This window comes from Megalops cyprinoides, chromosome 4, assembly GCF_013368585.1.
Source record: "Megalops cyprinoides isolate fMegCyp1 chromosome 4, fMegCyp1.pri, whole genome shotgun sequence".
NCBI lineage: Eukaryota > Metazoa > Chordata > Actinopteri > Elopiformes > Megalopidae > Megalops > Megalops cyprinoides.
In genome coordinates this window covers 37811803-37955981 of record NC_050586.1, presented here as the reverse complement: position 1 = coordinate 37955981, position 144179 = coordinate 37811803, and the positions used below count along the sequence as shown (strand labels likewise).

Here is a 144179-nt window from a genome sequence, read left to right as displayed (position 1 = left end):
TCCACAATATGATCAGTTTAGCCCTTTACCATTTAATTCGAGTCGTGTTAACTGTGCGCGGCCGTAAAAACATATCCTTTGTCTTCTGCGTATAAGCGATACAGCAAGCTGGGCTATTTATCAACCCTAGCAGGTGTGACAGCCGCCACTTGAAACACTTCCCGAGAATTTATCTGCCGCAGCCCAGGTCTCTGTCAGCTGATATTTCATGACACATGGATGGTGTAAACCCCTGAAACTTGAAACGCTGAACACTTCATTATACGAAGAAGCAATTCACTTATCACTCCGTTTCCTCGTGCACATTAATAACAAAATAATTATGCACCAGTGTGAGTTAACTCTGGGCAGTAAATTTACTGAATAAAAGTGATAGAATATGTCAGTAACTTTTTATTGACAGAGGTTAATTTCACGTACAGGTCTCTCCACGGTGAATCAACGGGTGGTTAATTTATCATTCATTCATTCGTTGGTTTGTTCGGTCACTCATTCCTTCGCGCATGCATGCATTCATTGCATGCATTCATGCATACATTGAGGAATTAACATGTATGAATTTATCATTTTTATTAATGTTTGTTTTTCTTAATTATTATTAACCTTATTATTCATGTATCATTTTATTACCTCTAAATCTGGGATTTATATATTTACAAGACAATACTGATATATATATATATATATATATATATATATATATATATACTAATATATATATATATATATATATATATATATATACCTGTTGACACATCTGACCACCATATGCCCACGCTCTCTAACAGTATCGCGTTTTTATATAGGTGATATGCCGTGACACTAGCATGTGGATTTATTGATTTTGTCGCAAAAATGCCCCGAAAATGCTACATTTGCACTTCAGGTGAAATTAACCCCCTGTTGTTGTACAAGATATATTGTTTGCACCTTTGACATTTATAATGGTGGACGAAAAAGGGGAAATTCCAGTGTTTCCCACAGGATTACACTTTTGTCCGCTGTACAGAAATGAACTGCCGTAGTTTCTCGTCTTGAAATAACCAAGATTTAATCACTGAAATTATCCCCACGACTTCACCAAAATTCACTGCAAAATATTTGCCCTCAGTTTATAAGGTCTTAAAATGACGGTCACTTTTATTCTTCAAGATGGCGTTTATTTTATGAAATGGTTGGTTATTTGCAGTTCAACGTCGCAGTAAAAATAAGCACACACTCATTTTAATGGTTTTAGGGCTGTACAAAGACGCGGATGTTTTTAACGCGAATGTATTGTAACAGTGTACAAGACTAACTGGTTTGGAACTGATTTAATGGTACTTGTATAACAAATACTAGAGATTTAACAAAGTTCAAACAAAGCGAAATATATGCTGCGATATTCATAGTTAATTCATAGTAACGATAACGTCACAGATTTAACACTGTGCAATGTTGTAATGTCCTAATTATAAATATTCAAATATTCATATTTTCAAAGTGTAATTATTTGAGCCATTCCGTTTGTGGCATTACGGTAAATCATTTTGCAGCGACAATATAATAAAAATGGTTAAAAATTCAACAAGTCTGGTACAACAAATGAAAGCAAGTTCATAAACATTGAATATTTACCACCAATTTTTATATTGAATTATAACTCCAAGAAATGCCTGGGGTATGAGTAAATCATGCATACATCTCCTGTCATTCTATTAGAAGAAATGATAGAAAGAAATGCACATCTCATGTTTTGGGAGCGGTAAACCCACATTGGACACATCTGTGTCCTCCCTTTCACAGCGTGTTATGTCGACTCTTACTGCCTGCATTTTATGCCCCACCCTGTTCTCTCTATGTGAGGTCTACTTTCATTTGGATTACTACAAAGGCTGAGTAGAAATTCCACTATACTCTGTATTCTCTGGTCCTACTCCAATGTCAGAACCATACTGTCTGCGCAGCGTTCTGTTTGGGGGGTGAAACACGGTTTTTGTTTTCTTCTTCAGAAACTGGCGCTCCCCTGCATCATCCCACCCACGCATCAGCTCCCTCACCACATCAGTACCAAAGCACAATCTTTAAACATGACACAATTGCTGACATTGCTGATTTTAGCATCCTATACCCATTCAGTTGTGATACCACTCTCTCCCAATGGGAGTGTCTATCCATGGGGGAGGGGATAGAGGCCCGGGGGGGGGGGGGGGGGGGGTGGGGGGATAAATCTTTCTAGGAGGATTGAAATTGCCCCATTAAGAGGTATAGATGGTGTGAAATTTCTGTATGGGTTGAAATGAGTTGAAGGTCAGGTGAAAGTCTGGTCAACCCAGGCCCCATTGTAAAACTGAGCCTACCTTGCACTACATCATGAAGTCAACCAAATCCAACCAAGCCCCAAAGCAGATCAGAATTAATGCATTTCAGTGAACACAGACTCAATGTAGATTTTAGTCTCACATTAGATTTAGTGTGAATTAATAACACTTAATACCAGTGTAGCATTTACACTGTACCTTATCAGATATAGTGTAACTACTGCATACATATATGCAGTTATTTAGTTCTTACATGTGTTCAACATGTTTGTGGTTTGTGTAACTGCACTTGTGTGTACAACCATATTGCATTTATACTGAGTAGTTATTATGAAGGTACAGTGTAAGTACACAGGTATTAGAGATATTTAATGTATAGTGGGACCTAGATGTTTTGCAGCATTATGAAGCCTAAATGATTTGGGGATTCACATTTCCCCTTAAAATATCACAGTGTCAGTGTCATCAATCGAAGAATTAGCTTCACAAAAATTCTGGCTAATCAGTATCAGATGGGACCATTTGAAACAATGCCTGTGATGCTTCCATGAAACGTATTAACCCAGGAAAAGTGCTCTGCTGGATGGATAATGTATTTATACAGTAAATCAGCATTGTTCAACCTCTGCTCCAAACCATCAAACAATAGAAAGCTTTAATGCCCTGCTATTTTATTTTTGAAAAAATTAAGACATAATGAAGAGGACATTAAGGCAAGATCTCCAGACAGCAAAATACTCATATGTAAATGTGAGAGAAATATTTACATTTCTTGCATTGTCTTTTGCATTTGTAACATATTGTACCGTATACCCCATTTCATTTGTAGTTTGTATGTATTTCCTTTGTATGTGTTGTCATATTGCCGATACCTCTGCTCTTCACCATGTCTTAATATATAAAAGGAATAAAATACAATTTAAAAACTAGTATAAATAGGTCTCTTAATTAATCTCTGCTGATAGCTATTTCACACTGCTTTTAGTCTATATATACTAGTATCTTTTAAATACTAATGACTTTTTGCTTTCCCAAAAATTATAAGCATTTCCTCCAGATGTAGATGTGGAATGATAACTGTGCGGATGAACTACTGTTGATTTCTCGGTGATCCAGCCCTAGGCACTCTTCTCTCAATGGAGTCAGAAACTGTTTCCAAGAGGTCCTACTGTAAGGAATTTGGCCAGAAAGGTTTAAAGGGAGCAAATTACTTTAGCGTAATTTGCAGCTAAAATGCTACTTTTAATTCACAAACGTTCGTTTTAGCAGGGGCATGTGCTGTTGTTTTGAGCTTCTTGTGTCACTTGGCTTCTCTTTTATCTCACGTTTGATTATTTAATTTTTATTGTCACCCCCTTCACACATACACTCCATTTCCCCCAAACATGCATGTTTCTGCTAATTTCTCTCTTTCTCTAGACTGCTAATTACAGTCTTGCAAGAGGCAAAGGGGGCTGTGGCATGGGCACTTTCAACAAAGAACTTGTGACGCGTTGAAAAACAGAAATGGCTTGCCTGAACAGGCCTAAATCAGCTCCAGTGACATATCAGGCTCACCATATTGTTAAAATTATCCAACCTGTATGATTTTAATTATGAGTTCTTGTAGTCCTTGTGCTAACCTTTTATATGAATCTTTTAGTAGGTAACTAACGGGTAATAGATTTTTGCAATATCATTAAGTGATTCACAATGAATTTGTTTGCAAAAATAACTTTTTAAATGCAGAATTAAATGTCATGTGCTTTACAGTTCATTCCAGATTTAGTTTTAAAGAGTCACATGGAGTCAGGTTTCATACAGGAGCACTAGTTGCATTATAAACAAGAAATAACAAATGATTAACATTTTAAAATACTTTGAGGAAACAAATCAAACAAATGTAGACAAATCATTGAGAATGTTTTAAAATGGTTGCATTTTTTAACATGTATTTAATGTGTATTAAATAATTTTGCAGTATTTTGTACTGCGTACTCTGTATGCAGAGACAGTTCATTTTCTATGCCTCAAAGTAGTATTCTCAAATGAAAAGAAACATTTCTTGAAATGGTACAACAACACATTAAAATGTGAGCATTGCCTTCAGGGTGAATGATTCATATCATGTGATGTGGGCCTGAGTACAGCTGTGTTTTGAGTACATCATGACTGCGAAGCTCACCGCATTTCAAGAGTCCATCAATATTTTGGTTGACCTTTGACATGACCTCACATTAAATAATGGTTTTCGGGGTCCACTAAATGGCTGCACGTAGCCGTCTCTGCCAAATTAATGAGACCATGTCATCTTTAGTTTACAGTTCAGTCATAAAGCATCCGAGTGGAAAAGTAAGTCAAGGGCCCGTTAAGGAGTCTCACGCCAAGTTTAGGGAAAGCGTCACTTTGATTCCAGTAGGGGCTTTCTTTATAATTCAGATCTTAATCTCAATCCCCTCACTTTATTTTTCTTGTTTTTCCCCTGCACGTCCCAAGGATTTTACACAAAATCAAGGAGATTAAAACTGTTAAAAATACCAATATGCACATGTGATTTTTAATCTAACTTTAAACTCCATTTAGCGTAGATGAAGTACTCTGATCTAGCCAGACCTAAGTACTGATATGCTCCAGCATACTCCAGTATTGGTGAATAATGAAATGACTGTTCATTGTTAGCGTGCTGTCATAATTTTTTTGTGTGTGTTTTTGTGTGTGTTTTTACAAAATTTACTGTGTATTTACTCTGTAAATAAAAGAAAATTTAAACAAACAAACACATGCTTTAAAAATATCATATTCGTTTCAAGTAGAGCCAAGCTGCATACAATAATTGTTGTTATTATATTTTTAACCTCTATATTCCACTCTTCACAGAATTCATGGGTTTTGTAGTGTGTTCTGCAGAGCACATATTAGCTGTCTTCAGGGGGAAATAAAGCAACATTCAGAAGGACACCAGTTCCCAGGACACTGCCAGAGAAAATGAAAAGCTGCTCAGACCCTAATGGTTTTTCCATCTACAATATCTGTGATTCCATTTCTTATGAAAACACACTTGAACCCCCGGTGGTAAGTATCCTTGTTTTATTAGCAGCCCATGAGTGAGGTGTATTATTGTCAAACAATGTTTTGCTCTTCCAGGACACTGAATAATCAAAAAGCTGGTAGGGCCCAGGTTCTTACATGCTTATATGTACCTTAAATGTACCTTAAAGACTTCTTAAAGCCTGCAAGACTCCTCATATGTATTAAGGTCCCATGTACCTCCAGAATACCATAGTTGGGACTGCACGTATCCAGCGTTGGCAACAGTTCAACTTTGAGGGCCCATGCTTAGAAACAAGGTCACGCATAAATAATCAAAGTGTATTATTACAGAAATTGAAGCTTAGCATAGCTTAGCTTAGAAGTTTCATAAAAAGGCACTCGAAGGCATGAAAGGCTTTCACAATGTGAAATCCACATCTTTGCAGTCGCTCTGAGAAAAGTCCATCTCATGGCTTTTGTTCTGAGCGTCTCATTTCTGCTCGCGGTCAGCTCCAGACCTCCAAGGGAATATTATGTCCAGCCTGTGACACCGCTGTCCATTTACCACTTCATTTCACAGGATCCGTTTGCTTTTTTAAACCGTCGTGACAGACCGCTCGGGACCGGGAAAGGCTGAGGCCGCACAGTGTGAGGATTTTCAGTGAAATCTGATTTTTTGGGGAAAGAAACAAATATTGCTCAAGAGGAGTAAGTGACCGGGGACCTTTGAAGTGCGATATAAAGAAGGAGGCCTGTGAGGTCAGCACTGAAACAGAAAAAGGCAGAGAGAATCACCTGAAACACTGTGTGTGTGCATGTGTATGCGTGTGTGTGTGTGTGTGTGTGGTGCTTTCACTTTGTAAGCATATAGTATTTTGTAGCATGACCAGACACACTGTAATAGGTCAATACAGGGGAACTGCACTCTGGGACTACCAATGAAAAGTAACTGGTTATGTACAGCAGTACAATGCACCTGGAGACGTGTCATAAATGTATTTAATTGTACATTGTTCCTGATAAATTAATGAAAAAAACAGTCTTAGCGTGCATTTCTGCACATATTTGACCCAGCTAATCAAATAAGGTTTTTTGGATGTTTTTTTTTACCTATTGATTGATTTTTTTAATGAATGAATTTGATGCCTTTCAGTCTCAAAGATTCATTCACACCAGGTAAAGGGTGTAAGCATGTGTAATATGATTTTAAAAAAACTTTCACCCCCCCATCACTCCATCTGTGTGTCACTGGCTCTGCACTGCACTGCCATGACATTTTCACTGGTGATACTGATATAAAATGTGCAGTGCCACATCAGGGCTTATCATGGTCACCTCCTTCAAGCTCTTTTTTACACACAAGGTGGCAGAACTTTACCAATAGGGAACAAGTAGCCAGTTTCCTCTATCGCTGGGGAAGTCAAGACAGTGGGTGATCTTCTGCTGTCATTCTGTATACAGTGAGTTGTATCAATGGCCAATGGCTATTTTACAGTTCTGGCAAACTGTAAACTTGTTACTCGGAGGATCAATAAGGGGTAAATACTTCATGCTGTAATCAGCCTAAAACAGGATATTTCTCCAAGAATAACTATATACCTCTCTGGTATCTGAGTTGTGAGATTGTCTCACAAACCAAGAAAAGTTAGAATTCAAATATTTTCATACAATGTCATATTGCTACATATTGGTGGTTGGTGAGATATTTAACTTCTTCTGTGTCCAGTGCTTTGAGATCCTTAATAGAACTTTTTTTAAAACAATTATTATTATTATTATTACTTTATTATTATCTGGGAACAACAGAACTCTACTTAAAGAAATTAACTGGTGAGTATGCTAGCTGCCTATTGAACACTGATAAGGACAATTACTCTGAATTATGTTTAATTTAATATCAAATTAAGTTCATGTATGATGATGTACCATGAATCATTCACAGTGATCATAGTGATCAAGATAGGAAATTACACTTTACAGAAAAAGGGAGCGGCTACTTTGCTGCACAAAAACATCACACAGTCTCTGAAGGGTTAACCAAAATCATACACGCAATAACATTTTTCATGATTATTTTATATTTTTGGCCAGGATATTTTTTATAAAAAAAAATAAAGAAATAATTTAAAAAGATTACAGGCTCCAGTTTTTGTATGGAAGCAATAATCTTCTGTAATTAAATACCTCATTAATAAAGGGAAAAAATTCTCAGAAGTAGAGGAAAGTCTCAAATTGGTCATTTGGTATGGAATTCAGCAAAAATGTAAAACAAAACATTTTCAGTGTAGCATTTTTAAATACATTTAGCCCTTCAAAAGAACATACAAAGCAGAAACAAAACAGCTCCAAGACCATTGTGAGTGCAGCAAAGCATCATAATTACCCTTGTTTCTCGGCATGTGCTCTGTTTATAGCCACATTCATTAACCAGATGGGTCTCGGTGCAATTCATCACCCTTCTCTTCAAAGTCAATGGATCGAGTCAACAGGTGTTCTGACAACTCACAGGAACCAATGTGGAGAAATGAGACAACGTGCAATCCGCACACCAGCTGAGACAGTTTAGATACGATTAGACCCATTATGTTTAATGCTCTGACCTTGCCATCTTCGTCTTTTGGTGGATTTTTGGATGTTTTCAGCTCCTGATACATTGTTTTTCTTCTTTTGTCCAGCAGCCATGAGCCCAATAAACAACTCTTTGCACTCAGTGTAAACAAGAGCTCTGAATCAACCTAGAATTTCCCAGATGAATGCACCCATCTCTTGGAATGACCCAAACAACCCACTGTAAGACTCTGATGTCAAATTGGTCCTGTAATTATTTCAGCTGGGTATGCCTTCTCTGACAGACACTGAGCAGTCCATGAATGTGATTTTATCTATAAAATATAGACTCTTAGTAGTTCTGTTTTATTTTCCTTGTTATATTTGTTGTGCTTTCTCTGCCATTTACCGCATGTTCTCTGCTGCATTCTGGAAGAAAGGATGGCTAGTAAGCATTGTTGTTGCACAGTAACTGCATCTAATCAATCCAATCAATGAATCTGTCCAATTTTAGTTGATATAGTGTTCGCACTGTGTGTTTTCTGGAAAAAAGTAAATTATGGTGGATATACAGTATTTTAAAGGAAGAGCAATAATGCTATAGCAACAGAAAAAACACCTATGGTGACAGAAGTGGAAGCAATGGAATCAAACTATGTGGCAACAGAGCTGGCCTAGCAGAACATCTCATGGTTACATACGGTGTTGTTCCAAACGAACAACTTGCTCTTAGATTGTTGAAAATCCAAGATAAAAGAAGACAAAACAAAAACATACATTAATGGGTAAAAAGTGGAATAATTTTCCTTGGCCTTAGCCTTGGGTTATTCGAAAATAACCCAAAAGTTAATACATTTCACAACTTTGTCTACTTCGGTAGACTGAAGAATTGAGCTACAATGAAACTTAACTGCAAAGGACGCACATTCTCAGTATTATCCATTATTAACTGCTGAAACAGCTGAAAACAGGCACTGGTCTCAGAGTAGAGATGAGGCTGTGTGCCCTTGTGTTGAGTTCACTGTGTTGTGTAGATGTGGAGCAGTGTTGGTGTTGAAACTGGATTTTGATGAAAGCGGACCTGTGGAAGGAGAAAACAAAACGCTAATGTAATAAATTGGTGATTGTTGGGGTGTGATACGTTCACAGTGTAATTCTGCCTGCACTGAGACAGTCATGCAAGAACCTCAGCAGCAGATGAACTATGGCAGCATAACCATGGATTAAGCAGTGCACACTATGGAAACGTTTCACAACATAAAGATAAGGACAGTTGTACATCAATATGCAGCTGTATGCATTGACACTTCTTCACCTGTAGGTGTTACCCTGTGTTGAACCTAAGCAAGAGTATTCCAGGCTTCTGTTGGGTACGGTCCATGAGGCGGCAGACAGAAGCTCACCATGGATATTGGCCTTTATTGTTAGAAGTTTCATTAGCTAAACAAATTGCCATTGTAATAAAGAGTTCTATAATTTAGCAAACTTCTAACTTTATTCTGACGGATTTGCCTGTCCTGCCGTTGAAATAAACCCTGACTCTTGCGGTAATAAGAGGACCACTGTGTCAGGAAACCATTACCTGACAAGGGCAGCTCCTAACCTCTACACTTACATGCAGTATATGAAATAAATGAGCTCATAAATGAAAACACATGCAAGCAGGTCTATTGAAGGCCAACATGATGGAGTGCCTCTGATGGAGCAGGAAATAACAGGTTAAAAAGTGATTTTGATTTATTTTATCAACTTCTACTCCAAAGGTTAGCTATTAGTATTTTCTTTAACGTTCGCCACAGATTTCTTTTAAGTCCTTTTATTTTTCAGTTAAATGATACCAATGGAAAACCAATATTCATATTTCCTTTGTTGCCTGAAAGGCTTATGTAAATGTCTATGAAACATGTAAAAATAAAAAAAGACTAAAATTGAGGTCTTTGGAGGAAATAAGTGTTAGTAGAGCCAACATAGTCTTCAAGTACCTTTAATTACTTGTTTTCAATTATTCAGATGTTTGGAGAAGAATGAACCAATGGTAGAATTAACCCCATAACCAACTGGACCCTTCAAGACAGGTGTATGATCCACTTCTGAAACAGTGTATTTGTGCTAAATTATAGTCATATTTATTACCTCAATTTTCCATAAGATTGTGGGGCATGAGCACTGCTGAAAACACAGCATCTTTACCTTTTGATCAATTCAGAATTCTGTATTCTTTAACCCATGTGATGTTCAGGAGAAAACACAGAATGTAATGTGCAAATATTCCTTTGTTTCGGTGTGTGGGGATCTTGCTTTTTCTTCTGAATTGGTCCAAATGGAGGGTATGGGCAACCAATGTGAAGAGAGTGCTTTCTGTATGAAGAGAAATACATCTAGTGCTGCTTAATGAGATTCTGAGAGGAATACTTCCTAAATTTCTACAACCCTGTGTTTCTTACCGCTAGGTTGTGCCACAAGTGCCACTTTTCCATACATACCATCTTCAAAGGCAGTTTGGAGGATTAAACAATTTCCAGCAAAGAATGTGCTCCATTTGCCAAATATAGCTTCTCTGTCACTAATTCCAATCTTCCAAGATACCTGCCAATCTTCCATTCTGTAGTGCAGTAGTTTGTACCACCTAATGCTCACACAGCAGTATCAGTATGTCATGGTAATGATTCTTCAGTCATATTCAATTAATTGGAAAATAAGAAGTGTCTGCCTGAAATCTCCATTGGTAGCCTTTGGAGGGCGTTTAATTTCTTACTCCTGTAAATCCTTTGGGAGCCCCTTTAACATTGAAAAAATGTTGTTCCTGATACTTTGCACGTACCCCTGGTAAATTCTCAACAGAACTGTCATGAAAGTAAAGCGTTTGTTTTGTCGTCCCTGAAGGAATCAGTGACTATTCACAGAAACGTATTAATGGGGACATAATGGGCGATTTGCTGTTAATGGATTATTTCTTTCTGTTTCTTCGTGTAACGGGTTGCCCCCTAACCTACAGTGTCAACCTTTACCCTAAAAAGCCCAGCCTAATCCTTTGCTTACTGCTAATTACTTCTAAAGGGAGTGACTCTCCTGGACTTTGGAATCTGATTATGTAAACCAAGTCAATCGTCAAATCATGCATGCACCCATATTGCTTATAGGTTGTTTGCCATAAATAATATCGGATTGTGACTCCTTGTTATATTCCATATAATATTTACCGGATACAATATATTTTCCCGTATTGGTGAGCTTGTTCAATGCTTGATTCTGAAAAAACATATGTATAACGGCATGTAAATAATCAAATGGACAAATCTGTCGTAGTTTACAATATTCATGTAACATTTGATTGTTCACACATTCTGTTTCATTGAATATATTGTACAATACAAAAAACACTATAAATTATATCAGATACACACACATACACACACATATATATATATATATATATACACATATAGATACATATTAATGTATATAATAATAATATAATATATAATATATGATATGTGTGTGTGTGTGTTCAAGATAGATTGATAAAATTCAGATCTGATATTTGATTGAAAGTAATTGTACTGTATGTAACTGAGCGCTTGTGTACTTCCTTAAAATTCACCTACCAATTAGTAAGTATTATTGTCTCAAGGCCGAGTTCATTTGAAAAATATCTTAAACCCTTGTTGCCATGTGTCACTGGTGGAAAAAAACAGCAGGAATAGTTTAAAGCTGAGAGGGCAGACAGACCTAGTGATGCACACAATGAGGTGATGAAAGATGACTTTAAACCCCCAACAGGGGCAAGCATGTGGAAAATTACTGTAAACTATAAAATCACGTTTCGGGAAATCTACACTTCTAAGCCTTAAAAAAGGTTGCTACTTTTCTAATTTTGTTGGAACATCATTACGTGTCTTTTTATAGCTTTCTAAAACAAACCTCCCTAAGTCTCGGCAGCATACGGTCCATGTTTTCCCTACAGAACCAATGGCAGAAAACTCTGTCCACACACACCGCAAGTGGAAAAACAATGTAATTAAGTGGTTTCTTCCAAAATACTTCACAAAGGGTCCGTAAAAGATGTTTTTTTTCTGACCATTATTGAAACTGTGTTATCCAAACGTCTTTGAGCTTTCAAACCATGTTTATTTTATTTAGCCTTAAATAAAAGTGTATGCTAAGTAAATGTATAAGAAAAGGAAAATATAATATTACTTAAACCAAATGACACATTGAAGGTGCTGAAGAGTACTACACCACTAATGACCCAGTCAAAGGTTTGGACACACCTGATTAAGATAATGGTAAACATGCATTTGAAGACATTTTGATCTAAAGAATATGCTTAAATGCTTGCATACAATAGTGAGGTTGATGCCTTTGAATGAATTTCTTTCCAAAAATTTTTATTTCAATTTTTTTTTTTTTTTTTTGGCAACTTTGAAAAATCTAAAATATAAGGTAGATTTGTTTAATACTCTTTTGGTCGCTGCAAAGTTCCATTTGTGTTATTTCATATGTCATGTCTTTACTATTATTCTAAAATGTGGAAAATGGTAAAGATAAATAAAGAAAGAAAGAAAAACCCATCTATGAATAGGTGTGTCCAAACTTTTGACTGGTACTGCATGTGTGGATTTTACATCTTTGGGTGGTAGGCCAAGCCCTGTACCTCAGTGTGTCCATAGGTAAGTGACTTTTATGCCATCTTTAGGCTTCAGCTCTCAAAAATTTGCACTTATGAACAACATTATGATTTGCTTGACTTTTTTTAGGTATTGTGTTGGCAATTCTTGATTTTAAAATGGCATGACAGACATACAGTAATCTTCACAACTCTTACCTCAGATAAATCACATCACTAGAGCCACGAGATTAATTACTCTAATAGTAACATAATAAAACCAACAGTAATATGCATACCCTGATGGTATTTAATTATATTTTGTTTTTAGTTCTTTGATCTCAGCTGGTGAAAGAGCAGTTTTGTGGTTTTCATCATAAGGGCTTTGAGCAATGCTGACCACAAGAAAACAACGACAAGAAAAGAACTGGACAGATTCCGATAAATTTCAATAAAATGTAATGAAGCACAGCGTACATTGATTCTTTGACGTTTTTAATAAAAATGTTTCATATGTTCTGTAGTCAGACCTTATTTCACTCACATCACTCTGTTCCTGTGCATAAAATGATCAGGTCCTGTTAATGTATGCTCAACCCGTTTAGGTACTTATCTGAAGTAGAATTAGAAGTCTGTTATTTTTGTCGGCCTATGATATTATTACAGTCTTCTTCTCACATGGATAGTTTCTGTTGTATAGCAGAGATCCCTCAACTTGACTGGCTCTCCTTGACTTGGAGGGCGTGTCTGAGGGCCGACATTAACCTCCACTCCGTGGAGCTGTGGAATGGTACTCCATCATACTTATGCACCTAGACTTGTGAACTCAGCCATCAGGAATGGTTTCTACACTTTAATAAATGACCTGAGCCTTCAAAGTAACTTTTATTTCAGCCTGTGTTAAATTAGCCTGTGAGAGAAATATGGCCACCAGATTACCCCCCAAGAACAAAGAACAGAGACTGAAAAAAGCATATATTCAGTGTCCTTTTCCAAGCTTCCCAATTTTAATTGTTCCTGTTTTTGCATGTGTACACTTCTGTCTGTTTGAGGTTACTACTAAAGTTTGCCTTACTGTTGTTTGTGTTGGCACAGAGGCCACAAAATTATATGGGAGCTTTGTGTAATTTTGTATGTTTCAGTTCAAAAAATGAATAGAAACTACAGCCACATCAACAGTATGCTCCTTTTCTATTTGTTTAATGGAATAGCACATAGGTGTTCAAGGGAAAGCAACAGTAATATAATTTATAGTATAAGCCACGTTTACACTAGCCCACATTCAGCTGTAATTCAATATGGCCAAGGCTTTTGGCATGTTTACATTACCTTCAGGTATGCCCCAGTCCAGGAACTCATTTTCTCAGCTCACTTTCCAATATGATATTCTATGTGGCCAAATGTAGGCATGCTTTCTGTTTGAATCAGGATGAATCGGGATGTTTTCAGTGGCACACAGTGACCCACACAGTGCAGAAAAGAAAGGCCTTTGAAATGTGTCTCAGTGTGTTACCATGAGAGACATTACAAATCAGGGGAAAGGTGTAGAAAATTGATTGGACGACTACAGATGTTGGATGAGATTCAGACAAAACCCACCAAGCCATCTTAAGGAAAAAATAAGATTCAACATCAAAAAAGGTTAGTAGTATTCAGTTACGTCATTGTTATGCTCATGCAGACAGGCTTGTGTTGATAAAAGCCTCAGAAGGCGATCCTATTTGCGGCAGACGATTTGTTAAAGTTGTTAAATGTGTCTGCTAAATGACAGTAATGTAAAGAGCATTGTGCAATCGTAAATTGTAAATGAATGTAAAAAGTTCAAGCTTCCGCCCAAAGAATCTGCTCACTAGGTCCCAGCTTTGCACTCTCCACTCTTTTAGCTCTTCAGTAAAGTGTATCATGCACTTTAAACAAACTTTCACTGAGGAATGTCATGTCATGCTTAGTTTATGAGGTATTCATAAAATAAAACATTTAGCTCAGATAAACGTTTTGTCTTCAATACATTGGGAGTAGGTATAATATGTGAACAATTATTTCTATGCACCAGTGAAATGCAGAGCAACAATTGTGGATGGCTTAAAGTTGTTTTTCATAGAGGAAAAGCCATCTCATTTCTTAACAACAGAATTTATCATTGAAACGATATAAGTGAGGGTTATTCCAGACAGATGCATTTGTACTAATACTAATATTAATACGGGTTTGGTAGCAATGCTGTGTGCTTTACCCGCATACCCTTTCCCAATGAAAATGCAATCTGCAATTTTCAACAGTTTAGGCTGCCATGATTGCAATCTGAAATGTGGTCAATGAAAACACCACGTTCCTTGCAAAACTCAGGACGGAAGATGGAAATTCACATAAATTCACCATGTATGATGAATTAAGCATCTATACCTGACATTTTAGCTTACTGCAATAGCAGACAATACTCTTTTCCATTAGAGAACATTTGTTTCTGCTGATATGTGTGAGCAAGTTGTAAATTGTATTTCGGAATATGGATGCATTTCACTCAGTTATTCTCACCATCACAATATGCCTAAATTAAATGAATGAATGAAGGATCGTGAAGACACAAAAACCACAGTCAACCTGGATTAAAAACTCTATAGCCAAATGTCATGGCAAGTCTTTTCATCAAAACTGTCTGTTGTTCCCCTCCAGTGAATGGATGAAAATTCACTTTTGTCCTGTTAAAATGTAAATCAGGCTTCCAACAGCAGTATGACATTTATTTCTGTCAACAACATGCGAAAGATCTCGTCCAAATGACATCCATCATGCATGGAAAAAGTGAGAGGGGCCACCAGTATACAATAATGTGTTTTTGTGGCAGAAAACACTGGAATTATGTATGTGTAATTATATTGTAAACTTTTTTCCACACATATGGAAGCAAAGAATAATGTCTGTGAAAAAGACATTATGTAGAAAAAAAAAAGTCTTAAGAGGTTTCCAATGGGATAAATCAAAGGATGATTGATCCAGTTATGGAGTTTGAAAAAAAAAAACTACAAATCAAAATGTAATATATTCACCAGGCAACAGTTAGTTGCAGGGAAGCACCAAAAACTCTTGACTTATAACTATTCTAAGCTGCTAATGATCATTGCTTGTATTGGAATAAAATGAGTCTGTAAGTTCTATACAGTGACTGTGTGCAGGGAGAGATCAAACAATGTGTTAGCCTTTACCTTTGAGCCTCACCACAATATCTTCATCCACCAAAGTATAATCTTATTCTCTATATCTATCAAAAACAACAGGTTGTAAAATTTTACAAGAAACATTACTTTCATGTGTTGAGAGAATCCTCACTTCTCCATTGTTTATAAAGAAAAAGAAAGAGAAAAAACTTTGTCAACATTGTAAAATTAAGACCCAGATCAGTTTGTGTTTTTTTTCCCAATGGTACACAAGACTCCAGTCACAACCTCACCCCTGGTAACACCTTGATCTCCAACAGAGACGTAACAGTCCCAAGTCCCCTTTCCTGACCACCCTGAAGAACAGACAGTCAAGCTATACCAAAATCTAAACGTTGCCAGACTGAAAAAAAAAAAAACAGCAACGGGAAGAAGGAAGCATTCACTGCCAAGGGAGGAAGTATCAGATATAAGTGCATATTTTTCCACTTTGTTATGTCATATTTCCCCAGTTCAACTTTTCTGGAGACATTTAATGCTTTGTCAATATTGGAGATGAGATGCATCTGCACAACAATGGGTATATTCATTGAACATTTCAGTTTGGAAAAAAGACAGGCTGGTTTTATTTATGTATTTTTTTCATCCTGGCTTGGTTTTCACGACGCTTTTAGAGCCACAAAGCCGCATAGCGGTTAGCCGTATCATTCACTGTCACTGCTGCGCCACATGCACCCACCCACAGAGCTGATTGGACAATTGTCATTCTTACCAAGTTTTATGATGTCACACCAAAAATAAAGCCCAATTTAAGGTGAAACTAAATTAACCAATGAGCAACTGGACTTGAGACCAGTTTGTTGTGACCAGAAGGTGACATGTTTTAAACCTGGTGGGAGCACTGTTGTTATGCCGTAGACCCAGGTTCTGACCCTTATTTACCTCTGCTTTTAAAATGTACGCTGAGTGAGTCACGTGCAGTAGATAGTGACATACGGTTTAAGAAACAACAAAGACAGCTGCAGTGCTGCACGAGAGGACACCGAACAAAGTGAGCATCCCGTGCTAAATAAAAGATTAAACCAAGTATGTTAAGGGGAGGAGTCACGCTCTTGTCATGTGGTACGCATTTGTCGCGACAGGGACGGGGAACGCCTGGATGACAGTCTCTGGCTATCTCTTTGGAAGGAGCTGCGGCCTGCGGTCTCGCCGTCTGCCGAGCAGAGATCCGAGGGCCGTGCGTTTGTTCCTCAGAGACGGGCGATGCGCGCAGACGCTGAGGGCGGTATCAAGCCGTTTGCACGCCGAGCGCTTGTGTGGTCGGCCATGAGGCAGGGGTTTCGTTCCCCTGCTCCTCCATCTGAAAACAAGCGCTAGCGGCAGCGGCGGTGGGGCGGTCGTCTACGTGGGTGGCTTTGACACAGCGAGGCGCTCTGAGCCTCCCCGAGCCAAGCTCCATCTCTGTGGTCTCTTATGTCCCGGGCCACAGAGGAATCCACTCGCGGGGTCGTACAATTCACATTCAAGTAGCAGCGTCTGCAACCCTTCAACCTCCCGGGAACGAACCAATTCCTTCGCTGCAGGAATTCCTAGCCTCGCTGTAACCTGAGAGGGCCCTCGCGCCACACACTCTAAATTTCTTCTCATTTCAATGCAGGGTCCTGTCCAATGCAGGGTCCTGCAGTATTTCATGCCAATTTGCAGTGTAACGTATAAAATGAAGTAGAAAATACCTGTCTGGGTTAATGATGCCCTAATATTAGTTATGAATGATGGACAAGGCTCTGCAAATTAATCACCTCAGTGTGCATGTGCATGGGTATGGCGACTGGTTTGCCAGCTTACAACACCATGTATTTAAAAGTATAACACAAAGACTGTCCAAAATGGCATAAGTTCAAAACAAACATAGCCAGCTCCCTCCTTACTGGACAATGCATTTATGGAACCCCTATTGTAAACCCTATCATTTTGGATTGAATCCTATTTTCCAAAGACGCAATCATATAAATAGGGATTACAATAATGAATAAGGGTGTTTTTTTTTTTTTTTTTACAAAATGCCTAGATAAATATTAGAGGTAAAATATTCACAAAATAATTATACTGGTAAATATTTGTATATTCAAATATACTTACACACATAACGTACAGTATATATTTTCATATTTGTGACACACACTCTGTGACGGCTGAGGGATACATGCAGGAAAGACATGAAGAACAGGAAGATACAAATCATGCTGCTTTTTTGTGAGCATCACTTTATAGCAGCCACCATAAAGACCCTCTCATCTTTATAATAAGTGGATGTGGTAATGTAACGACTTAACTCCAGTATTAACCCATCCTGATGATATAGGGACCAGCTGATCAGTGCAGTGCCTGCTTTCAGGTGATGCTTGTTGAACAAACAGGGTTTTCTGATGGACACCATTGACAGGGCAATCATGGCAACACACATACATTAAATCTTCAGCTTCATCTTACAGGCTCACCTGAATGAAAATAGCAAACTAAATGAGAAAGGAGAAAATCTTTGTTCGCTTTCCCTGCATTTTTTACTTTTCTTTCACTCTCTCTTCTTTTTCATTCTCTCTCTCTCTCTCTCTCTCTCTCTCCCTCTCTCTCTGTGTACTGTAATACAATTTATTGCAGCATTTTTTTCAAATGTCATAAACATGAATCAACACACACTACAGTAGATAGCCTCAAAGTGAGGGCTGCCTATATGTTTCATACCATTTCACTCCAATGTAATCATATCGCACGCAGTCTGATTCCTGTAACAATGTAAAGGTTGATTGTAATTCAGCCTGTCATTATTCACTTCCAAGCATTCAAAGGTGGGTGGGGCAGCAAAACATTAGAGACAGTGATTCTTATTTTCAGTGGACTAATGAAAATGTAACAACTGCTCATCCTGCTTAAAGAGTTATTTACAAAGCGTTTAAAGGGAGCGGGAGGAAGCTCCACCAGGACAACGGGCACATGCACACCACATGAGTGTTCAAAGTAAAAACATATTCTGCAGCAGTATGAGCTTTTGGCAAGGCAATGAAAATGAATCTGTAATGGCTGAGGGGTCAGAACTGTCCTCTGTTGTAAGGAGGAACTTTACCAACATACCAGATCTAATTCTGCAGTGGATCTACATAGCTGTGGCTCTCAGATCCTGAGCTCATACTGACTATGCTGATCAGCTTCTTAGGCCCTGCAAAATACCTACTAAACTTGTGCATCTTACTGGATTTCAAGTTTATAAAGAGAAAATGCTGTCCTATTGACAATCTTTTGTGCGTATTTAGGTTTACCTGTATTTGTTTCGTACCTTTTACCTTTTCCAGCATAGCACAGTAACGCCCTGTCAAAAAAGGCTTTGACATGGAGGGTTGCAATTAGCACTATGGTGTACTATGGAGTGTGGTACACGTTTCTAAGTATGTTTTCTACATACATTAACACAGCCACAATACTGGTAGTTTGTGACAGGCAGGAATAATGGGAAAGCAGTTCAGGAATGTTCACTGCAACCTGTGAAAGATTGCAATGATTATAATATCGCCATATTATGGTTATCTGCTTTAAAGCTCTAAATTGCAATATTTACTATTTACTACCCATTAATATGTAGTTTCTAGTTTTACATAAATATCTTCTATACTATCAATATGGATTGGCAGCATGGAAATACAGTATGTCAAAGTGCCACAATTATAAAAGTGATGTGCGTAGCCTATGGGGTGTTTGTGAGAGTACACCAGTGCTGCATACATTATAACTACGTAATGCACAATACATGTTAAGTCAAAACCCTTTGAACATGAATGTTGAATTCAATGATTGTTATCTTAAACATACATGGCACACTGTATACTGTTTCTAAATGACAGGAACAATAAATTTGAAGTTGTAACAAATGGCTTGTTTCAATTGGGTGTTACTTTTTCATCACGTTATGCCTATTCACATTCGGGTGCCAGTGTGATTGATAACTCTGTAGGCCTGAATCTGTTCACTTGAGCACTTACCATTCCAAAGCAAACAGGCTAAAGGAAGGTATGGTGAAAATGAGTAACATAACTCTACAATAGATCTTGGTTTGAGGAGTTCACCACAAGGTGAGGCTGCACGACAAAGAACAAATAAAAACAATGAGAGCTCTCCATCTCCACAAAAACGAGAAAAAGGTTTATTTGGAAGCAAGGGCAAGTGTTATGTTTCCCCCTGCTCTGAGGAAATCTGGTTTCACTCCGGTGTTTTTCAACTCATAAAGAAAACCTTTACTTTTTAGATGTTACCATTAATAAAGTAATTTCTTCATGTATTTCAATAAAAGTTTATTGTCTGTGAAGTGACGGGGTTGTGATGGATAGTATCGTCTGACGGCAGAGGCAAAACAGGGAAAAGAAACTGCCCATTTCATTTCCATACATTGTAAATCATGATCTTACCACTCAGTTTTCTTTTTTGTCTTATATTTATTTTAAAAAATTCAGCGATTGAAAAGTTTAGTTATATTATTACATTATAGCACATTTTATACATTATACACAACACAATAACTTATATGTTATGTTATATATGTTATATGTTATATAACCATGGCTATAAGGGCATAAGACCCATTTAAGAACCAACTATTCAATGTAACTAAATTTGAGGTTTAGCCTTAGCAATCATTTTAAATGCACATGTTGTTTGAAACTCCTTTGTTAAAGTGGATTACATCATCATTTTCATCCAGCTGCTTTCAACAAATTTGACTTGATGGTAAGTTCGGTCATTGGCATAGCACCAGCCATTGCTAAATCAGAACAGCGATTTTCTATCGACAGAAGGTTAACATGGTCTTCAGTATAAATCCCAGTTCTGTTGAAAACTGAAAGTGGAGGGTGTGAGGAGCATGACCACTGAAGTACTTTAGAGGCAAGCAGCTCCGTCTCTTACGCCACTTTTGGGAGAGCCTGCTTTATTTTCCAACATGCACATCTGTGTGGCTATAAATACTAGAATCTCCAGTGAGCTTGCAAGACTCAGAGCCTGATTCACGCTAACCTTAGCGGGGTTGTACTTTACTTTGAATAATGAATCTAAGCAAAGTCACATTTTTTGGTTGCTTGAATGGCTTTTTTTTGTTTGCTTGTTTCAGCCACCACGTAACTCATTGTTAAGTGTAAATAGTTTTTTTTTAAAAAAAGGAATTTGCTTCTTAAAAGCAATGGTGGCAGACACATTTTCTCTGTTTTTCATCTGCCTTTGCTGCTCACTGCCTCACACAAACATTTCACAATGAGAAGATGCGCCTCTGTTAAGACCAAAATCAATATCGAGAATGTCCATTTCAGGTCCCTTTAATAAGATACAGTTCTATCCCACAACCCATTCCTGCATGTCTGCCACATCTAAGGAACCTTACAAGTTAATCATCAGGTGCTCCATAGCCCAGTTCAACGTATTTCTAAAGACTAAAAAAAGAAAACAGAAATGTTTCAGCAGAGGGAATTGGTCACATACATCAGTTTGCCTTTTCTGATACGCAGCCCAGTGATATTTGTGTCTCTCTAATTAGAGCAGCATTCAGGGTGACATTAACTCCGAAACCTCATAGCGAGAACCAGAGGTTCCTTCAGAGAGCCGAAAGAGAGAGCGAGTAAGTGGGGTAACAAATGTTTCTCAATGTGAATGACAGATGTAGCATTCTGTGCTCCACATTGATTGGGCTCGGATGTTGTATTTCACTTTCATACAGAATCCATGTGGTTTCAGCGCAAACTCTCAATAGGCAGCCCCCTTCTCATCTTCTAAGTAGAACATGGATTGAGAGGCTTGAAGATTTCAAACATATGTCTGGGACATGCCCAATGCTGCCAGCTAAAATGAACAATTCCTTGTTCTCTGTGAATGAGAGGGCAAGACAGGTCTTCTTGCCCTAGTTTTCAGGCTTTCCAGATGGACTATAAATAAAGGATTTATGTTAGCAATGAAGCATAAATGTGGCATTTTGGAGATGGATTAAGAAAAGATTGGGACATTGATATAATTTGTATGTCAAAGCATGACTCCCTCAAAAGTTGAACAGATCAGAGGGTTTTCTCTTCCAGTTGAGCTAATGATTTGTTTTTATTAGGCCTACAATTGTAATACAAAATAAAATGACTCCAGCTGGATATAAATAAATCAACCTTGACACATGAAAAACAGTACGCTTTTTTGGAAAACAGTCCCCTTGTATACTGAAGCATAGCAAAATTTGGACCTATGCTTGTAATTACAATTTACTGTACAATTTACAGTTCATTTATCTGCCACTGATAGGGATTCATTTAAATGACTGTTACAACTGAGGGCTGTGGACATGTCAATGGACACACACACACACACACACACACACACACAACCATTGATTCAATAAATACTGGTTCTTAAATTGACTCACGCTTCAATGTGTTGCTTTCAGTCTTTACAAATACACTTTGGCGAGTTCACTATGCACCAAAACAAATTTTTAAAATTTTATTTTTTGAAATATTTATTTTCAAAAAAACACTCACATCCATTGGTTTAATGACACAGAGGAAGGAGACTGATTAATTTACAGTTTTATGTTAAGATAAGTAAATAAATTCAGTTCAAGTGTCTCTATCTGTCAATATAATGCATTGTATTTGATAATCTTACAGAGTTTGGATAAAGTCCCTCAACTTCTTTTCACCACAAGCACAATGTTATTAATTTAATCCCATAGCATAGCAATTTAATTCTGTTATTTGCAGAAATTTCCCAGGAATGACAAAGGTAAGAAAACCAAAAGAGTTGATTCATCACTGCTTTGTGTTTGCTACCATAAGACATAATGTCAATCATAATTTGTTTATAGGCACTGGTCAGGGTATTAACAAGAGATGCCATAATTAACAAGAGATGCCATAATCCAAATGGTACACCTATAACAAGCTGGTCCAGAATGCAAATTACCTTTAATTGGTATGTATAAAAGATTGTTTTGGGCTGAGGTAATAATCTTCAATCAGAGACTGGAACAATAAAATAGCATGCAACAGGTCAGCAATACAACAGAAGGAAAATCTTCTGAGCCAGTTGCTCCAAAACTTCAGTCTGTGTGTGTCTGTCATTAGAGAGGAACTGAGATCACAGAAAGCAGTCTAAAACACAGAAACACCAAACACGGGGTATACCAAAGAAATATAATTAAATGATATCCAAAAAAGATTAATTAGATGCACCATGCTAAACGGTGAGGAATTAAACACCGGAGGGAGAAGGCAGCAAGACGTCATGTTAGTTAAACAGCATGAGCACAAGCTAACATTCAACATGAGCACAATCTAACATTCAGCATGATATTGTGTGCTACAGCTTTCCTTGTGGGTAATGCAGTGGAAACGCAATCATATTGGGCCCACGCAGCAAATGTTTGGCTGAAGCTCCAGATAGCCCAGTTCGAGTGTTACAATCAAAAACAGGTACAAGCATAGCTGGGCTGATGACTGCTCTAGGCTGAGTCATAGATGGCTTGGTCATCCATTAAAGTCTTCCGTTGTTTTGGGAGATGGCTGACATCCACAGCTCGAGGAACGGAGGAGATGCGTAGATGGGTGGATGTCATGGAGTGGTCAAGTATGGAGCCCTGCAAAGCCTTGTGGGTAAACAACAATGCCTTGAAAATCCAAACTGTTGCAAAAGGTTGAAAATGCTTTCATTACTGAGATACAAGTGATCTGCCCAGGCAATACCATGAAGGTCGGAAAACACCATGTTGACATTTTCAGTTGAACTGCAGCCACAAGGTTCATTTAGAGGCACACACTAATATCATCAAAAGATTATAACATTAAACCAAAAAATTGATAGGGTGCATTTCAACAGTATTTGGAATAAATCAAAATCTCTTTCACCACGGCTACTCTTCAAAATACTTTTCTGTTCTATACTATTGTAGTAATAACAAAGTAAATGCTGAATTATTTACTTTAACTATACTTTTTATTTTAACTTTAACTATATTAAGCATAGCAGTTGATGTTCACTTCTACTTCAATGCCCTTCCACCTCTATTGAATTCATATTTTTAGTTGTATCTTGCTGCTATTGTGCCTTTTCTTTTCCAAGGCTATCTTGCCGCTGCAAGCAATATTAAGGTTGGCCTGAATCTGCGGCCACATACATTGTTTAATTATAATTTTTCACTGGTTGTTGGAATCACAGCATGTAGGTGTTCACAGGAGCAGACATTATGGCTTGTTGACACACCAGATCTACATAATTAAGCAAATGTAAAATTTCTGCAGGAAGGCACCAAATTCCAGAATAATCATGCCAATATAATAATAGTTATTGTGACAAAACTAAACTAAATAAATCCTGTCTAAAGCTGTTATTAAAACATGGCAATGTAAAAAGTGATGAAATCAATGAATATTTAAACAAATATTTAGACAGTTCATCTTCAAATAACTCATGAAACCTTGAGAAAATGGCAGCAATTTTTTTATCATAAAACATATATTCTGATTGGGTGCCACTTTTATGTTTCTGACTCAATTTTGGAATAATATGATGTTATTATTGTGCTCTTGTGATACATTTCAGTTATTTAAAAAATGGAAATCATGACATATCTCTTAACCAGCACACACCATCACATATGCTATAATATAGTATGTGTAGAGGGGTTAATTTAAAAGCTGTACAACAGGTAAGTGTATTTACATTTTCTGAATTAAACAGAATATTGTAAAAACACACAAATACTTAGTGTCAGTGCAATTATCATTCCAGCAAAACGAAATCTTTCGCAGTTCATATTCTGAGGCCACACATCAGCAATGCACACCAAATGAAGACCTGACAATCCTGTGACATCAAATTTGCAAAACCATATCCTACTGAAACCAAAGTATTTGTTAAGACAAGCTTTGCTTAATTTGCTTCAAGTCACTCATGATCCTTTTACTATTTAATGCAAGCAAAAATGTTGCCCTCAGTCATTTAGGTATGTCATGATGCTGCTCTGCTGTGTGAAGGAACGCTTTTCTCTGGTTTGTGAGTGACATCATAGCTGTCCTCGGCTGGCCTAGTGAACCATCTGCTGGAGTCACCACTTTCAATCTGCATCAGGGGGAATCACAGCAAAACAGGCTTGCACAGAGATTCAGTATCAGTTGGCACCAAAAAATGGAACGAAAAAGATAAATGCCAACAGCTCTGAATGAATTCATTGTAACTCGACAATCTGATATCACAAACAAAACATTACACGAACGGCACCTCAGTTATCTGAAGGCACTTGTTTCAACATGCACCAGATGTTGAAAATGAGGAAATGAGGATAAAAACTTTAGGGAATTTTGCATCAAGCCTTTAGAAATTTTCTCTGTGAGGCCGATATACTCTGCGTGTGACATCCAACTGTTCCCTGGGGTAAATTTTCAAATGCTCCAGTTACTATATTTTTCCATTCGATGTCAAATTAATTCCAAGGTCTTACATGTACATAGTAATTTGCAACTGTAAGGCAAATTTATACTATTTCACAGAAGAAACACCCCTGCCCTTTAAACATCTGGGTCAGACAAAATGAACATCCTATCCTACTATATTTGAAAACATCTAATAATTTTTCCCTTGCTGGAAGAAAATAGTCTCTTCATACATGTATTCAGTCTATGTGAAATGGAAACAAGAAACCTAACTTCACCTGATCTCAACAAACAAGGGTGTAATTTGAAATGTCAAAACTGTAAGGTTCGTGAGCATACATTGTCTATTGTCTGAGATAAGGGAAATGTGTTTTAATTGCTTAATGAATATCGACCACCATTACAAAATTTGCTTCTTGATAATTTAGGTTTGTTTTGAGAAAATCATTTAAGACCATTTCTCTTTAGAACCAGTTTAAACTTTTAAACACACTTAGGAGCTTTTATGTGGCTAATTATTTTCCAGGATGAAAAGATTATAATATTAAGCATTAAAGATAAAGATTAAGTTAAGATTTTATAGATACTGAGAGTTGTCTAAACAGTTGTCTAAACTGCCTAGTCCAGAGTGTGCCTAGGATCACATTTTTATTGGAATACCCGCAAAACAATTTGCACCCTCATTAAGACACATGTGTATGGCCCAGATAATGCAATTTAGTGAAGGAAGATACAATTCGGTACAGCTAAGGTCAACCATGGGCGGACCTATTTTATATTATAATTATTTATATAAACAATCTGCATACGGTAAAATATAGTCCCTTTCAAAACTTTGTCAACTATACAAAGCATAATCTCATTGGAGCAGACAGTTACACAAGGATTACAGAGGACGGTTAGGATCTATTTTTTACGGTGACAGGTAGCGCAAGTTAGTTGTTAATTTTTCCTGTTCCTTCCGCTGACACACGCAAGAGTAGAAGGTGCAAAAGTATTATTATTATTATTATTATTATTATTATTATTGAAATGAATAGGCCTGATGGCGGCATATTAAATAGTGTATGATTATTTTTCTTCTTTTTTTCATTAAGGTTGTGATTTTGAACTTATAAAAAATATTGAACTCTTTATCATAATAGCTACACAAACGGTATTTCTGTGTGTACCAGAGGATTATTCATTAAATAGGCATTTATTACACCTTTAAAGCAGACTACAGATGGATCTTAAAGTATTCTTTGTTTACATACTAGGCACCCATTATCTGGATCGGTATCACTGAAATTATTTAAGTACTGTAACAAATTTTTCTTGTACATAGAGGTGGATTTTATTTCAACTTGCATGTCTTTGGGCAAAAACCTGTCGCATGTACCGTAGTGTTTAGTTTTTTAATGTATTTATTTTATTGTTTAGCATGTTGTGTGAAAATGCTGCAAGTTTAATCATTGCGTTTCTTCAACGAAGGTGTTCGTTTAAAGGCGTCTTGATTTTGTCTGGTCCACACTGTTTCCTAAGCACTACTCTCACGAGCACGTTAATGCACTGGATGTTGGTCATGACACGTGGTTGTGCAATATGCTTTTCAAGCATTTGCAAATTCCGTTTTATACACATATATTTTCATGTAAACATCGTTTCATTTAACTCCCTGGTTACACGGCGCATGCATAACCAACCATCTTAACGCAGGTTTTCAAATGTCCCTCTCGCGCGTGGACACATGGAACGCGTAGACATGTGGCCTGTGTCAGCTGCCGCGTTGCAGAATAAATACCGCTTCGGCACGCTATTGAAATAGTCATCTTTTAACTTGTCAATACAATGGACGATGTTTTATCGGAGCATTTCGGCATTAGTTGAGTTTACATGATTCGTATTGGGCTACTGGGATAAAACAGTATTTTCTTTAGGTTCACATAAAGGGCAAATACCCTAGCGTGACTTTGAATACAGTCGGACATAAATTGTATATGACATCCCAGTCCCTAGTTACATCCTTGCACGATATCATTAATAACTTATTGGTTCGTTATTGAATATACTTTACAAGATCCGAAATCCTCCAAATTCAAAAGAACGAATGTCAAGAAATTAATGTATACGACATATAAAGAAATTCCTTTATACACAGTGGCTACTGAATCATGTTTTAACAACTGTCGACAAAGCTGCAATCCGAATTTAACCCACAAGATCATTTCCAAGCATTTTGTTGTAAAACAACATTTATTCTCATTGAAAAAATGCGTAAAAATGTCGAAAATACAAGAGGTGCCAAAGAAAATACAACGATTCATTTCTGAAATAAGAACACATTGCTTATGGATTTCATTTTACTTACGTAGCTTACTCAGCAAAACGTAACAGTTTTAAACAAAAATGCCTCAACGTGTCACCCAAGAAGACGATAGTGTTTAGACAGTTATACCCTAAACTGTTTTCGACACGTGCCACAACAAGTCTAACATATTTTATTAATAAAATCATTAGCTCGAAACACGCAAAACAAAAATTTATAGGGGTCACTTTATTAAGACAGACAGTTTTGTCGGTGAAATTAGATTCACATTTAAACTTACAGCTAGGCCATATGAATATATTACTGTACTGTATTTCACATCATTACCTCAGGCACAGATAGGCTACTTGTGTTAATGTATATAATTTAGGCTGGATAAATGCAACGAAAACGTACAAAAATAATCCTACCTTCATCAAGTAGTTTTTTTGCGTTTAAAACTTAATACATTTAACAGCCACTAGTGTTGCATATCCCGTTCGGAAAGTTCTCGGCATTGTGTAAAGCGGTTCCTTGGTGTAAACTCTGCAGCAGTAACGACTGGGCAGTAACAGAGGGGGGTACTGGAAAAACAGAAGTCTGTGAGGCACAGTTACTAGTGGGGTTCAAGGACCCCCCTATGATGCTGTCTATGGAGAAGGGGGACCGTTGAACTGGGGCGCCCGATTTTGTAACAGTCTGTACAGAGGATGGCAGGTTAGGGCTGAGCTGAGGGTAAAAGCGGTTCCTCGCCACATCCGTGGTTGTAGACATTAAAGAAGATGCCGGGATAATGGTTCCCCTGTGCGAATGCCGGGACTGCTGCTGCTGCTGCTGCTGGAAGGAGAAGAGCGCTGAATGTGTGTGGTAAGGTTGCAGCTGTACTCCATATCCGCAGCCGTAGGGTGAATAGCCATATGCAGCAGCCGGGATAAAACTGCCGGGATCCCTCAAAAGGTCAGCGGTTGGTTGCCTTTTGAAGCGTTTCCTTCTCCTCAAGAAACTGCCGTTGTCGAACATGTCCGAAGAATCTGGATCTAAGGTCCAGTAGTTGCCCTTACCCGGGTTCCCAGGCTCCCTCGGTATCTTGACGAAGCAGTCGTTCAGGGATAAGTTGTGCCTGATGGAGTTCTGCCAAGCCGGGAACTTCTCCCTGTAATAAGGGAAACGATTGCTGATAAAATCGCAGATCTCACACAGCGTGAGTCTCTTTTTTGGACTTTGCAGGATGGCCATCGTAATTAAGGCAATGTAGGAGTAAGGGGGCTTGACTAAGGTGTTTTTTCCCGCTGGCTTGAAAGGATTGCGGGATGCGCTAGCCAAGAGAATATCGTCATGCATCCGAGCCACCTCATCTGCATAGGACCGCGTCTGGGTGTCTCCATCCTCTCCCTCGCCGACCACATCGATGTCAGTTTCTTCCGAAAGAATGGATGCATCCGACATATCAGAGCTCAAAGTCATGGCTCACTGCTGTTTGTTCCCGAATCCAAACAAGAGATACAATTTCTGCTCTTTGTTTTAGGATCACTCATTAGGAAAATAATATGATGTGGAACGATATCACGAAAAGTCGTTTTTCCAAGTCCAAGTTGAGTTTTTCAAGCGCAGCACGCAGTCAGGTACAATCCGAAACGGTATTTTTAAGTATAAAATGATCTTAAGAGGGCAAGCTCTAGGTCCAAAAGAGGGCGGGTCTTCCCTGGCTATTTATACGAGCACGAAGATCACATGGCTATTCAACGTCATCGGCGCTTTTGCGAAGTAATAGCTGGTTGAATGGTTTGCTAGAGACTGGCAAATAACTATGGGATTTAAAACCTATTTAAATATTAATTTATTATGTTTACAATATTTCAACACAGAAAAGCTGACACAACACATGTAAAGGCATGCATGTGATGGATATGTTTTTTTACTGAGCGGATGTACATATAAGGGATTCACTAGGAATATACAGTAGAATCATATTCTTGGAAAAAAGAGATTTTTGAAATAATTGAGGCAAAAAAATTTATTCATAGCAAATTTATTTATTTCATGGAGCAAATGCAGCAGAACTGATCGACTTTAGGAACCGAATTGTAACTTACATAATTTCAATTAGCAAGGTGTGTGCGGACCCCGCGGGACTCCTTGGAAAGCTGTAATATTTTTACTGATAGGACTAGGACTATCCTGGCTAAATAAATAAAAATGAAATGGAAATATGCGTTTTAATCGTGCAAGGCACGTGATGTTTTATATGTTCAACAGACAGTCCACCTTCCAACTTTCCTTTAAACGGTTTATGAACCGTCGTTTCCTGTAATATTGGCCATTTCCGTGTATGTTACAACTGAGCTATGTTTTAATTTGACGCTAGAAACAAATTATATCAACATTTATACAATTTTGAGAGCTTATGTTTAATCTTAATGCGGTATAGACGCAAATAGGTTTATCTGAGATTAATTCCGAAATTCTTTTTTTGACCCCACAAGTAATTTGTTTGGCTGTGCTACGTTCATTTTCAGTGTGAATTTGTCGATTTTCTGCATTTGACTTGACTAAATTGTACTTTTTTCTCTGTATGTATGTATCATCCGAATTTATTGGCTGTAACCCTTTTCATTTCGTTTATGGTAAAGACTATTTAATCTGATGTAGTATTTAGCTCTCGGTGAGAGCATTTGCCAAAGAAATACCTTTAATAAAACTAAAGCTTCAGATTTGCTATGATTCCCTCCAACTTTTCTTATATTGAAATGTTATACGCTACGAGCATCACAAATAGGTTAATGTAATCATAAATAATTTATAATTTATATTTGCAAAGGATATTTTACGGCTTCTGTACAGAGGATATGTAATCGTACAATCCTCCGTTTAGTATTTATTTGTATGTTGTATATAAGCCTAGCCTATAGTAGGCTGTTAAAACAGGAGATGAAACGCAGATGTATAGTGTTCTTAAGGCATTATTGTGACCAAAAGCGTTCCGTTACATTCTATGGTAGCCTATACAGGATTAAAAGTTAGCAAAACTTTCGGTTGTTTAAAAATGATAATAAACTTAAACAATCCCTCAGGTTTCTCAGCAAGTCATTGTAAGTGAAACTTTTCGTTGATGAAGGGAAATTAGTTTTAGAAGTCACTGTTTCTGGGTGAATCTTGCGCCACCGACGCGTGGCATAGATATTTGAGTGGATAGCACAACCGCGCGGTTGAAATGTTTATTGCAATTCTTCCTTTGGAATAAGATGTCAAATGTGCTCAACTGAATAGACTAGTCTGCCCAAGTGGAGTTTGATTACAGGTTGTTTAACGGTGACCAGCAAACCTCTAATTTACAAACATTTGAAAGAGTTCAAATTAATTGAATGAGGCCTACTCATTGCTTAACAAACATCAGAGCAAATAGCCTATATGAACCGGATCTGAGCTCGAAGGAACACTAAACCTATGTGTCATGTAATCGTTATTGATATAGATTAGTTGTGTGATTAATGGCATCTTTAATTAAGGTTACCGTTTTCCTTTCTTCTTTTTGTCTGTGACGTACCCTACTATGCGTCTCCTACATAAACCACGTCTACAGGGGTGATCAACTCTACCCTGAAATTAGTGTTTCGCCATATTAATAATCACATGTAAAGGAATATACATTTTTCACAAAAAATGACAAACATCCATATTTATTTACCGCTAGATCTGCTAATATGCAGAATGACCAGATGCGTTATTTATGTTAAGTGTTAAGATTCTCATTAGGGAGACATATTTATGTAGGCTATTTCTTTTGTTAATCGGTCAAATATTCAATTTGCATATCTTAGGTTAGATGTTGTAATAGCCTAAGCGCTGTAAGTTCTGATAGCTTGTAAACAAGAAAGAGAAATGCATAACATCTGAAGTTTTTTTCTCAAAATACTAAATCGGGATTTGGACTACACTTGTAGGCTACCTGGCTACACCACTCTGCGAATTCCTGAAAACAAAATGTGTGCAATTAATTTCCAATGATAAATAGTCTGATGCATGCACATACTCAGAAATAAACGAGATACGTTTTTATTTCGTGACCTGTGTCATGTTGACTGAAACTGAATGCTCTTCAAGGAACGGCCTCTCTCCTCAGAAAAGTTCGCGTTTCGGACACCCACGGCGACCCACCCTCAACTGCCGCGGATTTTTTCTTTTTGTACCCCGGCGTCACTTCCTTTCGCTCCTCTGCCTTCCATCTTGCTCCCGCGTGTGTACGCTCCAAGTGCACAGGTCAGTGTGGAGCCCTAAAATCTTTCATTTCCCGCACAGTCACACCCAACTCGGACGGCACAAGGTAAATGAAATGGTGGTCGTTGACACTGGCCAAAACAAGAATCGCTGAATCGATGCTGAGAGAGAAAATTCCTAGTGTATTTAAAGGGGCCTGGTCGGCGTAGTGTCTTGGCAGGCCACGGGCTGAATTAACCTAGAATTTAGCCGGGTAGGTAGCTGACGGCTAGCACTTGTTTAGCGTTACTTATGTACAGTGGTCAGTGTTAACGTGAGGTAATCGTCATTGTTTAAGCTAAGGCGACTTGCTAACTAGCAACCTTGTTTCATGGCCACGGGCTGACTGTATTTTGGTGTTGATAATTACGCTGTCTTTAGTTTTCTGACAACTCCGGTTGTATTACTCACAGACCGTAGCTAATGGTCGCTAACATTATCAGCCCTGATCTTGCGAACGAATTCTCTTAACAGGTAGCTAATTTAGTGTTGGCTGGCTAATATAATTACGTCGATAACTATCTTATCAACTAATGATAGTCATAAGAAACGTATTTAGCTAGTCATCTAAGTGTTTGTAGTGTCGAGGTGTACACCTAATTAACTAACTAGAGAGTTACAGTGGCTGATGATGGCTGACATTAGCCACTCTGTCTAGTTTAGTTGCTTTTCGAGTTATCCATTTTCTAATCTAACTAGGTGAGATTATATTAGTTTCTGTTAGGCGGAGTATCTAGTAATCCAATGTTTATTAGTGTTGCTGTTCCCTCAGCATTTAAGTACGAGATTAACACCGGTTGCTAGTTAGCCAGCTAGTTCAGTTAACTCCAGTGGTCAGTTAGATAATTGTTAGCTAAAATAGCTAACAAACCATAACGAGCTAACCATCTATAAACAAACACATCATGGAATCACGCGTTATATCCAGTGATTGTTGTTGGATAACATACTAATTTGATTAAAAGTTATCCACCGACTGTTAGCTTTATAAAGTGGCTAACAAGGAACCGGTCGTTACATAATCGACGAGATGGCTTACTGTGTGACTGTCAGTGCTACTAGCTAGTGTATGGCTAACGTTAGCTGTGCAGTGGGTCAGTGTATATTATCTAAGTTAAGTAAGATGAGGGATCAGTATTTTAAAATCTACAACACGGTTAGCTAACACTGCTGCCACCCACGCTGTTAGCTTGCTGATTTAACTATTATTATATCATTGGGTGGGATCTTGCTGTCATCTGAGACTCATTGTGGCCGGAGCCATGCAGCTGCTGTGCGTCAGAAATAGTTGCTGGGCGTTTTACCTTACACGACTGACATAACTAACTGTAATCAAATTAGGCTGAACCGGAATTCTTTCATAAAGTGTCAGCTTAAACGTTAACGTCCAATTTTGTATTAATTTCTAGATGAAAGAAACTATAATGAACCAGGAAAAACTCGCCAAACTGCAGGCGCAAGTCCGCATTGGTGGAAAGGTAAGACTGATCATTTGTCATCAGTATTTATCGAGTAAGTTTCATTATATCTAGTATATCTGTTTTAAATTAGTTGAAAATGAAGAAATATTCATTTGAAAAGAAAATCTACATTTATAAAGCTGATCCTTGTGTATCCTTAATGTTTACCTTTGTTCGGTTGTATTTGACAGGGCACTGCTCGCAGAAAGAAGAAGGTAGTACACAGAACAGCAACCGCTGATGACAAGAAGCTTCAGTTCTCCTTGAAAAAACTTGGCGTCAACAACATCTCTGGCATTGAGGAGGTAAGTATGTATTGACATATACAATATTTCCAACACTATGAAACAGTCCTTTCCTCTGTGTCTGTGTCTATGTCTGTGATACATGCTTTTATTCCCAGATGTAACTATATTGTGTTTCCATTGTGCAGGTCAACATGTTCACAAACCAGGGAACGGTGATCCACTTCAACAACCCTAAAGTGCAGGCATCTCTGGCTGCCAACACCTTCACCATCACGGGGCACGCTGAGACCAAGCAGCTGACCGAGATGCTGCCCAGCATCCTCAACCAGCTGGGGGCCGACAGCCTGACGAGCCTCAGGAGGCTCGCAGAGGCCTTGCCCAAGCAGTGTAAGTGAAACCAGGGGAGGAAGTTGGTGGACAGTGTAGCCGCTATTATTTTGAGAGGGCTGTTGTAGCAGGCTGCCACATGGCATGGGGGCTGTGTGAGAATGATGCAGATGAACAGTTGATATCCGGGCCGCAGCCTTGGCGCCTTCTCTCTGCTCTTATCTTTAACGTTACGTCTGTAACTTCCCTGTCTCAGCTCCTAACATGACAGCAAAGTCACCACTCCTTAAATATGCCTTTCACAGATACAGGCCTGTAAAGGGATAATCGGTAGTGACACATACAGCAAACTGCCTGTTAATGTTACTTTCATCTGAGTTTGAACTTTACATTATGATGGTAACACTGCCATGCCATCGCTTTGTAATGGTTGTTTTAGGCCGTTGTAATCGCCAGATATTATCCCTTACAGATGGTTTTGAACAGTTCTCACCTAGACAAGAGCATTTGTTTGTCCCATTAAAACAGACTTCTTGTAAATTCTTTAAAATAAATCATAATTTAGCATCAGTTGTGGTCTTAAAAATGAACTTAAGTTGAATCTGTCCAATATGTTTACATTACATTGTCATTCCTTATAGATTAATCATCTATTTGTATCGAAGGAATAAGCATGGCTAAGTATGTAGTGATGTGAATTGAAGTTACTGTGAAAGTACAGCGTGTGTGGATTTTTAGAGCTAGGAAAGTGGAACAGACCACATGCATGTTGAGAAAACGATGACTGTAGTGAGCATTGCTCTAAATAAACATGTAACTGATTTTACACACTGTCCTTCTGCAACAGCTGGAGATGCCAAAGCGCCAATTGCTGCTGGTGAGGAAGATGATGATGAAGTTCCAGGTGATTCATTAATCTTTTTTGCTCCTGTGAAATAGATATTCGTACATTTGTAAAGGAACAACATTCATTGTGTGTGTAGAGGGTTTTCATTAAAAGGTGTCGATTGATTATATTGCATAACGAATTTCAGCATGATGGCCAAACCCTTTATCTGGTGTTAATTTTAAGATGTCTTTGAAAAATGCATTCTGCTTCTGACGGGTGAAGTTGAAGCTGTGGGGTTTTTGCAAATATATTTTCCTTTAGCATCAAACTGAGGTCCAAAAAGCTATGAGCTACCAAGCGATAATCTAAAACTGCCTACAAAAAAGACAGTTGTCACAGTATTCTTGACTGCTATAACACTGATCTGGGTAAATTATTCATGCAGCTTGGGAAGTGTAACTTCAACAATAATTTGAATTTTGTATGCAGTGGGCTGTTGTCAATCAACAGAAACCCTTGTCTTTTTGATGTAATATGTCCTGCATTGTGTATATACAAATTATGACCAGCACCTCATGCACAGGTTAATTTATTTGCTTGCTTAGTCCTGAAGGTAAAATGTAAACCTCATAAAGCTTCTATTACAGACTGTCCTTCTGGAAGCCCCTGCTTTGGAACCATGTAATTTACATTTGAGACCACACCAATTCTGGTGTAATTGCAGGGAAAATGCATATTTTTCCATCTCCTGTAAGCTAAATGTGGAGCATTTACGAACTTTGTTCACCCAAGGCCACTTCCATTATGCAAACTCCCTTTTAGCCTCCAGTGGTAGAATTTTTACAGGTTTAAAGGATTAAATTCTGAACTGACCACTTCTGAATTGGCCAATGAATTCCCTTGTTGAAAAGAGAGAGGGGTTATGAAATTCTCGTAATTATTGCATACATGTCTGCTGAAGAGTGATTTTATCTCAAATGAGAGAAAATGCACATGCACACTTTTGAATGTTTGCTGCTTTAAAGTGATGATTCTTAATTTTGTGTCCTTCAGACCTGGTGGAGAACTTCGACGAGGCTTCAAAGGATGAAGCGAACTAAAGAACACCCCAAAATCAGTTTCCCAACTTGATTGGGCAATGTGGAGCTACTGTTTTGTATTTCTTTGTAATGTTACATGCTTTTTTTTTGTATTGTTCCCATGTCTATATCGGGTTTGAGAAATCGATACATTGTACACACGTCAAAATTTGGGGGTCCTGTATTTTTGCTGCTTGTCCTGCATTGCTGAATCCAACATATGTGCGGCCTGGTTGAAATGATCACATATGAAATAAACATTTGCATTCATGAAATGTTTATTAAAATGACAAGTTTTGTGTGACTTTTTCTGTAATTATTCTGTCATGAGTGTTAATAAAGAATAGGGTTTATCTAACTGAAACAATTGGCTAATATGAATGCACAGACTAATGCATGCCTATGAGAGCAGCATATGCCAGAGGACCTAGGTGTAGAAGTTCAAATCTACACAGACGTTTTGTATGACGAGCTCACTGGTAAGACACAGTACTGGTAAGATGTAAATCAAGGCCTGGATAAACACATTGTATATGGATTTGGCACTCCACTAATCCATTTTTTGTTTAAAATGGATATGGATTGCATTATAGAGAACTTTACCATGTCTTCATTTTTTGCTTTTGAACTTTGGTGTTATTTTACCAAATGAACTATTAGTGAATGACCAGTATGTACTATGCTAAGAATGTATCTTAATATAGTGAATGATGGTACATACATTAGAATCTGGAATAGGTTATCTTGTAATATTGTATATGGTAAAACGGAAAAAAAAGGTACAATCTCTGTGGTAAAAAATTATGTAGTTCTCTTGAAGTAACCCAACAAGAACTGAAGTGCTCAAAGAATCCTATTCACTCCCCTGTTCCACCGCACTGTACTGGTTATACTGGTATTACAAGACTGACATCCTCGCTTTGCTGAATTGGAGAAGAAATACTTTTGATAGCTTTATTTATAAAATACTCTTAACATGGACAGTTGGGGGAGCAACACAACATCCCCCAGTAGAGAAGTAATTTATGGTCCTCTTATATGTCTTGTTTATGGCTCAAAAACAGACACAGACATAACAATCAGCTGTGATGAGAATACTATCATAAAATTATTGTGGCCAGTTATCACAGCCATCTGGGATCTGAAAATGGGTCATCTGCTTGCATTACAGGACCAAGTGAAAATGAACACCAAAATGGAACATATATGGCACTTAAAAGACTGCACATACTTACCAATGCTGCAGTCACTGTTCTGACTTTTCAGTTAAATTGATTTTGGACAAAAGTACAATTTTAGTTGAAGCTATGCTACTTATTTATGTAAGTGAAAGCAATGAAATGAAAAAAAAAAATGGCCACTGATAAGCCACTCTCATCTTCACAAAATATCATCTTAGCCTACAATAAATTTATACAATTACTGTTAATTATTATTAATAATCATAGTGGTAGTAACTATGATAATAGCATTTTCATCATTGTTGCTGTTCTTGTTATCTTTTAAAGCGCAAGAGGTGTGTTTACGTGTGTATGTGATTTCCGCAAATAAATACTATGATTATTATTTAATCTGTGATATGTTTCTGGTTTCTGCTTTACCGTTTATTTCAAGGCTAATAATGTTTATTGATGTTTAGTAAGAATAAAGTTAATTGAAAATGTGTTCCGTGTTGTGCGAACAATAAAGTTTATTGAAAACGGAAGTTCTTCCAGTGACTGACGAAACATGGCTGCCTCCGTGGAGCATACGTGACTGCTGTTTGGAATTGATTTAAGTTGTTCTGTCTCTTCTAAACTAATTTTCCAGCTGAAGAAATATATCATCAGCGAAAAGCTGCGGAAATTGGAGATCCCTAAAAAGTAAGTAATTGATAAATATAACATATTGGGCAAAAGCGGGCAAGCAAGTAGCTAGCTAGTTAACATTAGCATTTTGAGCACGCTGGAATTTCAGCTACTTCAGAGTCAGTTAGCTAGCTAGCGCAATGATGAATGGATCTGGACTTTTCTCTAAAAATGAAAAAAAAAATGTGATGTCTGCTTTATTTACACTCAGCACAATCCTATTTAGCAATGTGAAATTAACAGTGTAAGAATTGCTAATGTTCAGCAAGTTGTGGTAGGTAAAGTCAGCATCCATTAACATTAATTAGCTGTAGGAGATAGTGACACAAGGGGTGGTAAATATTCACCGAGCTAACTTTAACGAAATGAATCACATTGGTTCAACCAAATGAGCGAGATAGGCAGATAATCTTCAGGGCTCTTGAATTGGACCAAGTCAAACCATCGATCATTGATGACAGTTACCGCGAGCAACGTGCTAGCAATGGCACAAGTAGCTAGCTACCCACGTGACTGTCCATTTACTTGATATCTGAGATATGTTGTTGACTTTTAGTTGAGACCCTCTTAAAAGCTAGCCAGCCTCTTTGTGTGAAATATCCATGAGGCTCTGTGGGTAGCTATGCGTTGATTTATCTACATGCGTGGATTTTTTCCCCCCAGTGTGGGATGAAACTGGGATATTTATGCACTTGTGTGTATTTCTACCGATTTATAAACCTTGCCTCACTCTGTGCTTTTCAGGTGGCCACAGCAAGGTTAGCCAAAGTGTATTTGAAAAGATTTGTACCTAATGGCTTCTTTCAAACCAACACGAATTCCATCATACCCCAAGCTTGGAGAGAAGGTCACCCAAGACACATTATACTGGAAAAATTATAAGGTATCAACTCATAAAGAAGAAAAATTACATTGATTTAAGTCTATTTAAATGCCTTTTTTATTATGACAGAATATTTACATGTGATTTCATGTATGTGGTTCATTGATATTATTGTGGTTTTCTGCATGGTTGTTATATTCCTGTATTGCAGATAAAAATATGCAAGTACCAGATACTAAGAAACCACTATTCATGATTTTTCAATGTTTAAACTTGTTCTTATTTTTTAATTGAGATATATTTGTTTTGTTTCAAACATGTTCATGCAGAAACCAAACTTTTAAATTGAGCAGCAGAACCTCACTATCTTGCATCAATCTGCCCACTTCCACCTGCCAGCTGATTAAGTAAAATGTTCACTCTTCAGTTGTTGTTCCATACATGTGCTATTCAGTGTAATTTTTTGCTGTGCTGGCAACTAAGTGATGTTTAGTAATTCATCCTAATGCGAGCATATAGAGATATATTGCTCAAGCTGAAATAGATTTCAGGCTGTGATAACCATTGCAATCTCTTGTGCACTGACCAGTGCAAGCTGAAAACATTGCCAACTCATTAAGCTAGACATGTTCCCCTCCTATTTTATCACAAAATGATAATTGTATGTTATCAATCACATAGTCAGTATTTTAACGGACAGGGCCTCACTTGAAAACCCCATCAACAGGTCTCTTAATACATTCTGTCAAGCCAAGCTAGTGTTTCAACTCTTTAATTGATAGGTGTACATTAATAGTACTGTACTAAAGGATGTAATGCATATATGAAATACAACACATGTAAATTTGTAATGTAGTGCTGTGTACATTAATACAATGTATTGTGGGAAGGACTGAATAGGAAAGTGTAGCACTTCTTGTGCAATACTATGATAATACATTTATAAAATTGTGTAGCTGGTGTGAACATTTCCCAAGAGGCAGTGAGGAGAGAGGGTCTTTTTTTTGCTGCTGAGACATGTAAAAGTTTTTCCCCCCAGAATAATGTATCATAATCATCTTCATGCACATTTTTCCCTAACAGGTCAAAGTTGGGATGTGCTTATCTGATTTGCTGTAATATTCCACATATTTACAAAGTCCTGCTTTAGTTTGGAATCAGCTCTGTTCACTTTTGTTTTTGCTTGTTAATTGTTTTGCAGACTCCCATCCAGATTAAGGAATTTGGAGCAGTCACTACAATAGACTTTTCTCCTCTGTCCCCATACAATTGTGCAGTCACTGCATCAACAAGGGTAGGTTTCTGTGACGGGCTCATATAGTGGCTTAATTGGCATTACTGCTCATTCCTGTTGAGCTACCCAGTTATGGCTTTTCAGCTTTATACGTTTGAATGTTATATGAGTACATCAACGGCTAATTACAAATATGATACATAGCTGGCTGTAATCAGTTTGTTACATTTTTAGTTTTTTATCATTTCATTTTCATTTGATACCAAAGGACCTAACAGTAATAGTTCTTGTTTTTATCTTATATTACAGAATAGTTTCTTAAATTATATCGGGTATATGATGTGGGTTGTGTAACCACTTTAGTGCCTTGATACAGTATATTTGCGAGAAATAAAATAAAATAAAAAAAGATGCTTCAACTTGTCCCTGATTAAGGACTCTTTGTACTAATATGGTGAGTGCATCTTCTTTTTCAGATCCACATATACGGGCCCTACTCTCAGGAGCCTGTGAAAACCTTCACGCGTTTCAAAGACACAGCCTACAGTGGCACGTTCCGCTCAGATGGGCAGCTTCTGGTGGCAGGAAGCGAGGACTCCGTGGTGCGGCTGTTCGACGTCAGTGGCAGAGTGGCGCTCAGGCAGTTCTGCGGGCACTCCAAGTAAGGTTACTCATCGTCAAGCAGAGGCACGATTATGGGGGTCATTCTCCCTGGACCTGTCATTTGGGTTGATATGTCCCAGCCTAGCTCTTCAGAATCACACGCTGTAGAGAAATGAATTGGTCTACTGGATTTTGATGGTGTAAAACCAGAGATGCTCGCTGCTGGAGTTATGGCAAGCACTGTAAAGCTGTGTTGGCTGAGCCCATAACAGTCTGGTTGAGGTGTTTGGGATGCGGATTGTGACACAAAAATTGTATGTTTATTGTGACGTAATGGTAGCCAAGGCCTTTGACCGACATATGTGTGTTTTCAGTGTATGCATTCAGTTAGCACTGGACCAGGAGGTAACGCAATGTGACTGTAGATTAACAATTTATGTGGAGTGACTGTATGAGGTCAGTAAACATGTTTCCAGAGCTGGAAAGTGGATATTCCTTAGAAGTGTTTGAGTGAATGTCAGTTGGCTGGTATTTACGTAGTTATTTAATCTATTGGTAGTCAAGTCCTTATTCCACAGAGCAATGTATTACTACCATGGGTGTTTGCAACAATGTTGACAACATGCATTGATATTGAACGTGTGTTGATCTTCTCACAGGGCAGTACATGTCACAAACTTCACATCAGATCGGTTCCGGATATTTTCGGGGTCTGATGACTACACATGTAGGCTGTGGGACATCCCAAATTCAGTTGAACTCGTCACGTATAGTGAACACACTGATTACGTGCGCTGTGGGACCACAAGCAAGTTGAACCCTGACCTTTTTGTCACAGGTGAGAGAAGCATGGTTTTTCTGAAATGATGATTCTCTTAGTGAGAACACCCTAGTAGCTTCTTCTGGTTATTCATGTGTGGTAATGGAATTTTGTTACACCATTTGATGCTCATGTTTTATTTTCTAGCAGTTGCATGTGGCAAGTAAATCTAATCATAGTAGCCCATCTTTTGATTTACATTTTAATTACAAATTCCTCCCTGTAATTACAAGCCAGATGTCACTCTTAAAGAGTGATGAGTCAACTGCAAATATGCTTTTGGCAATTATGTACATACAAGTGTATAGCAGTGCCCCACAAGTTCTACAGCTACTAGTAAGATTGATTCCAGCTGTCTCCTATAGAGTTCCCACTGTTGTGAGGAGACTCTTAGATATATACACACAGTGGAATCATGACTACTCTAGACCTCTCAGAGCAGTATTGTGCAGTTTGTATTTAGCAGTCAGGGCCGGGGAACATTGCACAGTTATTCACATTGTGCTACTTTTGCTGCCCTCACAGGCTCTTATGACCACACCATAAAGGTGTTTGATGCACGGACAGACAAGAGCGTGATGACCATGGATCACAGCCAGCCCGTCGAGAGTGTCCTGCTGTTTCCGTCTGAGGGACTTCTGGTGTCAGCAGGTAACTGGTAGTCTTCATTGGTCAGCTCTGGTGTAATACACAGACAAAACTGTAACAACAATATAGTTCTATAAAATAATAAAATAAGAAAGATTTCTGCTAAACAGGCAAATATTGTGATGTAAAGGATGTTTGTTGGCCTGGTCTCACTTGAAAATGGCACACAAGGTATTGTAGCTATTGGATTGACCTTTTTAAACAGTTTTAAGTGTCCTGACATTGTGTGGGATAGCCAGACTGAGTGCTGAGGTTTTAATACCCTTCAGGTGGGCGGTACGTGAAGGTGTGGGACCTGCTGAAAGGGGGCCAGGCACTGGTGTCCCTGAAGAACCACCACAAGACGGTGACCAGCCTGTGCCTGAGCAGCTCTGGGCAGAGACTGCTATCAGGGTCTCTGGACAGGTGAGAGCGGGCTCACGGGAGGGTCAGCAACTGCCGGCAGCCCAACAAGGGATTCTCTACACCGTATACCTTCAGCAGAAGCACCATAAGGTGTTTCCTATGCTGCGAGCAGAGTTCGTTTTCAAATGCTGTCTGGGGAAAGGTTTGCTTTTGGGGAAGTTCTAAGATAATTTGATGTGTTATGTTTTGCAAAGGGGCAAATTGGTTTGTGTTTGACACGTATACCTTTAAATGTGAAAGTGTATAAACGTAGGCTCAGTGAAACATGGGATGACTTTGGGATCTGGGATGAGCACTGGGCTGCCTTTTTTTCCTTTAGTGAACTGGTTATTTGTGTGTTTGTTGTTTTCCCCCTGCAGACATGTGAAGGTTTACAACACAACAACCTACAAAGTGGTTCACAACTTCGACTATGCTGCCTCCATTCTGAGCGTCGCTCTGGCTGTAAGTGAACGTCATCATTCAGTTACCGCACTTAAGGGCGCATTGGTAGGCCATAAGCAGTCCTTAACTGAAGGCGCTTTTCAGTTTTTCTAAATTGCACTGTTTTTGCTTAAAGCTGACCCCACAGGCCACAGGGTGCTAAAGCTTATCTGTCTGTCTGCGTTCAGCCTGAAGATGCAGTTCTGGTGGTCGGAATGACAAACGGGATCCTGAGTGTGAAACACAGGAAGTCTCCAGAGGAGAAGACGGAGGCCCTCAGTAAAAGGAGGCGGCCAGCGTACCGCGTCTTCGTCAAGGGGCGGAACTACGCGCCGAAACAGGTGGGATGATGACTTTGTCTGCTTTGTTTGCCTTGTGGTGGATTGTCTTAGACCAAGCCAAACTGTTACAGCAGATGAATGTAACTAAAGTCCTCTTGTGAGTTTCAAACTGTGCAGGCATTGCTGTCTTTTTCTTTAATTTTTGGTAAGTTTATGCCAACACAAGGTAGTGTTGATGGTACAGGTTTTACTTGAATAAGCTGAAAAAAGGCTTAATTGGTTCGTATAGTGAGTAGTGAATATTGACATTCAGTATGCCTGCCTCATGACAGTTTGTTTTTCCTCACATGTAGGATGATTTCTTGGTCAGCAAACCAGTCAAAACGCATTTGAAAAAGTACGACAAGCAGCTGAAGGGATTCCAGGTCTCTAAAGCTCTGGACACGGTCCTGGAGGTGAGTTTCATGATTGTTGTTGACTCTGACTGAGAGTGACTGTTTCTCCTGTTGACTCTTCAACCTTTACTTCTCTAATGTGCCACACAGTTTAAAAAATTGGTTAGTCATAACTGGAATGCAGCGAATGGTTCCCAGCAGTGCTCCTGGGGAGCTGCTGACCAGATTCACCACATCTGATTCCTCAAGGAGTGGAGCTGAGTTGGGTTTGTTCCATCAGATCCTCAACTGAGTAAACTCAGGGCCTCATTTTAACAGTGCACTTTGTGCTTACCTTTGAATCATATGTTCAAGCAAGCACTGTGCGTTTTCCTTTCTTTCACATGTGTTCTTAATTTTAGACATCAGGGAACTTTTTTTTTTTTTTTTTTTATTCAAAGCATTGCTGTCAGATTGACTCTCGTGAGCTCGATCGAACTGTGCTAGCTGCTCATTTTGAGTGAGATTCCAGGTTTAGAACATGCTCTGGATGTGTAGACATGTGTCTGCTGTCTCTCAGCCCTGGATCAGAATGAAGACCCCTGAGGTGACCGTGGCAGTGATGCAGGAGCTGAACCGCAGAGGGACCCTGAAAAACGCCCTGGCCGGCCGCGACGAGAAGGGCCTCAGCGTGCTGCTAAGCTTCCTCATTAGGTACGCCCGGGTCCTCTCCACAGAGGTGGTCAATCCTGGCTCCAGTGGCTACGTACTTCTGTCTGATTTCTGAGGTGTAGAGATCACACCAGTCCCTTCACCTGTTATGTCACCATAGGACGTTTTTAACAGATTCGCTAATGCACTGATTCTCAGTCCTGCTCCTGGGGCCCCCCTGCTCTGCACGTTTTCCATCTTTCCCTGCTCTACCTACCTGACTGAACTCATCAGCGGCACTTTTGACTAGCTGAGCACGCCTGATTTAATCAATCAGGTGTGTTTGGAGCAAGGATAGATAGAAGATATGCAGGACAGGGGGGCTCCAGGAGTAGGATTGAGAAACACTGCATTAATGTAATCTCATAACACAAACCTGTACAGCACTGGGTAACTTGATTCTGATGTCAGTTGAGTTTTCCTGAAAATATTTTTTCCAGAGTGTGCAACCATAGAATCCTAGCTATACAGGATGTATTATCTATTTAAAGAGAATGTACCATAAATAATGTGCTGATCAAATCTTTCTGTTCTATTTTAGCAATGTTGTTGATCCCAGATTTGCTCCAGTTCTAGTGAATGTTGCTGAGATGATTTTGGGTAAGTATTAAGGATACACGTGTTTGTCTATATCTTAAGTTGTAATGAGGGGTTGCATTTTTCTAATACATTGTTCAATAACTAGAAAATATATCCTATACTGTAATTTATATTGTGCTATTATGTAAGTAGTAAACATTTATATAAATTATATAAAATGTGGTCTAACATTTGAAAGTTGTACTACTGTAGTTTTTTTCTGCCATTCTTGAAGTCTTTTTGGTAAAACCCATTAGATGACTTATACACAAAATTATATTATAACTGCAAAGAATCAGATAAATGAATACAAATGGTCAAATGCATATCCAAAATTTTTTCAAAAATCCCATTTTTAAGAGTACACAGAATTGTAAATGCATGGGATAACTTGCTAGGATTTATCCAGATCCAGAGAGCGTAACACCAAGCTGGACACAGTGATAGATTCAGTTGGGGATATAAGCAGACAAGGCCAGATAGTCCAAGCGGGACGTTCTCATTTTTGTACTTTGTTCTTATTTTCTCAGTGTCCCCACATCGCTAACTTTCTTTGTGTGCATGTGTGTTCAGACATCTACACGCAGGTGGTGGGGCAGTCCCCAGTAGTGGACAAGCAGATCATCAAGCTGCAGGAGCTGATTGAGAGGGAGATCGACCTTCAGCAGGAGCTGGTGGAGGTGCTGGGCATGCTGGACACCCTCTTCGCCACCATGACAACCAAAAAAGAGGTCGCCGCCCCAGAGGGCAGAGCCAATGGGGTGCCGGCGACTGGGGCACAGGGCCAGAGCCTACAGGCTTCCTGATGCCTCCTGCTGACTGCTTTCCAGGCCTGGCGCGGCTCCTGTATGGCATCTGGAAACTCATTGGAGAAGGCAGCTGCTAGCTAGGGCACAGAGGAAAATTCCGGAAGTGTGCGTGTAAATATCCCCACCACAAAAGTGTACAGTCAAGTGACCAGGAAAGTATCCACCTTTCATGTGATCATTGGGTACATGCTGGGACCTTTGCACTTGGTGGTATTTTGGGGAAAAAAGACTGCCTCTAAGAAACATCAGCATTTGTTTAATAACAAAAGGAGGCAACATTGAAGAGATGCCTCAGATACACATCCATATGTTCTTTAGAAAGAATGTGTGGACAGGAACAAAAAAGTCCCACTTTTTGTCAAAACATACAGAAAAATAATGAGTTTAGTAGGAATGTCAGTAAAATGTGTTAGACTGCGACAGGCTGTTTTCACTGTTTTAATTGTATATATTCTAGTGTGTTCTGTTTTTGGCCTTTTCAAATCCCTGCAATGGAAAATGCCTGATAGGTATAAACTTTACATTTTAGATACTCCTTTTTAAGCATCAAGACTGAGCTTCTAAAGATTATGTTGGAAGACTAGGTTTGCATAACAGAGTACAGGTGCCTATGTTTCATAAAATTTATTCAAAGAGTAAACTTTTCTATGAAATATTTTTTCCTGTGTGTTGCTTGTGACTGGTATTTTTAGTAGCAAAATTGGATGCAAACACAAGGGGGCACTGTGGTTATATTCAGTTATCAAAAGGGACTTTGCACAAGAGCTGTGTAAACTTGTTTCTCTCCCTAAAGCCAAAGACCCTCAATATACACTTGCCCCTCTGGCTGTTGGTAACATCCATCAGCCATTTATTCTTGTGTGCTACATTGCTCCACCATTCAGACAGACAAAGGAGCTACAGCTGTTGCTGTGTGGTACCATATTCCATGTTAATCTGCATGGTGTCTCAGTAGTGTACTATGGAGGGCATTCTATAATGTGAGGTGTTGAAAAGAATCCAGAAAACAAATGCCATGTGAGTTTAGGTTGCACCCCAAACATGATTAATTTAGAACTCAAAATATGACACAGGCCCAATACCACAAGTATTGGAGAGGAGTAATGTAAGCCATTAAGAATTAAAGAGGAGTGTAACGTGGATGGCTCCTCTCCCAGAGCAGTCCTGGAGGTGATCCAGCTCTGCAGGGTTACCTGAAGACCATTGTGGTTATGTCGTCTGTAACGCTGCTACCTGGACGCAAGGGTGCTGATGACACCCTGGGATCCTCAGCTCAGATGTCCCAATGCATTATTCAGGTTTGTGGTGGATAGCGGTATTTATGGAAGCAGACTTGTGCCCTTTTGAGGTAATGACATGTGAGTTGGCTGTTTTTTTCCTAGAATATAAGACAAGTGGTTCCCCCAAAAAAAGTGTTCAACTCATCCACTTTCAATGGCATATAACAAGCAATGCAGCACATGTTATGTATGTATTTTATACATGACATGCATTAATTATTCAGGAGTAACACTGGACTTTGTGATTTCTCCATGACAATTTCAATTTAAGAGTATTTGGTTAATGTGATTGCTCTGTCAAACATTTAAGAACACAGTCCCAACAGATATATTTTGCAAGGTTATTCCATCTTGGAACATGGCATTTTGAGAAAGTTTACAAAAGGTAATACCTTGAGATTAGAGAGCCTTGATGGACATGTCCATTGTAATAACGAAATGAATGAATAATTCAGTCAGGCAACACTTATCCTCCCTGTTCAAGGCTCTGAAATAAGCAACTATAAATAGCCTGGGGGAATGCAATTTTACAGCAAATCGAAAAGTAGACCATATTAGATAAATCATTTTTAACTTACACTTTTGGGCATGGATATCCTCAAAAGGCAAATTTCAGTAGAGTTTATGTTTTAGAAAATCATAAATGCGGTTTCCACTTTGGATAAATATGAAGTACATAACATTCGTATTGTGATCCTGTAGTGTTTGAAAATGCAGGCCCTGATTTAAAAAAAAAAAAAAAATGCTTGTTGAGGATGCCATTTTTATACCTAAATGTATGTAATGTTGTAATGATAATTATGCTCCTCCACTGTCAGGCTAAGGCCCATCAGAGGTGTATGCCTCTCCCTCCTTTAGCCCCAGTGGGATTTGTCATGTGCCCTTTCAGCCTTTTTACACTGCTTATGTCCAGTTCATGACAAAAAAGCAAGGTGATTCGAGCAGCGGTTAATGTCAGTGATACAGCTGAGGTATTTTGTAAACTTAGTCCAGTGTACAGTGTACACAAAAAGCCAGGTAATAAGGTTGTGTTTTACTAAATGTTCAGCTATTATATTACATTCGCACGATGCTACAATGAAAGCCAAGAGTAGAAAGGATACCAAAAACACAGTGAAATTTTACAGGATGGACAACACTGACTGTTATAGTACCCTGTCACATAGTTGTGCTATATGGGTGGGGTAATTGCAGGCATGAGCAGTGGCAGAGACTAAGCCATGCACCCCAGACCAGGGACACTGCTCTTCTACCAGTGAGAAAACCCAGATTGCTTGTTAAACTTTGCTATATAAATGGGCTGTGTGTTGCTGCAAGGGATTTAAAAACACCTTACATAAAGCACTGTTAAAAGAAAAGCTGCCACTACACAATTTCAGTATTCAGAAACCCAGGGAATGAGCTGTCCCCCCGCTTTTGTCCTCTTGTCAGATTATAATTCATTCTGTTCATCACAACAAGATCCTTCTTCCACCCCTCAAAGCACAAATTCAGACCTCTGATGAGCATTGTTCACACTGGTACATGCTAAGACGCATAATGTCCTAATACGGTTTACATTCATAATTTGAAGTTATTTATGAATGCATGAACTTAGTCCCCTGTCATGTGGCAAACATTGTGACATAACCACAGCCTATATCAAAGCTATTATGAAGCAGATTTCAGTTACACTGATATGTTGTTCATATATCGCATTTACTTTTGCTACATGTAAGAAATGGCAATCATTTTATAAAATGTGCACATTATAAACATGATAATGCAAGCAAGCCAGATACCACACAAGTTTAGTGTTTTTTGATGATGAGTCATTACTGAGTACAATTTATTCATTTATTTATTTTACCACACTGTCAGAACAAGGACTGAAAACTATTTTGCTTACCTTTTCAATTTTCTTTGTATTCTATGATACTGTATTTTACATACAATGGAGGCAGAATATGAATTCTAAAGTCTGAAAGCACATATGGATTCTCAGCATTTTGGCAGAAAAGAAATATATAATCAGATGGCAATCAAGATTCATGTCAGTACCATGACTAAGGAAGGTTATGTATTTTGGTGCCACAAAAATGCACTGGCCACCTTTATCCCAGAAATACATTTCCAGGGTTTTTGAAGGCAATTACCTAATTGATGGAGATATAAACAAAAGTTTATAGGAAGACTTGGATAGCTATCAAAGTTGTCAAATCCTGCAGAACCTGTTGTCCAGGTAGGTGTAAATATCCTAAGTGACTTTGCTCTGCTGGGCGATATTTCTTCCACTTTCAGTCTCTTTACATCTGCTCTTCCATGAAGCCATTGCACATGGGGAAGCATTCAAAGTAAAGCTAGAGATGATGCTCACTACAGCAGCCCTGCAGTTAAATCTAAAAATCAATAAATGCGAGCGTCCATGTTCATGCTGGTCCTACCTTTTAAAGCTGATAACAGCTGTGAGTTCTCACAAAACAAAAAACAGCCAGTATTCAGGCCTCACACAATTATCAGACAAGGGTAGCATGCCTAAAGAATATTACCATTACATGTACCTTGCCCAAGGGCACAGCAGCAGTGGTTTCCCAGGGAATTGGACCAGAAACCTTTGGGTTATCTTCCCCCTTTTTAAAGAAATTTTGTCTCCATTCTGCAGCTTAATGTAAAACTAAGCCAAATATGAAGTTCCAATATTACCTGTTAAAAAACGACCTTATGCTAAATGAGTTTGCTACAGTAGATACCTTAGTTCTTTGCACATTAACATCTTACACAGTGGCATATTCACTGAAATAAAAGCATCCTGCTGACTGACAGAAAAGCAATGCCCCAACCAGGATCCAAACCAGCAAACCTGTGGTTATAAATGTTGTGGCAGAGTGGCATAGTGGTTATAGATTGTAAGTGGTCTTGTAACCACGCTCATTTCGCTTCCCCCCCATTTCATTACCTGGGGTGCACAATTACCTTACACCATCAAATATGATGGTCGCTTTGTCGCTTGATAATTGACCTGAAAATAAATAGCATGTTAAAACGTACCCAGCGTTTTGAATCACATAATCTACCTCCATTTTTTTCTTCCAAAGCACACCTGCAGAGGGGGTTAACCTTCTCCCATCATGTTTCGTCTCACGGTGCGATTTCTGCCAGGTTTCTATCTGAACATGTGACGCTGTTATTGTGCGGCTCTCCATGTGACCCACCAGTAGGCTGCTGCCGCTGGGCCGGCTCCCCTCGCTCACTCACATTAAGCCGGGGAGGGATCTGTTAACTCACGGACACTTTTCTGGGATCCGCGTAAAATCAGTGGTTACTGACCTTTCTAAAGCGTACCCGAATCTCATACGAACCGAGACGAAGCCGACGGATATAATCTCTTTACGGTTAATACTGCTTGTCTCAGTTTGAAATAATTTTGTCAACTGCCCCAAAGCTGCTGCGATGTGGAAGTTCTAATTTGCTAAAGTGTTGCGGTGTACTTAAATTCAACAGGTCCGGCTGACGCGTGAATTGAGGTAATGTGCACTTTTATTATAACCAAGGGAAAGAGTTGTGTGTAGCATTTTCTGTCAATGATATCGTTAGCGCTGGCAGCTAATCTAGTCATCTTAAGTCACTTTTATTTGGCTAGGAGTTGCAGAAACAAAACATTTAATGACAGCTTTACTGTGACGATACTCTGTCGTGTTTAGATGACTGTATTCATAATGTTAGACCTAACGTTGTCCTCAACTGGCAACAAGGCACATACATTTTCAGGACGTGCAGTGGAATATTATCGATGGTTAACAATATCTGTTTCTTAAGTACCAACGAGTAGTTTGTGTGTGTGTGTGTGTGTGTGTGTGTAGAGAGAGAGAGAGAGAGCGAGAGATAGAATAAATGCATTATGTTGCGCATGTAATTGCAAGACTGATTAGTTGCGCAAATAAGCCATGAAGCTCAGTGAAGCTTCATAATAGTAAACAGTCTTTGTTAAATGGTGGCTGAAGTCAGTAAAACACCTGATTTTAGAATTTCCTGGACTGATTTCTGAGTTTCGTGTGTGCTTTGAAAGCAGTATCAGTTCGTCCATCTAAATTCGTTTTCCTGGACTGTATTTGCTCTGCCTGTTTCTACACAGGTAGTCTAAGTAAGCAGGTCGTTTAGAATGGTCTGTTTAAGAGTTTTTGTACTTTCGAAGACACGCCTTCTTGCACCTTTCAAGTCATGCCAATTTGGTAAAGCAACATTATTAATATCTTGGAGTAATACAAATATATCGGCTTGTGATTGCAGCATAAATGTGCATAATTGTGCACAGCGTTCTTTTATCATTTTAAGATAACTTTCAAACAATCCTTTGGTCAGTCAGTACCTACTAACTTTGCTTTTTCCTTTCTCAAAGATTGACAGTGCTACTGGTAACATTTTGCTCCTCATCAGTTTAGTTTCTGGTTTATTCTAGCTATCTATATAGCTATATATAACTTGATGTAATAGATTTTTAGATGTAAAAACTTAACATGTTGACCTTAAATGCAAATCTTGACCTATCACATTCTAAGCTAAACATTGATGATTTCATAAGGGGTGTCTTTGGTCAGAATGGGGTGTTTTGAAAAACATATTAAGATTTAGAAATGCATCCAGTAAAGGAAAATAATTAACAACAACAGTGAGAGGTGTTAGTGTAGTGTATGACTTGGGGTCTGAAACATTTTCCATTCCCTTTTAAACTTGAGGGGAAGAAATGGTGGAAGAAATGATATCTAGGTCTATGTTTGCTCTGTTCTCTGTTTATGCACATTTTACTGAAGTGCATTCCTTGTAATCTACTCAGTATCATCAGAAATGCCAAAAGAAGTCAGCATAGAGAGGATACATAGTAACATATCACAAACGAAACAGTTCATTCATGCCCCCTCCAAAAGATCAATAATAGGAAAACATATCATTATATGAGGTCAACAGTTTTGATCCTGTTAACTAATTATTGTCTTTTTTCTTTGCCGGTGATGTATCTGCTCCCACATAAACACTCTCAAACCACCGCAACAGGTAAGGACACCATACCTCACAGCAAAGTGCATAATGAAAAACATTGGGGCTTTTTGGTAAATACAGTTGGTATTGTTAAAGCTTTATTGTTGTGTTGTCCACCTTCACAATCATTTCCTCCAGACTGATTGCTTGTATCTTTTGAAGTGTACAGCAGTAGTTGTTTTTTCCCCTGCAAGATTACTGAAGTAAGTAGTGAATTGTGGTAATGGAATGCTACATCTCCTGTGTTAAAAAGAGAAGGAAGCTGTCTCACATGGGCCAGTGGAGAAAATGACAGATTTTCATCACTAATGGCTGGAGAGTGGCTATGGTATTGTTTCTCTTGCAGTTCTGTGCCTCTTATTCTATTGCAGGAATTCTATTGTGTGTGTGTGTGTTTGGGTGTGTTTGGGGGTGTGTGTGTGTGTGTGTGTGTGTGTGTTTGGGTGTGTGTGTGTGTGTGTGTGTGTGTGTGTGTTGTCCTGATCTGTCACTATAGTTTGATTGACACATCATAATAATGCCGCAGTATGAACAGACAAGAACAAGAGAATTTACACCTCAGGTCACCTCATACAGCAGGTGTGCATATCTTTGATTCTTTTCACATGGTGATTTGCGAAGGTGTTAGTGGGAGGTGAAACTCAAAACACAAGCTACAGTCTCATTATGTAAGTGACGTGTGGAACGTAAGCCGTATTGAACATGACTCTCTCTTCCTTCAAAACATCCCTGTCCTGAAAGCAATGCGAGGGGAAAAGCATGTCAAACATTTACAGTTAGTCATTTAGCAGTTCCAAAATATCTTAAATAGTGCATGTAATAAGGCAGATGAATAGCAGTACATATGCAAATCAAAAATAAATAAAAAATAAATTAGTATTAATAATACAAATACAACCACTACTAATAATAATACCCACCATCAAAATAATTATCATCATTGTCATTATCACCAACACCATAATCATAATAATAGTGCAGCCAGGGAAAGGAACTATAGTCAAGTCCTCCAGGATGCTGGCCATGTGTTAAAATGGCTGTTCTACTCTACATTGGAGGTCCCTTTCTAATTTTTTGACACTTGTGCCTCATTCATTTTAAGATAATGGATGTTAAGAGTTATGTCCCCTGCCTGTAAGTAATACCCTTGATACTAACTCAAAAGAGCAGAATGGCCATGCATACAAATGACAAATGACATGCAAATTCCTCTGATTTGAGGTATCATGATCCCCTAACATTGATGAATGGTTTGGCCTTCCTGCATGCCCATGTCTTGCTTTGGATATGGTTTTCTTGGCATCATTTGTAGATTGTCTTCATTCCGGGCTTTTTCATTTTTCCAAGAAAGGTGAATCATTCACTGATGCGTGACAAAACATAAGGCTCTTGCAAAGAACTCTCCCCGCCACACCCTCGCACCAGATAATGGAACAAGTGCAGTGACATGGTGTAATTTCTGAATCAATACAGGGAAAATTATACAGGAAGCTGTTTGTGAATTATGAAACATTTAGTTTAAAGAATCAAAAAGTATCTGTATTGGTTCAATTTTTGGTCAGAAAAAATATACAGTCCAAGCAGATCTTTGAACTGTTTCTGAAAATACTTTTTTTGATCCTTTTTGGTATAGAACTATAGAAAAAAGGAATTGAAATGGATCAAAGATGTGAAATAGGTAAAATAGGCCCATGAGGGTTGCCGCGGGGAATGGGCTGACGTCCCCTTGTGTGAAGCTCAGGCAGGAAGTGACTGATGGCCGGTGCAGCGCCAGCTCCGGCTGCGCAGGAAGGCTGTGGCTGCCGAGGGACAGAAGCGGTGGGCTTGTTTACAGAGAAACACCGGCAATCTGTTTTTCTCTCCCCCGAGCCCTGCTTTCTCCTCACCATGACATCACCGGGCTCGGGTCTCGCTCAAAGGCGTTCTCTCGCACCCGGCAACAATGCGACAAGGCGGGGCCGTGCTCCTGAGCGCAGTTCACAGAGGGCAGCGGCTGTGAGTCATCTTTGATTCCGTGTAAATGTGGCTTGAAGAGATGCAAGCAACTGATGTCGCTTTAGATTCGCTGAAAACAAGTGAAAAATAACAATGACAGCAATATGACTAGCTTCTGAATGGAGCGTCAATTGATTCATTTCAGGATACAGTATTTAACTACATTTGCTTGTATTGGGAATAAAGAGTTATATATTCTGGGCTAATTTGTGAAATACTGAAACAATTATGGATTTGTTTGAGTATTGTTCAGTAATTATACTCTGGTGTTTGAATTTACAACAGGGAAGCTGGACTTTCCTTTATTTCTTTGTCTAAGTAACCAGTTTATGTCTTAATACAATGTAAAATGAGTACCCATATAGCTCACAGTGGATTCTGTAATCCCTGTTCTTGTGTGAAATATAACCTTTTGATCAGTGTTCATGAGCAACTTGTGCTTTAGATCACTAGGATCCATTGAGATTTGTGACCCATGTCCATGTGGAAAAAGCTGGGGACATTAACATTAGCAATAAGAGGGTATTTTTCAGATCGTATAACAGCTCTCTCCGGATACATTGTAAAATATAATCTTTTGGTGCTTTCATTCAGAGGTTTACTACACCCCGCTTGAGACAAATCAAGTGCCTATTCATTCAACAGGAAATGGTTTTAGGTCTGTTTCTGTGAAGCTAACTGCAGTGAAAGTAATAAAGGAAAATGAGAACCAGGCCAAGTGTTTGAGGATAGTGTTTCCTAATAGACAATCCATCCTTTTACATATCTCTCTCATTGGAGCGACCTAACATTAGTGTTTGCTAAGCTGTTGTAATTTGCAAAGTAATTGTAAGAATTGCAAAAACATTACAACTTGAGCAGCCAGTATCTTCCAGGAAGCGGTATAAAGAATGTTTCTACAGTATTCTCTGAAGGTAGTTCCCTCTGACTTTATGCTTTTATTTCAAACTGACAGATATAATTATTTTGGTATGGTATTATGGTCTTTCGGTAGCCTGGGGCTTCTGTCCAGTCTAACAACAATGTATTTTGTGTAACACATTTAGTGTTTTTCAAGTGTTCTTGTTTTATTAATTAGTTACGTTTTCAACACAGCATCATTGGCATGCCACTGCTGAAATATGTTGTTCTTTACCTTTCCCATGGTATGTAATTATAACACAAAGAAAACCTAAATTGAAATCATTCTTCAGTTTTGCAATTGATTACGTTCTATCTGATACTGATACAAACCTCAGAATTCCTCAGAATTCCTGTCCCTCACTCTGTGGATGATAGCAAATGAAAATAGTTTTTGGTTTGATCATATGTTAACATATTCCATATTATATTAAGATACTCCACTCCTCATGTGATAAGCTAGATTTTTTGGAATTTATATCCACTTTGGCAGTCCCTTAAAGATTCATGTTAATAGGCACAACCAGTTCTAGAAGCAGGCTGGAAAGAAGGGAGAAGGACTTTACTCAGCTTTGATAGAAATTTATGAAATGTTAAAATTTTGAGTAAAAATGTAATTGGAACAATGGTTCAGGGCAGCGACCTGTACGTGCTTCGAAGGCTCTTATGAAGACTGGAAAAACTGACTTGTGTTATGGAGTTGGGCTCCTGTGTCCATTCATCACACATTCATTAGAGGGGGGAATCCATGTTATGTACTGATGCCAAGGAGTGTAAAAATTGTGGGTGGAAATTCAGACCCCCCCCCCCACCCCCCCCCCCCCAAAAAAAAGGTGTTTGTCAGTATGTGTACATATTAAAGTGTAATGAAATAAAATGTTACATTTTAGGTTTTTTCTGGTTACTCTTTAACAAAAGTTGTTGAGTCACAGGCAAATGAAATGTAGCTCAAGGGGAAGGCTAAGGCTAGAGAATGATGGATAAGCTGAAAAGGGGTGATAGAACTGTTGGATGTGAAACTGGTGCAGTGGCTTTGCATGGAAAAGTGTGGAACAGCTCACAGTTTCATTTAAGACTATTGTTCCCTGCATGCTGGAGATCAAAGGATTAAATTGTCTGTCATTGTGTGGGCTTTAGAGTATTGGCAGCTAATTCTATGTAGGATTTTATTATGTATAGAAAAAGCAACTAGCTGCAGACTAAGCAACACAGGGTGTCTAACCTTTATTTTTTCTCCACATTGCCAATGATTGAAAGGAGGAGAACGTCCCAGCTTCACACGGCTTCGTCTTGTTAAAATGATTCTTTCTTCTAATACCCAAATAGTGCTTGTTGAACGTATTCACATGCTTTCTCTATCTCTAGAGCTCAATAATTGGTGAGGTTCCTCAGAAGGATCAACACTGTGTGTCCCTAATTTGTGTGTAGGCCCCTCCCTACCTTACGAATGTGGTCTGACTGAGTTTGTCCCTCTGTCGTTTCTCTGCAGATGCTGAGGGGATGGAGCTGAGCAGAAGAGAAGTGCCTCTATATGTAAGTAACCTCCTCTCCCTCCTCCAGTGGCCCGCGGGCCTGCCACTTAATTGAGCTGCAGCTGAAACCCAAGAACCGCTGGGGCTTTGTGTCCCCGTCCCCCGGGAAATACATTTAATTCCTCCCGATTTCCAGATGACGAAGTGCATTGAAAACCTGGCTGTCAGACGGCCTTTCCAGCGCGTCTACTGGGGGAGGGCAGAAAGGAGAGATGCATGAAAAGAGAGAAAATAATTAGTTGTTTGTTGGTTTTGTGAATCGGAGGCCTTGAGCTGTGAAGGTGTATTTATGCAGAGAGGAAATCTGTCGCAGGCGGTACTGAGTGGGAGAAGAAAGGGGGGCTGCTGAGAGTGAAATGTTTTATCTGCTATTTATTTTAGTTTGGTGAAAATTGTGGTGATTTTTTTTCCCCCTCCCCTGCTCGGTGTGTGTTTACCTCTCTGAACGCCTGGGTGGTCTGACTGGCACAGTTCGCCCAATGTCTCACGGCTAATAGGCTCTTTGTTTCGCCGTGTAACCCATTCTGCAGAGAGATGGACCATAATAGTGTCCAGTCACCTCATTAGCCTACTACTTCCCATTTGTTCCAAACACTTACCTCTCAAACACACCTGACCAATGAAAACAGGTGTAAAAATCCATGTTTTTTTTTTTTTTTTAATCAGAACCATAATGTAAAATCTGTTTTCTGACATATTCTGTTTACCAATGTTTTGTTTAATTTCTCATTGCAAAACAGATGCATGGGTAAGGTAACACACAATGATAACATAGCATAATCTGGATGTTCTCTTGGATTTTCTTCTGGAATGGCATTAATGTTCGAGGAGAAAAATCCACTGCCAGAATACATTGGCTTGTTAAGGTGATGCTTTATAACCTCACCTGTTTTTGTAAACTGTATTGCAGTTCTCAAAGCTGACCTGTAGCCAGCAGTCACACATCATGCCAATGTATGAAGCATTTAAGAAGATGACACATCTCCTGTAAAAGAGGAGTGACTTCCTCAGACCTGTGTGAAGGAATGGAATAGCAGGCACACAAAGCAAGTAAACACAATTATTATCATATTGTCTAGTAAAATAGACCTATGCACATCCCAAAGGTTTACTATGCCAGTGTATATGGGTGTGTGTCATACCAGTATAACCACTCCCATATGAACCTTTCTTGTGAACGTCCTAGCCGAATTAACAAAAGCATCTCTGTGCAACTTACCTACTTTGTGTCATGGAGTCTATATACAAAGGTCTATGGGAAAGATGTGGTTGGCATCCTCTCAGAACTGCCATGAGAGCACTCGGAACCGTGGAACTCACGAGCCCTCTAAAGGCCTGCCAGTACCATGTTTGCTGGGACTGATTTGGAAATGTGCTCACCCCCACTACTATTGGCCCGCAGTAGGACATCACCTGGTTTAGGACTGCCTGCCAGTTGGTGGATAGAATGAAAAGAATGTGAAAGGTGCTTAAGTCCAGACAGTCCACCAGAGAGAATCTCACCAAGTTATAGCCTAGTTAAGCACACAGCGTTATTCATTTTCTGCCATCGGTTTTGCTGAAATTCCTTGTCTCATGAAAGGTAGAATCTGAACAGCATTGCAGAGCAGCTTCCTTGTTGCTTGACCTGCACATACCTCTATCTGCTTTGCCATAGAAGCTTTCCCACATTAGTCTTTTTCAGTTCCATAGGCCCCAAATATCATTAGAGCTAAGATCATTTTCAGATGTTTTGTGGGACAACAGACCTTCTGAGCTATCCTAAATACCTACTGTCTCCATTTCATAAAACTATTTTGCAAATTACAGTTGGCAATGATCATTCGTAAAAGGAAATGAGGACAGTTCTCTGTGGAATTACCTGTAGTTAACATTACAGTTGTCAGTTAATAGGTGTATCAATACACACATCATCAAGATTATTTTTACGTACTGTTGGACCTTTTATATCCTGACTGGTTTTTGTACCCAGAAAAGCTTTTAACTGAAGGTAAAACATTTCCTCTCAGGAACTGCAAAATGTGTTCAAAAAGCAGAAATTCTGTCTGAATCTTACATTCAAAGTTGTCTCGGAACAAAGTGGATTAAAAGAATGTATAGTCTGCATTCTTTCATTAAGTACTGTTATTAGCAGTTATAGTTTTGTTTCTTAAGAAGATTATAAAGGTATGAAAGGTATCCATGGGTCTCATTTACTGCAGTATCTGAAGGATTTCTCTCATAATTTTATTTCGCCCTTTGAGGATTCAGAGCCTTTAAGCTCACATTATGTAACAAGTTCGACAAAGGTTGTGCTAATTGGTGGCGATGGGGCGTAAAAATGGTGTGTGATCCAACAGAGGAATGTATGGAAGTTCACTTGGGGATAGCTATTGTTATGCTGCATATGTACGACAAAAATGTTATCTGGGCCACCTGACACTTGTGACTCCAGTGATGTGGGATAAAGTTTATTGTGTTATTTTTTTTCACTGAGCGCACCTAAATTGAATTATGTTTCCCCCACCATTCTTAAAATGAACCAGATACATGGCTAGTCCCCTTTGACTCAAAATAGACAAAGCAAGGAAATGATGCATGGGGAATTTAGGAAGGATACCTATTGATTTTGTTCTTTTTTCTTATATCAGTGGAATCTGTGGCACAGTAGTGTTGGTCAAGACATCATTCAATGAGCACTAAAAATGTCAGGTGATTTACAGGTGTGTGTTCAGTTTTTAGGAATGATTCCTTAAACAATGGGAATGTAATAGTGTATTCATCTGGCTCATATGTGTAGCAGTGCTCATGTACTGACTATTGTATTGCAGCCCCAGCTATGATTTTCTTTCTTGTTTTCTCCCCTTTATTGTGTCTTGTAGGAGCTTATAGGATGTAGAGATGTGTCAGAAATGACCTTTGTGTATTTAAATGCCATGGTATGTGTACCATAAACTGTGGCCTGCAGATGAATATTCAGCTGGGAAATTGCAACTTTGTCCCAGAACTCTTAACTCTTGAATTACAGAAGAGGCATACAAACACTCTGGAGAAACAGCTCCTGCATCTTACCAAAGCCATTTCTGAGAAGTTTTATGATGACTATGTACTGTGTACTTTCCTTTAATGTAGGTTGTTTTTTGTGAATCCTGGTACAAGCAAATAACTCTTTACTTTATCAATACCTGAGGCAATCTTAGCTGGCGCTGTATCTGACACAGGCCAATTGTATGTAAGCCAGACCCACATATGGCAGTGGGTTCAACTAGGTTTGCCAGGCAGAAGTAGGCATTTTTATCCTCTGTAAAATATCTTTGCCAAAAAGTGTTTGTAACAATAATTTACTCCTTGCTACGCAGAATAGTAGTGTTCACATGCTACTTATTGTTCATGTTTAAAAAAAAAAAAACAAAAAACAACCAGATCAGCCTATAATTAGCATCAGTTGCCATGGTCGTAGTCTCTCAAAAACAGGAATACCAGTAAGATAAGTACAAACACCATGATTCCTCGCTCCATAATATGGCTATAAAATGGCCAAATGCACATATTTGGCATGTGACCTCCCTTGTTTATATACATATAAACACATGTAACATATGTGAATGTAGACTTTACCAAAAAAGTTAAAACTCTTAACAATATTCCATGTTCAGCAGCATTTGAGCAGTGCGGCCTTTCTGTGTCTCAGTCATTGGAAATGCAAAGCAGTGCATTGTATTGTATATGAATGGCACACATACCATTAAGGTGGGTTAGTAGACCACTGAGGTTTCTTTGAGGAGCTACCTTACACCCACTTGTGGCAGTCTTTATTGTTAACATTGTGTGCTAGATCTCAGTAATTGGACTAACTGCACCAAATTGCTAACCAAGGAAACTATTATGGTTATTCCCACAGTGTCACTTCCTGTCAGATACAGGAAATCACAGGGGTGTGCTGCAACATGTAATAGCCTGCAAAATACACGCTTCACTTAGCTAATGTCCCTCAATTTTCATAGAATTTCTCATGGAGGCCATTGCTCCTTGTATTTTCTTATGGTGCATGTACAAGGATGATATATGTTGTGTAGATGTCTGTGGCTGAAGAAATTTGTTAGTTTTGCTGCTTAATCAGCTATTAAATCTATTCATGTGTCTTTCCTTCATAGTGGTTAGCTTCAGAAATACCCAGGTCTCCTTATTCATTCTGAAACACAGCTTTACTGTTTTGGAATCTGCACAGTTGGTGAATTTGAATTTGCAATAGTTTCCTATGAAACAACCAAGGAAATGTAGTGGGCAACACACAACAAATCGTCTGCTTTAGTGACATGAGGTAATTATTAGAATATTGTAATGCTGGAGTGACTCCTGTAGGTTATGTCTGGTGAAGGTACCATCAGCTTTGCTTCATTCTTCAGGTGGATGTTACGCTCATATACTCTGTGAAAATGTTCACCTTGAATCCCTCCTTGCTCATAGCTTGGTATTCAGAGTCAATCTGACTTCAGTCATCTCTTCCTATTATTCACATCTGCAGCGACACCCAGCCAGGTTATAAATCAAGCGCTTTGCTAACACAAGAGCCAAAGAAATCACACACTCTCACGGTAGTCTGTTTCCCCTCAGTGGCAATGTCTTTTCCCTCTGCTTCACCTCTTTTAATAACTTTGCTGAATTCTGCGGTCTGTGCAGCTACCCTAGTGCTTTCCAACAGCCTCGTGTAAAGGCGTTACTCCTACCACTATCCATCAAAACAGATGGTTTATTGCTCTCTGCAGAGATACAAAGATCCACGAAGGGCAGAATGTCTCTGCACTGATTGGTAGCACCAAAATGCCGTATCAGTTAAGTATGGTTGATTTAATTGGAGAAATTTGGATGAAGGGACAAACAATGGCATCTTCACCCTCAAATTTTCATGCAGAATGCCAAGCACAACATAGGAAAAGAGCACAACTAAAAAAATAAGAATCATACACATGTAGTTACTGTCCAAATCGTTATGAGGAATGTAAATTATATTAGTTAATAAAGATTAAATGAATTAGACATTGTTTGAAGCATAACTGCGGCAGTGAGTGTATTTTCCTTTTGATTTATACAACAGAGTTGTGCCACTTGGTATTTGAATCCACAAATCCAGTCCACTGTCCTACAGATCACTGTGGGCTGCAGTTCCCTTTATGAAACGGCCAATCTTCCCTCAGCAGTCTAGTTCAGATACAATAATATACTTGACCACCACAAAAACTAGAGTGGCCAGTGTCCCATTGTCTGACTTTGGGGTCATGCAGAGGTCACTGCTTAGATAGGCCAAGACTGGTAATAACTGATTCTTTCTCCTGTGTCCTTCCAAAGTGACTTCAGCTACAATGTGTGGCCAATTTGTCGCCTTTCCGACAGCCTGAGGTTATTATCAAGCATGGTGAATGATTCTTGCCGAAGTGCAGAATCATTGTCCAACTTGAATTACAGCTGTAATTTCTGTACACTCATCTCCCTTTTTCAGAAGCCCATACAGATACTAATTATGGGAAGAAACTAAACACCCATTGTAAGCGATCCCGTCAGAATGGGAGAGGATCATAGACGTTCATTCATAATCTTGAAAAACAAGTCCAACTCAAGAGTTGTTGTGGATGGTAATGTGTAGGTTCCCACATGAAAAGCCTTCATGGAGTTTTTTTTTACTTTATTACATCATTATTTATGAAGAGTCTTGAAATCCAGGAAGTTGAGGAAATATCTGAAAACTACTAAAAAGAGTCAAATTCTATTCTACTGTGAACTGTAGGGTAGGAACAGTTAATTTGCTTCTTTTATGGAAGAACCCTACACTTTTATACTCAACCACATATGTGTCATTAGGATTATAACATTATGAGTCATTTCCAGATTGTTTCTCATTCATTTATTTCAAGTTTTGGTACCCAAAAAGAACCACCCTGATTTTGTCATCATTACTAATTTTCCTTAATGCTGTCAGCATTAATGATGCTACAACATGTAGGGCTTGTATTGGTAAGGCTACAACTGGCTTATTTTGCATTTCTTTAGTTCTTGATTATCTCTAAAAGCTGTGACAGCATGGATTTCTTTTTTTTTTTTCAATCCTTTCATGTTACAAGTATGACACAAGAAGAGGTTCCTTTTTGTGTATGTTTTGAGTTCTTGAGGAACTCATGGATCCGTCTGTGTCTGTGCATTTTACTACCACTACAATGCCCGCCCCCACCCCTGTTGTTCCAAACCCGCAGCGTCACAAAGTCTTCTGCCACTGGGTTTCAGATTACTGAAAGGCACCTGCTTGGCTGCCTTGTTTCTCGCCTATGGTGACAAATATTTACAACAGTTGGTCTAGATGACACGAATAGGAGAACACGTTTGCCGGGCAGGTTACCATTGCATAATTAACTAATGGGCTTGTCAGCTTTTGGGAGGGGGTGCGTATGGTAGCCTTTAAAACATATGTCATACAACCAGCATAAACACCATTAAGGAACAGCATGCACTGCTCCTTTCTGTGTATCTGCAGACCATGTTTATGGCAGTTTTGAATTACATGCTGCGTGCACAATGTAGCAAGGGAACCAGGTTACAGATCTTACTGTATGGCTGGGTCTGTTATTGTGCTCCTTTGTCTGTATTGATCTGTGACCTAAATACAGTTCCACAGTGTCATAAGCTTGTAATGTAAACATTGGCCTGAATCACAAATCTGACCTTCCTTTTAGAGCTGGAAAGGTGTCCCGTGAATATGTACATATTTTTTTATGAAGGAAAACAAGCAAGTCTGTTTAAAAGTCTGTTTTTTTTTAATGGCATGGCTGTGTCCTTTTGAGCACATTGTTGTGGAGGACACCAAGAATAATGGTCTGTGCAGGGTTGTGTAAGTAGGGGGAGGAGGCCCTGCTGATGAACTGCAAGCGCATGCTAGCGGCTCCATCGAAGAGGGAACTTGTACAGTGCCCCATTTCCTTTACACAAGGGACACGTTGCCTTGGTCTAGTCCTGTTGCCGCAGTAACCAATAGTTAGGCACAAAGCACTGTGCATATCAAGACCCCCCTACCTCTCTCCACAACCACCCTATTTTGTGTTCAGAAAAGGAGCGCAACTGCCGCCCCATTGAGTATGCCATAGTCAAATCACAACCTTGCGGCAGAATTTAGCTGGGGCTGGAAACGGCATAGAAGGGGTTTATTCCATTCAGGTTGTAACCATTCACAGCACCGCTGGAGCCCTCTCCACCTCAAGTGTACAAGCTGCTTAACATTCCCAAGTGCCCTGGTCCCAGTTGCCCAAGGTAGATATCGGCTCATCAGAAGAGAGGTAGGGGAGACCTGAAGAGAATCCAAGGCCCTCTGGTTTTATTGGCTCTCAGACTGGAACCAAAATTATTAGACTGAGACATTTGCGGAGGGTTTTTTGTCTCCGTCTTGTTAAACCCAGTCTTCGATTCAAAGACTTTGGAAGACTGTCAAAGTCTCATATTCCAGCCAGCAGCCCTGCTTTATTTGACAGTTATACTCAATAACACAGCAAGCAAGGACTTCTGTTCTTCCTCTGCACATTGTCTGAACAGTGTGTGCGTTAACATTTGTGGAAGGTATTGGGCCTCCCTGGGGTCAAAATGAATCACAGCACCTGTGATCTCAAAGGTCCACTGTCAGATTCAGTTGAGACAAGTTGACAGACTAAGTGAGGTGTTTCAGTCAGGTACGCTCTTTCTTCCTACCTCCAAATCAGTACGTGGTTTCGGGGAAATACTTATCTACCTGTAATGCAGCACAACAGCCATTTAGACCACGACCTAATGACATTTCAAGGTCTGGGACTGTGGTTACTTACGCAGCAATCTTTATTTACACACACTTATAAACTGCCCATGTAGTCATTTCTACATCTCTACAGTGACATATGTGCCTGCTCTGCAGAAAATTTGTGATATCTTTTGGACCTGTTCCAGGCAGCCCTCATTCAGTTATTGACCTATACACACTGTTCTAAGGACATTAATTGCAGTACAGTTTTCCACCAGCTTAATTCACACAATATGAGGCATCCATGTCTTGCAGCTTCGTTTACATGTATTCATTTGGCATTTCATTTCTCCACTGTGATTTAACTACATTCTGGATTGACTCAGGTGAAGCATATCACTTAGGCCTATGAAGGTAGCCTGTGAAGGTTACATCACGTTTGCTAAGCAGACACTCTTACCCAGAGCAACTTACATAGCTTACACTTTTTCATGTTATACATTTATACAGCTGGATAATTGCTGCAACAATCTGGGTCAAGTATCTTTCCCAAAGGTGCAACAGCAGTGCCCCATCAGGAGATTGAGCCTTACAGGGTGATGAGCTGTGCTCTTTATCACTATGCTACACTGCTGCCCACAGGTAGCAAATCCACACTGCTTCCTTTTACGTGAATGTACCTCTGGCCTTTGGCCCCTGACAAATGCTCTGTCTTCTTCTCCAGGGGCAGGTGAAGGTATGTGCGGTGCTTCAAACCCCAGAACTGGTCCCAGAGGATGCTGAGGTCTACATTGTGCTGGGAGGGTCAACCCTGGACCACATCACCGCAGCTCAGAGGACCAGCAATGGAAGCATGCTTACCTTTGTAGTCCCGGGTGAGTCCTGCTGTAACGAGTTTTTCTTGCTTATTAGCTCAAACTTGCTCATCCAGTTTCACAGAGCAATCAGAAGGAGATTCCTCAGGGGTTTCCTCTGCAAACCACAGGCTTGTAACTTTTTCTGCACTTTCACATGTGGGAAGTGCACTAGCTTCCACCTTGCTCATGTTTGTAAAATCATGTTTTATATGAAATTACGTTATCCTCTCTTTAAGCATCTGGAAAGCGTCTAGTATTTGTTAGGGCTACTACATAATGATGAATAATAATATTTTTATATTTATTTTTATAATAAATAATAATGTTATTTGTCATTATGTCAAGGTATGATTTTATGCACAGATTTTTCCTGTAGGTAAAAAACATTGCTTTAAGGCATACTTGCATTGCTTCTCTTTTTCACACAAGCCTGGATATTTAAATTGAACAAAATCTGATTATATAGGTGTATATATAGGTGTTTTAGCTCATTCTGAATACAATGATATACATTACAGTACAGTGTTCAACATCTTATTAAATGATTAGAGGTAAAACTTCACATTGCGACCCTTCCATCTAAATTTTTCCTAGCTCTTACCATGGACTAAGGTTCAGTGTCTGCCAAAAATTAATAATTTTTGGAAAGTATCAGCATTTGAGTTCCAGATTCAGATTTCAACATTTTAATATGTGCAAATCATCAGCAACTGTGTCTTTAAGAGGGAAATTATAAAATGTCAGAATTATTGATAACATTGTTTTGATTTTTTTTTCTTTTGTTATTACATAGAACCAGTCAATCATTTCATTCAAATAGGTGAATATATGCTTAATGAAGAGAGCATCATAGAAAATGTCTCTGCTAGTGTTGATAAACATCATTATGAATGGTTTACAAATAATTATTATGTTTGCTGTTGATATAAATGCCCAGTATCTTTCTCCGTTTTCCTGTACTGGATGTATTGAATGGTATTATCCATGTTTAAATTAAATGTAGAAGTGGCAGAAAATGTGAGTCTGTCAGACTCCATATTCACACACCTCTTGTTAGCTGGCAACTAAATGTAAAAGACAACATATGCATACAACTGTGGATGTGCAGTCTTTTTAATCCTATTTAGGCTGTGGCTGTTCAAAGCAAACCCCTAATATTTCTGAAAGGGAAAAACAAAACCTTGCGATAACACCAGAGTTCCTAAAATGTTGAGCATCACCTGTGGAAGTGGCCTCCATCTTCAGATCACCACTTTAAAGGTCTTGCCCCCTCTCTCTGTCTCTCTCTCTCTCTCTCTTTCACTCTCTCTCTTTCTCTCATGAACCCTGTGACCTCTCACTACAATCAAAACTCTAAGACTGTTGTGTCTAAGAGGGAGCCTGAAAGGATGTTCGATCTTATCACCCAGTTTCCTTTTCGTAGGAAACAATCACTGCGCTATAAACAGTGCCACTCCTGTTAAGCTGACCAGGCTGGCACACTGGCACAGAAGGACATCCAGAAAGTTCTAGATTAAGTGATGCTAAACACAAGTGCATGTCTATGTGTGTGTGTGTGTGTTTTTTTTTTTATTTAATATTCTCCCGCAATATATTTCACAAATTTCTTAAACTGCTTTTCCTGGCTGTATTTGTAGTTATGGTTGGCACTCTCCCATAGTTACATTCTGAATGAGTTCAAAATGAAATTAGTTTCAGATGCTTTCCCAGTGAGGTTGGTTATTGGTCTGGAGCTAATGCAGCAGCAGCCAGAATCTATCAGTCTAGTTTCTTATACTTCCACACTGTTTTTCTCAGAATATGGGGCAGACTCCACCAGAGATCAAGTGTTAGTGAGTGTGTGATCATACCCTCTTATGTGCCAGTCTCAGTTCCTGACCTTGCTCCACCTTGAGAAGTGGACTTGCTCTGGACTGGTTCAGTGTGGTTTACTCTTGAGACAGTGCACCTTTCACACTTGGGGCAGCAAATCAGCCAAAAGCTAATGAGAAAGTTGTTTGCTGGCGAGAAGAGCACTCTCGATTTTGCCTCACTGATCCAAGCTGCAAACTCAAATTAAAAGGCTTGCTATCCTAATTGAAAAGGATCAGCAGGAAAGAGCCTTTGGCTTCAAGAGATAACAGGTCTGTTCGCTCTGACCATTAGGCCTGCTGACCATTAGGATATCACAGCCCCAGAGGAGTAGGCCTTGAGATGCCTGTTGCGGTGCTGAGAGTATTAAAGTGGTTAGTTGACCCAGAGAATACTTTGAACATAGGCCGTGGCAGAAGATACCTGCACGGATAACGATATTTCAAAGCAGCAGCTCTTTCAGATCCTGGAGAACTTTACTGTATCTGAATACCTGGATGTTCCTCCCCCAGTTGTATGGTGGATGTGGATGTATGCTGTCTGTCAGGAAATGGGATCCTTCAGAGGCCACTGCAAGACCAAGAATCCTTCTATAGTTGTTGCTCTACAAGCAAGTTTTGTCATACATGTTTAATCATTTGCAGGTTAACTGCCCCAGTTTTATGGCATTTGGGACCATCACTGCTCATCATAATTGGACTGTTCTTTGCAATACCACCACCAATCATAGATTTTAGTCATTGTTGTAAATTTTGATTTGAGGTTTACCTTAAGAGTTGAAAGTGAAAGTGCTTTATTAATGTTGAAACCTTGTTTTTATGATATATATCACTTCGTGCCGCCATTAGATATTCAGAATAAGTGTCCATATTATATAGCATGGAATTATGAAAAAAATGTTTATGTGCAGGTCATAACCTCTTGGAGGAAGTCACAGTCACAGCTTACCTCCACACTGAGGAAGGACCCGTCTCCTGCCTAAAGAAGACCACCCTTGAGTATGTCCAGGACGATGCTCAGGAGCTATCCGAGTTCCTGGTCACCCACTGTGACTGCCTCAGTGCCAGCGGCTCCCAGGACATCCTCAGCAGGTTTGGCCTTGGGGACGAAGCCACCCGCGCAAAAATGGACAAAAATGTTGCACAGGCCATGGCTAACTTGGATTACCCGTACACCTGGAATGTCCTGGGAAGCCGACCTGGGGAGGGTGAGTTCCGTTTGCAAGGAATCGACTCCACAAGTACTCATCTTTACACAGGATGCTGAAATGTGATTGTGTCCCTTGATGAGATGTTGTGTACTTGTTTTTCAATCTTGTGTTCAGGAACGTTTTAAATATGTGGCTTGATAGATAGCATTTAATCATGGTTTTCCGAATATGTAAGCTCATGTGCTATTTATAGCATGCCTGACTACATTCATGAATAATTGATTTTATAGTCTGCATGGGCTGGTTTGCTCATGCAAAATTCCAAGTTCCTTATTTTGGACCATTGCCAAGTAATAACAAGTTTCCTCTTTTGGCTACAGGTCAGTTTGTTTTGTATTGCAGCCTAGACCATACCACATAGATAACAATTAGTAGCAGCCTTAAATCATATTACTTTTAGTCTAGTGCACACCATATAATTTTTGAAAATGAGTGTCCTGGCAGCGTATAAGATTTGGCTAGTGTGGAATTACCGTAGTTTTTTATGAGCTGTATTATGTGTTATTACCTCAAACTCCTGATTATTACTTACAAGTACTACCAAGCCTTGTACCAAAACTACCAAGTATTTTCTTGCTAGTTTTCTCAATGCTTTATAAGAACAGAAGTTACCTGGAGGGGGTAGCTTTTTGATGATTGTTTGATACACCCAACTTTTCCTCTCCTTTACTCCCTTTGACAAACAATTCTCTTCATTCACCACGCCATACCTCCGTGACGTCTCAGATCAGATGACTAATCAAGCATCTAAAACTTAACTTGCCAAACCAAACCAAAGCTGCTCTACCTCCCATCCAGACCCTAATCCATCAACAATGTCTCTATTACTCTTTATGATAATGCAGTGCCTGCTTATCAGTCCGCCAAGAATCTTTGGACAACACAGGACAAGTTGTCCTTCACCAAGAATGTGGGGTCAGTGACCAAAAGCCCTGACGCTCTTCTGTCTGGACTTCTGTAAATCGCTGGTCGCCTAGCATATCTCATACAGCCTCTCTAGTTTATCCACAATGATGTGCATGTATATAACCTACCAATATACTCATGTGTCTGACTGCTACTCATGTCCATCCATTGACTACCAGTCAGCACTCTGGTGCTGGCCTATTGGGCAACAAAAGGGACTTACAAGCTACCCTCAAACCTTATAACCCTACCAGACCTCTCCATTCAGCAAACTCTGGTTGCTACCAGTCACCCCCCCCCACCCCCCCCCCCCACACACACACACACCCCACACACACACCGTACCCCCACCCCACCACACCCCTCCACAAACCCATTTCTTCAGGCTGCATCTTCTTTCTTTCACTGATCCCAGATTCTCCCCCTGCCTGGCATTAAACATCCTTAATGCCATAGGTTCCTAATTATGGGTGCAGTTTGTGTTTGCTGTCAAAGTTTCAATAGTGTTATTAACAATTGATGTACCCATACTGCTGTTCCTCATTCGTATTACATGCACTGTGTGTTTAATAAGGAGCTATGTGTATGTGTTCAGGCTGTAATGCTGCTCCATGCCTCAGTAAGAGTGCTGTAAGGGGAAAAACTATGATCACATGTTCCCAAGACACAGCAGAGCAAAGAAAACATACTTTCAGAGGTGGGGTAATTATAGCCATTAATGGAAAGAAGATTAAGAGACTAGAGGTTTGGAGGAGGTGCTGTTAATAGTGATCCCATATGTTTTGCTCGGTTATAATAGTAAATCCCTGTGCAGTAAGACTGCCTAATTTGCTATTAGCACAGAAAAATCCTCGGTTAATAGCACTGACATTTGTGCAGGAGAGATTAAGAATTCTTCGGAATTCTTTGGAAACCATCCCTGGTTTCCTTCCCCTCTTTTTTGGTATTAAGCTGTTCAGTCCTTTTCCCATCCGTTATTGTTTTGTTCAACATTGCCTTGGACTCTGTAGGAAATGAACATTTAAACCACATGGTTTCAGCAATCAGAAAAGAGAGGAGTTCTAAAAGAAATGCTGGGTGTTTGATCTAGTTGTTAATTCTATTTTCTGTTGTTCACTGTGAATGGTATTTTTCCTAATTAGCTTAATCCGCGCCCCCTTGTTTCTTTGATTTGGTTTCTTGCATGGCTGCAATATTGTTATTGAAAGTGACCGTGGCTGTGTCACACGTGGGATTGTTTGAAATGCATTACAGCCGAAGAAGCAGCAGACAATTCGATTAGAAAAAGACTTTATAGACGGGGTGTATAGCCAGGGTTAAATGCGCATGTGCCCGCCTCTTTAACATAAAGGGCAAATCTAATTTGCCTTTAATGCAATTATGGTAGTCTGTTTCATGACAAGTCACAGCAAACGTCTCAGTAAAACTCAGGCAAAATTACGGCTGTGAGGAAATTCAATTTCCGGGCCCATGCTGCCATTTTGCAGGCTCTGTGGGCCTACTGTATTCAGCACAATCTCAGCCTTGATCATTTCTATAAGTTAGCTTCTTAAAATCAATCCAGTGTGAGGTTTCCAGGAATTTTATGCAAACACGTCTCCCAGGAATATCGACTGGGGGCTGAGTACAAGGAGAACTGCACGACTTCGTGTTTTTCTTTCGCCCAAACCTTTAAATACTTAATTGGATCAATTACTGAACGAGGACAAATGGCCCTATGTTCAGTGTATTTAGAAGTGGATTGTCTGAAATGACTTTGAAGTGAATTTAAATGTACAGTCCAAGCGGACTCCTGCTTAAAAGAAGAAAACACTAAGCTTTCTGTTTTACATTGTGTTTAACTCGTAGACATGGCACGGTACACATTTCAGGTAAGTTACAGATGTTTTAGCAGATCGTGTAGTCTTTTTACCTGTGGTTACCCTGAGCTAAGGTCATGCCCATGCCATTCGTACAGAACTAGGTACGCAAGTACAGGTCCTGGCAGGTGTGACACAGTGTACTTAATCATTAGATACATTACCAAGGAACACACAAACCTGAACATTAAAACAAATTAGGCTGTGTGATGCTCTAATGCAGTTTGTCAGCAGATGAGTCATTTGTTTAATTACCCACCTCCCCTCCCCAACACGCACACCCCACGCCCCATCGCCAACCAAGCAGCCCATAATACAATCCAACAGGATTTCCTGTCTGCCATCAGGAAAGGTTACTGATATGGACTGACTTCACATACTCTGAGGGCAAGTGAAATTATACAGTTCACCTAGTATAAGTCATTTTGTAATATTGTGAGGAACATATTTTAAAGTAACAACAGCAGATACAATTTTTCTTTTGTGTTTCTTTTGTGTGCCCTGTAGTGGTGTGTTGTCTTGTATGATATATTTTCATTTAGGAGTTCATTTAAGTCCAGGGTGTGCATTTACAGCTGAAAAGTTCAGTTCTCTGTTTGTACATTTTCATTGATAATCTAAATTATATGTGTTTGTGGTAATGCTTTTGGCTACATAGTCTTAGTTGCTTGAAAAGGTCCGACATAGATTTTGTGATAGGGAGAGGATTGTTGTTGTCTGAATTTGGAACAGGCCAAGGAAAAAAACTGAAAGTATATCAGGCATCGAGCAGGTGGTTTTACATCACACTCTTACAGGAGGATTTTGTTACCAAAATGGAATTAAAATAAAATACAACAGTTTATTCTTATATATCTCTTGATGATGATAAATTGATTGTGGACATCCCACGCTTAGCTCCAGCTGAGTATAATATAGAAGCACATCTGTTGTAGCTTCTGAATCAGTAAACCGAGTAGGTTTTACAAATGCGAACTGAAATGGACAAAGCGCATCTGTAAAATGGTCTAATTGCAGTTAACAAAGCCGTGCCAGTAAATGAGTTCAACAGCTCTGGTTTGTTATGTGGGGAGGCTCCTCTCTTATCTTAAGTCCAGGCCTTGATTAGTATCACGCCCAGAGTAGGTCCTCTGGTAAGAGCACATTCATCCCTAAGAAGAAAACGTATCCTGGAGCCCTTAGCCGTGCCTCATCTCTTCCTTTCCTTATCCTTAATCTGACAATGAAAAGGAAGCAAGCCTCTCTTCTAAGGCAGCCGGTCACCATTTCGGTTGTCTAACGCGGTGAAGCCTGGCAATCACCCGCTCTCTGCCAGCGTGGATTTCCCACAAGAAAGCGGACATGCAGGAGAGCCGTGAGTGCTCACATTCAGCCCTTTGTTTAGACTGCCTGGCATGTCCTTTTGGAGGAAAGGGAACCCGTCAAAGGATGCCAAAACGTTTAGCGGGAACAAGGCTTCACCGAGAGGAAGCGAGCTCTGTTCCCTGTCACCAAAGCTGGCGCTCCCAGGACTGTGCACCATCACGTGCATCGCACGGAGAGGAGCCGTGCCAAAGCGGCACAGAGAGAGAGAGAGAGAGAGGGCTTCAAAGGGCTCCGATGTTTACGGATGGGGTAATGTGCCGAATGCCAGTTATCCTGGCTCCTGCCCACTCATAATGTGTGCCTTTCCCTCTCCATGCTCCCATTGACAATACTCAGATCTCAGTCCTTGAAGATAAATGTCTCATGCACTGTTCATAAACTGTGGGTACACTCAACCTCTTGCCTAGCTCTGTTTTAATGTTTCTGCCAGACTTTTAAGGCTAAATGTTAAAGGCTCTATGAGCTACTCTGATCTACTCTACAGTGTAGTCAAATGCAGGTAGTATTGCGTTCACTTCCTGCATTTTTGCATAACTACACTGTCCTAGTTTTGCTGAGGTTGTACATGTGTTAAAAAGCATCTAGAATGTGGTAAAGTTGCTAACTTTTGAAAAAGGAGAAGCAAGGACAAAATTGAATTAACCTCTTGACAAGTTGGCCATGCCAGAGAGAGAAAAATAGTACAGATAGCTGAAGTTCATCCAAAACTTCTCACATAAAGGGCGGATTGTTTGTGGTAAATTGCGCAGCTTAATTTGCACTGGTTGCTGAGGTTATGAATTGTCTGAGCAGTGTTGTGTCAGTTTGCATTAGCAGATGGATGCTTCATTTATAGCATTCTCCCGCCTGTGAATGCAGGGCCTCTGTAGGGGCTAGCAGGCCTTTTCCCCTCTGATAATAAATCTTTTTTTCTCTCTGCAGAATTTCTGCCTATTTGAGTAGATTCTGCATAAGGACAGCAACTTGGTTACCGCTTTCAACTGTAGGGATAAAACTGTGCCATGTTTTTTGCTTTGGATCATAACATGAATGTTGACCTTGATTTGTTAAAAGTGAGCCACTGGCAAGGATATACAATGGAATGGAGAAAATGAGAGAATAAAATTTAATGTATTTGGATATGTACCTGAAAATTAATAGATGATAACAATTATATTGCTGAACATTCAAGAGAAATGACACAATGTTTACAACGGACCCTCTGTGGAAATATAAATCATGTGTATTTAAGTCAGCATGGCTTAATGAGTTTAAGATCTGAGGTCATTTGGTCCTTCCTTAGAGGATTAGTTTATCTGGAAATGCGGACAATTGATGATAATGTGTGTTTCTAGGAGAAAGTTTTTTTTGTTTTTTCCCCACACAAAAACCAATCGTAATCTTTATGTTATGCTCCCCTTTATGGGTTCACTGAATGGAAACAACAAGCTAAAATAAGAAAGACAAAACCTTTTTTGCTTTTTCAGTTCATATTTTTACCTTGTCATATTTTCTGGCTCTTTGTCCACGCTCCTCCTTGTACTCTAACACTCACTGTCATTGCAAGTTACTACATTATGACATAAATCGATGAATGCTGAATTATACAGTGAATGATGGTAATGTAAACTCTAATTGTTAAAAAAGAGATTGTGTATATTTCAAATTGTATATGGCATCAGAAAATAGCAAATATTTCTTATCATCATTTCCCTTGATCATTGGTTCAGAAATGGGATTGTAGTGGCTGCTTTTTCCTCATGCACTCTCCAACCCGCTTTCTCCCTCACGCTCCCTCCACCTCTCTCCTGCCTGTCCAGTACTCCGGCCGAGAGAGTCCCTGCTCCACCTGGCTGTGCGCCTGGGCTTCCTCTGCCTCTCCGAGCTCCTCCTCTGTCAGCCGGGGGGTCTGATGGCCGTGACCATGCCCAACGAGGAGGGCGACACCCCGCTTCAGCTGGCCGAGCGGTCAGGGGAGCGTGCACTGCTGGAGCTGCTTACAGAGTGAGTCATCAGGGCTTGAGCGCTCCGTGGCACCTCTGTGACACAGGAATTCTGTGTGGCCATATGGTCTAATGATGAAACACTGTAGGACTTACTCGGAGAACACCTGCTCCCATCATGCCTGTTGCCCAACAGTGTACTCATTAATATAATCACCTCTAATCATTGGGCCATCACTGCCCACTACCAGTGCTACCATGAGGCCTTTACTTACAAAGCTGTGTCTTGGAAAGAAACTAGTCCCTGGATCAGGATTACAATTCTGTGTACATGTGAATGTTTGCTGTAATTAAGTTTACCAGTTGCATTACATTACTGGCATTTAGCTGAGGCTCTTATCCAGACTGACTTTCATAGGTTACAGTTTTGCATGTCATCCATTTATACAACAAGGGTACAACAGAGGTGGCCCAGAGGTGGCCCAGCAGGGAATCAGACCAGCAACCTTTTGGTTACTCCACCATACTGCCGCCAGCAATAAATAAGTTATCTGACAAAGCATCTCTGGATGGCTTTACATTTGTTTACCCTGTCAACCAAGGCCTAATTCAAAGGAAAAATGTTGAAACTGGGATAAGACACCATAAAGACAGCAGTGGGCGGCACTGTAGCATAGTGGTTAAGAGGCAGGACTTGTTACTGAAAGATTGCTGGTTTGATTCCCCACTGGGGTGCTGCTTCTGTACTCTTGGGAAAGGTACTTAACCCACAATTGCCTCAGTAAATATCAAGCTGTATATATATAAAAAAAATGTAACCTATGTAAGTCGCTTTGGATAAGAGCGTCTGCTAAATGCCAATAATGCAATGTAAAGACAGGAATTAGCCACTTGTGGAACACTGTTGTGGCCATTGTACATATCATGTCCTCACAGTAGAAACTGTGACCAAACTGTAACTGAAGTAACACAGTGTCAAGTAATTGAAGGCAAAAGCTTTCCATGGGAATTTATTGACTGCTTATGGTAACAGACAGATGACTGTAGGTCTCAGCCTCCACATTTACAAATGTAACACTGATGGATACCTTAGAGATGTTATGGAGCATCTTTAAGTACACCTATCTGGTTCAGGTAAAGCTGACTGATTTTAATGGAACCATGGGGCATATCTTGTTGTCTTATTGCTTTCCTGACTGGAACCATGAGTAACAGTCTCAAATTTGTCCTTTGGATAGAGTTTGTGACATAGAACTGCAAACATGTGAGACCTCTCTGCCTGCGATGGGATTACAGCAGTTGGTACAGCAATTGGTATCTAAGTTAAGATCACATAAAGTACTTCAGTGTAATCATTGTGTATATTACTGCTGTCCTTTGTCTCCTCAATATCTAGGCCGTACTGATAGTATATTATATTACTATTTGAATTACTTTATTAGGTTAGCTTTATTGCACTGTATCAGAGCATGATGTCTATACATAGCCTCTGGTCCATTAAAAGTGCTTCCTGTCTGGTCTCGTTTGGGCAGCCCGCCCAACCCGCTGGTCACGCCCCTGGCCGGGGTTTCTCAGGTGTGGGCCGACAGCTCCCGACTGCTGCGATTCTTTCACGGGCTGGAGACCCTGACTCTGACAGCCCGGCGGACCCCGGAGCGGAACCAGCAGGTTGACATTCTTCTCCTGAGGAAGAGCCTGAGAGACGATAACTTCCTAAGGGAGGTGAGCCAGGGATGGGCTCTCCACCGGCAGTGCACACACGGCCCTTAGGAGGGGCATTCTGTTTCAGTTTCAGCGTCTGCTTCTGCTGTGCGCTCTGTGTTGATGTGTTAAGTCAGTGAACACGATTCGATTACACGGTATTGAGCTGCTGTTTTGAATACACGGCAGTATGTTTTGACTCTGAACTGCTTTAAGGTGCAAACCATATACTCTAGATAAATATTGCTTCGGGACTACAATTACACATTACATCATACAGTGTAATAACAACGTTGACATGTCTTGAAAAGTCTATAAAGCTAGCAGACTTAAGAAGAAGGAAAAACTTTGCTACCTTGTTGACATTAAGATTGGTTACCACAATTATCATTTATTATCACGATATGTGTGATTATTCTCCTGTATGATGTGATTTCTGACAATGTATTTGACAATTAAAACAGTTAAGAGCTGAGCAGTAAATAGTTCTACAATTAGATAAGGCTTTGAGCAGAATTTATGTTCTTTTCACAGGCATCTTTACTTACCCACAAATGTTTTAATAGTTTTAATAGTAGAACGGACAAGTCAATAGGCATCAATAAACACATTGCTGCCGCTGGTAAATGTATCACCCATTGAAGAACTGGATATTTATATGCTTATGACAAAGTTCATTTGTTTGGTATTACCTTGACCCCTGTTGGAACAAAATGGTGCATTTGTCTAAGGCTGAATGAATGAGCACTTCATTGGCACTGTAGTAAAAACTGGTGTTATTCCCTGATGTGTTTTCCTGCTGTGACCACACTTGATTCATATCACTGGAGACCCAAACAGCTGTTACCCTCAAAAACAATGTGGTAGCTTGATCCTGTGAGTGCATGTCTTTGCACTGAGACGTACTGAACCTCGACTGAAAATTTCTCGTAGATCAAAGCACTTAAAAGAAGCGCTTCGAAGAATGAACACAAAAAGGAGGTCACTGAAGGCTGCACCAACAACACAGGTGGGTTCTTTTTTTATTTGTTTGGGTTTTTTGATGTTTTGATTCATGACGTTTCTGCTTTCTTATTGATATTCAGCCTGGCCTGACTGGAGTACAGTAAAACTGTGTCAATTGGTCTTTGAAGATGAAAAAATGATGTCAGTCAACATCAACGCATCCTTCCTGGAAAACATCCACAGTTTTTTCTGTTGCTTGTTAGTGAAATTATGGACCAGACTTGTCAGTATCAGTCCTTACATGGGAGGGATAGCAACAGTGGGCCTGTAGTCCTGGACACTGCACAGCATCCGTGAACAAATGGCCTACTCCCAGTTAGAGTAGATCCATTAGTACTGCCAAATAATGCCACAGCCATCTTCATTCACTCTGCATGATTCATATCCACTATGCATTGTTTTACTGAAATCAACTGTTTACAAAATCACGCTTGTACTATTTGCGTTGGGCTTTCATTACACCAAGAGTCATGCGTACTTTCTGTTATATTCACTGGTGTTCATTCTAGGCCAGCTATGAGTTACTGTACCAAACTGAAGTCTGTATCCAGATCAGATGTCGGGTGCCAAATTTCTTTCAAATTGTCATCAGTACCTGTAAAAACAACACACATTCAGTGTATGGATTCTGCAGCTGTGCTGCAATGAGGTGGCGTTGACTGATTAATATATGCCAGCACTTTCATGTACCGCTGTAAGGGTCACACACCCCTCTCTAACACAGCATCAGTTGCCAAGTTGCATTTAAAAAAGAAAACAGTGAACATGGGTGGTCCAGCTACATTTGAAACCTAACTCAAACCACGCTCTTTCTGCTGCTCCTGTAATGACTCTGCTTATACTATGGGCTAAACAAGGAGAGGATATCCAAGCAGGATAGCCCAACAGACGTTTTTCCGCTTCTCTGTAAATAAAGCAGCAGAGAGGAGAAATAAGCAGCACGTGGGCTGTGAAGAGAAGCAGCACCAGTCAGAGGGAGGGGCTGATTATTTTAACTGTGCTGCGGGGCACAACATTTTCCCAGCACCACAAGGTTAAGAAAACAAACAGGTCTGCTCTGGGTTCTGTGAGAGTGCCTAAGGTGAACCTGCCAGTTCGTCACCAGGGTGTTCCCTGTATGTTTAGCATTTGTGTGTGCCATGTCTTTGTGGTTGTGAACAAGCCTCTGACACGAACACACGGTGTCATCTGAGGAACAGGCCAAATCCTTTTAGTGACTGAAATTCAGGTCAGGTAATTGGGCTCCTCAGTGCTGAACTCTGCTGGTAGACTTTGGTATGACATGATGACCAGCGTCCTGCATTTCACACTGACTGTAAACCCATTTACAGAGATTCGAGTTAAGTGTCTTGCTCAGGGGCAACAGCAATGCCTCTTTTATAATTGTTTTGTTCGTATTGTTTTGTCGTCAGTGTTAAAGGAGGTCAGACCATTTCGGTACAGTTGCCTCTTTGTCCCTTTTTGTCCCAATAAACCCAATAAAGTCAATGTGCAACACATACTGACACCTCTGGGAACAAAGAGTGCAATATTGCACAGTATTCTGTGTAGACAGAAATGTGTTTAGTGAAGGGCATTATATCATTTTCTGTTTCTGGATTGCAATATGTCTCAAAGTGAAAACTATATTTACTCTGAGAAGTTTATTGTAAGATTTTAAAAATATGTATTTATTTATTTATTTTTCTTTTTTTTTGGGGGGGGGGGGGGTATTAAGATTACAGATGCAATGTTATGTTGAATAAATGAGTGTTTTGTTTCTACTTAAAATGAATTTAGAGAAACAAATATCCAAAAACCTTGAATTACATCAATTACATAAGTTACATAAAATCAAATAACATAAATAAGGGCCAGAGGCAGCCAGTCTGTTCCAGACAAGGAGCCACAATTTATTCCGAAAATGGAGTTTTCTAAAATGTTCTCAGAAATTTAATAGCCGATTCATTTATTATATGGAGAACTGTTAAATGGTTTTATGATTCATCATGTGTTCAGTTGTCTGTGAAATCTGATTTAAATTACACTTGATATTTTGATGGAAGTGATAGAGAAGTCATTTTGCCATTTTGCATATTGTACATTTTAAATCTTCTGGTTTTATGCTTCTGGTGACATTTCATAGTCAAGAACACCCTCAATGTTTATCCTGTTCTAGAACTACACAGAACCCATCAATGATCCTCTAAAATGGTAGCATTATTCCAGAGCAGATGTAGATTTACAGTAAATGTGTTTTTTTCCTTTTCATTAACTTTACACCCACACATGATGCTCTGAAGGGCTGCCTCTGACCCCACATGAGATCAGCCTCCCTATGATATTCATAAACAAAACTTTACTTGTCATGTAGTCTTTAAAGTATTTACATTCCTATTAATGCAATTCCTATTTACACACAGTCCACAATGGAAGTTATATTTTAAAACTGTCACACTGAAGACATTAATATGTAGTTATGTTAAATATGTACACCTCCTCCTCATCATTACTTGCCATTACATTCTGACGGTGTATCTTACATATGCAACTAAGTCATGCCTTGTAAGGATGATGATCTGATTTTGAAATTTACAGCTAACTACACCACATATACAGTAGGCTAGATCATCATAAATGTTTGGTGTTGTTGCACTCGCTGGGGAAAGAGGTGCCGCTGTGTGTAAATGGCTAATATGCTGAGAAGGTTGCAAAGAGTAAAGACCACACTGCAACAGCCGCACGCTACATGGACTCTGTGGCTAAGGCAGTGGTTGCTTCCGACACTTTGAATGAACGGTGCCAGGAGAAGTTTTTGATTTTCTGCAAGAAAAGTTGAGGTGCTGTAACTATGTAAACAAGATGGGGAAGCTTCTAATTTTCACACGTTGATGGGGTCAGCTCTAATTTCAAAAAGTTACATCAATAACAAATTGTAAAATGCAAAAAAAAATGTGTACTCACATCTTGTTTCATTTGGCTGAGGCCGTTGGCACAGACAACAAGGACTTACAGTGAACTGCAGGAATATTTCGTTGCACTTACTGTTCTCGTGTGAAAAGCTCGCCTTCGTTTGTCCAAATGCCTCCTTCTGAGCTAATTATTCAGCCTGTGTTTGCACCTGAATGCTGCCATATCAAAGGGAAGCCATGAAAAGAGTTGGCGCCAAACTGATATAGCTGCGGCACTTTATAACTCACTGAAAGAGAGCGGTCTTGTCAGTAGATTGACTTTGTTAAAAGCTGCCTGTGTTTGCTTTCACGGATGTATTACGGTCTGATTTAGTTAGCACAAACTAAGTAGACATTTCCCTCTTTTGTGTGAGTAGTATTTCTCAGCTGAGGGAAATTGGTCTTGAACATCAGCTTTAAGAAGTGAATGGACACTTTCTACTTTGCAAAGAATTAGCCTGTGCTGTTGAAATGAAAGTGCATGCCATGTAGTATGATAGTATGAAACACACCTTGATAAATACATTTCTGATTTTGATGTCCTCTTGACTGCTTCTGAACAGTAATTGAACAAGTATGAATTGACTGTGGTGTGTGCATTTTCCACACAGCCCACTCTGAAAATATGTAATTCTGACCCCTCCCGTGTGAGTTGTCAAGTTGGCAGACCTTGGAGGCCAGTGAATTGGTGTGCTTATTGCATTATGCGGGGCACACAGAAAGTCCTTTGTGAAGTCTCGGCAGTGTTTTCCAAACATCTCAAGTCTGAGACCAAACGCATTTGCTCACTCTTGGGTGGGCTAAAATTGAGTTTAGCAGCAGTAGTACTATGCAAAGATGCAGTTCCTCACAGTTACAGACCCATGTTGTTGTCAAAGGTAACCATAGCAACAGGAAGTTTTGTTTTGTTTTGCTAGTTAGCTGGCATAGCTGTGTTAAAGTGACCTAGTGGCTGTACTGTACTGTAGCTATCTGGTGTAGGACTTCAAACCAGTTCCTTACCTATATCAATTTGATGTCAATCTGGTGCTAGACCTATAGGTCCAGTCTACAAGTCGTTTTTTAGTCTACCATTAGTGAATGAGATCATGGATCTTAAAAGAAGAATTGTTTTTCCCAAATTGAAAGGGAGAAAGCAGAATGTCATTCTCGATAAAATAAAAAGTGAATTCAGCTATGTCAGTGTTGGATGCATTCACATTTTGTTTGAATGTATGCACATTCTGATAGGGATGTCTGTGGTTGGATATTTGTGAACTGGAAGAGTAAAACCACAGAAACACTGCCCTGCACATGCATAACTTCTCAGCATTGTCTGATGTTTCATGTGCAGTTATCTTTGCCATTGTTGTATAGGTTTTTGTGACATTGACTTGTGTTTTTTCATTTGTGTGTTTGCTGTGATGACGTTTAATGAGCCATAAATTGAACCTTCTCTCCCTTTTGAGTTAATGAATTGGCCAGGCTGTGGACAGTGCATTTTTGTAATCGTATTGTCTTCACAGCTCAGTTTAACCAAGTTTAACCATTTCTTGCGGTCATTTTTGTGCTTTACCAAAGCAATCAAGTCTTAAGGCGTGGGAGAATTCATATAATCACACTAAATAAAGTTCACATCTGCAAAAATTAATCCAGATCTACCGGTATAGTTTTAGGTTTTTCAGGTTTCATGTTCCATCTAATAATAATAACAAAATCAGGTTAAACCACATTCTTAGTCAAGTATTCTCACACATTTTTTCTTACAGGCTTGAACAAGGACATCTGGGGAGAGGATCATGGACTGGTAGATAGTGTGAGTATCTCCATATTTATACCAGATTGATACTTGCCAGGCTGTTTGATCACCTTGTTGCTGTTGAAAATGAGAGTATTGATCAAAACAGCATTATTACAGTTTTTTGAATATTAAGACATGTATTCTGCATGTTATTTTAAATGTAATTTGTTACTTTTGTTTTTCTTCTCTTTTTTGGTGGTGGGAGGGGTGTGAAAACTAAAGCTTTCTACATTTCATTTAACCAGATAAAATGTTATTCTCAAAAAATGAACATTTAAAATACAGAAAGGGACAATATATTCAACAAAGCTCAGCACTGAATGTTGCAAGGTTCCCAAGCCCATCCATACTCCTGATTGGAAGCTGAGGTAGTTAATGACTGAAATCACAGAATTCCAGCGCAGCACTCTCCTCAAAGGCCACCTCTGCAGTGATGATCTTGTCTTGTGTATCTAGATTATTGGGTTTTCATAGTGTCAAGGTCCTGATGGCAGGAGAATCTTCTTGAAAATGGTCTTGATCCCTGCAAAGAAATCACAGAAAAGAGAGAGAGTAAACTTGTTACAATAGGACTTTTTCAGCAGTGCCACTGTTGCTGTAGTTAAAATGTTCGATGGAAGTGCAGTTCCATAAAAGATGCATGCTTGTTCTCAGAAGGCAGAAATGTCTACAAGCCATTCACAAAAGGTGTTTGGTTATCCATGTATAAAGCATCTACAATCAAATTCAATATTTTATGGCTCATAATGAAGCCACATTCTTTGTTGAGAGTGATTTTAAATGAAATTCATATTTCCCATACTTCTCAGTAGTTACTGGTCACCATTCACCTTATGCATTAACATTTGAAACATTTTTCTTTTTTAAACCATTTTGTGGCATAGTGGTAAGGAGTGCGGCTTGTAACCGAAAGGTTGCAGGTTTGATTCCCTGCTTGGGCACGGCTGCTGTACCGTTGGGCAATGTACTTAACCCATAATTGCTAAAAGTAAATATCCAGCTGTATAAATGGGTAAAATGTAAAACTGTAACCTGTGTAAGTCACTCTGCTAAACAACAATAATGTGAAAGTAGAATTTTTCAGCAATGAAACCATGTACTGTGTAATATGTAGAAAATGTCTTCAAAAGATGTCACAGTGTTTGAAACTATGTTGTATTTATGTATCTGAACTATGTATCTATGAAGACCATATTCATAATTAGGTACTCTGTTTGATTAGGCAATTCTAGTTCCAATAAACTTATTCCAGTAATTAGGTGTAACTTCTGTGTGTAATCATCCGGTCTATGCCATTCTATTAACAGAGTGTGTTTACAATAACATAATTCAATTGCATTTTATGGCAGTCTTCAAACGTGTGTAATTTGTGTCTGTATTGAGAGGTGACCTGGTGTGCAGGTGTAGGGAGAGAGAGTCATATCCTCTCAGAGTGGTTTATGAGAGGCAGGTGGTCTGCTAATGGACTATTGAAACACCTCCCAATCCTCCCCACCCCCATCAGAGCTGCTATTCTCATGTGCGAATCCACTATTTCCCTTTTGTCTTTGAAGTGCTGTGGAAAATGGCCGCTCTCTCTTTTGTTCTTTAGGTTTTCGAGGAGCAGCTCATACTCTCTGTGGAGGAGGAGGAAGAACCTTCACCACTGGAAACAGGTAGGGCTTTCATTTTGAAACCCCATATTCCACATCAAGCCTGGGTCAGGGTGTTCAGTCCTGATGGCAACCTCCCCCCCCCAACTCTGTTAGTGTCCCCTGAGCACTGTCCATGATTTTGAGTTACTCATGAGACTCGTACTGATTGGCAGAGAAATCTCTGATCACTTTAAGCAGGATCGCAGGCTTTCCTAGCAAACCAAGAAGCACCACAACACAACTTTGCAAAGGAACTAGACAGGCGTTGTTCTCATTAAAAGACCCGCTGTAGTGATGGCAATATCTATAAGCACACATGAGTACACGTGAGTTAAAGGCCATACTATGCAGATATTTATTTTAGAAAGGCAACAGGCTTTTTAATATACAGTTGAATATGCAGTTTTATAGAGTATAGTAGATTTACGTGGTTTCAATTGCTCAGCAGCTCTCAAATGGAGCAGCTCATGAGAGCAGCTCATGAGAGCAGCTATTCACTACTCCTGTGATAGTGTGTGTTACACATTGTCTCATATTTTGTTGTGTCCTCACTTAGAATGAAGTTTGCAATGATTTTTTAAGATCATAATAAATGAGAAGGGGTTTAATGATCTAATTTACTTTATAAATTCAGCCTTAAATGAGCTGCAAACAAGTAAGCTAGTGTTATTATGCCAGTTAAACATGACAAGGGGTGTGCTGCTGACAAACGTCATTTGTTAAATTGGTAGTCAAATGAAATTCTTTCATTATTTTCATTGTTTCTATGCCTCCTTTTTAATTTATGAATCTTTTACATTCAATTCCTTTGCTGTATGCCTAATTATGTTTACTGCCGTTGGAGAAGAGCAACCAGAATGTCTGTCTTAGTTTTATAATCCTGGTTTTTTGTAGTTAACTGATTCACAGATCATATTTTTTTTCAGTTCTGCTTACCTTTTTGTAAAACAGGCACGTAGATCCACTACTGTAGTTCTGTACATAAATCAAACTCTGTCTCCATGGCGATGCTGTCTCAGCATTCTATGGCATTGTGGGTGGTTGAGTGTTTGGTATAACAGACCTCCCTGGGTTTAGAGATTAATCCCTCTCTTTAGAAGATTCGGCTTCTTTCCAAATTGGTCTCCATAATGCTCCATTTAGCTAGATCCTCAGTAATTTCCCCCTTCTGTTCATAATAGAATTTCAAATCCTGTAAGTAATTTTGAAAACGCCCCTTTTCCTGTGCAACCAAATGATGATTTAAGCCTTTGAGTAAGACTGACTGTCAGAACAGTAGTAAAGTAGCATTCAGTCTGTTTGTAGAGTCTCTGTGGCCATGCTTCCTTGGTAGCACCTACTTCTGGGAGAGGACAGTGTCAAATATGTGGACTTTTTTTTTTCAGTGGACTCAAGATCATGTTTCTATGCACTTTCCACATGCCACGGATGTCATTAAATTTCATGAGGATATGATTGCATTTTTCCTGTCATGGTTTTTGGATTTTTTTTCTCTTTAGTGACAAATCAGACAATTGATACAATTGAACATCTAATGGTTAATGATCCACCTATACAAGTTTTGGGAGGCTCATTCCTCACTGGTGGAATGTTGTGGCTGCAAGCTCGGTCTGAGAGTTTTACACTTGGCAGACAGCAGCTGCAGTTTTAATATCTTGAGGGTTTGAGTCGGTCGGTCTGTTTTTGCCATTTTTTTTTAAAGTTAACTGCTTCTCCAGCTTTCTGTCTTTTCATCCGGTGCCTGTGACCTCAATCAGTTCTAAGCCACGGAAACCCCAGTTCTGGTGGTGTGGGAGTCTTCAGAATGTAGTTCTGTGCTCATCTGCTTTTACTCAAGCCGTAAATTCAGAATGAAAGGGCTAACAGGAAGTGTAACCGTCTTACATAGTTTGTTCTAATAGTGTTGTAAAGTTATTTGTCCTGGTGGGACAAGGGATACAGGAACATGGTGGTGTGGATGGGATTGTATGTTATTATGCGATGCATGATCTTGTGGCGTTATCGCACGCAGTATGCTGCAGTATAGGATGACAACAATACAGTGCAACAGAGGCAATAATAATGATCTAACTTCAGTTTCGCCTGCTTGCTATTGTATGTAATTCGCCAATTCATGCAAAAGAACAAGGTATTCTGTAAAATATTGCGGTGTTGTGTTTCAGTTCAGTGTTAGCATCTGTGCCCTGGATGTTTCCTTAAGCGTTTATCACAGAATATCACTTCAAATCTGTTTTGAGTCATGGTTTCTTCAACCACAAAATATTGAACGTGCAATGACCCTGGAAATAATGTAAATTGGAATCTTATTTTCCAAGTTTTGAACTGTGTTTTCTTATTTTTCCTCAAATATAATAGAAAAAGGGGATTTGACATTCATATTCTACATAAATTCTTGAATTTACAATTTAATTCCTACATTCCTGCATCCACAGACACATAGACTGACTCTGCGTCGAAGTTCAAGAGTAGCTTTGAATGCGTGATCTTTTTTTGACTGGCTTTAGAGTTTAGGGTAACTTATGTGTTGCTGTCTTTTGTCCTTGCAGTGACTTGTAACTCTAGCAGAAGAATTTTCTATTTCAGCGACACAAAGGGGGGAGCCAATTTCAATTCCTATTCTTAACTCAGGAGCTACGGTAGGCCTCAGCTGTTGGGACCATAATTGAAGTGAAGTGAGGAATGTTAACAAGCTCAAATGTCATGGTCTCACAAAAGCGGACATTTTAAGATGATCCACACGTCGACGTTCCTCCCCCCTTCCCTCTTTTATGAACTCACTCATTTGTTCTCTGCCCACAACCCAACACTGCCCCCCCCCCTTCCCCCCACTCCCCTGGCCCTACCAGCACACATTGCGCTGTTAAGGGGGAGACCGACAGAGACGTTTAATGTGAGTTTAGTGAACAAACAGTAATGCAGGCTCTTCTGTGGGGCTGGCTCTCCTGTGAGCACATATGGGCTCCTGAAGAAAGGAGTTTTGTGTGGCATGGAAGATGCTGGGGAGGGGGAGGGGTTGCCAAGGCCATGCTGAATGCTAATTGCCAGCGGAGACTTGTTTAGGGAGAGTGTGTAAGAATGGAGGGCTTGTTGTAAAGTGGTCACTGGCTCACTTGTTGCCAAGAGCAGAGGTTACCCCTGGTGTTATAAAAACGCCAGGCTTCAGCTGTGCTAAAATTAGGGGACCTTACAAGAATCAAAAAAAGGGAGCATGGAGAATCTGAGGAACAGCAGGGGGAAAAGTAAAAAAAACGTTTTAACAGCGCAGGCTCCACAGACAGAGTCTTCCTTTTTAAATGATGTGGCACCGCTACCCTCCTTTTCTCTGCCACTTTCCCTTGCGCGTCTCCAGTTTGCGTACAGACATGTGAGCGAGGACAATATGGGAATTGCCATTTGTCGGGAGGGTTATCTCGCTTTCTCAGCTGCCAAGACGTGGCCACTGCCAAAGCCTGTGGGCCAGTGTGTGTGTGTGTTGTGGGGGTGTTTGAACGTAGAGTGAAAGGGCTTCCCGTGGACAGAAACCGCAGAGTCTCTCTCCTCTAGGACCCCCACCCCCAGACTCCTCGGTTTGTGTTTGCGCACAGAAAAGCTCCTCTGTAGCAGATTGGTGAGAGGCGAGCCAAAGAAAACAGAAGCGTTCTCGGAACGCTCACTCACTCCATCTCCAGTGCTGGGGCTGTCACCCCCGTCGAAGCCCCCCTCTGACCTGACTTTCACGTCCCTCTCCCTCTCGCCTTCCGCTTGGTTTTTTCGCACCATTTTCATGCAAAGGGGCAACCCTGAAGCTGTGCGCTTTAAGCTTTGCTCGCTCCACCGCGGTGTGCATTTGTATGGAAATCGGGAAGATGAGTTAATGATTCACCGGCCCAGGCTGACGCTTTCAGCTCCTCGGGACGCTCTGTCTCTGCCTTCCTGGGGGATCTGGTGGATTCTGAGTCCGGCTGTCGTCTGCCGTGGCTCCTGTTCTGGGAGGAACTCTTGGGACCCCCTCCTCCCCGCCTCATGTTTGGGCTCTGTTTCTCACAGCAGGCAGTTAGTCCACTGCTTCTCTGTGGTGCGATTCTTTAGAATCAGGCATTGACTTGGGGATGCACGTGCCGCGTATCAGCGGTCCTGCTGGAGATTTCACCTGAAACTCAGCGGGGACAGACATGGATTCAGACTCCGACTCCCCCTTCAATTACTCCTGGCCATCTTTTCCCAAAATGAGGATTCGCAGGAGGACATCGAGACAAGGTAAACAAAAAAGAATCAAACAAGCAAATGCAAGTGTTATTCAGTGTTCATGACAGTTGCATTCTGTGCTTATTACTTTAAATGACAATTCTTCAAAAGTTCAGTAAAACTGCTGCTAGAGAAAGCTCTCTCTTTTTAGCTGAGACAGCTCATTCCCTGTGAGCTGTCACACCGATATTTGAAACCCAGCAAAGAATGAGTTAAAGGGCACCTTCGGCTGTTTTGTGAAGAAAAGATTATTAGTTTAGTATGGTGTGACATCATAATGGTTAAGGAGCTAGGTCTGAGTCCCAGGTGGGGCACTGTAGCGAAAACACCAACACAGTGGCTGTTTTATAAATGCTTTGTATGACCAACCAGATATTCTCCCTTGGTTTAATTACTCACAGACACTTTAAATAAATGGAAACTGGTGATATAACTGCCTAGGTGGTTTAGGCATTGTTGCATTCACCTTATCACTTTGGTATTTCTATTTTTTTCTTTAATTCGGTATTTATGACATTGGTCTTCCTGTTAGGGTTTTTGGCAGCATCACTGTTTACAGATGTATTTGCATTACAGACGCAAATCCATTTTTCTCTGTATATAACTTCTTTGTCTCTTTCATGTGCTGCACTTGCATGGTCATGGCAGCTATTAACACCAGGTGTATATTCAGGAAATCTTGATAGCTGTATCTTGTGTCATTGTGTTCATTTCTTGTAAAGCCTGTGATGACATGGGCAAGGCAATAGCTTTCTTAGAAGCAAAGTCTATTTCTGGATTGTTTTTAGGCTTTGGATGCTGGTCAGACAGAATTTTGATAGGTGCAAAATGGAAAAACATGTTTTTGCTAACTCTGATGGAAAACACTGAGAAAGTATTATTGGCCGTCACACTTTCAGCAATATTTGACTTAAGATTACCCGCTAGCCTTTCATATGTTGTCCTGGGTCTTAAGTTTATCTGTGAGACTTTACTCTCACAAGGTCAGAAACAGAAAAATTAAACACTGTAATCAATGGAAAGACACCCATGGAAACAAACAATACTTCCAGCGTTCTTTCTTAGAATGCCATATTTTATGAGGATTATGACATGGATGAATTGCAGGGTTCAACAGTTCAGCTCTCAGGGTTTTTTTCTTGAAAGAGTATTATCAGGTTACTGCCATGTCTGGGTCAGTGACTGAGTTCCAGTTCTGGATGTTCTTGTTGGCTGAGGAGGACAGAGTAACTCCGTTATGTGAAAGTTTTAACTCTGTACACCATGCGCGGTGCTTTACACAGTACTTTGTAATAGTTGCATTATGGATTCAAATTCTGAACATATGCTTTTATGGTAGAACATCATGACGTTATTGCTGTCCATACGTATATACAACTGATGAATTTTTTTTTTTTTTAGTGAGGGTATATATATTAAAAGGAAAGACATTATCAATAATGTAATACATACATGGAGGCTTATATATCTTTCTAAAATTGTATTTCATATTTAAATACCTAAAAAACACAATTAAAAATCTTGGAAAGGATCTGGTACTTCATGCTGAAGTACGGAGCAAACACATTGATCTGTAAGCGTTAGCAGGAGGACTGCCAACAGTACGTTTGTGTGTGTGTGTGTGTGTGTGTTTGATCATGTAACTAGATATACCATGGACCATGTGTAATACCAACGGATGGTACTGACCTTACAATAAGCAGTGCTGCAACACCAAGTATCACAGTGGACAATCATAAACATAACTGCATTGCAAACCACGGCTGTGCATTTTCCATCTCCTCACATTTAAATTCCCAGGTGGGAAGCTGGCAGGAAGCATTCTGCTTCAATTGTTTCAGCTTTGAAAAGAAAGAATGTATGAAACTAAGGACTACAAACCTGTTAAGTCACTTTGGAAAAGGGCACCTGCTTTGGACATGAGTATTGCAGTGTTGTGTAAAGAAAGATATACAAGCACTTAACCTCCTTGAGTGTGTTCTCCTGTTTTTTTGTCATTTAATAATCACGTAGGATCTTTTGTAGAACCAAGTATAATGTTGTTGACCATGGCAATATGGGTTCATAGTGGTTCTCTTGTTGCCTTGGCAAATGTGCTTTTATGATGTAAACATGAGGTAACCGGACTGTCCCTTGAGCATTAACTGGCTTCATGACTATTAACCCTTAAGTGCCAACTTTATCTTTTGATTGCTATGAACATGCTGAAGAATATTGAATATTTTGTGCAGAAATTCTAATGCTTTATTAGGTGATTTACAACAGCATGTACTGTGTATGATGTTTTAAGAGCTTATGGTAATTTACCTCATAATCAGTAATGCTGTGACATAAAAGATATAACAATTTTGTTTCAGTGGTAATGTAATCATTTTTATTTGTCAAGCAAGTATCTAATACTTTATTTTATCCACATTTCCAGATCATTCAGTGATGCATCAATTATTCTGTGAGATGCAACTTTAGGTTGAAGCTCAAAGTAGTCCAATATGTCAATGACATCTAAATATACAAATACAAAATAGAAACTTACGGGATGATAATCACTGAAACTGTATTGCAGTTGTTAATCAAATTATCATTTGATTAATTAATTAGTTAATTTCAAGTTTTAGAAAAATAACTTGTCAAAGGGACATTCAATGAGGACTTTAAAAAGATACAGCCCCCGAAAAGAGAATATATGTCCTCATAATATTCTACAAATTGGTATGTAAGTGATGTGATTTAAGTGATTAAGTAATGAAAATACAGCTCACACATTACCTTTCTGTCTCGTTATCTGTGGCTGTCTGCAGTCAGTGTCAGGAAAAGAAGGGTTTTGACTACTTACCTTTAAGTAATTATCATCATTTTTTTAAAGACCTTGTGTGATTTTCTAGTGCCTTCCTATACATTAGTAGTATGGAATTATCAAGTGACAGCTTTGACTATCATTTAATTAATATGTTCCTATGATATGCATGTATTTGAAAGTAGTCTATGTTAATTTTTGTGATTATAGTATCCATGTTTTTCCTACAGTTCAGAATATTTGGAGGAAAAAAAAACAGTCGACTTTTCAAGCTATTCTTCCATCATGAGGAGTTTGGAACAGACCCACATGTGAGTGGAACTCCACTCCTGGGTTGCAGAGGCTTTGAGCCAATCTGAGAGAGCGTTTCACTCAAAACGCTCTCGTTCTTCGACCCTGACCATGTCTGGACTCTTTGTCCGCCTTTGTGGAGCATACCCTGCTGGGCGTTCTCAAGTGGTGCTGGAGTCCGCAGGTTGGCTTCCAGTGAGCTGAAATCTTTGGAATTCTGGTTGAACTTGCCGTGGGTCCTCTAAACAGTGGAAACTGGAGTGGTTTGGTGAGGCTGTCAGTGGCTTGATGATTGCATGGATGGGGTACATCTTCCTGGGCCAAATGGCCTTTTGGAATGATCATTTCAATACCGTTGGTTTCCATGAGAGAAATGCTTTATATTGCAAATAAGCTTAACTTTTTTTTGTAGTCTGAGAATGTGAGAATCAAATATGTTAATATACAGTATGCATATATGTATTATACAGATACTACATCTATTTGTAATTAGATGTAATATATTGTATGGACTGTTTTATGACTTTTAATATTAAAAGTCATTTTGAAGCATTATTATTAAATATTCTAAATGAATGATATTTATTGTGTTTTCTTAGATGAAAATACAGACGTCAGATAGTAGTAAATGAGATATCCATCACAATGGAAAATAAAAGTCCTCCTTTAAAAAACCCTGTTTTCTTGGCAATAAATTGTACAGGATGCTAAGCCAAGACTATGGAAGGCCAAAACCTTTGAGGTTTGGACACAAAGTGTGCTGAGTGCTTTTTTAAAATTTCCTCGTTGTTGAGAACAGTATCTAAACGCTGTTCTTTTTTTTTTTTTTTACCAGAAATAGGCTCATTTTAAGCTTTCGCAAATTGTCTTCCCAGGCATTTTCAACTATTAGCCATAATTGTTTCTCTGAATACAGTATATACTATTGAGCATTATAAAGCACTGAAGAAGTTTCATACATGTAATGTTTATGGATGGATTTCGTTTATGGTTTGCAAGTGACAAGTGGAGAGACGCTAAAATGAACACCTATTTGGCGGTGGGTTTCCGTTGGCTTCATGCGTGCTCATCTGGTGAACCTTTCAGCCCACGGATGGTTTTCAGCTTAAGCTAAATGAGACTCAGTGTCTTCAGGAAGATCGGCCAATTGCTGCCTGATTTATGCCTAACAGATTCAGTTGATTTCTCATTCCAGGTATTTTGTAAATATGTATCTTTACATGCTACTGTTGCTTTAAATGACAGCTGGACATACTTAAGTGTGAGCATTAGTTCACAACCATATTGAATGTTAAGCGAATTCAGTTTGTATTAGAATTGTTGTATAGTTGAACAGTGACAGAATTTTAAACAGAGGGCTGACTACGCAATAACCTGATCTTATCCACAAAAGTGATATTTTTCTTCAGACACAAGGAACAGCTGTTTCTTCTTCATCCATGCTGTGGTTGGAAAAATCCCTCTCCCTTTTTCTTACATTACTATGTTACATTTTCATTCAAGTGATAGTTGGAGAAGTTCCTTTCATGCAGGGGCTGGCACATGTTTGTGAACCAGGCCCGCGGTACTCACAGAGTAAAACAGTACTGTAAACATAAGGTGGTAACTGCATGATAACACGATCTTAGCCTTTAAAAACACATATTTTTCTTCAAATGTGGGGAATGGCTGTTTCTTCTTCATCCACGCTGTGGTCTGAGAGATCCCTCTCTCACAGACGCCGGCCCGCACCAGCGAGCCAGCCCCCCGGTACTGACAGCCCACTCCAGTCCCCTGACCCTGAAGCAGGAGGCAGTAGCCTGGCATTGAGCTGTGAAATGAGCTGGCTCGATTTCACCTCAACTTCTGCGTGGCCACTGTTCTCCTCTGGCCAAACAGACCCAACCCCCACCCAGGCCCCACCCCCACTGTGGGTAATTAAACCCAGAAACATGGCATATCACCAGGGAGAGCTCAGAGCCTGTGAAACGCGGTGGGCGCCCCCTTCCCCCTTCCTTCTGCTGTCCCAGAGCTCAGTGTTTCTGTTTGACATATGAACAGGACCCAAGTCCTCTCAGTGTGAATGAAGAAGGGTTGAAGTTCGAGCTGGAAGCCAGTTTATTTAACAGGGTTTCATTCTTGGCACATTTTTGTCTCAGGAAGAGTAGGTGGCATTGTCTTTCAATGAAACGTAAATCTTTGATACTGCTCATATAATCAAGAAGAGAGCATAATTTCAAAGGAACAACTATTTTTTTTTCAGTTTTTCAATCTTAAGTTCAACTGTCATGTTGAATTGTAGTTAATACTGGATACATTATTTTACCACAACTTTTGCAAGAATACACCCATCTTTCAGAAAATGTGATGGCTGTTGCTTGGCTGATTTCTATACTGTATGAGCTCATCTGATATGCAAAGCGTCTCTGCTGGGCAACCAGTGTTGCACCAAAGTTCAGGTGAAACATCCTTACAGGTTCCTGCAGTGCCCTAACTCCTGAATTCTTCTTAATCCTCCTGATCAAACAAATTGCAGCATACGATGCTGCATGCTGTATACAGCACAAGCGTGTTTGTTTAAAAAAAAAACAAGTTGGTCTCTAGTTCAATGAAAATAATAATTTGGCTATTTCCAAAACAGATCCTGAAATGTATAGGTATGTAAAGTGGAGGAGAGGAGAAAATGTTTGTTTCAGGAACTGTGAAACTAAAGCCTTTTATAGTAATAAAAAATAAAAGATATGCATACAGGATTTGCATCATTTCCTTTCTTTGTCAGACCACGTGGCATTTGAATTGAGTCAAAGAATCCAACAGAAAATTGTAAGGAACAATGGTCAGGTTCACTGTGAGATAGACCTACTAAGAGAGTTCTTGTTTATGTAAAACTAAAAGTTTTCACTTGTACAGGATATTCGAATTACTCAGGCCCTTATATCAGTACTGCGGGAAAAATTGGTTAGCGCTCAGAGTTTATTGTAAGTTCTTTTAACATTAACTCTCCTTCTGCTTAGATATGCAGTTATGGACACAAGGTAGGGTTTCAGCTGTGTCATTTCTATAGAGGATAAGCAGTGTCATGGAACCAGGTAACTAGCTTTTGTTACATACAAATTAGAGAAAAATAGACCTTTCTGTTAACAAGATTGTTTTAAATTTGACTTTACAATTTACATTAAGTTAAGTTGTTTGGGAAAATGCTTGGTACACATTTGTTCATAACCGCTGCAGATCTATCATAATTCTTCTCTACATTACATATCTTGTACTTATCGCCGAAGTAAAACTAAAGTTGTAAGTTGGTAAAGTGACACGAAGCTAAGGTGATTATTTTGTCTCTTTCGTTGTAGAGAAGAACCTGTCTGCCTCGCTCAGCACCCCCCCGGTCCAGTCCACCTTCACTGCTGCGGCCAGACTCTCTGCTTTGCTGAATGGGAAGGAGCAAGTCTACGCCAATGCCATGCTGGTGGATCAGGTATAGGATGACCATGCCTTAGCAGAATGCATGACAGGGCATCAGCCCTTCTGTCACTGTGTCTTTTCTCATAACTCTGATATTCATGCCAAGCATTTAACTACATAGCATATACTGTTTTGTTCTTTAGAGGGGACTAGGGTGAAACGAAAAGAGGAAACACAGTTGCTGGCTTTGTAATGTTGTAACGGTTCGATGTTCACACTTGGTCTGGTGAAATTTTTGGGAGGCTAAGCAATAAGAGACAGTGTGGTGTCAAGAGTTGAAGTTCATATGGGACTGGGAGAGAACAGTGCAGGAGATCCCAGGAAGACTGTGAGGACAGAGACTGCAGGACGATTTCCTGGGACCTGTATGCAGGTCTGACATGCGGAAGTTTAATTTCAGTAAGTAGGCACTTATCTAGGCAGAAATGTTAATGGGGCATGCAGTAATTGAACAAATCTATGAATGAGAGGGAGGGAATAAGAGAACAGTCTTTGTAGCATCTGTATAATGGTTGCATGGCAAGTAATGAGAGGGTTAAATAAGTAATGTCAAGGGAGAATACAGAGTCAAGGAGAGAGCCTTAAGGAACACCCATGCACTGTATGCAAACTCCCAAGAATGCCAAGATTGATGGTACAGTACACAGGATCCAAGAACAGCATTTCAGGGCTGTCCCAGAGGTCCTAGCTAATTGAGGGTGATCTTTATAGTGCGGTCATACACTGTCTGCCAGTTGGGTCACCACAGAGGCAAGTCAGAACATGCTCTTGCTCAATGGAGGGCAACAGACGTTTGGATGAGCATCCATTCCGGAAGCCTGACGGGAGGAATTCCAAAAGGAAATTCTATTCAGGAAATGCAGGCAATTGTTCATGAACAGCATATTCACATGTTTTGGAGATGAAAGGGAAAGCGGCCAATAATAGGAAATGTAGGGTGACTAGCACACGAGAGAGATGGCACAAACCTGTTGGAAGGCGTAAGGGAAGCGTCCAGTGTTGAGGGAGGAGGTTACAGTTAATTCCAATGTTGAGGGAGGGGGTTACAGTTAATTTGGTTTGAACATTTTCTTCCCCCCTCTGTTGATTCTAACACTGATGCTCCTCACACCACAGGTGGATGACCTGGATATAAAGTACAGTATCGCCGGGGTGACGGGTGACAGCTCCGTGACGGAGAGCACAGGATCGGACGCCATGAGGGAAAGTCCCCCCGACCTGCCCGCGCGCTTCCCGGAAGCAGGCCCATCCTGTTCCCGCGCTTCCCCGGCCCTCGCTGAGGGGTGGGAGGCCAGAGGCGCGACCCCCGACAGAGAACAATCGCCCCCCGCACCTTCCTTCCCGCCCCCTTCCCCTCCGAACCTGGAGCTGGCTCGTCTGAACCAGCCACCCCTGACTGGCCCATTCAGTCAGGGAGGAAGCCCACCACGGGAGACTTGTGCACTGAGGTAGGAGACTTTGTTTAGGAACCTTGGTCCTGTCTGTTATTATTACTGTTTGCTCAGTGTGCGAATCTAAGCAGTGGCTGTTATAATCTAGTAGCATACTGGTTGGAGTTGGTTATTTAGCATTGTACTGCTTGTTATTCATATTACATTACCCCCTTCTGAAGGATTTCATACATCAATATTTGATAAATGTCAGCTACGGTTGTACCCTTGGGCAAGGTACTTCACCAAAATTAAATATCCAACTGTATAAACGGATAACTGGATAAAGGTATAATGGCTAACATGTAAAACTGTAACCTATGTACGGCTCTGGATAAGAGCGTCTGCTAAAAGACAATGTAATGTAATGTAATGTATATCCAAAGCTTTTATATTACATTATGTTATAAAATATTATAGGGACCTATATTTATGGTCAGAATGAACATAGTATCTGTAATGCATTTTTTCTGGTATATAACACTAACCGTTTTGGATGAGAGTAACACAGAAAATGTAACCTTTGTTCCATTAAATGCACTGTGCTCAGCTGTGTGTTAAAGAGGTGCACTACTCCAGAATGAGGGCTGTGATAAAGGTGTAGGCATTAGGTTACAGTTACATTACTGTTAATGTCTTCACAGAGCTAAATGATTGAACACAGAGCTCCACTGTAGCAACAGTATAATATTAGTCTGTCTTCACTACAATACTACAGTTATTTGAACTATTTCTTAAAATAATGATGTGAGGATGAGGATAATTATTACCAGACCTTAAAATGCTAACCACTGGTGCATTAGGCCACAAGGTACAACACAGCATCAAGTCAAAAATACCATCCTAATGGAATGCTGTTCCCACTTCTGGATAATGCAAATGCTGTGTGTCAGGCAATGAAAAATTTAACTGGGTGCTAATAGTATCTTTCCTTATTCAGTATTCAGGCCTCATTGGCCCTGAGAAGTCTGTTTGCACTTGTGTTCAAGCATCGCAGGCTTATGACAAAAAGCTCAGCGAGTTTAATTTTACAATCTGCATTTGTTTGACAGAAAGTTATAAACTGTGCCAGACTGAATAATGTAAGCAATTAAATTCAAATTTAATACTTCACTAAAGCCCTAAATGAATGGACAAGATTTTTCTGTGGTTACTGTTTGTTGAAAAATAAAGACTACCACTGGGCAGACTCTTTTACTGATTAACAGACTTCTAAACAAAGGTAAACTTTTCAACTCCCTGACCCAGGCCACAGAACAACATATAGTACTCTTTTTCCGTAACTTTAACATGTGTGCTCTTTAGATGCATTAATTTTTGATGCATGGTTAATCTTTTTTCTGTGTATGTTTATAGATTTATATTTATTCTCTATTTGTCTTCATGCACAAGAGATAATTGAAACTTAAGTTTAGCCCACAGTAAACACCACTCAGTATGGATCGGCCCCTCTCGTCGGTCACAGGGTCACGTTGCGGGTCTCTCTGCTCCTGGTTTGCTCTAATCTGTGCCTTGTTATATCCCGAAGCCCCAGTCTGGTGGCTCTGGAGGTGGACAGCGAGGAGGAGGATCTCCTGGGGAAAGCGATCCTGTCCCACGTCCCCACGTCCCCCAAGTCGGGCAGCGTCCTGCAGGCCAGCAGCGGGGACGAGCAGGACTCCTTCGACACCTCTCCCGATCTCAGCAGCAGTCGGACCCACTCCTCCTCTTCCTACAACCCCCCTCCCACAAAGGTACAGTCCTGCATTCCTCGCGTCTGCCGGTGTCTCTCTGCGGATGTAAATACAAGCAGCGTGGTGTAGTGGTGAGGAACAGGTGCTGGCACTCAGGGTACAGGTTTGATTCCCAGGTGGCACAGTTCTGTACCCTTGAGCAACGGTTACTGGGCAGTAATGGGTGCTTATAGGTAAATGGGTTTCAAATGGGCTTATCCTTCTCTGTTGGGTTACTGGACTTGTTCATACATTAGTAAGCATTGTGAGCTGCTGTGGATAACGGTGCCTGGTCAGCAAGAAAGTCATTTTGAAAGAAAGTATTTTGTCAGGTGCTAGTAGATGAGTGTTATGGTTGCATTTTTCTGAAGGAGTTGGGGGATCCAGGTATCCGCCTGCGGTCGTACTCCTACTCCTCACCCAAACTCAGCCTGGTGCGCCCCCGCTTTGCCCGAGATGCCACCATCCCCGATCTGAGCGAAGGTCAGTGCCTGCGTCCTTCCTGCTTGCCAGACAGAAAATGGAACAAATGCTTTTTAGCTTTTGCCCATTAAGATAAAATACGACTGGCTGTACATATTGTACTGTTTTCCGTGTCTTTCAGACTTGTAGAGTCACATGCAAGGGTAGCTGAAAGAATTCTTATCTTATAGCACATTCACATTTTCCTTTTTTAAATGTGAGAACTGATGTGAATTGTATGCCATGTTTGTTTATGTCTTTAAAGCTGGATAAATGAAAACTGAGATATGTTCCTATGACATGTGTGATAAGAGCTGATGTGTTTTTCCTCTGCTATATCTGCAGGGCATGTTTAAGGTGCTTTTGGGTGTAGAACAGTGTGTGTGGGTGTGTGTGTGTGTGTGTGCACGCGCGTGTGTGTGTGTGTGTGTGTGTGTGTGTGTGCGCGCGTGTGTTTATGTGTGCGTACAGTATGTGTGTGTGTGTGTTATTTTGTATATTCCTTCCATAAGGGGAGCATTACTGAATTTTCTTCATAAGTTTTAAGTGAAGGCTAAGAATCAAGTTAAGGTAAAGAGTGACTGTGGTTATACTCATCATGATTCCATTCACCTTTTGACTGGTGAAGTAATAAATGTACCAACACCTGATAACTATTCTCATATTGACAAATTATGGCCTTTATGCATTGAACTGTATTGACAATGTAAATACGATTTACTAGTACTCAACATTAATGCTGTATACAGTATATTGGAACAATTACTGAAGTCATCCAAACTCTACTAATGAGTGTTAACATTTGATGGAATCAGACAGCTTCTAAACAGGGAAGGAAAGCTTGTGGCCAAGTTGATCTCAGTTGGTACATGGCTGTTGTGTTGGCACTGGACTGCCTCATATTCAGCGATATACTCCTCTAGTGAGCGCTGTATCCTTGCCCTGTAGATGGTGTAATCAGCAGCAGCGGTCACTCCTTCCTACAGACTCGCTCTAGATCTAAATCAGTGTGTCTGCTCAATCCAGTTAGTAAGTACATCCCCAGACAATCCTGCGCGGAGCCCACCCAATTAACAGCATGTAATTCCGAGCACCAATCCCCGCGAGACCGCCCCATAATCATGTAACCAATTAGGCTTGCTTCCATCGCGGTGTGCATTCCTGTAATAGTCTGTGGTGTCATTGCCGTTCTGGAGGGGGGTGGGGGTGGGGGGTGGAGGGGGTGTCCTGGTGCACCGTGATTGAAGGCTACAAAGTGCATGATCTTGTTGCAGTCCAACAAACTAATTTGAGTGAATAGGAGCGTGAGAACTAATTCAGAGAAACAAGACCTTCCGTGAACACAACAAGCATGCATTTTGTACCTTGAGGCAGTGTTGGTGTGATCCCTGTGGGATGCTCATTATGTCATAGATGTCATTGTTCCTGTCTTTGTTCTCTGTCTCGCAACTAGCTTATCTGTTTTCAAGCAGCTGTGTTCAGTGTATAACCAGCGTGAAATTGTTCAGATGAAGTGATCACCGTGAGTGTGCCGACATCACATTACATTGGCATCAGGATGCATCAAATGGTTCTGATTAGTGTGATTTTTTTTTTTTTTTTATGTCAATGACAACATCGATTGTTACTGGACTTTGAATCATGAATCATTTTGTTAAACATTTGCTCTGATTTGAGACTCTTGATCAGCGATAATTCCATGCAAAACAAAGAATTTTTTGCTTCACTCACATCCATGTCTTTTGTGTTACTTTTTTGCAGAACAGCGCAGCTTGAACTTGTCAGAACATCCCAAAGAGAAAAGGTATTTTCAAAATCTGCATAAATACAAATATGTGTGTCATATTCGACAGTAACACCATTTAAGTACAACTGTATTTTAGGGGGGTATAGACATATTTAACCGTAGACTAGATTATGACCTTCATAACCTTTTCAACAGTGAAGCGACCACTTAATGACATTTGTAATTAGTCACAACAACACAGTATCATCACAGCAGATGATCCATCATAATGATACATCATTTTGTAAGTTGGTTTGTCATTTGCAACATCTCATACTGACATGCGAGACAATCCCAAACACAATGATTGATACTAGGTATGATACGAGGTCTAAATGGTACAAGGCCTAAAATAAAGTGCTACTACTTTTTCAGTGTGAAATGTTTTTTTTTTTTTTTGCATTAGACTTCACTTCAGCCTGATTGTGAACTGTAAAATTGCTTTATATTAATGTCGGTGTGATTATTTGCCTTCCTGGTAACAGCGGGTGGTTTTGACGTCTCTCCCTGTTCGCAGCTCTGCACAGCAGGAAAGGGATTTGTTTACCCAGGGTTATTTTGAGGTTGTAATTACATGATTTTCAGGCCTGCATTTCTCATACAGGAAGTGTGTCATGTCCGGTGTCAGCTCATTGTATAGGTCAGCAGCTAGAGACGGGGGGCTTGTCCGTGCAGCGTACGCAGCGTCTCTGACTACCTGCTCACACTCGTACAAGCCACTTAATGGCTATTAAACGGCAATCTGCACCATCCTGTGTACTCTCTGACCGACCTCTGCTTTTTAATCAGGTTGCCGCTCTCTGCTGTTTCAAAGATCATTTTGCCATATGTAATGCAGGCTTTCAGATGATGAGAGCAATTTACATTGGACTTACACTGAAGTGTGTGAGCTCTGTCTAAGCTCATGATTTCTCCTTCAAACTGAAATCTTTTTGTGCTGTCAAATAAGGCATTTCATTTTCAAGTGTCAGTATATAAGCATTTACTATATTTTGTATGAAGTATTGTCTGTTTTCTTCATGAAATCCACAAATGGGTGTCAAATGGCTTCTAAATTATCAAAATATAAAGAAAAATATCATTATATTGTTTACTGAAGGGAACTAACCATTTTCATGCATTTTCATTTTTAACTTTTTAACTAAAGTTATAAACATCCTGGTGTTCATCTCACTAACTTTTGTGAAATAAAATAACAAAGACCACTCATCTTTTAACTAATTGCCTTTTTAATTAATATTTGATAAACATTGTCAAATATAGACCAAAAAAGACAAAAGCACCATAAGAAAAGATAAATGATTACCTCATGAAACTGAGAACGGAGGCACCCAGATTTAATTGACATGGCTTTTAAACTCTTTGAACTTCATTGGAGTCTCATAATGAATATGTTAAAATTCAAAGAGTGCCTGTAATATTCAACACACCGTCCAAGGCACCACAATAGTGTAGTTATTCAGTTCAAATACTGTAAGTGTTATGGTCATTGCTTTATTGCTGTGACTGTAAGAAGAGACATGATATACCATTTCACCGTGGGTAAAAACTGCCCATTACTTGTGCGCTGTAGCTTTGATGACACACTAAGATACCATTCCCGGCACCGTTCGACGCAGGCACTGAGGAATGCACGATGTATGTCTTGCCATCCCTTGGCGTTCTGGGAAAACTGTGTTGTTTCCTGTAGGGAGATAAGGTTCCGTAAACGGGCACAGTCAGCCGAGGATGAGGGCAGCGCAGCCCTGGCAGACTCCCTCCAGCACCTCACCCTCTCCGAGTTCCTCAAAGAGTATGTGGGCAAGCCCCTCAGCTCCACGCCACGCATGTGTAGGACCAGCCTGGCATAACCCATTAACCGTCTGTCTGTCCTGTTAGTCACTTCCCCATCGATGCATTTATCATCCCCATAACCCACGAAACAACCCGTAACAAAGCTTAACCTGACAGACCCTGATGCCCTTAACTGTCTGTTGCTAGTTTTAACCATCCCTACATCTGCATCGCAATGCTGTGTTAATGATGAGATACTCATTTACAGTGGGAAGAGCTCCTACTTTAGCTATACCACAATTAGGTACAGATTTTTACTGGAGAGAATCCTTTGCAAAAAAAACAATATTTCATCTATTTCCTGTCTGCACTCATTCTTTAAAACCATGTTGGTTTGTTCTATGCTGTGTGGGAGTTTTTCTCTCTTGGTTTGCCTTGTAGCTGCATGTAGTGTATGTATTATTGTGTAGTAGACATTAACTCCACCTCACTGTAGCGGTGTATATCACCAAGAATGCTTACTGTCTTTGTTATGTTCTAAACAATGAGTCTTGATGCACAAAATGTACTGCAAGCTTCTTAAACACAGGACCAAAGTGTGGAACATGAGGTAACTGTTATGACTAGAATGTTGGCTTTTTCCTGTGTAGGACCATATGATTTGCATGGTCATTTCCGTTATACAACACACTACTTACAACAATAGAAACTGACATTTAAATGAGTTTGAACATAGTGAACATTTGAACATAGTGCAATATCAGGCAATGAGTTATGTTTTTTTTTCTTTCTTACCGTTCTAAGCATGTCATCTTTTGCCACAATGTATTCATCCACAAACAGAATTGAAGACGAGGAGTGGGATAAATATATAATTCCCTCGAAGGCAGAGTCAGAGAAGTACAAAGTGAGTCGAACCTTCAGCTTCCTGAAGAGCAGGATGTCCAGCACTCGCAATAAGAACAAGGTAAAGACTAAGACTACCTTAGCCAATCAAGAAAGAGTTGTGCACTGCATACATTTCCAAGCGTAGACGATTATTCAACCTGCAAGGTGCTTTGTACTTAACTTTCTAGAGAATGTTATTTATTTAGTCATGGCAAAATTCATAATACCTTGAAAGACAGAAAAAAGTGAGGTTGTCACTCAAAGTTAAGCATTAAGAGGTCTTAATCTTTATTATTTTACATGTTCTGGAGAAGTATGGGAAGTGTGCTGACTGAGAAGGTATTTATTCATAAAGCATTAATTTATGATTCATTGGAATAATGGTAATTGACTAGAGGACACAAACAGCTTGAAGATTTTCCTGGTGACTTCCATTGGCTGTTTCTGTTAAAAAGATTTGTCAAAGTATCATCTTACAAGGTTTTCCTCTTTATCAAAACATTGAATGAACGTCTGTTATCATTAACCCTTGGCTGTCTGCCTTTGAGCAGGGCAACTAAAAACATTTCTCACGTGTTCCTGACCTGAACTGCCAGCACATTGGGTGGACTTTAAAACAGCAAATATAAATGTTTAAAGTGGCCCTTTTTGCTTTTCCTTTTTCCCAGTGGTTACCGACTGAACTGTTTACCTCTGATTCATATTTCGAAGGCAAAGGGGAAGGAGAAGGAAGGGAAGGAGAAGACGATGAACGGACACCAGTTTGTAGCGGGAACTTGCTCAGGTCTGACGCTATGCCTGGTCTGTGACAAGCCAGCTGTGGGGAAGGAACTTCTTCAGTGTTCTAGTGAGTATTGTCCTCCCTGCTTCCTGTTTGTGCTCCACCAGTCTTACGCAACCTGGACAGCATTGTTGGCCACCTCATTATCGAAAGAATGGAATGCCGCTTTCATTGTTGCTAGTGGCTAATCACGGCTTCTTCAGTGTCCCAGAGTTTTCCTACATACCTTTCAGCTCGTTTTACTGACAGTCATTCAAAAGTGGAGATATGAAATCGCATCTGCAGTTCATTGTTTTGCAAGGGATGAGGATTTGTTATTAATGGCCCCCATCTATCTGTGGACTATGGTGTTGCTGTGATGACTGTGTTATTGTACTGCTTGCTGAGATGGAATGCTGTGTGATTTCACTTCCTCCTCAGATTGCACCATTAATGTCCATAAGGGCTGCAGAGACTCTGCCGCAACATGTATGAAGGTAACATATAAATGAACTAATAATGGAAGCTGTGACAATATCATTAAACTAGCAACAGTGGAGAAAGGCATCCTAAAATCAAAAGCCTACCTCTTGTGTTTTCCAAAAAATATAGCTCCACTTTGTCATTTGTCCTGGTTAAACTTTTCTGTTTAAGATTTCACAGATAATCTTTTCCTTTTACAATATAGTAATGAGTCAATAATAAGCGTACCAGTGGAACAGTGTGTAAATGTAGCTGCCATTGAGTAAAACAATAGAAGTAATGTATTTGACATCAATCTTAATGAGCATGTCAATAAAACCTTCCTTTGCCTCTCTCCCTCCCTCATTATGAAGAATGAGGGCTGTTATATATTCTGAAAAGCAAATGTTTAGGCCATTTGAGTTCCCTGCTCTGTTACAGACTATTATTTATGCACACAGAAGCCTCAGGAGAAGTATGCAGTAATGATGAAAAACAAGACAGCATCCCTCCCGCAGAGTAAGTTAACCATTCCCTCCATCTATTAATGTTTAACACACCACACAGGTCTTTTATGGTAGACGCACACATCTGGGACCTTTGGGGATGAGGGAGCTGTGAAGGCTTATGCTGTGATGTTTGTGGTGGGTTGACTGTATTTTTACAGGGACAAGTGTTAGGATATAGGGTTCTTTTCACATACAGTGTATGTGTTTTTTACCTAGTATTTTTACAATTAGATTTTGCTTGTTTTTTTTTTTTTAACCATTTTCCAACCAAGCACAGTTGTTATGATTTCAAGTAAGGTATGTATTCTGTTGTTTCTCACCTCCGCTGATGCTGGATAGTGTAGGACGCAGCACTCTGTGAGGTTCCTTGCTCTGTAGGTGTCACTGCCCCATCTCCCCAGGTTTGACAGTGCGGGAGAGTCCACCAACCTGTCTGATCCAGTCCTCCGTCTCCCTCCCAACCATGACGTCCCGGGACAGGAGGGAGCCATCCGTCCCCCTCTCCAAGAGCCTATCCATCACAGACCGGTCAGTATGTACCTGGCCCTCCGGGTCACGGCCATGTGCAGATGGCTTGGATACTTCATTAGCAGGGGAGACAGCAGAGAAGACTTTGAGTGCAATAATTAGCAAAAGAGGTTTTCTTAGTTCATGATGGAAATATTCAGGGACACATCACAGATAAAGCAGATCTCCCCTTAAGACTTTCCAGCATGAGTAATTACTCTTCCTATCACTGAAGAAGGTTCACTGTGAGTTTTATCGGTATGTGTCTTGCCAGGCGGCCGAGTGATGGTGTTGTGGTGGACACTGAGTCCGCTGCCTGGAGGAATGGTTCTCAGTCTGATGAGGTCATGGAGTCCTTGCTGTCCACTGACTCTTTCATGATGGAAGGTGAGGAGAAAGCCTGAGATGCCATTTTGATCCATGTTGGTGAAGTCACTCTCATCTACCATATTTACCAGCCACAGTACAAGAGATCATTGCTACAGTATTTAATGCAAGTCCATTCATTTTACATATTACACTTCCTTATTGAATTTTATTAAGTAAAACACTTATTAATCAAACATGACATTAAGTGTGTTGTTTCTGTTGAGAAAAAAATCCCCTTAATTCTTAATTCTGTTAGTGGTACAGCATAGTATGTATGCATATCTTTATTCATGGGGAACTCAGGAACATATTCCCCATGAACACTGCCAGTATTGACTCTGCCATCAATACTAACCTGGCTTGATTTGCTCATTAAAACAGGCTAGCTTGGCCGCATGCTTTGGTACAAGACAGCCGCCGCTGACTGGAAATGTGCCGGCCCTTTGTCTCATATCCTCTTGCAGTCATAGTGAACAGTCTGCTACTACTTCATTCCCGTCACAGACACTGTGGATGCTCCACTGCGCAGTGATCTCAGGGCTGATTTACTGGACTATGAGGCGGAGTCCTGGAGCCTGGCTGTGGACCACAAGTTCTGCAAGAAACACGATAAACGGGTCATTAAGAGGCAGGATGTGATTTACGGTGAGCCCTGCAGCCTGAACTGAGACCGGCTCAGCTTCTTTCCTTTACTTCAGCTGATGAGCTCAGAGCTGATGCTCTGGCACAATAGAGTAAGAGCCACAGACGCTGTGGAAGCCGTTGCCGTAGCTGTCAGCCAGCATTGTTATGGCAACTGAGCAGTGGGGCATAGAGTGAAAAGACGAGCATGATGTTTCCTGTTGGTTCATGGTTTTGATCAAGGACATTTTTTTCCTGAGGAGTGTGTGTGTAGGGTTTCAAAGGAGAAATATATGCCAGGAATGGGTAATCATGCCCATATTCGGCTTTGGAAAAAAAAGCTCTCTTGAGGAGATCTGCATTCTGTCTAACCACAAGATATTTTCCCTGTACATTTTTCTCAAGACATTTTCAATGACAAAATGAAGCATTTTGTTACTTTATGTGTTTGGTGACCAATTAAATTAAATAAAGATTTTGCATGAGTAAATATTAAGTAATAGTAGTTAGTAAGTTATGCTTGCTTAATATTGTAAGTTAAGGACGAAGCGTAAGGATGTTAAACAAAATCTTGGCCTTAGTTCTTCTTTGCCTGCACAAATGAGCCAATTATCAATGTTGGATCGTAGTCTGTTTAGGTGCATGTCATTTCTATCACGTACCGGGTGCGAGTGGTGTCGTGTCGTCTCAGAGCTGATGCAGACCGAGATGCACCACATCCAGACCCTGACCATCATGGCGGAGATCTTCCGTAAGGGCATGAAGGAGGAGCTCCAGCTGGACCACTACACCGTGGACAAGATCTTCCCCTGCCTGGACGAGCTCTTCGACTTCCACAAGAGCTTCTTCTGCGCCATGAAGGAGCGCCGGCAGAGCTGCACCCGGGAGGACAACAGCAGGAACTTCCGCATCGACAGGATCGGGGACATCCTCGTGCAGCAGGTGGACGTTACATTTATGGGTGGATACCTGCGTGATCGTGTACAGAATTTAGTGCTCGTATGCCTTACGTTTATCTAAAGGGCACTTAGACTGGTGCTTTTAAAAACATAATCCCAATATTAGAAGTACCAAATATTCAGTAAGGACCCCTGTAAGGCCTGCATAATGTGTGCTCCATGTGTACAACCAAAACCTTATGCCTGAGTTTGCATTTCTAGCATTTTTGGCAGTGTTAATTATGCATATCACACACAGTGGAAGGCTGCAGGCTATTGCATGCATAGCTGCTGTGATGTTTGAATCTCCATAGGTTGAGTAACATACCTGCTTTCGTTTAGTTTTCAGATGACAATGCAGCAAAGATGAAGCAGGTATACGGGGAATTCTGCAGTCACCACACAGAGGCTGTCAGCTTCTTCAAAGAGCTCCAGCAGCAGAATAAGAAATTCCAGGCCTTCATCAAAGTAGGTTTCTCTTCATCACTGAGTTCAAGCTTTGTGTAAAATGGCATGCGTGCTGAAACAGACACTGTTGATTTCATTCTTTGTTCTGATACTGTTTCCCCAGCAACAAAGTAATAACTCTTTGGTCAGGAGGAGGGAGATCCCAGAATGTATCTTGTTGGTGACACAGCGCATTACAAAGTACCCTGTACTGCTGGAGAGGATCCTGCAACACTCGGAGGGTAGGTTTGCCTCTCTACTGCCCACTGGTGTCAAATCCAAGACATCACATCACACCACTTTATTTCATAAGCACAAGGAGTTGTGGTGATGACAGTGCAGACCTTACTGCGTAGTTCAGTTGGAAATCAGTTCAAATCCCATTAAATGAGCTTTAAAGCAGCTGATGGTAGATTGCCTACAGTCAACAAATGAAAAACCATTAACCTGTTGTCTGTCTAAATTCAAAAGGTGAAGTCTTGCTTGAAGACAGTCTCCATAACTCTGTCTCCTGGACATATTGAAGGTTCCTTCAAAGGAAGTTGCTGTTGCTCAAAATCATGTTCTAGATTAGTCCCTGAATCATGATTATGCCATCTATGATATTTCATATGTCTGTGGATCCGTACAGCCTATGCTCAAATTGAGCTACCATGTCAAACCCTGCCAATCATATGTAATATTGTTTAGGTTATATGTCATATACAAACAATGTATCTGCAAATCATAATATAAATTAGATCATCATTAGACTTTGCATTAAAATCATTATACCAAGACTCTGGGCCCCTGATTCCCCTAGATTGTCTATAAAAAGCTTATGACTAGCTCAGGACCAACATCCAAAAAATGTGAATAGGTCTCAGCTAGGCCCTAAAAAACAGATTGGCACACTGAGATTTTCCAGATGCTAACGTGTGCTGACATTTTCCCTCAGGAGGCACGGAGGAGCACACCGACCTCACCAGGGCCCTGGCTCTGATCCGGGATGTGATCGCAGCTGTGGACCTGAAGGTCAACGAGTACGAGAAGGAGCAGAAGCTTCTAGAAATCCTCAACCGCATGGAGAACAAGAGCTTCACCAAGCTGAAGAACGGGCACACCTTCCGGAAGCAGGACCTGCAGGCCAGGACACTGAAGCATGAAGGCCTGGTGTTCTGGAAGACAGCCACAGGAAGACTCAAAGGTCAGCACCGGCTGACAGTAGACGATCAATTATTCTGAATTCAGTTGCTCTGGCCTTACCCTGACCTTGCCACTCCTCTCTCCTTGAGCAGATATCCTAGCTCTCCTCCTCACTGATGCTCTGATATTTCTACAAGAAAAAGATCAAAAATACGTCTTTGCTGCTGTGGTAAGTTTTTTTTGTCTGGATGTATTATTGTTCCTGTGCTCTTATCATATGCTGTTATGTACCTTTGTGCCTTGTATTTTCCTCTTGATAAAGCTGGAAAATGACTAAACGTTAATGGAAGTTATAGATAACACAAAATAATGTTGAGGCTTGCAAAATATGAATATGATTGTAGCAAACACACAACAAGCTAATGATAAGCAGAGCAAACATCTGCAAGCTTCAAAATCCTGTAACCATATTTACTAACATTGCCAGCATTGATCACCATTTCAGGTTTCCTTTAAAGAGGAAGTGTTCCCTCTGCCACATCAGACGCTCTGTAAATGACTGTTTGATGTTATCATCAGGACCAGAAGCCCCCGGTGATCTCCCTGCAGAAGCTGATTGTGAGGGAAGTGGCCAATGAGGAGCGAGGGATGTTCCTGATCAGCGCGTCTGCGGCAGGCCCGGAGATGTACGAGGTCCACATGGCCTCCAAGGAGGAGCGCAACAGTTGGATGAGGCTGATCCGAGAGGCAGTGGAGAGGTGAGGCGAGACTGCTCATTGGACAGGAGCGAGGGTCGCGGACTCCCTCATTTGATGGAATTCTGAGTGTTGCAGCTAAGATTCCATGCAGTGGCTGTCCTGTAACTATGGCCTATCCGCTAATTAAAAATTAGTAACCCACGTTTTGCTTTGATTTACATTGTGCGTTCCTTTTTTCTCCTCCAAAATGACTTCTTCACTAAGGTCAGTTTGATTGTATTCAAGCCAGTTGATACTTTGTTGTGCTTTCATGAATATACTAAACAAAGCGTCACCAAAGAGGAATATGAATCAAAACACACCAGTCAGTTTGTTTTCCTGTGCTCGTGTATTGCTTCGTACAGCCTCACTTGTTTTGCCATGCCTTTGATTCTGTCCATGTCCCTGAATATTCATCACTCCTTCAGCTGTCCAGAGGAAGAGGAGGAGCGAACCAGTGAGTCTGAGGAGGACAGGCGAGCTGCTGAAGCTCGGGCCCACAAGATCCAAAGGCTGCAGGGTGAGTGAGAGAGAGGAGATACGAACAGGCCCTCTCTGTTTGAGAGGCACCTAGGCCCACTCTGTGGGCAAACAAAACCCCAGTGAAGTGATTGATTAGATTAAAAAAGAAATAACGTCAAACTGGTCAAGTCAATTTACTTTTCAATTTACTTTTACTGTTCAACCAAGTACTTTCCCTGGCGTTGGCTATTATTTCAAATACTTAACTTTTGGCCAGATTTACTGTCATTAGTGTTTAGCTTGATATACCTAAATGAAAATTGTACTGTAAGGGTGCTTATTTTTATTTATTTATTTCCTCAAAGTCCATGCTGCCTTTTCACACATTCATTTGTGTATGCGTTTCCATCTGTAACGTGCTCCCTTGTGACCGTGTGTTTGGGAATGGTGTTGTCAGAGACGCTGAACTTGCAGGACCAGCAGATCTGCACGGGCCTGGAGGAGAAGCTGAAGATCTACGCTGAGCTCACGGGGGTGAGTGTGAACGAGGAGGCTCTCCCCGTCGCCCACCTGCTCGTCCGGCCGGACTCAGAGGATGTGCCCCAGGCCACGGCATTGCTCAACAGTGCTCTCAGAGAGGGTGAGGGCACCCGGCACCTCTGACCCATTCCCTTTCACACTTCCTGTCTCTGAGAAGGGGCACATGACAGGCATTTCCTGTAAAAACTTAATTCTATCATGAGGCCAATTAATAATTCACTTATGGAAAACCAATTAACCAATAAAACTGTTTTTTGCATTGTACATGGTTTATTTCAGTTTGAATGAGGTGTTTTACTCTCTGCTTGAACAACTTTCACTTGCCTACATACATTTCTGCTTCACAGTCAAGCAGGGGGAGGCAGCAAAGAGCAGTTTCTTCTTTTTGATGTGTTTTCTTTTAATGTCAGGAGGCTAACAGCATATCGCCTACGCTCTCTCTTTTTCGGCAGTGGAGACGCTGACCACCACGTTAACCTCCCTGTTTGGCTCCTCCCCCAACATGTCGCAGGAGAGTCTAGCAGAGCCCAGCTCCCCTGTAAAGCTGTCCAATCACAGCAGCTTCAGCAGTATCCAGGAGTCCCCCACTGAATGTGAGTGAGCCCCTGTTCAGCTCCACTCAACACACCTCTCTTCACACAGTACTATTGCTGTATGGTTGTTAATAGCAAACATTATTCATAATAACTATGGAACCTCTGTTTGTTTTTGGCTGGTGGTTGAAATGGTTGAAACAATATATTAAACTTCATTTTTTCCACTAATTACTGTAATGATTTAATTATTCTTCATACAGTCTTTCACAAAATACCCCTCAGACTCTAAATGTATACTGATCGTTTATGCTTCAGTTACTATTTGTTTTTGTACAAAAACACATATAGTGGCCTTCCTTTCTTAACCTGCCATTTTGTAATGCTGGTGCTTGAATGGACGAGATGTTGATTTACATCCTGCTGTCTTTGATTAGACCACTCCCAATGCTAATGTTTTTATTTTTCTTTTAGCTGACTGTCTGAACACCCAGAGTTCTAGCTCAGTGTCGGACTGTGAGACCAGAGAGGTGGAGTGCACTGAGGCCTTCATTTTACAGGCTCTCACTGAACTCAAAAGAGGAGACGTCAACAGTATTAACTTGAAGGTACAGAATACCCTGTATTTTCAAACATTGATATTCTCTCGTGCCATTTGTTCATATCCTGAGTGATTTCACGTGAATGTCCTCTTCATTGTTGTTACAGTTCCTCATGCATGTGAACGTGTGAGGAAATGTGTCCAGAAAATTGAGCAGTTTTAGGTAGAAACATCTTTCAGTTTTCCTAATTAATGGTCTCAGTTAGTTTACCCTAGTCATCTTTAAGAAGCCTGAAAAAGGGATTTTTGAAAAATCCTCCCTACCGTGGTTTAACTAAATACATTTCTTAATGTCAGGGCACTGTGGGACCCTTTTAAAACACTAATCAGGCTTGATTTATTAGCGTGCAAATAAGATCCATGTGGAAAGAACTGTGGGAGCCCTTGGCCCCCATCGATTTGAACTCGAAATGTCAAGAAGATTAAGCACAGCACTTACCAAACAAAGAGGTTTATTGCGAAGACAAAAAGCAAAGGCACCCAGATCTATGCACAAATGATTATTCATTCAGTTGTCCCCACTCCAAGATCCATAACAGAACATCAAGTGAGGGCTGTGTTTCTCTGAAGTTCCATAAGCACAGAGAATTCTAAATGCAAGAACTCCTTAAGTGAATTTAAAAAGGCGGAAATAGAATCCAGCACAACTTAATCCGTCATTACACGATCTGTTAAAGCATGTGGGAAGGGGCCATTAGGAGTTTTTTGTTGGTGAGACATTAGGATGCTTTTGTCCGAATTATTTTACTTTACAAAATAGTTACTATAGAATACCATACAGAGATGGCCTTTGTTGTTGTAATCAGGAAATGCAATGCTTAGTCAAGATGGCCGAATACTAATGATCTCAAATGCGAGTGCTGCAGGAGTCCACAAGGTGGTGGTCAAAACACAAAATAGAATTCAGCGCTTAAAACTTGGCTCTACTCATGGCACAAAGAAGTTGATTCTGTGGAAGTTCTTAAGGTAGACATTAAAATCAGTCCAAGGCATTACTCTGAACCTACAGAACGTTTTCCATTTTGTTATTTTCATGAGTCCAAGTGCATTTACGTGTTACAGACACTCTCTCATTGTTTCCATATATCTGTCTCTTTCTCTCTCTCTCTCTCTCTCTCTCTCTCTCTCAGTCACATACACACACACACACATCAGACTATTATCTGGGTTATCTTATTATACATTTCATTAGGCACTTGACTCCGGATCACCGGAGTCACTTTTGATGAGGCTGATGTCAGCACCAGCCTGTGCTTCTGCCCATTTATAAAGGCAGCCTGTATAATGAGTCTGTGACTTCATTCATTACCTCCATTAACAGGTGGCTCACAGTGTGCAGAGCCTGACCCAGCTACTCTACAGTCTACAGGTGAGAACATACCTCTGAGCTTACTCGTAGCTGGGAAGAATCTCACTTGTTTATCATGACTGCTTGCAAAAGTTACATTGTTCTGAATAGGAAGAAATAATTTGACTTTGATGTACCCCTATAGACCTCCAACATTTTTGACATCAGTAAACAAAAATGGAGTATATTGTGGCAGTGAGTAAGCAGTTACTAGTTGTGGAGGGTCTTTGTCCTGAGAGTAAGTAACTGAGACTTTTTGACCTAGCATGTGTTTAGCCCTCTGCTTTATAAACTGGGGTGGTTGAGATGGAGGGTGTGTCACAAAAAGAAAGATCCCAGAACTTTACATCATCACTGGTTCCATATGTGTATGCGCATGTGCGTGTGTGTGTGTGTGTGTGTGTGTGTGTGTGTGTGTGTTCCCAGTCATCTCAAGCCTCATCTGCATTCAAGATGAAGAGTAAATCTCCATGAAATACTCACTGATTGCATTCTGTACAAGAGTACTTGCTGACATGATTATTGCTTGTTGAAGCTCGTGAACTATTTAATTATTTAAATAAACGGGCTGGATAAATAGGTTCCATTATTTTATTGTTGCATTGGCAGGGCCAGGGAGTGTTGCATTGACGGGGGGTTTCCTCATTTAATTGCTCCGTGTAAACAAAGCAGGGCTGCACTGCTCCCGTACATTTATGATCTATATTTCAGTAATGCTATCTAATTGTTGCTAATTACCTACAAACTTACTATCCTGTGTTGCATTGTACTGTGTAATTCCGCTGAAAAACCGTGCAGAATAATCAGAACCACCTTGCATTAGCATATATCCTTGATATGTTTGCTCTGTGCAGTGTAGGTGTGGGTACTTGTAGTATGCGTTACTGTGATCAGAGGCTACCTTGTAGCCGATGCTTGCTTTGAGAGTGATTGAACATGTCCCCTGTGTTTCCAAAGGCGGCAGTGACCATCCAGGACAGCTGCTACGAGGTGCAGAAGCTGCTCCTCCAGGAGAGCGAGCGGCTGCCGCGCCCGCCGTGCCCCCGCGGCAGCGCCTTGCAGGAGCAGGAGAAGCAGCGCAACCTGGAGCGGCGGCGCGAGGAGCTGGCGGGCGTGCAGCGGCTGCAGGGCCAGCTGCGGCAGGAGCAGCAGCGCTGGGAGCGCGAGTGCGACGCCCGGCAGCGCCAGCAGGGGGAGCTGGAGGGCCGGCTGGAGCGGCGCGAGCGCGAGTGCCGGCTGGAGGCGCAGCGGCTGCGGCGCGAGCGTGAGGAGCTAGACGGCCAGCTGCGCGAGTACCAGCAGAGCCTGGAGCGGCTGCGCGAGGGCCAGCGGCTGGTGGAGCGGGAGCGCCAGCGGCTGGAGACCCAGCAGAGGCTGCTGCAGAGCTGGCGGCACAGCCGGCAGAGCAGCCTGCCCGTCATGGTCATCCCCCTGGACGAGCAGCAGGTAGCGCACACGCGCAGTGGGGCTCTGCGTCTGCGCAGCCGGGGGGGAGGGCGGGGTAGAGGGGTGGGGAGGTAGAGGGGGATGTGGATTTTGACCCACCCCTAACCCTAACCCTAACCCTGGATGGCCAGCAGGTAGCAGACACACGCAGCTGGGTCTGCACAGCTGGCGGGAGGGGGGTGGAGTAGGGGTGTGGATTTTGACAGCACGCTCGGGTGTCCCACCTCAGCAGGGGTAGGGGGGGGGCACGTTTGCTCCTCTTCTCCCCAAACTCCCTGTCATATCCTATCTGCTTTCGATTTTTTTACGTCCTGTAGCTGACCTTATCTCGTCTCCTAAGGGGCTCTACCCACGTTTTCCACAAAACTCGCTGGTGATCAATCCGAACTTCTAAAAGCCCGGATAAGTTGAAAGTGTGAAGCCGTTGGCATATTTAAGGCCTGTCTGCCAAATGTAATTTGGTTGCTGGAGCGAGGCAGCTCGTAAGCCGCCACCGTCGCGGCGAGGGAGCTCTCTGATTTATATGCACCGCTGTGTTGCCAAAATACCCAGGTAACGATCTCAGAGCGTAGGCTGTTTAAAATTCCCCCATCCTCTCACATCACGAAATAAAAGTGTCAGAGAGGAATGCAGAGAATGGCTCCCTGTGTCAGTCTGTAACTTTGTTCGCAGTTGTGTTGCGGGGAAATGCGGTAAAGCAATAAAGTTATACAGCACTGCTAACTTGCAATGTCCTGGTTTTAGTAAAGGAAAAGTTAAATGTGTTTTAGGATTAGTGTCAACATTATTACTATAAATTCCAAGTTGCACCACCTACACCACCTGGACAAGGTGCACTTGTGCCCCAGTGTGGACACTGCAAGGATCAAAATGACACAAGCAAGGAAAATCCAACAGGAAAAAAATTCTTCCCTTATGATGTCCCCACAGTGTTAAATATGGACAATTTCATTTCAAGTCCCAATTAAAAAAATTAATTCAGGAAAGCAATTGACATTGAATTACTAGATTCCAATTCAGAGGCCTCGTTCTGTATATATTATATATACAGGGAAGTTCAGTACGTCCTCATTGGTTAGGCTTCCCCCATATACGCAGGCAAAGAGAATGCTTTTGTTTCTGAGATGACTTGAAGTATGAGGCAGGTGCAAACATTCAATGATCTTATTGAAAGCGCCATATTAAATTCAGATTCAGACAATCCGTCGGTGTGAGTGCACTGTAAATGAGCTGGTTTCAGAGTTCCGTATCCCCCGAAGAGGCATTGTGGCGGTAGAGGGAGCGTGCTGCTCGGAGGCTAGCTTAATTAAAATCTCGGTGCATGGCTCAGGATAATATGAGAGCAATTTAAAAATCATCAGTCTTAATTTCGAGCAGCTCCCTTACTAATAAACAAGTCAATGATTGATGGTAATTTCGCCATCTGAAATGCAGCGCTGACAAAATAATTACACCAGCAGCACTGGCTGAGGGTAAAATCAATTCCCTGATTGCCCTGAAAATACTTTATAATTATTCACATTGACGCAAAGTTTGAAAAGTTGCACTCCGCTCTGCGCTGTTCGGTTGAGTTTAACTTAACACGAGCCGTTTCATTGCTTCTGCGCAGCGTTTTAAATAATTGAATTATATTTGGCCCCTTGCTGAGACAGCATCTGCATCTCAGGCAGCCAAGAGCCTCGGTGTGACACCGGACTGCAAGCTGTCTCTCACTGAGAACATCGTGTCAGCGATGTGGAGCTGTTGATTCTCCACAACATCCTTATAACCGGCCCATTTCTCACCACCTACTTAAGCTTATTTTGTATTGTTCCTATTGCATTTATGCATAACAGTATGTTGATTGTGCTCTAGAGTGACATTACAGTTAGAATAGTTACCTACACTGCTGCTTCATCTGTTTTACTACATAGACTGTTTAAGTGGCTCTGGATAACAGCGTCTGCTACATGTCTAAATGGAAATGTCTCTGTAGTGGAGTTGCTTTCTAGGCCAAGCGGGGAAGTTGCTGTGACAACTGGTCGCCAACTAAATTGCAGCTCACCTGTAATGTAGAGGTTTTGACAGTAGAGAGGTGCAGTGGAGTGAAGCAGAGACTGTCAGTTGGGTCCTAACTAAGAGAGCACCAGCTTAACTCTGCCATGAAGCTGGAAAAGGTTTTACAAGCACCAAAATTTGATTGAAAACAAGTTAATGTTGAAATACATACTGGAACACTATCAACACAATACTTAAATACTGTTATTATTTACATAAAATCTTTTCTAAATGCAGAAATGGATTATTATGACTAAAAGCATTTACCTAGTCCAGTGAAAGACCAGAGCATTGTTCCCATGGGGGTTTTTTGTCTGCTTCTGAAGCTCTAGCCGTTGGTAGTGTCTGGTCATGTGACACACCCACCTTTTGAACTTCCATGGTGTTACTGTACACGCTGCTTCTCTGTTGTCCCCAGGATCCGAGTCACGGAAGGTCTGGGAGTTTGGACTCGGACCGCTTGGCGTTCATGAACGAGGGGAACTTCCAGGGCCTCCAGACTTCCCTGAACAACCATCACCTCCACCAGCTGCTTGGACATCACGGTGCGGCCAGCGCCCAGAACAGCCTCAACGCCCTCATCGCCTGCACCAACAGCCAGCAGGCCAATCAGGGGACGGACGCCTCCCACCATCATCAGAACAACCACAGGACAGGGACCGCCATGAACCCTTTACCGGAGTTCGTTTGCGGGACTGCGGTGGGCCAAGGGAGGGAGCACACGGACCACGGTGAGAACAGCCGCGCCTCTTACACTTGGTGACCGTTGGGAAGGACAGCCAGGTTCACTTCCTGGCCAAGTGCTTCTGGGTGCTTTTGTCACACCCAAATCCTAATTGATGAAACTGATACATCACTCCTGGCTCTTAAACCATTCGTGGCTGCCCCATCTCAGGTTCCCAGCACCCTTTAGGCTAAGGGCCAAGGAAGTCCAAAATGTACTGGCTGATTAGATTAATTAAGGATAATTGATTACTTTAGGTAGTAATTAGGGAAATTAGAAAATTAGAGAACGCTTTAAACTGACACAAGTGTTCTTTAGTAATCATTCATTAAATTCCATAATACACACTGGCACTACCACCTAAACACAATGTTTATTAAATACAAATGAGAAAGATGTAAACACACAAACCTAATCTCATTAATTATTGCTGGCAGTCAGGTCGCTTGCCACAGTTCTCTTTGAGACCTTGCCTGTCCTTCTTTCCCAGTTAATCAGTGTCTCTTGACAAAATAGCTGTCTTCCCACTCGCCTTGAAATCAATCCCTCTCTATTTATCGAGCGGCCGGCCAGACAGAATCGCACAAATCACCGGCAGGGCGCGTAGCTGACTGATTGGAACATTGATCTGAAAATCTTTACAAAACTCATTACAGTGCAACTTGTTACTGCATGGTGAGGGATGTAGAAATACTGTGCTGTATTCCATAAATGAGCATTTGATGTTCGTCTGCTGTGGTAGTTGGGTTTTTGGGCAACAAATAGAAAACAAACTTTAAGGCTCCTGGGATGAATGTATTCTAGAATAATGATAAGAAAAATCAATTTGAATGATGCAGTGAGATTTATGAAGATATCTGCCATCAAAAGTATGTCATATTCTCCAATGAATATTCAAGCGGCAAAAGCTTTTCCCCTTGCACAGCGTACACTGCACAGTAAATCTTTCATTTTTTTTCAGCGTATTGTCTTGTGAATAATGCATATGTGGCATATTTCATATTACTTGCCTCCATGGTTCTGAACCAGCAGCAGTTCCACTCTTTGTTTCTATGTGTTTGATCTTTGTTTGATCTTTATTATTCAGTTTTGTGTGTGCGTGCGTATATGGGCTGACAAATTGACAAATTGTGAAAAAGGACTTTTTGCATTCAATAGAAAGTTGGGCTTAAATGTTCACTCACTCCAAACCATTATCGAACCTAACAACCATCTGGAAAAGAAAGCAATTGCACATGTTTCAACACATTTTGTCAATGTCTTCAATTACTTTGTGTCATTCTTTGAACTCATAACTCAGTTCCAAGTGACAGGGTTCGACTTGCGGACAAGTTACAAGTCTGAGATGTGTCTCTGTTTTCTATTGATAAATTGACTTTCAGTAGATGCACATGCATTTAATTCTGACGGACAACAAAGGAAGGCACAAAAAGCATTTTGAGAATCCAGAAATATTGTTTTAATATTATATGGTATAATATGCCACACATTGTCATGTTTTATATTTTTTTAACATACTATCTTTTAATGAAGGTAGTAAAGTTTTTGATCTTGTGGTGCATACATTCAGACCAAAAATACTTTATGTTTACAGTATTGAAATGATGCAGATGAACTGGTAAATTTCATTCAGTCTTCACCTTAATCATTGATATTTAAACATCTGATAACAATAACAGGAAGATAAAAACAAGGATATTAATTACTGGTGTCACATGTTCTGTATTGCCTGTGCTTCATATGAATACTTCAGTATTTTCTATCATTTATCAAAACTGAAACAACAGCCTGGCTGTAAGGTAAACTAATGAAATGGTAAGTGATTTTTCACACAGACACATCCACGGTGAGTTTCAATGAGGAAATGCAGTCTTGGCAGTGTTCACAGGCAAAAGTACATCACTTTGTTCAAAGTTTGATCCCTGCTAGTTGAAACTCACTCAGCATGTTTACAATGAGAGATGTGGTGCAGCTAACATAATTTAGGGGCTTCTATACAAGACTGATGAAACTGAATTACAGGTCATTATGCTTTACAGCAGTGAGATATTGGAGAGACCAGACCTGTGGGCAGGATAGAATACATTAGCTATCTTAACAATATGTCTGTCAGCTGATGCTCTAATCTCAAATGATGACTTCACCTTGTAGAAATTTCTCCACACAGTCCATTTTTAATAAGTGTGATTGTGTCCATCTGAAAAATCATCTTGTGCACATTTCAGTATTACAGATCTGACTTACTTTAACTTTGAATGTGGTTGCCCATCCTATAAAAATAAAGACATATATACTCATTTTTTTAAGGTAAATAGCCTCTTATTAGAGGAGTATTAGCTCATCATGTGCATTTAAGAGTACCAGCCATGTCAGTAGCACTGATTAATCAGCCCAAGACTCGGATCTCCTGTAATTGGGCACCTGCTTGAGTAGACACCGGCGGCCCCTAGAGAGGCCAGTCATTAGTCACATTTGAAATTCCATGCACTGCACATAAGTGGTAGGAAGAGCTATGTGATTGGCAATTCAATCTGGATGAAAAAATGTGTTATCACAAGTTAATACATGTGTTAGATTAATTATATTCATCCAGTCTCTGATTGATAGCTGGGACATCTGTGTCGAGAATTGGAAGCTGATGGCCAGATGCCACTGGTTTCTGTCTGCGGGTCTGGTCTCCTGTCCACTTTGAACACACTCAGATTGATTTGCTTAGCGCTGCCCTGGGACTTAAAATGGGTCCTCACAGTAAATCAAGAGAAATCCATTGGATGTGGGATTGACTGGCTGCAGGATCGAATCCAGGTGAAATGCTGCCGATATTACCCCCAACCCCACCCCAGACAAGCTTCCTGAGATTGCTCCAGCAAATTCCCCCACCATTGCGATCCATCCCCCACCCAGTGAATATTTCATTTAATCTTTAGCGGCAGCAGTCAGACAGTAAGGATATGTTTCAGCAATATCCACATACATTTCTGCAAATAGTGTGGATTGAGGTCACGCGAATTAAAGACAAATAAATTGTGGCAGTGATGGTGATGATTGTTTTCATTCCCTTGCAGACTTTGACACGCGCAGCTACAACAACGAGAGGTCATCAGCGGAAGAGGCGACGGGGGTGGGGGGGGCTTATCAGTGGTTCACATCGCCCTCCGCCACCAGCCCCCTCCTAACCCCTCAGGCGTACCTCCCCCTGGAAGCGGAGAACGGGGAGGACAGGGGTGAGGAGAACATCGTGTACCTCTGAGGTCCAACCGAGGAGGACGCATGGGGTCCCAGACTGCAAACTGTTCTCAATTTCAGCTTTACTGTGGAAGTCGACAGCTCTGTCAACGGACTACCTTGCCTGTTTGTGTGTGTCTGTAAATATGCGCATGTACAGTATATTTAAGAATGTATTAGAAACATATATATTTGTGAAAACTTGACATTAGTACTTAACTTGTCAAAGCACATGCATGTGTAATTTAACTGTGTATTTCATGTAATTGCTTTGTACTGGAAACATGTGCCTTAAGTTCTGTATAAAAGGTAGCACTCTTTTTAAGGATGTAAATGCTAAAAATAATTTCCTTTCTGATCACACATTTCTGATCTTAATATGTTTTACCTAAAGAAAATACCATGTCTGCTCTTGTGTGGCTCTCACGTTTTATTTAATTGGTTTTCTCCTTGCAAAGATATTTCTTCTTGAAATGAGAAAATGCTTTTATGATGGAGAAACACAGGAGCCACATGATAAATTATTTTAATTTTTTTTTTCCAGTTTGACCATTGTGCCTTTGTACTCCAAGCAGCTTCTTTAATCGATATGATTTCACCTAAGTCACTTTGTGCCTCGTCAGTGAAAAGGAAGAATACTGGGGCTCCAGCCTGCCCTCTCTGTCACTAAGTCATTCGCCTGAGTGTCACCTCAGTCACCACTCCCCAGCATCTTTGCTTTCTGTGTCCATCATGTGTACGTGTGTCTCAGTTGTCTCAGACGTCGAGCTGGAAGATTTATGCTTTGCCTGAATGCTGGCACCTCCCTTTGACAGAACCAGGTCTCTCAGTAACCTCCTACACTGTTTCAGTATACAGGAGACCCCCACCACTGGAGGATTTGCGATTCAGGGTTTTGTGCATTCGCACTAGGGAGTGCTCCGTGTTTCCAGCTTCACTCCCCGATCCTGGGCTGCAGTTGCACACTACCACACTACATTTATTTACGTATTACATACTGCATATTGAATACACTACACAATGTAGCATTATTACTTAAAAGTACTGATTGATGACTTGATTAATGGATTGTAACAGTACTTTTATACTTGATGTGCTTTTGTGTGTGTGTGTGTGTGTGTGGGGGGGGGGGGGGGGTTATGAACAGTGTTTGTGGAATTCCAAATTTGTGGGTATCACTGTTACGTACCTGTTGAGAATGGTCAGGGTCTTCTGTATACAGCCACGTTTGCCTGTGATGAGATCATCTCTGATCATCTCTAATCCTGTTGTCTTCTAAGGCAATGGTACTCAAAGGCTGAGTGCTGGACATGCTTCCAGCCTGGTCCAAGATAATTATAAGAATTTAATTAATACAAAGATGTAATAGCAAAACCTAAAAGAACATCTGTCTTTTATAGTTAAAACTGTATCGGTCCGGTGACTACATTTGAAAAGCGAATTTGCAGATCTCCTAACAGAGTGACTATTCATTGTTAGGCTGTTGCTGGATGACTCATGATTGGTGTTCGAGAGTTCCCAAATGATTTATTCTGGATTGAATTTGATTTTGCGATGGATTATGAAGATTGTTTGTTTGGAGATTGGTAGGTTTGTTTGGTGATTCTTTATTAATTTTTCAAGCTGTGATTTGGTCCTGCAATGAAAAATCTCTGGTCAAACACTGATCTGATGGCAATAGTCAACATTATTTCGACCTATACAGTGCAGCAGAGAAATAAACTGCAGAAAAAGGTTATGAATAATGTAAATACATCACAAAGAATTCTGCCATTTCTGTGACATCCAATACTAACGGCAAAGTGTCGCTCTTTTAACTAATTTATGTTTTTGATGTTTCTTCAGTGGAAATAACCATTATTTCCCTCATATCTACATCAAGGGTTTGGAATTATTCAGTGGGTCTGTGGCCCATTTAAAAGTCAATACTCCATGTGTCAGAATATTTAAGCAAAGAATCAACAGTTTCCAGTAGTTAACATGAATAATTGGCAACTACAGCATTTCAAATTGTGTCTAATTGGCAGACAAGTTTGTGTTACTCTGAGCAAGACTGTTCATTACATTTTACCACGAACACCCTTGGAAAGCCATTGCAGTATGCACAGATTTTTTTTCACTCGGATTTATGTACTGTACAGCATAATTAAGAAATATACTACCCACAAACTTGTTTTATGCTCTCATTTCAGTGAAAATGTGATTTATCATATAAAGGGTCTTGGCTGATGTGTATATGGAGGAACTGTCTGAATTCAATTACAGCCTCCAAATCATTGCAAAAATGTATACTATGTACCAAATGTTACTTAACTTTTATAATCTATATAACCAAGCTCATCCATTTTTATTTTGATGTGTATTATTAAAAAAACAAGCTAGCATTTGCAAACATGTCAATATAAAATATTATTTATTTCTGATTTGTTTTATGAACTGTACAGTGTGTATGTCAAAATGCTATTTGTTTTGTAGGTCTTTATTGACATTCATTTTACTGTGTAACTTAAAAAAAAATTATGTGTTTGTCATGTAAAGCATTAAAACATGATCAACCTATAGCTCATATCCGCCATTTTGTTTCAGTTATTTATCTGCATTCTGATAGTGAAAGCCAGATTTACACTCAGTACTTTCAGCTGTGAGGAAACAAAGAAGCAGTATAATTTGGTGACTCCACTAACCTTGTGCCATCGTAAATGAGCCAGAAGAACAGTGTGTCCTGAACAAAAATTGAGCCAATTATATTTAGGGACACCATTTGCTAAATGCAATCATGCTTCAGTATACCTCACTTTTCCAGAATGTCTAAAACCATTCAACTCACCTAAAGGCTACATAGAATAAAATTGAGGTGGCCAGTGCCCATAGTGTCTTGCCAGTTGAGTCAGCATGAGCACTATGTTTTTGGATGTCCCACTGTCCTTTCAGCACAAAATTGGTTTGTGCTGGAAGGATATATATTTTGACTTTTTTCTCCTGGTTCCTTGGAACCTGCTTGTTCTGTTTTTTTTTTTTTTTTTTGGATGAGGATGAAGGAAGGCCTTTGTGTTTTGGCTTCGGTTATCTCACTCCACAAACAGATTTTGATGTTTGATGTTCTACAGATTTTCTCCTCACTGTCCCCCAAGTGTTGATCCATAAGAGAAAGGTCAAGCATTTCTTCATTTTCTTCAAAGATATAAGGATGTATTTTTCAGTTGTACGTTTATTTCTTGTACATTTAATATTTTCCTTCAATTCCTTCTCCACTAACTTCTTTACACTGTCTTATACTGACATTTCCCATGTACAATCCAATTCCTCCCTATTTTTCTGGATTAGAAAATCTAATTTCACATGCTGGGGACAGGAGACAGAGAGGAGCAATGTGGAAAGCATGAAATAATAGCAGCCCTGTAACAATAAAATCCTTAAATTGTTCCGTGACAGAATGACTACAGCAAGTCATTAAGAACAGAGGGGGGTAGATTATGATTTGACAGTACAATGATCATTTGAACGAACATTGTTGGAAATTAAAATGTATTTCAAAATACTGGTGCTGTGGGCATGGGTTTGCAGTGGGAAGTTTGGTTAACCTTGTACACAATGTAGAGGGTTGTTCAGTGTATGCGCATGATGTTTCTTTGTTAATGACAGTTAGTGCTACCGAATCTCGTGTTCGACAGATGTTGAGCTTTTGAACGTTCTCCCATGTTCAACAACTCAAAACCCTGAATGAACAGAATGGCTTCATCATTAGAGACTCAACTGTCATCCTTGTCTTGAATATAATTGGGATGTAATTGGTTGATCAAAGAAGACCTTTTCTGACGGCACTCTTTATGTGATATGGTATTCCCTTCTGTTATGAAAATGTATGACACTAATCATATGTGTATGTTTAATACCCTCTTATTTTATCAGCACGTCGAATGCAACATCAAATAAATTGTGCAGTGGCAATTATTATCAGTGCGCTTGGCCAGATGGCCCTAGCCAGAGAGACTGACAATGCTAACAGTTTTATACTTAAAGGACTCTTCATTTATCCACTGTGAATGTAGCAAAGCGCAGGCAGTCACTCCTTTCCATGAGGAAAAAAGATGCAATGTGTGACATCAACCATGCATGGCCGTGAACTGCTTTTTGTGGGTTGCCATTGGAAAACAACAGAATGAAGTTAATGTAGCCAAATCACTCACCGCTGTAGCCTCACGGCTGTCCCTCCCCTATGTAGTCAAATATCCCTCTCTGTTCTGGAGTGATGAGAATGAGCTTCCCATAGCAGTCGGGACAGCGGAGTTGCCATCACATAGACATCCCTGTCATCTCTACTTCAGAGTACATCTTTGCTCCCCCTATCCAAATATAACTCAGATCGTGTTCTTATTTGCGTCGTCTGAATTACTGAAGTTCCAAATGAAGATTCGGGAGGGGAATTTTTAGACAATCCCTACACAATCAACAAACCCGTCCCATCCTGAAGTCTAAAAAACACATTCACTGCTGCCTTTTCATGTCAGCTGTTCATGGCATCCCGCCTCCACCCCATTTTCTCCTTATTTCTATTCTTATGTATGATGTTCAATGGTGGGGGGGGGAGAGAATCTGTAGTATGTACTCTCCTGTGTGTACCTGCAACTCTGTTTGTACTCCTTTAAACTCTTACTATAACATTGGGCATTTCACTAGGAGAGGAAAGTCCAAGGTGACTGAGATGAATTTAAGGGTATCTATTAATGAAAAGGTACAGCATAACATGACTGTGAAGCAGATCTGTTAGGATCTTTGACTTGACTTGGAGTCTGATCCTCAAGGGAGGCAAAGAAGTCAGCCGTAGGATGGTGCTGAGAACCCCCCCACCTTCTGTCCATCTGGAGCAGAAGGGGCCAGTCCTGCCCAAAAAGCAAGAACAGCAGAACCCTGGGAGAGGGTCAAGGCCAGGTAGATCACCCTTAAAGATGCCCCAAGACAGAGAGCTGCAGGTAGGAATAGAGGAGCAAAAGGCCAGGAGAAGGAGAAGGTGGGATAAACAGACAGCTTATACAACAGGAAGGAGAGGCTACTAGGTGGTTTATATACAACATTTACCGGTTTGGATTGGTTTGGGGAAGGAGGAATGGACATAGGAATTTCCTGTCCTGAATTTGAGTTATTTAAACTTCCACATTATGTACTCTGAAGTGGCAATATGCCAGGAGGACAGGAAATATCTCCTATCTACAGTCTCAGATCATAGATGTCAAACACTGATTAAATGGTACTCTCAAGAATCTATGCAGTACAACTTTTCTTATCCAAAGATAGTTGAAAACATTGTGCCTCATTAAAGCAAGCTTAATCAAAGACGCAAATCTGTGGCCAAAACAAAAGCCCTGCTGTTCATTTTGGTGCAAGTTAATTGCAGGTGTTTTTTTTGGTGGGGGGGGGGGGGGGGGGGGGGGGGGGGGGGCTGGGGGAGACCAGTACAAGGAGAAGGTCTGGTACTGCAATATTGCCATGGCAACTACCTTGGTACCCTTAGCTTATTAAAATCAGAACAGATGTTGAAGTGCGCACTTTTGTGTACTTTCAGTCTATAATTATTGTGTTCGGTGTGGAAAAACACAGACCCGAATACAGATGAACCTTTTATGAAGGACATTTCTGATAAGGCAAACTCTTTCAAACATTGACTCATCTAACATTATGAATACACAAACAGACACATAGCACCTGCTAAAGGAGGAGCTCTGTAAACGGCCAAATAGGAATATTTTATAAAACACTTTTTAAGTGTTTTATACAGATATTTGGTTCAAGAACTTCTCAACAATATAACAAAATGCCGCCTATATTCATCTTAACAAGCCACTCGAACCACAGCGTGTTTCATTCTCTAAAATGGATAGTTATGGAATGAATTTAAGGAAAGGACAATTCTGAGCACTGACCTTTGGTTTTTAACCTCGATGACCAGGATCAAAGTCAGGCATTGTGGCGCTCTCCATCGATACCATGTATCTTGCTGAGCACCAACAGCACTGATTCTGCCCTTTGTTTACTCAGGTTAACTCACCTCCAAGTAGAGGCCGGTGCATCAGTCATAGCCGATGCCTTTCTAGGTAACAGTGCTGTCCGGGAATGGATTATTGAACAGCTCTGTACTCTGAAAAAACCAGCATGGCCCTGTTGCGTGTTAGAACCATCCCTGTGCGCGGATTTGTACTCCTGATAATGATGAAATTAGCATGTGTGGCGAGTGAGTCATTATCCTCTCTCCTGCGGTACTGACGGCTTATTCTGGATAGATAATGCGATGTGTCAAGTTTGTTTACAAATTCGCTGCCCTCCCATGACATTTCGGGATGGAGACTCCGTGTAAACACACCGGAGGTCGTAAAACGGTCTGGCCCTCACATTGAGATCATACATTAGCACATCTTTTTTGTTTTCTTCTGGGCATCAAGCAATTTAAATGTAATCAAATTAACCACAAACTCCCGATTCCCCAGCTGATATAAGTACAAAATGCTTTCAGAGTGCTTACATGAAAAGAGACTGAAGGACACTGAGGCTCAGGCTATTGTCAGATCCTAAAAGTCCAGACATGTCATTATTTATGAGGTTCAGAAAGAAGAAAGCTGGTAGAAGCAACATGCAGACAGAGCCAGCAGGTGACAATGGTTAGGGAACAGTACTTGCGTAACTGGTGTGGTTCAGCCGCAGCCCTATGTCAGACATCTCACATAAAACACATGATGTACGCACATACGATCTACAGTACAGCGTATTTCTGCTGATACATGGTTTTCACATTCACCAACTAATCGCAGTATGAAATGCATGCAATTTAAGCCCGCTTAAATGCACATCTATCAGACAAGCTATAGCAATAATGAAGAGAAAATGAAGAATGTGTGTGCTTTAATTAAAGCGGCTAAAACAGCAGTGAGAACACTAAAAACACAACATCCCCAAGGAAACTGATTTTTTTTATGGACATGTCGGAAAAATCCATTCTCTGAAAATATAAACGATGATCACTACATATCTTGGATTGGGACATTTTTATTAGAAACCTCAACAATGCATACAGTTTATTGGATTTGCTTCTCAGTGAAATATTGTGGCAGACCCCTCCAGTATATCTACTTGTGGCACAAATACGATGTGGTATGAAAAGCCATTCTAGCTGAGAGAATTTTACGACTATCTCCACAAGCAATTTTCCTTCCAACTACTTATACCACGTCGCCTGCAGAAGACAAATGTTTGCGTAAGCGGAAGGTGGGCGGAGTTGAGTTTCCAGACATAAACACTGTGTTTGTCCTGGATCAAGATGGGTGGTGTATTAGGGCTGCAAAAAGGCTAATGCCATTGGCTCAGGGTAAGTGAGAGGCAATGTCATTCCAATCAAGAGGACATCTGTTTTCACATAGCTGCCTCTGACATCCCATGCAGAGAATACATACATCCAGTCACGGTTCTCTGGTATCTTTGTCTTATAAGGGTGCATCCATATGTAGGATGATATAGACAATTATTCATTTGCTTGGCAGATGTTCTTAACATACATAGCATGCATATAATCCATTTGTGCAGCTGGATATTGGTTTAAACTATTCAGGTTAAGAGCCCTGCTTAAGGGGCACAGCAGCTGTGCCCCACCTGGGAATGAAACCCGCAAGCCTCCCTCTCTAACCAATACATCATGAAAGGACTATCACTTTAGTCTGTAGTAACATTTCGTCAAATCATCAGTCAGGACTCAGATTCGCAAAATGGCTTGACAAAAGAGGAAGTTACTCTTAGCTTACTCTTAGAGCTGGCTTCGCATCAGAATCTTCGGCATGAGGAATTTACAATAAGAATTATGCAGATTCACTTCGTTGACTCTTTAGCATAAACGGTGATGTCAAATTTTAAAATGTACCACATATAGGATTAATGATACTGAATTAAGTATGTCCAATTGTGCAACTGCAAACAAATGTAATTTAATACTGTTTTGAACTACATGAATTGTAAATAACATATTTTTATTTTCTATTGTGGCCTTATTTTTATTTTAGCAAAATGAGAACATTAAAGAAAGCATTCAGAATCCTATGATGGCATGATTCAAACCACAGACCCCCTAAAACAAGGGACGGACAGCATGAATATGATGGAACTGAAGAACTGTAAACTGTGTAGCTGAGTAACGTTTAAAGGAGTACAGGCGGTTTTATTCAGGACAGACGGAGAGGACATAAGAAATACATCAATCAAATTACCCAATTAGGGGGAAACCAGTGTGGCGTAACCTCAATCTCCCTCGAGACTGAGAACAAACTATGAATGATCTACCTCAAAATTGTCCAAATGAGGAGGGTAAAAAGCAATGTCCTCTCCAATTAGTTTCAATATAGTCTGGCAACAGTGATAGCTCTGCCATCGCGACACATCTGCGTGTAGTTAAGCGCTGTAGCTAACATACGTGTATTGCAACGTGCGCGGATATTTACACTGACACTCCCCTCTCCAAATTGTTTGTTTACCGTGTGTGCACTGTAACGTACAACCTCAGCAGTGCTAATGCATGTGGAGGAAGGACCACATATCGTGTTACTGGGTGGAGGAGAATTGTTTCTTGGCTGTTTTCCCTGGTTCTTATTTGAATCGGGCAGTCGGGGCCACGGGGGAACGGTTTCATGGCTGGAGCAGGGCTTCCTGCCGTGGCGTAATGGAGCCAAGTCACGGCTGTGACACCTGCATTAGTCTAGTCCTAAGTGTCAGCGGTGTCCTTAAGGCTGTTGTAATGCGCATTGTAATGGCCCCTGGGAGAATGGGAAAGTAATCAATCTCAGGTGTTCCACACTTCAGGCATGCTCACTTACCACAGCCTTTAAAGGACCAAAAGGTCCCAGCACTTTCCACTGGGGGTGTACACTACAGTATGAAGTTCACATAATATAAACTAGAAACATATGTATTTGCTAACAGGTTAACAAGTGAGTTCGGGGGAGCATTGTGACGCTGGAGGCGGTGGGGCAAGGGGAGAGAAACCTGGCCCTGTATTTCTTCTGTCCTTTCTGCTGTCTCCCACAGCCTGGGAGGCTTCGGCCCTGGGACAGTGACACGGGCCCCTGTATAATCAGCCCGGGTTATGCTGGTTGCCCTTCTTAGGCCTGTTATAAAGCCAGATGTTCCTGTGAGAGAAGGGGAGCTGCTGATGCATTGTGAGTATGGCTTTATGAGGTTTTGCTTTGTGTCATACTTTCTTTTGTGCTTTATTTCTCTGCCTGCTAATTGTGTTTCTGTTAACCCATTAAACAGTCTCTGTCTTAATATACTGTATCTCCTGGTACCTGTGTGCTTGTTCAATCATCATCCAGCACAGTGGTGACCCTGACACGTTCAAGTTACACGAAGAAATTGATGAGGAGTGTTAACATCTTAGAAATAACCTTGACTTACCAGAGGAACTATACTATTATTATTTTTGACAAATATAAGGTAAATTGAAGGCTTAGTAAATTAGCGAAACGGTATGGCTGTCACCATTTGAAATAACCCATTAATGTTGAAAAATGAATGCTGACAAAATGTATAATTGCATTTAAAAGCAGACCTTTTTCAACAGACAGATGACTTGTGCTTCCAACTAAAAGTCCAGTCATGTTCTTGCAGAATTTCTACTTGGCAATATATTGCATGCATCTAAGCCAAGTGCAAGAAAAAGCACAGAAAATTGTCTTGACCCAAAAAAGCATGTTTAATGTCAAACATGTAGCAGGAGAAAGGAGGCTCATTGAGGTGCAAAACCATAACGCTGTTCAAAACCACCCACACAAATTTGAGAGTGAAATATTTAGAGAGAGGAAAAACAGCTTGAAGAGGCCCTCAAAGCGTAATGAAAGCCGGCTCTATAATTTTGTGTTAAAAGGGCCAGAAGGTGTGCTATTCCCTGTTTCGGATAATATTAGTTATGCAAGTAAGCAACTGAGTACTGAAGTTTTTAAAATTTCAGTTAATATCTTTTGTTTTGCACAAAGCAATTAATGGTAATGGCTCAAGGTTTTTAATATTCCGCACAATGGCTGCTGGGTGATTACGTGATTTGGGCGTTAGGAAACTTTGAAGTGTTGTCAGTTCAGATCCGGGGTACGATATTGCCATACTTTTCAGTGACTCACTAAACCTTTATTCCTACAGTGAATATCTAATTGTATAGATAGATAATGGTATGTAGTAGTATATAAACTACAAGCTCTGTGCGCCCCCCAGACAAGGATGTCCTCTATGTAAATGTATTATGGCAACAAAAATTTTTGGTATACTACATGAGTAATGTTCAGCTTAGTCGTGACTCGATGTAATTGTGATGTCTTAATGTTCTGACAAGTACCCTTTTCATCACAACAGCCCACTCACTATGTCTTCCGCAGTAGGTGTTTCAGACAAGCGTCGGGTTCAGAGCCATCAGCACACAGGACGTAGCCATAACTGTCACTTTGAAAAGGGGAGGCCAGGCACTGATGCATTCATTCAGTCAAACTTTTTTTGTTGGCCTGTCATCATGTCCCTCCATTTTGAGCACTCAGTTCACATTCACTGATTAATACAGACTTTGAACTCACGGAGGCCGAACAGGCCAGAAGGCAGCGGTGTCCTTTGTGAGATTGGACTGTGTGAATTTTGCCCACGGCGATCCCGGGCTCTGACACATCCCGCAGTTCTGAGAACGCCCGTGTCACCCTTCCTCCACTGAGTTATGGCGCGTGTCACAAAACTGCTATAAAAAGAGCTTCTCACGCAAAAAAAAAATCATCATTTATCACATTGCCAAAGGTTCCCATTGAATCGCAGATGTAACACTTCATTTTTTTTTTGTCACTGTTGTCAAAAGTTTCCTCTAGTGTTCTGAATGCTCCTGTTTCCAGTGGGGAAAAAAACAATGTGGCTTTTGCTGCAATGGCTTTTTTCAAAGAAACTGGGCAGAGTAGAATTTACGATCAAGAGGCTGACACTTAAGATGCCAAACTTTGCTCAGACTTTCAACTGTCTTGCCTGGGCTTTATTAATGGCTTTGTATGGGAGGCCTCAATATTAGATCACAATGCCTCCCATCTGTGTATTTCAGTAATCATTAATAAACCTGTGTTATTTATGTCAGCAAAGTTGACAATCAAAAAACTTTGCTAATATTTTAGGCTGTCTATATCCATCATTGTCTGTGGGTCTCTATTGGAAGTACCACCATTAATTTCAAAGACTGCCATTTAATCCAAAGTTTGACATGACGGAATAAAATCATAGGTTGAACTTTAAAACTATTTAGGATTAAATATGTTGTGCAAACAAACTGGCATATAGATCACCATCAAAATGACAGTATTTATCTGACAAGAAACTACCTGCTTCCTAACGAAAGTGTCACAAGGGCAGTGTGTTATTATAGTCATTTACAATGAGGTATGACTTAAATCAATTGTCGCACCTGTGATTGGAGGGCTAGGCTACAACAAAATGATTTGTCCAGGAGTTCTAACTGCAGTTCAAGTGGGAAACATCTCTGTTGAAAAAACTTTATTTACCTCAGTCATTTAGGTCAAAGAAAGATTTATGGTGTCTAGTGTTCCAACCACCCAAAAAATGTAACCTGAAACTAACATATCCATCCAATAGCAGTTACGGACTGGGGGAAGTGGCAGCCAAACCCTTGTCTCAATGACTCAGTAATTGGTGGAAGTAGGAGATGGGTTGGGCAAACACATAAAGAAATAACTGGCAGAGGAGGGGGTCAGTCATCTGGGGATGTCTTAAATGCATGTCCTTATTTTCACTCTCCTGCACTCTCCTTCCACTCACTAATTATTAGGCCTATTTGCAAAAAAGTCCAACAACTAATAATCACTTACGCATCATTAAAGGAGAATAATCAGAAGAATGTCTCAGTGAACGAAAGGAGGGAGAATTATTAAAAAGTTATACCACCTGAACTAATCTGTCCTCTTATCACCATGGTGATGTTCTCCCATCACATGCTTTCACAGAGAGATTTCTCTTCTACTCATAGCTAAAATACCATCAAGACAGGCTGATGTCAGAGACAGTGAGATAATAAGGATGATATGTCTCCCATACCAAAGCAATGAGATAACTCCCCCCACCTTTTGTGTGTGTAATGATCCCAGCTGTCTGGTCTGCAGAATCTGTCTGGCTGCTACAGTAACTCACCTAAACATCCATTCCCAACCCCATTCACAGCCACAACTCATTTTCACTTCGTTGACACTTATTTCTGAAAAGATTTATTCAGCTGAGTTTTGGCAAATTTTGAATGAATTAAAAGTATTCACGTAACACACAGCACTTCTCATGCAAGTAGACAGTACCATCCTGAGGACAGAATGAAGTTCATGTATGTCAGATGTGTTTGCAGTCTATGGTGAAGCAGCTGCTTTTACATCTAACTATAGTGGAAACATGTCTAATTCAGCTGTGTGTTGAAACACACACTTGCCAGGTAATGGATTCTGTTTTTGTCATTTCAAACATTGCACCTGCTATAAAAAAACATCCATTTCACTTGTACTTGTTTCTTTATGTTGGTTGATTGGATCCCTTGGGAACTTCAACAAAGTATATGTCAGGAGTGACACTATGCCCAGGTAGTTCGCCCTCCTAGGGATCCGCCCGCCACAAGAATGCCAGGACAAGGTGAGTAGGAGCAACTCTTTATTCTTTTAAAAAAACACAAAATTTAACAAGGCAATTCATAAAATCTGAGACGCCGCTATCCCTCTCCCAGCGAAGCCCTTCCCCCTATCCTTCTATCCACCCCTGTCTGCCCTCCCCGGCTACAAACAGGCGGGAACGCTACCCAGCCGCTCACACCAAAAGAAGAAGAAAAAGAAAAAACAGAATCCCCACACACACACTTAGCCTCACTGCACACACCCGTGATCTGGCGTCCCCGCCCACTTGGACGCCGGGAGAGAGAAGACTACTCAATCTCACTGTCGAGGGGGAAGTGCTGCCGCTGTGGGGGAGGCTCCTCACACGCACGCACACACACGCACGCACACCACACACGTACAAAAATGAAACGAAAATATAAGGGGGGACGTAGCTCAGCCCGCGCCACACTGCCGGGCTTCGCCTACGTCCCAAAAAAACAAAAAAAAGATATTAAATAAACTCCAGACAAGGCCCCCGCGTCACTCCTGCGGGGGCTGGCGGCTCCGGCGGCGACCCACGTCTTCTCCCCGGTAGTAACTCCGCCGGCTCCGCGGGATCGCACTGAGGGAGACACAGAACAGCAGCCGGTCAGCCCTCCCTCTCCACCCCGTGCTGGTGACCCACGCACTCCCTTAAGGTTCCGCGGTGCCACCTCCCTTCCAGCTAGGGGATCACCTCCCCAGCACGCGCTTCCACGGGGTGGGGGCTCCCTTCGGCCCCGGCTGCGTCCGGAACCAAGCGTTGTTTTCCCCGCTCCCTCAGGGATTCACCGCTAGAGCCCCTTCGGTCGCCGCTCTTCTGAAGCCGCCTAAAACACACAAACACACTCGCGCATCTCGCACACCAAAGCAAAAACCAAAAAAATTAAACAAAACAAACTCAAAACCCGCTCTGGGTCGCGACTCCCAGAGCTCAAAGAAAAAAAACAGCAAACCAAAATAAACCCTAAACTCAGCCGTGCCGGCACGTTCAAAAAAAGAAATCAAAAAAACCTGGCTCCACGCTAAAATCCCGTGTGATAGCCTCCGTTAGCGTCTCTGGCGTGTTACTCCCACTCACCTGCCTAAATAGTCCCAGCGAAAATTACACACAGACAGGCAACAGGTGCGGAGCACACACCAGGCAGCGAACACCGTCAATTACCAATTATTCCATCCCGAGCCCCCTCGCTCTCCCAGGGAGTGCAGCGCGGTCATGTCGGGAGGAACTCCTGACATATATGCCTGCAAAAAATGGAGATGGCGTTTGGGACACATGCGTTCTATTGACAGAGATGAGAGGTGAGAGATGAGAGGGGTCTGTTCATCAGTAAAAAATTACTATTTTTTTCTTTGTCTGCTTTTCCTAAAATTATGAAAGGCCAACAGATTCCCACTTTGATTTTTTTGTTTTTATTTTTTGTTTGTTTTGCACCCTTTGGGACTCCATTTAGCCAGTTGCTGCCCTGCATATGCCTGGTTTATTTCTCTTCTGCTGCTTACTGTATCGCAAGAAACTCTTTGTTTTGCTTTCAGCGCTTGCAGTGAGTTAAGTGCTAGGCTTTACCTAGTGTCTCTACTAACATGTCAATCTGCCTCTACTTGTTCACATTGTCTTACAGCATACAGAATAAATGTGGCACTTGAATGTCACAGCTTTTTACCAGGTCCTTGTGTAATGCAGCTGTTGCATCAAGCTATTTGCATGTCTTGATAGCATTTTGGTGGACCTACAAACTCTCCACATTGTAACTCGAAATACACGCTCTTGCACTAAACACAGGGATGAAATTCTTGTTTGTGTTTTATTCTTTATACATCATTATACATAAACCTTTTACGGCTAGGTTAAAAAGACATCTTTCTGCAATTTTAATAGTTTTATTTCCTGTTCTAGGACACAAGTGACTAAAATAGTTATGCTATATAGCTAAATACTTATTCTATCAGTGAATATTTTTGTTGGAGGTGAGTGCTGTTATATTCTATGTTTTTAAAAAATTAATTCAATGTGTAGGAATGGTAACATTACATTAATTATAGCATTTAATATGCAAATCTTGGAAAGGCATGCTTGATGATAGGAACAAGTACAATCATAGAGAATGATTTTCTTGCTTTTTTGTACCATCTTCAAATTTACATGAGGAGCCAGAGCTGTCAGATTTTGTCAGTTTCTGTCTCTAAATAAAGGTAAAATACATACCAGGAGGTATGGTATGGTGGTTTTCAATTTAATAATGCATAATGCTATGCGGAAAAAACTGTTCTAAATACAGGTGAAAAGCAGGTTGAAATTTCTTTCTTATTCAAGATAAAAAAAACACTTATGATGTCACATTTTAATTTCTAATTATGTGTCAGTTACTTCAATCTGAATAAACATGTAGCTAAGTCATTAAAAACATCAGCAGGGAGAAATATTGCTGACAAACTTTATTATTTATAACTCGTCTCAATCTACAGAATCAGTTAATGTTTTCAACTTTTCATTTGCTATTATTTCTTTAAGCAGTTTCATATTTTCAGGGCCATCCCTGGCAATATTGGTGCCCTAGGCAAGATTTGCTGGGGAGCCACCTGTATAGCTTACCAAGAACAAATGAAGTAAAATAAATAAAAACGCTGACATATGGACCCCCTAGTGATGGGCGTTGCCCTAGGCAACTGCTTATACAACTAATCCCCAGGGTCGGCCCTGCATGTTATACATTTTCACTTAAAACTGTCTTACAGTTTTTATGGTGGTTTGACAGCTAGCTATGAGTCTATTTCTTACATGATCAGGTAGATCATGTCAGCTCTGACATGATACATAGCACATACATTTTCGTTTATAACGACATACCGAATGCATGTCTACTTCCTGGAAAAGGAGGAGGAACGGAATGCAATAAATAAGGTTGTGATCCTGACGCGCTGCAGAATGAAACACTTCCAGACTCCAGGTCACAGTTCCCCGCTAACCGTGTTATTTTTCACTCTGTGTGGGTGCTCGCTGCAAGATTGTGGAGAGTTCCCTTTCACAGGGTGTGACCTTCACACGAGTTTGTAATTCATGATATAGCCTTTGCCGAGGCCATAATTTCAATAACACGATAGCTCTGCTGAACAGTACACGGTGTTGCACTGCAGGCCGTGCATATGAATGCCTAGCATGCCCTGTTTGTCAGCTTGTTAATATTAAAAAATGAATGTGACTTCAAATGCTGTACATGACTCATATGTAATGAGATACAGCGTTTTTCATGCTCTGCACAAAAATTTCTCTCTTAAAGTTTATTCCCAGCAGCATCCGGTGTTATCATGGGAATTGAGGGAAAAAAAAAACAATTTTGGTTTGTGATTTTTATTTTCATTACAAGGAACTCATCTCATGTTACTGTGCTGCCTGTTCTAAGCTTTGAACATCTACTCCTCATGGTGTGGCTGCCTTATAATTATACCTTTTATCTGTATTGTCTTCATTTTACACATTAAAAGTGATAGGTGTGATGTTGACATTTTTAAAAGTAAGGTTTAGTGGTAAGGAGCAGGTCCTGTTACCCATAGGCTGACAATTCAGTTCCCATATGGGCCACTGCTGTTGTACCATTGGACAATGTACTTAACCCAGATTACTTCAGCAAATATCCATTTGTATAAATGGATGGTATGCAAGGTATGTAACTTTGGATGAGGAGTGATCCTGGAGCTGGTTATATTTCCCTCTGAGTATTAGGTATTTTGACTGGTTTCTTCGAGAATAGTTTTGCTTTTTCACATCCAGACTTAAACTCTCTTTCCATTGATTTCAGGAACTAAATTGATAGTGGTAGGTCCAGTGGTGTCATTAGGTTTAGGGCTATATCCCTGAATATTTTAAGCCTCGCCCTGAATATTTTCACCCTGAAAAAGGAGGTGTTTATAGCAAAACAACACAGACTGTGTAACAGAGCAGAACTTGACTTGTAGCATCTGAAGGTGTGATAATATTTATTAATTTATTATAAAGGTAGATATAATCTTCCCATCCTACCGATGCCAATCTCCCTTCAAAAAAAAAAAAGGACAAGCCCCAGGCAAACTTCACTTAGCCCCTGATCTTCTCAATAGCTAGAAACGCCCCTGGGTAGCCCCATCATTCTTTGCAACTTATCTTTGCAACCACATGTCCCTTAACAGAAGAACAACATATAATATTTGCCAATGACTACATTCACCATTTTTATAACTCTCCTAGCTATGTCCCTTTTCTTCTGGAAGGACATCAAATTCTAAGTAATTATACTTTTGCACAATATATAACAAGCCTTATAACAAGCTTTAACAGTCTCTCAACATTCTTCTGTCCACGGTAGAACAGTCATATGCAGATAGCTGCATCTATCAAAATCTAAGATCATTCATGCATGTGTCTAGTTTCTCCTGTCTAATAAAGTTCTATTCGCCTCTATTCATTCCATTGGCAAAAGTTTCATTACCATCTTTGGTCACATTTATTGAAATGCCATTTTATTAAGTCATGCTATTTCTAAATGGTTCCATCCTCTCATACTGCAGGCTTGACCACTTTTAACATGGACATGAACACAACACCCTTCCCTTGATGGGTTGTGAGTAGGAGATTGGCAGAAGGTGAACACAATTCAAAGGAAACCGCTTGTCAATCGTGGGCAAAGACAGGGAGAGACAGAGAGAGGTCGAGAGAGAGCGAGAGCAATCACATTAACGTGATCAAATTCACTGAGGATATTGGTTTTACAGGTTATAGTTCTCATTCGAAAACTGAATGAACTGGATAGTTGTATTATTTGGGACATGACCATTGCACAGCTATGCAACTATCGCTAACCTATATAAACTGTATTTTTTCATGATATGTTCCAAACAAGAGGATAAATGAACGGTGTTACTTTCAACATATGTATTATAGTTCCCATTTCTGATGATATTTCTGAAAATGCACAACTGCATGTTAGGCAAAGCAGCAGCATCAGGTTCATCTTCCAAAGAGGTTGATAGCTCCACTACAAAAGACGCTGACTGTGTATACTTAATGTCCTGACTGTGAGACTTGAATCCAACTGGTAAGGCCAGGGGTTGCCAAAATCAGCACGCAATACACATTCCTCTTTCATCTTTCTTTCTCTAAACAAAATGTCCCCCAAACCAAAATGTAATGTTTTAAAATGATATACGAATTTTGGATGTTGATCTTTGAAAAGTGTCTGCTGATGTTATCTTTGCGAATTTTATTTTTTCATTTATTTTATTAACAAGAAAGTGACTCTCAATTCCTATTTAGAGGAGGAAAATAGACACTCACTCAAGTCACCCATGATGCCATCTGGCTCCACCATAGAGCACATCTGATTTGAGACAGCACCCATCCATCATGGCCGCTTTTGTTTATTCTTGTCTGTTCAATAGTTAGAGAGTAATATGTCAAGGCAAGAGCCAAAGATACAAAACAGTATCATTGGTGTTTTTACAGCTTGTTCTGTAGTTTCAATGCTGGTTTTAAATGGGTAAGAAACAAAATGAGACTGTATTTGTTGGCAGAAAACAGAGTGATTGCACATCTGTATGTTACCGTATTTTGTCCTGCACTACTTTATTAATGGTGTTTACAAACCTCTTGATAGATTGATTACAATGATTAACGTGGACAGATTTTTTTATCAGCTGTACTTATCATACTTTAATTCACAATAAGCTTTAACTAATGAATAACGTCTAGGCCTTCATTAATAAGAAATATATATCAATAGATGAGTTTAACAAGAACAATGACGAGGAACAGTGATGAGGGCACACCAGACTCTTATAGGCAGACCTGCAGACCTTTCCACTATATTGCATGCTGTAGTAATATAAAATATCATAAGTTCCATCATCAGTCTTATGATATGATGACATATGTACACATCAGCATACTATGGAGAAGACACCATGACAGTGTGAAACGTGAAGTCCAGCTGATTTTTTTGGTATGAAAATGATGTTTTTAGTGTTGAGGCTGCAGTTATCCTGACTCAGTGATGTGGGGAAAACTGGGGAGAATCCCCTGAGAAGTGTGGCTAAGGACAAAGGAAATAATGTTTCTGCAGTATTTTGTTTTGAATGCGTGCGGCATGAAAACAGATATTGGCAGGGAAATTTTGACTGATGGTAACTGCATTGCTTGTGTTTATGACAGATTGTCTGTGAGACCGTCCAGCAGGTACCTGCATCAATGCAGAAATGACCTGACAGCTGAAAAATGAACAAATGCATATTGATGTGAATGAAGATTTAAATACAGGAAGAAGAGGGAAAATACACATTTACTGTGCCACTGTCAGTTTGTTAAGAAAAGTAAAAGGGTAAACTGTTCAGCTAAAAAGAAGTACTCCAGAGCACTATGTTAAAAGAGTACATAGGCTATGGAGCGAGAACATTATTTGATCACCTCACAAGTATTGGTTTTGCACCTCTGGAGCTGTGGCTTATAGCAGCTATCAGTTATCATAGCTACATTCATATTAATTACATAATTGTGATTTTGACTTTTTTGATAGATATGCACAGTGATAAACCAGCTTTACATTGAATGGGTGAGGTTTGAATTTCTTTCAAGGAGCATTGTAATGCCAGGATAGACTTTTCATGTTGAATAGCATAGTGCCGCAGGACTACAATTAGTCAAAACTGTTGCTATAGTAGTCAAAGACCGATCTATCTTCCAGGGTTGGCAGGTCAAAATCATAAGAAAGAGGAACTGTTGTTTCATCTTAAAAATGCTGAACTGCCAGATTTTACATGAGTATACTGTACAAATATTATTCATAATGACTCCTCGCTCATAAAACCTCTTGACAAGTATTTGACTTTTAAACTCTTTTACAGATAAAGTGAAAATCATTGTTCATTGCTGCAATTCTAAGAAATGTGGCCAGCCATCAGCCACCTGCCAGCAAAGAGAATGCTTCCTGAAGAGCCTTGAAGGGATTTAGTCATAAAACATAAGCAGATACAATGTGTCAAGGATTCAATGTCCACACTTACACGGCTGCTAATTTTAAAATAAAGTAGCTGCAGTAATTTCTGTTTCCCTGAACGCCTGGAGGTTCAGCACAGGCATGCAGGAATCCGATGCTACTCCAGGGGTAACTGATACTGCAGGACATGCACCAAGCGTTTCTCATTACTGGAGGGGTCTTTTATAGCTGGTCCCCTGTGGGACGTCAAAACGTGCTATGGTCAGTATCTGTTGTGACACGGCCTCGTTATTGCTGGTTATTTTTTGACAGTCATCACTGTTGTAGCTGGTAACGGTTTCTTGTCACAACTAGTCATAACTACTTACTGACAGCACTTACTCAAACGGCAATTTGCAATGCATTCATCGTGTAACTGGAGAACGATTTTCTAATGCCAAGTAAGCTAGCGCATGTGAAATCATTACAATAACAATGTCTACCCCAAAAACCCATTTAAAAGCAAAAAATTCAGCACATATGCAAACATTCAAATTGCTTAAATCATCACAGTAACTTAATTGATCGCATAGTTTTACATTAGTATAGTGTTCCGAGCATTGTAGTTGGAAGCAGTGACTGACGGAGATTTCCTCATTATTCCAAGAAAAACTGGCCAGTGTGTGTCCGGTAAAACCTGAGAAGGTGGTCTGTGCTGTCTGAGGTCCCTCAGACTGTTCTGAGTACTGTAAAAAGCCTAATGAGACAGAAGGCAGCTGCAGGCTACTCTCATTACGGTCGCTCAGCCTTGTTATTTCTTCGATTGGGTGCCAGACTAACCCTCGCCGCATTCCCAGCGCACCGCGGTCTTGTTTTCACACCGTGCTCACACACGACTCCTCCGCGGCCGTGAGTCATTTTAATTATGGACCTCGATAGCAAGCGGAGGGGAAAATTCAGAGGCTGTCTGGCGAATGTTTCGCAGCCTTACCTGGAACCTAATTAAAGCGTCGCTGGAGTTAGAATTCCCTTGCTGTCTCTTTTGACACGACGCGAGTATGCTAGATTCGCCGGTGATTTCCGCACGGTCCCATGGGAACGACTGCATGAGCCATGCCTAATGCTGAGCATTTCCCTAAATTACAAAGTGCAGTATTCCTGTTCTTACTATATTTCTCCTTGTATAAACCTTGGGAAGTGTTCCATGATGCATTGCAGTGGTGTCCCTGTTTGGTGTCCCTTTGACCTAAATTCAAATGTGCAATTGGTTTGTTAACAATTGGTGCTCATGTACTTTATTAAAATGTAATTGTATTCAGCAATGAAGAAAATCAAGTTCAGACAGGGGACTGCTAAGCTCTGGGAATGTTCATTGTTGGAAGATATTGTCTCTATTTCCAATAATCCAAAGACAGTTATTGTACATACAACAAGTTATTTCAATTTACCCACCTGATAGTGGAATGAATCACTCTTGCTGTGCTTGCGACTCCCTTCCCCACCGGCATTTAAGCTTCACATGACAGAAGAGTGGCAGCTACTTGCCTCCCTGCCCTTAGCTCACCGCCAGTCAGGCATGCAGGGTGTCAATTTGTGTTTCCTCTTTGGTTGCAAGCCCTGCAACGGGCAGAGTCAAAGGCCAAGACCCAGTGTTACCACACTATTTGCATATACATTTAAATGTACAAGATGAGGTATCTGGATTCAGCACTTCTTCTGCCCGGATACTGTTCAGCTGAATACCATTTCCTCCCTTTTTAACTTGCCATATGCAGTCATGTGCCCTCTGAGAATGCTGAATAATTATTCTAATGGTGTGATTTTAGTTATGCCTCATTTTCTTGTTCCTACAGATGCAGGAAGTAAGTCCATCTCAGCTGAAGCTAGCATTTGAGTTAGATTTTTTTTCCCCATTTTCAATGGATAGTTCTCATTGTAATAAGACTGGAATGGATTTAGTATTCACCTTTGATATGCAAGAGATATTCACACTGTGAATGTTGTAAATCCATTAATTCAGGCAGTATAATATTTTAATAATGCATTCTTTGCATTCATTTTTAAAAGTTTAGCTATTCACTGAGTAGAGCTCATTTTAAAGTGCAGCGCACTGCTGTGCATCTGTGAAAAGGATGTTTTTGATTGGATGATCCTCAGAAGTGCCCCCCCAATGCCAGATGAAAATATTCAACACCATAGAAGCAAATGTTGAAGGGTAAGTTCGCCATTTGAAATGTTGCTGTCATATCTGTCTTTTAGCTTCCATTTGTAATTTGAAAGGTGATAAGGGGCCCTATGACCTAACTTGCCTGTGGCTAGTCACGCATGTTCTTAAGATTTTCCAATAAGCGCTGAAAGATCCAACAACTTCTTTTGTTGTGTGAATTGTTTAATAGTATTAGCAGCTGTTCTTTTAATAAGTGCATTTCCAGTGTAGTCAGATATTCTGATTTCTGTGAGTAGCTCTTTCAGAGAAAATGAGAACCAGGCCCCAAATCCTATACACTTCCATTTCGGTGGAACTACAAGCAGGAGTGCTCAGAAGATTAAGATCAGCCTTTTAAAATGACCACCTTTGAGCCAGAAGGGAGGAATATAGGGAACGTTAGCCAAATAACCTCTCTTGAGATTCAACAGAAGGTTACATAAGTGGGAAAGGTCAAGACTTTCTGCTGTTCTGTAGGTAAAGATCAGGATATGATATGTAAGGCTATATCTTTGCCATAGGAATCCCTGGATATGGTTCAGGGGAAAAGAATAAGAGGAGCACAGAGTGAAATAGTTTATTAGAAACTTTGTATTTGCAGCTCAAAAGCCTCTATTATGGGTATGTTGAAGCAAGAAAGCATATTAAGGGATAATAGTTTAGACTTTTTTAGATGCAGAATCCCAGATTCACTCAGAAATGTTCGTAACAACTTTAAGCAAGTTTTGGGATATTTGTTTCTTACATAATATAAAAACATGAAATGAACAACAAAAAAGATGAAGCTGAGTTACAGTACCTTATGTATTAAATTTTTGATGATCTCCGGTTCTCCAGGACTTTTCAAAGTGCATTACGTTTTTTCAGGAGCAGAGCTCATTCCCTGCGGTTGACAGCAAAGCCCAGTCGCAAATAAACATCAAAGCCAGAGAACACCAATGTTATTTGTAGTGACGCAGATATATCTTTGAAGCTCGAGGTGACAAGGTCTTTTGATTTCAGGTAGCGTGTGATAATCTTTGACAGGACAATATTAACCGGTGTTTTCTGTTTTTTCTTTCCTTCCTCTCTTTACAAAGGGTGAGTTTTTAGGAGGTTTCCTTTACACGGTCAAGGACAGGCCTTTCCTGTTGGGCATTAACGTTTGGGGAGCCAGAGCTCCTCCACCAGCGTGGGGGACAGCTCCCTGATTGGAAACATGTCCTTGACAAACAGTGCGGCCCCGCGATCTAGATTGCGGGAAAAATTGGCCTTTCACCAGGAGGGAATGCATGCCGTGGGGAGTGACGGGTCTCTCCCTCTCTCTCCTCTGATTGATCTCCTCCGGAGCTCTCCCATTGATGGCCTCTGTGATAGCCCCGGGATGCCTGAAAAGTAAAGGCCTGCCACATTAATTGCCGCTCGTAGTGTTGTTTCCCCCAGGAGCTCATCAGAAGCGGCTGAAGGACGGCAATCAGCCGGCGATAACAAGGCTGATGGCTAATGAATACATGGAGGGGCACATGTAACGCTAAAAGGCCCAGGAGTGCTGTTGTTAGTGTGTTTCAGTCATCCTGAAGGTACAGAGAAAAGGATGCTACCCTGCAATTGTGGGCGTAGAGGTGTCTTACACCAAGCCTGTCTTTCACATTGGTAGTATGGTAGTACTAGTATGGTAGTATTGGTAGTATGGAAGATAACAGTGAGTCACACCATGGAAGGTCTCCTGTTGGGAATTGTATTATTTCCAGTTATTCTGCAGGAAGCCGGAAATCCAAAACGAGTTTAATATGGTTTTAATCTCTTATTTTCCTCAGTTTAAACCCATTATATTTTGCTCCTCCATAAAAGTGCAGCATTTTAAGTGTGAATTTATGGTTTTGTGAGGCTCCATCCAACAGATGAGTCATGAATGAGCCATCAGAGAATCCGACAGATAAGAGCGGATCATCTTTGCAAGTGTCTGTCTCAGTATGAGGTACTGTAATACCAGGCCTGACAGTAGTTATCAAGAGGGATCACAGCCAGCAAACCCTGGACATGCCATTGCTAAGCAAGATATTGTTGCTTTTTTTAATATTCACACCATTTGTAGCCTCATATTAAACATGACATCTCTCCTTAGGTCACCTCTGTGATTTAAATATGAATATTAATTCCCCTGCATATTTAACCCTGTGTGACCCTCTACAGGTCACACAAGGACGCCTAACAGTGTGGCGTTTTATTTCTCATTGTCGCATGTGTATTTCAGTACTTCTTTTGCAATTACCTGCCTCCCTCTTGTCCTCCTGGGGATAAAAATCAATCTCCAAAGATGGACCTGATAAAAGGGCTGGAAGTACACAGCAAAATGGAAGGTGTGGAATGGGGGGGATCAATAGCTTTGTACAGTTTATTCTGAGTCTACAATGACCTTGACAATAACACCTGACTTGATGGTCACTTTTAGACAGGTAGAGGGGTTTCAAAAGCAATTTAGCTCATCATCACTTATAAACCCAGTGCAAACACCAATAAACTCCTGTTGTTTTACATCTTGGACTTGGTTCTTTGTATCTATTTTAGAAGTAAGTGCTGTACCCATGATACGCTGACATATTGTTAAAAAGTTCAAATTATCATCTATTGTGGTCATGGATTTTATCTCTGTAGAATCACTCATGCTGACTTTTTTTGTGTGTAAAATGTCAGATTTGTCATAGTTAATGAAGCATATTGTTTGCAGTGTGACCTTGGGAGAGACTTTTGTGTGCTGCTATGTGTGGTACATATGTGTAATAGCTAATAAATTGTGATTTTATTCTTGAAGCTGGCATACATCACCCATACATCATCCAGTCTAGCATTTTGGTCAATGATTGGGACAGTGTGACCAAACAACTTCTTGCTGTTCTTTGGATATTGTTGCGTTTAATGAAGAACAGGTATGGAAACGCATTTTATTGTTTTCAAGTGAAGTGAATGCAAGTAAAATGAGAAGCCTTTCAAAGAATATGTAGCACATGCTCCGACCATGCACTGCACCTCACTCACATGGACCAGGGAGAGTGATTTAGAGCATGCGATTTAAATAAAGGAGGGGGGTATCAACCAGATCCAGCTGTCATTGATTAGAGAGCGAATGATCTCACCCATATCAGATTTTCTACAAGGGCATTTGTGTACCCATGTGTTGTGCGAGGCACATGCAGCTATGACCCCTGCATCCACTTAAACCTGTGTACATGTAATGATGTCTTGAAGTCCAGTATGTAATCATGAATACTGTTACTCAAGTAAGAGACAAATCACAAACAGGGGAAGTTAAAAATGTTGAAACATTTACTTTTTAAGATTGAAATGCATTTCAGATTGTGATAGCTGGCTTTGCTACATACAGCTGTACGTAAAACTTGTCTGATTTTCTTTTTTTAATGAGCTTCACCTGTGAATGGCGTACAAAAAGCCAAGTCAATCTTATAGCAATTTAAAAGTAATTTGCACTTTAAACAATGCTAAGTTTGTTGTGTGTGTGTGTGTGTGTGTGTGTGTGTGTGTGTGTGTGTGTGTGTGTGTGAGATTTTCCCTCCAGAAAGGCTAATGAAATTGCTGGTTCTGTTAAAAACACTTTATGATGA

At 40.4% G+C, this 144179-nt stretch overlaps 4 protein-coding genes across 8 annotated transcripts; 3 read left to right on the top strand and 1 right to left on the bottom strand.

Moving 5' to 3' along the window:
• Positions 1–27818: 27818 nt before the first annotated feature.
• On the bottom strand, positions 27819–28811 carry LOC118777280 (forkhead box protein D1-like). The gene has a single exon (XM_036528091.1). It carries the CDS (start codon positions 28809–28811, stop codon positions 27819–27821), a length of 993 nt encoding a protein of 330 aa, XP_036383984.1.
• Positions 28812–31550: 2739 nt separating this feature from the next.
• On the top strand, positions 31551–35713 carry LOC118776551 (transcription factor BTF3). Of its 2 annotated transcripts, none has more exons than XM_036526939.1 (6): positions 31551–31604; positions 33011–33079; positions 33253–33366; positions 33495–33696; positions 34484–34540; positions 35519–35713. In XM_036526939.1, the coding sequence occupies exons 2-6, from the start codon at positions 33011–33013 to the stop codon at positions 35563–35565; spliced, it is 489 nt and encodes a 162-aa protein (XP_036382832.1). In that variant the 5' UTR covers positions 31551–31604; the 3' UTR covers positions 35566–35713. The 2 variants fall into 2 exon arrangements, with proteins under 2 accessions (XP_036382832.1, XP_036382830.1); XM_036526937.1 differs by having other exon boundaries at positions 31561–31668.
• Positions 35714–37272: 1559 nt separating this feature from the next.
• utp15 (UTP15 small subunit processome component) lies at positions 37273–45704 on the top strand. The gene is made up of 13 exons (XM_036527402.1): positions 37273–37406; positions 38136–38274; positions 39416–39508; positions 39925–40109; positions 40711–40889; positions 41397–41522; positions 41789–41924; positions 42284–42368; positions 42536–42688; positions 42982–43083; positions 43583–43716; positions 44255–44313; positions 44866–45704. The coding sequence occupies exons 2-13, from the start codon at positions 38185–38187 to the stop codon at positions 45096–45098; spliced, it is 1575 nt and encodes a 524-aa protein (XP_036383295.1). The 5' UTR covers positions 37273–37406; positions 38136–38184; the 3' UTR covers positions 45099–45704.
• A 3924-nt stretch (positions 45705–49628) lies between these two features.
• Positions 49629–119047, top strand: LOC118776296 (rho guanine nucleotide exchange factor 28-like). 4 transcript variants are annotated; one of them, XM_036526516.1, is made up of 36 exons: positions 49629–49884; positions 55779–55822; positions 64275–64425; positions 67169–67465; positions 73398–73581; positions 75053–75242; positions 76155–76230; positions 80905–80951; positions 82528–82591; positions 93209–93333; positions 94437–94768; positions 96279–96483; positions 96834–96945; positions 98686–98728; positions 100401–100502; positions 101327–101450; positions 102083–102218; positions 102573–102628; positions 103055–103112; positions 103504–103630; positions 103884–103996; positions 104483–104623; positions 105291–105541; positions 105880–106005; positions 106109–106226; positions 106922–107170; positions 107262–107338; positions 107689–107867; positions 108275–108366; positions 108766–108948; positions 109301–109441; positions 109856–109989; positions 111304–111351; positions 112288–112776; positions 115232–115544; positions 118603–119047. In XM_036526516.1, exons 2-36 carry the CDS (start codon positions 55790–55792, stop codon positions 118785–118787), a joined length of 5301 nt encoding a protein of 1766 aa, XP_036382409.1. In that variant the 5' UTR covers positions 49629–49884; positions 55779–55789; the 3' UTR covers positions 118788–119047. The 4 variants fall into 4 exon arrangements, with proteins under 4 accessions (XP_036382409.1, XP_036382410.1, XP_036382412.1 ...); XM_036526517.1 differs by lacking the exon at positions 100401–100502; XM_036526519.1 differs by lacking the exons at positions 49629–49884; positions 55779–55822; positions 64275–64425; ... (4 more) ...; positions 80905–80951; positions 82528–82591 and adding an exon at positions 86488–86806.
• Positions 119048–144179: the final 25132 nt, after the last annotated feature.

Excerpts from the sequence above, each read along its gene's own strand:
- utp15 (XM_036527402.1), top strand. The coding sequence starts at position 38,185 with ATGGCTTCTTTCAAACCAACACGAATTCCATCATACCCCAAGCTTGGA. Across the intron at positions 42,369-42,535 it reads TTCTGAGCGTCGCTCTGGCT|CCTGAAGATGCAGTTCTGGT; the intron begins GTAAGTGAACGT and ends GTCTGCGTTCAG. Across the intron at positions 44,314-44,865 it reads TGTTGCTGAGATGATTTTGG|ACATCTACACGCAGGTGGTG; the intron begins GTAAGTATTAAG and ends ATGTGTGTTCAG.
- LOC118776551 (XM_036526939.1), top strand. The coding sequence starts at position 33,011 with ATGAAAGAAACTATAATGAACCAGGAAAAACTCGCCAAACTGCAGGCG. Across the intron at positions 33,080-33,252 it reads AAGTCCGCATTGGTGGAAAG|GGCACTGCTCGCAGAAAGAA; the intron begins GTAAGACTGATC and ends TGTATTTGACAG. Across the intron at positions 34,541-35,518 it reads AGATGATGATGAAGTTCCAG|ACCTGGTGGAGAACTTCGAC; the intron begins GTGATTCATTAA and ends TGTGTCCTTCAG.
- LOC118776296 (XM_036526516.1), top strand. The coding sequence starts at position 55,790 with ATGGAGCTGAGCAGAAGAGAAGTGCCTCTATAT. Across the intron at positions 76,231-80,904 it reads AGGCTGCACCAACAACACAG|GCTTGAACAAGGACATCTGG; the intron begins GTGGGTTCTTTT and ends TTTTTCTTACAG. Across the intron at positions 107,339-107,688 it reads AATACGTCTTTGCTGCTGTG|GACCAGAAGCCCCCGGTGAT; the intron begins GTAAGTTTTTTT and ends TGTTATCATCAG.
- LOC118777280 (XM_036528091.1), bottom strand. The coding sequence starts at position 28,811 with ATGACTTTGAGCTCTGATATGTCGGATGCATCCATTCTTTCGGAAGAA.